Source organism: Colossoma macropomum, unplaced genomic scaffold (genome assembly GCF_904425465.1).
Source record: "Colossoma macropomum unplaced genomic scaffold, Colossoma_macropomum, whole genome shotgun sequence".
NCBI classification, from domain to species: domain Eukaryota; kingdom Metazoa; phylum Chordata; class Actinopteri; order Characiformes; family Serrasalmidae; genus Colossoma; species Colossoma macropomum.
Genome location: NW_023494810.1, coordinates 19,746,312 through 19,862,000, shown reverse-complemented (window position 1 = coordinate 19,862,000; position 115,689 = coordinate 19,746,312). Strand labels below are relative to the sequence as shown.

The 115,689-nt window shown below is 39.3% G+C and overlaps 4 protein-coding genes across 9 annotated transcripts; all 4 read left to right on the top strand.

The window, feature by feature from the left end:
* The first annotated feature begins 18,029 nt into the window (after nucleotides 1-18,029).
* Nucleotides 18,030-32,331, top strand: LOC118799524 (arginyl aminopeptidase (aminopeptidase B)). Of its 3 annotated transcripts, none has more exons than XM_036559459.1 (11): nucleotides 18,030-18,825; nucleotides 19,583-19,723; nucleotides 23,577-23,728; nucleotides 25,139-25,255; nucleotides 25,568-25,803; nucleotides 26,399-26,530; nucleotides 27,854-27,966; nucleotides 28,666-28,774; nucleotides 28,896-29,120; nucleotides 29,222-29,364; nucleotides 29,457-32,331. In XM_036559459.1, exons 1-11 carry the CDS (start codon nucleotides 18,376-18,378, stop codon nucleotides 29,601-29,603), a joined length of 1,965 nt encoding a protein of 654 aa, XP_036415352.1. In that variant the 5' UTR covers nucleotides 18,030-18,375; the 3' UTR covers nucleotides 29,604-32,331. The 3 variants fall into 3 exon arrangements, with proteins under 3 accessions (XP_036415352.1, XP_036415355.1, XP_036415354.1); XM_036559461.1 differs by having other exon boundaries at nucleotides 18,031-18,825; nucleotides 26,417-26,530; XM_036559462.1 differs by lacking the exon at nucleotides 26,399-26,530.
* A 1,052-nt stretch (nucleotides 32,332-33,383) lies between these two features.
* On the top strand, nucleotides 33,384-37,924 carry LOC118799491 (NADH-cytochrome b5 reductase 3). Of its 2 annotated transcripts, none has more exons than XM_036559405.1 (9): nucleotides 33,384-33,623; nucleotides 34,082-34,228; nucleotides 34,415-34,487; nucleotides 34,575-34,702; nucleotides 34,825-34,954; nucleotides 35,058-35,141; nucleotides 35,944-36,029; nucleotides 36,148-36,247; nucleotides 37,096-37,924. In XM_036559405.1, the coding sequence occupies exons 1-9, from the start codon at nucleotides 33,465-33,467 to the stop codon at nucleotides 37,266-37,268; spliced, it is 1,080 nt and encodes a 359-aa protein (XP_036415298.1). In that variant the 5' UTR covers nucleotides 33,384-33,464; the 3' UTR covers nucleotides 37,269-37,924. The 2 variants fall into 2 exon arrangements, with proteins under 2 accessions (XP_036415298.1, XP_036415299.1); XM_036559406.1 differs by having other exon boundaries at nucleotides 33,387-33,623; nucleotides 34,596-34,702; nucleotides 37,096-37,432.
* A 1,011-nt stretch (nucleotides 37,925-38,935) lies between these two features.
* adipor1a (adiponectin receptor 1a) lies at nucleotides 38,936-54,335 on the top strand. 3 transcript variants are annotated; one of them, XM_036559403.1, is made up of 9 exons: nucleotides 38,936-39,068; nucleotides 48,921-49,000; nucleotides 49,079-49,287; nucleotides 49,394-49,510; nucleotides 49,608-49,779; nucleotides 51,715-51,901; nucleotides 52,006-52,193; nucleotides 53,232-53,425; nucleotides 54,067-54,335. In XM_036559403.1, exons 3-9 carry the CDS (start codon nucleotides 49,144-49,146, stop codon nucleotides 54,193-54,195), a joined length of 1,131 nt encoding a protein of 376 aa, XP_036415296.1. In that variant the 5' UTR covers nucleotides 38,936-39,068; nucleotides 48,921-49,000; nucleotides 49,079-49,143; the 3' UTR covers nucleotides 54,196-54,335. The 3 variants fall into 3 exon arrangements, with proteins under 3 accessions (XP_036415296.1, XP_036415297.1, XP_036415295.1); XM_036559404.1 differs by having other exon boundaries at nucleotides 49,076-49,287; nucleotides 49,397-49,510; XM_036559402.1 differs by having other exon boundaries at nucleotides 49,076-49,287.
* Nucleotides 54,336-69,828: 15,493 nt separating this feature from the next.
* On the top strand, nucleotides 69,829-87,646 carry LOC118800017. The gene is given in 7 exon segments (XM_036560165.1): nucleotides 69,829-70,190; nucleotides 73,329-74,115; nucleotides 74,117-74,441; nucleotides 74,444-75,544; nucleotides 75,547-75,896; nucleotides 85,667-85,748; nucleotides 87,297-87,646. Coding segments are annotated over 7 exon segments (3,357 nt in total).
* The last annotated feature ends 28,043 nt before the right edge of the window (nucleotides 87,647-115,689 follow it).

Below are 115,689 nucleotides of genomic sequence, written 5' to 3'. Positions count from 1 at the left end.
CACAACTATAACATATAACAAACAGCATGTTTGAGGTGCAATGAGGACACATTCAACTAATAAGCAGACAAGATAAAAAGGAAGTGACAACAAATGAAATATAGCTGAACTTGATACCAGAACAGACAGATTGTACTGACTCTAGAGGATAAATTGTATGTACTCCTAAAGAGGAATTCCTTTTTTTTTGTTTTTTTGTTTTTTTTTGCATAGTTCAAAATGTCATTCAGACTGATTTGAATGATTGTAGAAAAAAACATTGCCTTAATTTCTTTAGAGAAAACTGTCACCACCACAGTAGTGTATTGTAAATGTATTTTACCATTAAACTTTTAATCTCTGCCATGAATATATTTAAAAAATTCATTTTAGGCAAAAATCTTCAATCAAAACTATTGTAAAACAAGGTTCATTTCTTTCTGTGTGGTGACTTTTAGAGAGGCATCAAATGCTTTGGATGTGTGGTTCCAGTCACCACTACTGTGAATGATTCTTAATAAATTTGTCTGAAAAACATGCATTATTTTTTAATTGAATAAATGACATTTTTAATTGGTATGTAAAATGCTGAAAAAGCAGAAAGATTTAGGAAATGCTGTTTAACCTGTATTAAACTAAAAAATGTTCAAAAACGCAATATTTGATGTTTTATTCCAAATTTGGTGCATGCAACTCATTCCACAAAAGTTGGGACAGGAGAATATTTACCATGTATTATATCACCTTTATCTTTAATAGCACTGAATAATTGTTTGGTGACTAAAAACACCAATTGATTCAGTTTTGAAAGCAGGTATTATCGCCATTCATCTAGTACACAAGTCTTCAGCTGCATAATCATATGGGGCCTTCGTTGCGATATTTTACACTTCATTCTGTGCCACACGTTTTCAATGAGAGACAGCTCTGGATAGCAGGAAGGCCAGTCAAGCACCCATTGTCTCCAATTATGCAGCCATGCTGTTGTAACGTGCAGAGAATGGCTTGGTGTTGTCATGTGAAGCATGGATATCCCTGAAAAGGTTTCTATAAGGTAGCATATGTTGCTTCAAAATCTATATGTAGCTAATGGTGTTCTAACAAATACGCAAGTTACCCTTGTCATGGGAACTAAAATGGGGTGTCCCCATTAATTCCCTGACGAACACTGGCTTTTAAACTTTACGCTGTTAACAGTCTGGATGGTCCTTTTCTTCTTTGGCCTAGAAAATATGCTGTCCATTATTTCCACAAACAGCCTGAAAGATGGACTGCAATACATGTTTCCACTGTGCATCAGACCATTTCAGATGAGCTTGAGCCCAGAGAAGATGGCTGCATTTCTGGACATTGTTGACATATGGTTTTTGCTAGTACAGTCTTGACTTGCCCTTGGGGATACAGCAAACAAGTATTCCTGAGTGGTGATATCCATCACAGAGACATAACGACTTTAAGTAGAGTGCCATCTAAAGGATCATTGGTCACAGGCATTCAGTTGTGATTTTTGCCATTTAAGATTTCTTTGAGATTTCTCTGGATTCCCTGACATTATGCATCAAAAGCGTGCAGTATTTAAAATCTTGCAGTCTTGTTCTTAAACTGTTGGACGGTTGATGGTTTTCTCCCCAATTTAGTCGTCTCAAATTCCACCCGCTAGTTAGAACTCCCACAATCACACGATACTATCAACGCTAGGAGGGTGAGGGCTAACACAGGTTTCCTCCGAGACCTGTGAAGCCAGCCACCGCATCTTTTCGAGCTGCCACTCACGCGACGTCATTGGACAGCTGAACGCGCTCGGAGGAAAGCGCCAACCGCCAGATCTGATGCATTTTTTAACAAAGTGGCAAGCCTCTTCTTTTCCATAAAACATTTTGAAACTGACAGGGTAAAACATTAAATATCTTCTCTTTGTACTGTTGTTGTTTAAGTACAGGTCAAAGAGGATTTACAAATCGCTTTTTTTTAATTTCTTCTTTTTTTATTTGCATTTCACACTGCCTCAGCTTCTTTGGAATTTAAGTTTGCAATAGCGAGCACTGTGCTGGTGCAGTGATTTACATCAGTACACATTACACTTTTTCAGGGACTGTTCCTTTAACCTATTAATGTCCATATGTGAAATATTTACTCTTATTACCTCTAACTTAAACTCTTAGCTTACCTAAAAAAATCTAAAAACATTTGTATAATTGTTTAAACCATGTGAGTTTTATCACTTTATTTAGTTGTTATCAATTTATTATATTACATCTAGTATTTTGGTCATATGGGACAGCTGATTTATAATAAAGTGATATGCATATTTAATTATGTGCAAAGTGCATGTTATAAAAATATAATACATGCTTATTCATTTTAGACAAATCCGAACAAGTTCTGAGGCATTTTACTTACCGTGAATGTGATTATTGGACACGAATGGGTTACATATCTGTGCTACTCTTTCGATCTGCGCGCTGGCGTTTCAGGGCAAAGCACGTGATTTAAAGCTTTAATCTGATTGGTTCACTGTCGCGCAGTCATTACACTCAGCGCTGCGCTACAGTTTTGCTGTTTATCTGCAACGGAGAGCGCTGAAACACAATCCGCATGCTTTACCGATCAGTTAGAGGGCGCCCAGACGGTACAGTGAACTTGCCACAGAACAGTGTTGCCATATTGCGAGAAAACTCCTCCTTTTAGAGGTCTTAACACACCGTTAATCTAACAGATGTAGCAGGGCAAAGCGATACACTGCTTTTAGCCAGAAATAATTCAATTTCTTCTGTTACAAAATATGTTCCTGCGTTCTTTTGTAGCCTATATTGTGGAATAGATCTTATGTTGAGAAACTCAAGAGTACACAACCATTAAAATAGCCTTCCAGGCATTTAGTAAAGTTTGATCGCGCTGTAATTTTGAGTAATGTTACTACCAGTCTTGGCACCAGACATCTTTATTTATCAAAATTTTTATCTTGGAATTTAATATTCTTTATGATAGCTTCCAGCGTCTTTGTGTCAGCGCAATATTCCCCCCAGTCTTTCCAACAACCCAGACAGCCCATCCAATAAATAAGACCCTTTAACAAGTGGTGTTAGTGTTTAGGAGTCACAACAAAGTGACAACATCAATGCTAATCAGTTTCCTGACGATGGATATTACATGGTGCATTTGGGTCCATCCTTTTGTCGATGTTTCTCTGATGCTGAAAAGTGAAAAAAATATTTTTTGCAAGCAAGTCGTTTAGGGTCTATTTTCCTTTCATTCTCATCTGTTCCCCATTCACCCGCACTGGCACAGACACGGCACGGAGTGAATGCTCAGCAGCATAATGGCAGATCATATGGTATTTCACTCCATAGTCAGGTTATGTGCCAGATTCAATAATGCAAAGGCAATATAATTCAAATATAATGTTTGATGTCCATATTTATTGACTTTCACTCTAGAAATCACAAAGGTGTCACCTTTTTACATCCGCAAGAGCAGCTCTTTAAAGGGGAACTCCGCCGATTCTTCAAAAATTCTGCACAATCTGCAAAATGGTTAAAGTCATTTAGAATGGTTTGGTGTGAAACGCTTCGTTCTAGAGAAACTTAGAGTCAGAATTTTTGTGATGTTGATAAGAACCAGATGTCTGAAGTGTTGAATGCCTCTAAAATCTCTCTCATATAAAGTTATTACATTAAATGGTTATGAATACTCAGTCTGATGTCTATGACATTGTTTTACGGTGGTTTTATGATAAAGCTTTGCCCGAGAACGTATTTTAATCAATTTGTTTGAATCTATTCATGATGGAGGGCTAAATGAAGGGTGTTCTGCCAAAGTAGCCCCCAGGAAAAAATATATATTTTCAGGTTTACCATTATTTTGCCATCATCACCACTGCATATAAAAACTCAGAAAACATATATAGATTCACTGTTGGTTTTGGATAGTAAATAAAATGGCTTTATTTGCATTGCAGATTTCAGGACCCCTGAACCATTTCACATCAAACCACTCTGAATGACTTTATATCTCAACCACTGAATTATGCAGAAATTTAGAAAAATCGATGGAATTGCCCTTTAAGGTCCCCTCTAATCAGGCAGAAAAGAAAGCTCGTTGAGACAGTATAAAAGGCCTATGAAGTCTATAAGCTATAGGCTCTGTTAAAGGGCCTGTATCTTAGATTTCTCGAGGTCCACGTATGACATTTGACGGAATTTGTGAACCAAAACAGCCGTAATTGATTTTTACACGACCATTTCAAACCTTTTACAGATTTTTAAAGATTTTCTTTATTCTCTGGATTAAACAGTCTATTTTTACCGTAAATGACCTCTGTTTTGATCGGCTGCACTGTACACTCAGGAGAAAAGTTCTAAACTGTCACTGAATGCCCTCAAGCCACTGGAATGGTACCCCTCAGGGATACGTCTGCAGTATCTTTACTTAGGAAACATAATTGTTTCATATTCTATTTCAATTTTCTTTAAAGTAGCATTGCATCCAAACATCATGTCTTGATTCCAGGCTTTTTATTTTTTTTTTCTACTTAAAAACAGTCATGAAAAGGCGAAACGTATATTTCCCTTGCAGTGCACCATGTAGTATATCTTTAAAACCTTGGGGTACATTTTTCCGGAAGTGTGTCTCATTAAAAAAACAACCCAGTTCTACTATAGGCAAAATACACAAATATGTGTATATGTATTTAATTTCGTGACACCACAAAACAATTCAAAAGACTATTTTTGCAGCTTAGTTTCCATATATGGGCCGCATGGATTGGAAAGTGAATGGTAACAATGTTTACATACAACTTCAACAATTAATGATGCTGCCTCTGCTTTGTTGGAATAAAAACCTGCAGCCATCAAAATGTCCTACCGTACCACATATTTTTAGGCAGCGCTCTTCATAAATCTGTAGGTAGGATTTTGATGGCCTAAATCTCCTTATCAGAAAACGTTACCAGCATTAAAAGAATAATTAAGATATTTTAATGGTCTAAATAATCTTACGATGGAGTTAGTAATAATATTAAGCTGAATCTGTACTGAATTAACCATGAAAACATAAAACGTTTGAAACAATCAGTTACGCCATAGTAATAATATGCGCATGCTCAGTTGGAGTACTCGATGGGTAGGACAAAAGGTTAGAACACCGGTGTTAGGGTAAATTCAGTTCCCCCTGTTCCCCCGTCATTGACGACTTCAGTCGACGCCCCTCTGCGAGGCTTAGATAGGTTTAATTCGTTTGTGTTTCTGTACCGTTCTTTCGTCCTATTCCTCGCGGTAAGCGAATTATCACGTTGTTTGTAAAATGACTTGTAGTTAAACACGTTTTAAAGTGTAAAATGTGTTGTTAGCAGATGTTTTAATGCTCAAACACTACGTGGGCTATCTTGCTAATGCTAGCTTTGGCTCCGTTTTCAACTACTCCGAGTAACGGAAGTTAGATTTATTGCGCCATTTCTGATTTAATTACCATACATGCAGACACATTTTGTTGTTCAGACTTCAGTGATTTTAAGGTGTATTTATGTCCCGTATCCTCATCAGTCTCGCTAAGTTCTGTAAATAGATTTGAAACATTTGTTGCTGAAATAAATAAACTGCATTAAGTTACACAGCACAGTAATTAGTCTGTGTTATTATTGTTAGACTACGTATCTCAGTGCACCTAGGAAGTTGGTTTCCCTGTAGTTTTTGAGGCTGAAGTCTTACTGTTATGGTACTAATGTGACTTGTCTTTACAGTAACTTTTATTCATATTTTATAATCTTTAGAACTGAGAATACAGGGGGAACATCTTTAACCAGAGCCTTAGAAAAGTGGTTTCCCCTTGTATGTTACAGCTGGAGTGGATTTAAAGTAGAACAATGATGCTGATAATCTATATCTGTGCATAATCATTTTGCTCAGTAACTTTAATTCATATTATACCAACTTTAGAACTGAGAATACAGGGGGAACATCTTTAACCAGAGCCTTAGAAAAGTGGTTGCCCTTGTATATTACAGCTGGAGTGGATTTAATGTACAGCAATGATGCTGATAATCTATGTCTGTGCATAATCAATTCACCCAGTAACTTTTATTCATATTTTATAATCTTTAGAACTGAGAATACAGAGGGAACATCTTTAACCAGAGCCTGAGAAAAGTGGTTTCCCCTTGTATATTACAGCTGGAAGGGATTTAAAGCACAGCAGTGATGCTGATAATCTATATCTGTGCAAGATCATTTCACTCAGTAGCTTTTCTTCATATTATACAAACTTTACACAACAACACAATTATTATAGTACTTTTATAACCTGTTGTAATATAGGAAATGATAGGATTATCATAGTACCTTTATGCCCCAGTGTAGTGTAGGGAAAGGAAACCATTTACCAGGAACACTGATCAAATCCCAGTTGTTTACTTCCATTAGACATGGTTACATAGTAACAGATGACATAGCTGTATCAAGAAACATTACACTGTAGTACACCTGCATGTAGTAATCATTCAGTTTGAGAAAAATGGTAAAACATATAATGTATCTTTTTCTTTTTTTTTACATTTAATTAACTACAGTTTAAAATTTTTGATCCATTGTAGTTACTGAGAGGACAGAAAAAGCAAAGAAAGCAATATAGCATATTAAACTGATCCTAATTGCCAGTTTTTACTGGAACTTACTTTTTTTAGGGTCACTGGGTAAATCTGTTCTACCGTTTAGTCTCTGTATAAAACAATGTTAATGGAAGAAGCAGTTGGAATAAAATAAAAATAAAAACAAATTAATATAATAGCGCATTAAATCTTTCATAGCTGTAAACGACTAGTACACTGAGAATGCTGTTCCATCTGTATTCTCAGTGTAAAGGGGGCATAGTATTAATGAAAGTTATTGAGTGAAATGATTATGCACAGAAATAGATTATCAGCATCATTGTTGTACATTAAATTCACTCCAACTGTGATATACAAGGGGAAACCACTTTTCTCAGGCCCTGGTTAAAGATGTTCCCCCTGTATTCTCAGTTCTAAAGGTGGTATAATATGAATATAAGTTACGGAGTGAAATGATCATGCACAGAAATAGATTATCAGCATCATTGTTGTACTTAAAATCCACTCGAGCTGTAATATACAAGGGAAACCACTTTTCTAAGGCCCTGGTTAAAGATGTTCCCCCTGTATTCTCAGTTCTAAAGGTGGCATAATCATGCACAGAAATAGATTATCAGCATCATTGCTGTACTTTAAATCCACTCCAGTTGTAATATACAAGGGGAAACCACTTTTCTAAGGCCCTGGTTAAAGATGTTCCCCCTGTATTCTCAGTTCTAAAGATTATAAAATATGAATAAAAGTTACTGAGCAAAATGTTTATGCACAGATATAGATTATCAGCATTGTTGTTGTACTTAAAATCCACTCCAGCTGTAATATACAAGGGGAAACCACTTTTCTAAGGCCCTGGTTAAAGATGTTCTCCCTGTATTCTCAGTTCTAAAGATTATAAAATATGAATAAAAGTTACTGAGCGAAATGATCATGCACAGAAATAGATTATCAGCATCATTGTTGTACATTAAATCCACTCCAGCTGTAATATACAAGGGGAAACCACTTTTCTCAGGCCCTGGTTAAAGATGTTCCCCCTGTAATCTCAGTTCTAAAGATTATAAAATATGAATAAAAGTTATTGAATGAAATGATCATGCACAGAAATAGATTATCAGCATCACTGCTGTACTGTAAATCCACTCCAGCTGTAATATACAAGCGGAAAACCCTTTTCTAAGGCCCTGGTAAAAGATGTTCCCCCTGTATTCTCAGTTCTAAAGGTGGTATAATATTAATAAAAGTTACTGAGTGAAATGATCATGCACAGAAATAGATTATCAGCATCACTGTTGTACATTAAATCCACTCCAGCTGTAATATGCAAGAGGAAACCACTTTTCTAAGGCCCTGGTTAAAGATGTTCCCCCTGTATTCTCAGTTCTAAAGGTGGCATAATCATGCACAGAAATAGATTATCAACATCATTGCTGTACTTTAAATCCACTCCAGTTGTAATATACAAGGGGAAACCACTTTTCTCAGGCTCTGGTTAAAGATGTTCCCCCTGTATTCTCAGTTCTAAACGTGGTATAATATGAATAAAAGTTACTGAGTGAAATGATCATGCACAGAAATAGATTATCAGCATCATTTCTGTACTGTAAATCCACTCCAGCTGTAATATACAAGAGGAAACCACTTTTCTCAGGCTCTGGTTAAAGATGTTCCCCCTGTATTCTCAGTTCTAAAGATTATAAAACATGAATAAAAGTTACTGAGTGAAATGATCATGCACAGAAATAGATTATCAGCATCATTGCTGTACATTAAATCCACTCCAGGTGTAATATACAAGCGGAAAACACTTTTCTAAGGCCCTGGTTAAAGATGTTCTCCCTGTATTCTCAGTTCTAAAGATTATAAAATATGAATAAAAGTTACTGAGCAAAATGATTATGCACAGATATAGATTATCAGCATCGTTGTTGTACTTAAAATCCACTCCAGCTGTAATATAGAAGGGGAAACCACTTTTCTAAGGCCCTGGTTAAAGATGTTCTCCCTGTATTCTCAGTTCTAAAGATTATAAAATATGAATAAAAGTTACTGAGCGAAATGATCATGCACAGAAATAGATTATCAGCATCATTGCTGTACATTAAATCCACTCCAGCTGTAATATACAAGGGGAAACCACTTTTCTCAGGCTCTGGTTAAAGATGTTCCCCCTGTAATCTCAGTTCTAAAGATTATAAAATATGAATAAAAGTTATTGAATGAAATGATCATGCACAGAAATAGATTATCAGCATCACTGCTGTACTGTAAATCCACTCCAGCTGTAATATACAAGCGGAAAACCCTTTTCTAAGGCCCTGGTAAAAGATGTTCCCCCTGTATTCTCAGTTCTAAAGGTGGTATAATATTAATAAAAGTTACTGAGTGAAATGATCATGCACAGAAATAGATTATCAGCATCACTGTTGTACATTAAATCCACTCCAGCTGTAATATACAAGAGGAAACCACTTTTCTAAGGCTCTGGTTAAAGATGTTCCCCCTGTATTCTCAGTTCTAAAGGTGGCATAATCATGCACAGAAATAGATTATCAACATCATTGCTGTACTTTAAATCCACTCCAGTTGTAATATACAAGGGGAAACCACTTTTCTCAGGCTCTGGTTAAAGATGTTCCCCCTGTATTCTCAGTTCTAAAGGTGGCATAATCATGCACAAAAATAGATTATCAGCATCATTGCTGTACTGTAAATCCACTCCAGCTGTAATATACAAGCGGAAAACACTTTTCTAAGGCCCTGGTTAAAGATGTTCCCCCTGTATTCTCAGTTCTAAACATGGTATAATATTAATAAAAGTTATTGAGTGAAATGATCATGCACAGAAATAGATTATCAGCATCACTGCTGTACATTAAATCCACTCCAGCTGTAATATACAAGCGGAAAACCCTTTTCTAAGGCCCTGGTTGAAGATGTTCCCCCTGTATTCTCAGTTCTAAACGTGGTATAATATGAATAAAAGTTACTGAGTGAAATGATCATGCACAGAAATAGATTATCAGCATCATTGCTGTACTGTAAATCCACTCCAGCTGTAATATACAAGGGGAAACCACCTTTCTCAAGCTCTGGTTAAAGATGTTCCCCCTGTAATCTCAGTTCTAAAGATTATAAAATATGAATAAAAGTTATTGAATGAAATGATCATGCACAGAAATAGATTATCAGCATCACTGCTGTACTGTAAATCCACTCCAGCTGTAATATACAAGCGGAAAACCCTTTTCTAAGGCCCTGGTAAAAGATGTTCCCCCTGTATTCTCAGTTCTAAAGGTGGTATAATATTAATACAAGTTACTGAGTGAAATGATCATGCACAGAAATAGATTATCAGCATCACTGTTGTACATTAAATCCACTCCAGCTGTAATATACAAGGGGAAACCACTTTTCTCAGGCTCTGGTTAAAGATGTTCCCCCTGTATTCTCAGTTCTAAAGATTATAAAATATGAATAAAAGTTACTGAGCAAAATGATCATGCACAGATATAGATTATCAGCATCATTGCTGTACTGTAAATCCACTCCAGCTGTAATATACAAGCGGAAAACACTTTTCTAAGGCCCTGGTAAAAGATGTTCCCCCTGTATTCTCAGTTCTAAACATGGTATAATATTAATAAAAGTTATTGAGTGAAATGATCATGCACAGAAATAGATTATCAGCATCACTGCTGTACATTAAATCCACTCCAGCTGTAATATACAAGCGGAAAACCCTTTTCTAAGGCCCTGGTTAAAGATGTTCCCCCTGTATTCTCAGTTCTAAACGTGGTATAATATGAATAAAAGTTACTGAGTGAAATGATCATGCACAGAAATAGATTATCAGCATCATTGCTGTACTGTAAATCCACTCCAGCTGTAATATACAAGCGGAAACCACTTTTCTAAGGCCCTGGTTAAAGATGTTCCCCCTGTATTCTCAGTTCTAAAGATTATAAATATGAATAAAAGTTACTGAGCAAAATGATTATGCACAGATATAGATTATCAGCATCACTGTTGTACTTTTAATTCACTCCAGTTGTAATATACAAGGGCAAACCAGTTTTCTCAGGCCCTGGTTAAAGATGTTCCCCCTGTATTCTCAGTTCTAAAGATTATAAAATATGAATAAAAGTTACTGAGCAAAATGATCATGCACAGATATAGATTATCAGCATCGTTGTTGTACTTAAAATCCACTCGAGCTGTAATATACAAGGGGAAACCACTTTTCTAAGGCCCTGGTTAAAGATGTTCCCCCTGTATTCTCAGTTCTAAAGGTGGCATAATATGAATAAAAGTTACTGAGTGAAATGATCATGCACAGAAATAGATTATCAGCATCATTGCTGTACATTAAATCCACTCCAGCTGTAATATACAAGAGGAAACCACTTTTCTCAGGCTCTGGTTAAAGATGTTCCCCCTGTATTCTCAGTTCTAAGGATTATAAAACATGAATAAAAGTTACTGAGTGAAATGATCATGCACAGAAATAGATTATCAGCATCACTGCTGTACTGTAAATCCACTCCAGCTGTAATATACAAGCGGAAAACCCTTTTCTAAGGCCCTGGTAAAAGATGTTCCCCCTGTATTCTCAGTTCTAAAGGTGGTATAATATTAATAAAAGTTACTGAGTGAAATGATCATGCACAGAAATAGATTATCAGCATCACTGTTATACATTAAATCCACTCCAGCTGTAATATACAAGAGGAAACCACTTTTCTAAGGCCCTGGTTAAAGATGTTCCCCCTGTATTCTCAGTTCTAAAGGTGGCAAAATCATGCACAGAAATAGATTATCAACATCACTGCTGTACTTTAAATCCACTCCAGTTGTAATATACAAGGGGAAACCACTTTTCTCAGGCTCTGGTTAAAGATGTTCCCCCTGTATTCTCAGTTCTAAAGATTATAAAATATGAATAAAAGTTACTGAATGAAATGATCATGCACAGAAATAGATTATCAGCATCATTGCTGTACTGTAAATCCACTCCAGGTGTAATATACAAGCGGAAAACACTTTTCTAAGGCCCTGGTAAAAGATGTTCCCCCTGTATTCTCAGTTCTAAACATGGTATAATATTAATAAAAGTTATTGAGTGAAATGATCATGCACAGAAATAGATTATCAGCATCACTGTTGTACATTAAATCCACTCCAGCTGTAATATACAAGCGGAAAACCCTTTTCTAAGGCCCTGGTTAAAGATGTTCCCCCTGTATTCTGTTCTAAACGTGGTATAATATGAATAAAAGTTACTGAGTAAAATGATCATGCACAGATATAGATTATCAGCATCATTGCTGTACTGTAAATCCACTCCAGCTGTAATATACAAGCGGAAAACCCTTTTCTAAGGCCCTGGTTAAAGATGTTCCCCCTGTATTCTCAGTTCTAAAGATTATAAAATATGAATAAAAGTTACTGAGCAAAATGATTATGCACAGATATAGATTATCAGCATCACTGTTGTACTTTTAATTCACTCCAGTTGTAATATACAAGGGCAAACCAATTTTCTCAGGCTCTGGTTAAAGATGTTTCCCCTGTATTCTCAGTTCTAAAGATTATAAAATATGAATAAAAGTTACTGAGCAAAATGATTATGCACAGATATAGATTATCAGCATCGTTGTTGTACTTAAAATCCACTCCAGCTGTAATATACAAGGGGCAACCACTTTTCTCAGGCCCTGGTTAAAGATGTTCTCCCTGTATTCTGAGTTCTAAAGATTATAAAATATGAATAAAAGTTACTGAGCAAAATGATCATGCACAGATATAGATTATCAACATCATTGCTGTACATTAAATCCACTCGAGCTGTAATATACAAGGGGAAACCACTTTTCTCAGACTCTGGTTAAAGATGTTCCCCCTGTAATCTCAGTTCTAAAGATTATAAAATATGAATAAAAGTTACTGAGCAAAATGATTATGCACAGATATAGATTATCAGCATCACTGTTGTACTTAAAATCCACTCGAGCTGTAATATACAAGGGAAACCACTTTTCTAAGGCCCTGGTTAAAGATGTTCCCCCTGTATTCTCAGTTCTAAAGGTGGCATAATATGAATAAAAGTTACTGAGTGAAATGATCATGAGGTCCCTGATGAGTGAAATGAGGTCCCTGATAATGCCATCGAACCCGCCGGGTTCTCTCTGCACCGCGCCGATAGAACCAAGCAGCTTTCCGGGAAAAGCAAAGGAGGAGGTGTATGTTTTCTGATCAATAACGCTTGGTGTGATCGGAGGAATGTACATTTCATCGAGTCTTTCTGCTCGCCGGATTTGGAATATCTCATCGTGTTTTGCCGGCCGGCGTGGCTGCCCCGTGAGATAATGGGACTCTGTCTGGCCGCGGTGTACATCCCCCCGCAGGCGGACTCGGACCTCGCGCTCGGGAAGCTACACGAGGCTATCAGCAAGCAGATGACCGCGCGCCCGGAGGCTGCACTTATTGTTGCGGGGGACTTTAATCGGAATAACCTGCGAACCTACTGTCCGACATTATTCCAGCACGTAACATGTTTCACTCGGAAAGACAGGATTTTAGACCATGTTTACTCCAGCATCCGGAACTGTTACAAATCCCTCCCCCGACCCCCGTTCGGCAAATCAGATCACTCCTCCATCCTGCTCCTGCCCACCTATAGGCAGAAGCTGAAACGGGGGCCGGTCACTACCAGGGAGGTGCGCCGCTGGTCTGACCAATCAGACGCTATGCTGCAGGATTGTTTTGATCATGTGGACTGGGAAATGTTCCGTGATTCGTCGGGCAGCGTGGACGAGTACGCAGACACAGTCACCGCCTTCATACGCAAGTGTGTTGATGACGTAGTGCCCTGCAGACAAGTCCGCGTTTACCCCAATCAGAAGCCCTGGCTGAACTGTGAGGTTCGCTCCGCCCTCAGCGCACGCAGCGCTGCATTCAGAGCGGGAAATACGGAGGAGTACAAGCAATCCAACTACGCTCTCCGTAAATCCATCAGAGCAGCTAAACGTGCGTACAGAATGAAAGTGGAAGCACAGTTCAACACAGCCAACACACGAAGCTTATGGCAGGGGTTAAATACAATCTCTGACTATAAAACTGCCTCTCGCACTCTGCCCAGTACCAGCGCTGATCTGCCGGACGAGCTTAATAACTTCTACGCTCGCTTTGACGGAATTCCCGCAGCACCACTGGAGAGCGCCCCGCCCACCGCTGATCCCAACGCCCCCTCCGTCTCCGTAGCTGATGTGTGCAAAGCCTTCAAGAGGGTGAACCCACGCAAGTCAGCAGGACCAGATGGCATTCCCGGGAGAGTGCTTAAAGCCTGCTACAGGGAACTAGCAGGAGTTTTTGCAGACATCTATAACACCTCACTGTCTCTCTCGGTCGTGCCAGCTAGTTTCAAACTAGCCACCATTGTGCCAGTTCCAAAGACAGCTAGTATTACCTGTCTGAACGACTGGCGACCTGTTGCCCTGACCTCCATCGTAAGCAAATGCTTTGAGAGGCTGGTCAGGGATATCATCTGTTCCTCACTGCCTGCCACCCTGGACCCACTGCAATTTGCATATAGGCGGAATAGATCCACCGACGATGCAATCGCCCTGACCCTGCACACTGCCCTCTCCCACCTGGAAAAGAAGGACACGTATGTGAGAATGCTGTTTGTAGACTACAGTTCAGCATTCAACACAATCGTTCCTTCGAGGCTCAACTGCAAGCTCCGGGATCTGGGTCTGAACAGCACACTGTGCAGCTGGATCCTGAACTTCCTGACGGACCGACGGCAGGTGGTAAGGATGGGAAGTATCACATCCTCCTCTTTGACCCTCAACATCGGAGCCCCCCAGGGTTGTGTGCTCAGCCCGCTCCTGTACTCCCTGTACACCCATGACTGCACTGCTAGACACAGCTCCAACGTCATCATAAAGTTTGCTGACGACACAACAGTTGTGGGCCTGATCTCCAACAGCGATGAATCGGCCTACAGAGAGGAGGTTAAAATCCTGGAAAACTGGTGCCAGGAGAATAACCTCTCTCTAAACGTCAGTAAGACCAAGGAGCTGATCGTGGACTTCAGGAAGCAGGAGACAGTACACCCATCGATTTCCATCAATGGGACTGCGGTAGAGAGGGTCAGCAGCTTTAAGTTTCTCGGTGTTCACATCAGCGAGGACCTGACATGGGCAGTGCACACCTCACAGGTGGTGAAGAAGGCCCACCAGCGCCTCTACTTCCTCAGAAGGCTGAGGAGGTTTGGCCTGAACCCCAGCATCCTTAAGACCTTCTACACCTGCACTGTGGAAAGCATCCTGACGGGCAGCATCACCACCTGGTACGGGAACTGTACTGTTCGTGAGAGGAAATCTCTGCAGAGGGTGGTGCGGACAGCACAGTCCATCACCGGGGTTCAGCTCCCTAACCTATTGGATTTATACACCAGTCGCTGCCTGAGGAAATCCAGAAGGATTATGAAGGACCCCTCCCATCCTAGTCACTGTCTGTTCTCTCAGCTGCCGAGTGGTAGGAGGCTCAGAAGCTTAAAAGCCAGAACCAGTCGGCTCAAAGACAGCTTCTTCCCCCATGCAACCAGGCTATTGAACAGCCAGTAATCACTGCTCTGCCCAGCCCAACCCTTCCCATTACACGTACGTGCACCCACTGTACTCCCGCACTTTACTTGCATAGCTGGACTTTGAATACCTATCCAAAGACAATACTCTCCCCCTGCGCTTCCACTTAACTTCCTGTACCTTGCACTTTACTAAATACTCTGCCACCTACTGTACCATCTTCTACCTCCACACCTAGTGTGATTACTTGCACATCTACATAGCATTGTAATATCCATTACTATATATAGTATATAGTTGATTACACTCACTCTACATTCCCAGTGCAATATTATATGTCTCGGTGCAATATTATTATTTTTAAGTTATTGTGTAAGATTATATGTATATATTTTAGTTAAATTGGTTTTATCTATTCTTCTATCCTATCTATAGTTTTGTTTATCTATGTGTAAATACTGTTCTCTGCATAATTTGTGGAACTCGCACTCAAGTTTTTCACTCACCTGTGTCCCTGTACTCTTGTGATGTGACAATAAATCTGATTTGATTTGATTTGATTTGATTTGATTTGCACAGAAATAGATTATCAGCATCATTGCTGTACATTAAATCCACTCCAGGTGTAATATACAAGCGGAAAACACTTTTCTAAGGCCCTGGTTAAAGATGTTCCCCCTGTATTCTCAGTTCTAAAGGTGGTATAATATGAATAAAAGTTACTGAGTGAAATGATTATGCACAGAAATAGATTATCAGCATCACTGTTGTACATTAAATCCACTCCAGCTGCAATATACAAGGGGAAACCACTTTTCTAAGGCTCTGGTTAAAGATGTTGCCCCTGTATTCTCAGTTCTAAAGATTATAAAATATGAATTAAAGTTACTGAGTGAAATTATCATGCACAGAAATAGATTATCAGCATCATTGTTGTACATTAAATCCACTCCAGCTGCAATATACAAGGGAAAACCACATTTATCAGGCCCTGGTCAAAGATGTTCCCCCTGTATTCTCAGTTCTAAAGATTATAAAATATGAATAAAACTTACTGTAAAGACAAGTCACATTAGTACCATAACAGTAAGACTTCAGCCTCAAAAAACTACAGGGAGACCAACTTCCTAGGTGCACTGAGATACGTAGTCTAACAACAATAACACAGACTAATTACTGTGCTGTGTAACTTAATGCAGTTTATTTATTTCAGCAACAAATGTTTCAAATCTATTTACAGAACTTAGCGAGACTGATGAGGATACGGGACATAAATACACCTTAAAATCACTGAAGTCTGAACAACAAAATGTGTCTGCATGTACGGTAATTAAATCAGAAATGGCGCAATAAATCTAACTTCTGTTACTCGGAGTAGTTGAAAACGGAGCCAAAGCTAGCATTAGCAAGATAGCCCACGTAGTGTTTGAGCATTAAAACATCTGCTAACAACACATTTTACATTTTAAAACGTGTTTAACCACAAGTCATTTTACAAACAGCGTGATAATTCGCTTACCGCGAGGAATAGGACGGAATTACGGTACAGAAACACAAACGAATTAAGCCTATCTTAAGCCTCGCAGAAGAGCGTCGACTGAAGACGTCATGATTTCGACATGCGCGATGAGGGAGGGGACAGGGGGGACTGAATTTACCGTAACACCGGCTCTTTGCGAATGGGCCCTTTTCACAAGAGTCGTGATTACTTCCGGTTTAAGCTTTAGCAGGGTAAAATGTACTTCCTCTCCATGTAACTACTGCAGAAGCGATGGCAAAATGTTATAGTAGTGTACTGCAATGCTCAAACACTGAGCTACAACAGCTATGTTTTAGTTTTTCTGCACTGTCGTGACAAACAGCGAGAATAAGAAGTGGATGGAAGCACTGATTTAACTTTAAACAGAGGTGAGATGCTGTATATGTGGGACAGCCTTGTTTTTACTGCAGTCTGCTGCAGCTGCTCACATCAAGCAGTCTCTGTATCTTTGTACAACATGCCAGCGACAGGTAATATTTCTGTTTCAAAAGAAAAGAACTTTTATATGTAGCATGAATTTGATGCACTCCATTTATATTAAGCTAGCTAAGCTGGCTAGAAGGTATTGCTAACCAAACTAGATTGCTCGGCTAACATAAGCAGCTTTCTGCTTTTTCAAATGTCACCGCATAAGTTAGCTAGGTTAGCTAACTAGGAGTCGTGTTTTTGATTGAGCAGTGAAAGGTGGATGTTATCCTAAGTACTGCTTTAAAAATTGCCATGAAACTAAAAGAATGATGCTGTTTTGCGGATCGCTAACGTAGCTAGCCAGCTAGCTTTAAAGTTTGCTACTCATATGAAGCTGGAGTTCCTCAAACTGCTAATGGTAGGCTAGCCTACCATAAGCTAAAACAGTTTGAACGAGGTCTGTCAAATAGACTTTACATGTAAAAGTTCAGGTTTGTGTTTATGTCACAGAAGTCTGGCATCCTGCAGCTAAATGTGTCACAGAACCTGCTCCACGTTAGCCGGCTGGTGCCAGCAGCTGATGAAAGCTAGCTCCCTTGTTCGGGATTACAGCCACAGTTAGGAATGGCTTCTAGCGTAGCTAGGCTAGCTACATCTAAACAACGTCTACCAAATTCATGCTACATATGAAAGTTCTTCTTTCTTTTCAAAACAGAAGTAGTACAGAAATCACTGGCATGTTGTACAAAGACAGAGAGACTGCAAATGTATGAGCAGCTACCTCAGCAGTAAGCATGGCTACACCACACATTCAGCATTTTAGCTCTGTTTAAAGTTAGCTTAAATCAGTGCTTCCATTCACTTCTTATTCTCACTTTTTGTCGTGATAGTGCACGAAAACTAACATATGTCTGTTGTAGCTCTGCATTTGAGGATTATAGTTCACTACTACAGCATTTTACCATCGCTTCTGCAGTAGTTGGATGGAGCTGAAGTTAGTTTACCCTGCTAACGCTTAAACCGGAAGTAATCGCGACTCTTTGTGAAAAGGGCCCATAAGATTGTACGCCCCTATTATAAGCCGTTTAACTTATTATGAACACTTTTATTTAAGATGACGAATAAGCACACATAGCGACATTTCTGGCCTCATTCCTTCTGTAAAGGAAAATGCGGGGAAACTAGATAAATATGTGATGGGGGAACTTTTGACCAATAGGGGGATTTATCAGAGGCATCTGGCAACCTGATTCATGGACAATTGCAAACCGCCCGTGTCAGTTCATCCAGCTTTACTGGGCACTTCCAGTATTCACTCAGTCACAATGGATAAAACATTCGTGCTGCACTCTGATAAAGCAGAGGACGTTGCTACGTCTTCAAGCTTCCGTCAGTTCAAGATAGAACACTTTAATTTGGCTTTAAAAGTTGATTTCGAAAAGAAATGCTTATCGGGAACTGTAACGCTGCGTATACAGTGCATTCGGGATTCTCAGAGTGAGCTGCTCTTTGACATTCATCCGACACTAAATCTACATGATGTGTCGTTTAGTCGTAATGACCAGGAATGGACCATAGTCGAATTCCTCACTCGGGAATTTACAAGTTATGGCACCACACTGGTGGTAAAATTTCCGTTCCTTTGGAATTCAGAGGATAAATTTCTGCTTGCCGTCAAGTATGAAGCTTTTGATGGACCAGGGGTAAGCATATTGCTTATTACTTAATTACTTAATGCTCTTCAGTACAAAATGTTGGTTAGTTTTTCGTGTGAGTTCTGTTTGTATAGTGTATTCTCATTAGTCGGCAGATTCCAGTGGGATCATCTCTCTTAGTTTGATTAAGCCTGGCAAGTTCCTCAAAAGTGACAACCTTGCCTACTTGTCTTACAGTTCCCTTTCATTTAGTAGTGTCCTATGTTCTCAAAATGAAGCCTGCATGTGTGCACACAGATACTCCAACTGGCCTCTTAATTTGAAACATCTTTATTTTTCCATGCTTAATTTGTTTTTTGTTGACCAGTATCCCTACATTAGTGGTCAGTTTATGATCACAGGACAACTGTTGGCTGGACATTTTTGGTTGGTGGACTGTTCTCAAAATAGCAGTGACACTAAGGTGTTTAAAAACTAACAAACTGCAGAAACACATGGAATACAGTCATTACTAGTAAACCTACATGGTAGGTGATCTGACAAAATGCCCACTAAGTGTTAAACGTAGGGGGGGTTAATAAACTGGAAACTCAGTGTAAACCCTTACTTGGGATATCTTAATAGATTTCATGGCTGGATCCAGAACAAACAGCTGAGAAGAGCCTGCCATTCCTTTACACCTCTGGTTTCCCTTTGCTGAACCGGAGCCTGTTCCCTGGCTTCCATACGCCTATGACAAAGAGCACTTATTCAGCTGCTGTGCAGGTAAATCACCACCCACTGCATGTACTGTATGTTGTCCTAGGTGTGCTGGCTGGACCAGGAGCAGACTGCAGGAAAGCTCAAGCCATATGTCTTTACCCAAGGCCAGGCTGTGCTCAACCGCTCCTTCTTCCCTTGCTTTGACACTCCAGCTGTAAAGAGCACCTATTCTGCAGCAGTGGAGGTGAGGTCTTGGCTGAGGCACATTACACAGAGAAAATATCCACAGAGTCATGTACAGATCCTTTAATTCTAAGCTAAAGATAAGCACACAACTAAAACATGTTGGTGAATAAAAATGCCCTTCAGTTCTAGTATGTTTTGTGTTTTATGACCAATTCTAGTCTAGGATTATAGAATGCAATTAAAACAGCATTGGTGAATAAAGGTTACATTGATTTCATATAAAGCCCAAAGTACAAGTTGGTGGTAATTATAGACCGAGATATAAATGCAAGACCCATGGTCAGTAACCTGCAGCAATGTAATATATTTGCCTTGTGTATACTATCATAGGCTATGTTTACATGGGAGATTTTCATCAATCTGAATTAATTCAGATTGCAGGATCTAAATGTATTATTTAAATGTGAAAGACAAATTTATGTGCATGCATGTAGCAGCATTTAGTGTCCACACTTACCTAGACATGAAACGATATTAAAATTTCATATCACGATTATCAGTATTATCACAATATTGTTCAAATGTGTTGAAAAGTAAAATAAATAAAAAAATAAATACTGATACACAAACTGAAACTCGTTTACCAACTTTTATATTAACACAAATTGGCAGCAATATGCAGTTTTTGTTTGCATAAACATTAAAAAATAAGGTCAATACATTTTTAGTATTACTTTTGTATTACTTACAATACTTGTAATACTCTGTAAACAAAAGAATAGCAAATGTATTATTATTACTGTTATTATTATAATAATAATAATAATTATTATTATTATTATTAATTACAATAACTAGGGATTTCCCTGCATAGAGAATTAAATCTCGACCAACTCTGAGGTGGGTCTTAATGGAAAACTACTACTTCTAAGAAGTGTTGCACTCGGGGGATTTCTTTCCTAACTGCAATTGCAGCATTATTGTGCCGTTGTGGCGCTGTACCCCTAATCAATACAGTGCACCAGGAAAAACTAAAAACAAAATCACAGAGGAATTGCGTGACCGTGCTGTGAGCTGCAGACAGTGCAGAACTCACACAGTGTGTCTTCACCTGTGGAGCTGCTCCTCTAAAAGCATTTTAAAACTAAAACATAAAATTAACATGCATCTGAACTGCGGCAGAAACACTCCTAAAGTTTAATCTCTGAAACTCTGCTTTTCATAAAAGCAGCACACAGCGTTTACTCGTGCAAGGTCCCGTCTCAAAGCACACTATCTTCCCTATGTAGTGCACTTCGTGGATCATGAAATAGCAAATCCTTCACCCAAAGAGTGCATGAAATGTTAGACTAAGTCATCTATAATCAACATTAACAATAGGTTACAAATTCCCTATTTAACACTCAACTGCTTGTTAATGATGATCATGTTTGTTTGAACAGTAGCGCACTATGTAGGGGATACTGAGTGATTTGTTATTCTCTTCTCAGAAAGTAAACACTGCAAGCGAGACGAGAAAGGGGAGCTGTGCAGATTGAACTTTTGCAGCGTCTCGTTCCAGAGCTTGTGAGACTTAACTCAGAGCTCATTTTGGAGACACTGCTCCACAGAAATATGTGTTAAAAGCTTTAGTTTCGATTCACAGTTGATTCACTGATTGTTTTTTTTGTTTTTTTGGCGCTAAAAGCTTCATTTTATATTATTAACGAACCATAAGCATAAGTTAAACCACACAAACCATGACATTTCTTCTATTTCAAAGTCCCCACAGACTTCTACGTTAAAGTAACCTTGCTTTCTTTAAAAAGTAGCGGGTGGTGGTCGCAAAGATGACTCGTAAGGTTTGATGTGTTGACCCCTTTCGCTACTATTTTCTTTCGGCATGTTCTGCAGACAGGGTGGTCATCTTCAATTAGCTTTCCTTCTGCATTCTTGTAAAACCCAAAATATGACCAAACGTCAGACTTGGTCTTCTTAGAAGGCTGAAATATCTCCGAATCTCCGAGTTTTTCACACCGCGGTTTTAACGATACTTTAAAGTTCAAACGGTACTACTAACCGTCATTAATTTTACCGTGGTTTACTGTGAAACCGGTAACCGTTTCATCTCTACACTTACCATAACAAGAAGAAGACACTGATGAACTTGTTTATTTATGCAAAGATTTGATCAAACTCAAATGTTTACAAAATGATTATCCTTCCATATACAGGACATAAGGTGTACACCATCTCTTTTTTTTTTTTAAATGTAGCAATTTCATTTAGATTAAGCACATTCAGATGACTCTTTTCCAATTCTTATATAGTATGTATTAGGGGTGGGAATCTCTAGGCACCTCACGATTCGATTCGATTACGATTCAGAGGGCTGCGATGCAATTATAAAACGATTATCGATGCATCTTGATGCATCTTTTTTTGCTATACAGGATTTCTATGGTATTCTTCTTGGTAGTTTTAAAGCAAAGTATTTGTAATGATCCATAATGCATTTACTTCCAATATCTTTTATTAATAAATGAAATGGAAGTGATGTGGCAAGTGAACTTGAAGGCTCTCATTCACTGCTGTTTGGAGCACATGAGACACTGCTGCCACTCATCTGCGATAAAATGCGCTGTTAGGGTGACATGAGATCCAGTGGTAATAGATGTCCATGCAGCATATTACAGCTATTCTACTCGTTTTCTTTGGTGATTTTATAACTTCGGTTTTGGTCTCATTGTAGAGAGTGGTGGGATCTCTGTGTCAGTAAAATATCTTTGAGACGGGACGTGTGCAGCATAGCGCGAAAGCCCTGTTTCTCAACGACTGAGAACTGGCCTGCAGACTGCAGGTCAGTTAGCAACGAAGTCTCGCCTGGCTAGTAACGAACGAAAAGGCACAGATTTAAGATGAACGTTTGTAGATAAATGGACTTACTCGCATTTGTGAGCAGCGCAGTACGTTAAATCTGCAACGAGAGACTGTCAAACAAAGATCGCAAAGATGAAGTCGCTTCTCTTTTGAATTTTCCCGGTCCACCTTAAACGATGCCGCATTTACATTCGGCGCCTCAGGCAGAATTTAAGGTGGAACGGGAAAATTCAAACAAGAAGCTGGAGAATGAGAAGCGACTTCAGCCTCATAAAACAGTCGAACGATGAGAGACATTTTACAAGAAACTGGTCTACTTTTAAGGAAAAGTTTTCTGGTGGAGATGGGAGGAAAACGGCTATAACTAGTTGAAGCTTGAAGCAGAGCAAAGTGAGTCTGCGTTTTCGTTTATATTGTTTAGCCTATACTAGGACATTAACACATACTGAGACATACTGGACATTAAATGTTGCGGCTCCCAAGGTGGTTTGATTTTTGTTGAAAGGACAAAATGGCTCTACTTATCATTTGGGTTGTGACTCCTGATCTAACCTGGCTTTTAATGCAGAGGGAGTCGGTCGGATTTCTCGCTCATCCAGTTGTGTTTTTGTTATGTGCCGCCACAGACTGTCCGGGCGCTGCACTTTCCCACTTCCAAGTTCCACCTTTTGCGTTCCGTCGACATTACGTTAGAAATTTAATATTTAGAAAATCGATTTTTGACGTTTGTGAATCGATTCAGAATCGTTCACATCCGCATCACGATGCATCTAAGAATCGTTTTTTTCCCGCACCCCTAGTATGTATTTTTATTCCAGTCTACCTGTTAGACTATTAATAGAATATTAGGCTATGTGTAAATGCAGCTTTTGTTGTACAAAGTAGAATCAGGAATCAGTTCACAATGGACTTTTAAATCTCTAAAAGACTAGGAGAAAATAAAGAAGGACACATTGAGTAAGTGGGATGGCCATATTGTGAACAGTTACAGTGTTATTGCTGTACCTTGAGATATAACTAATCACATTGGTTTTGCCCTCTGCCCACATCAGGTGCCTGATGGCTTCACAGCAGTTATGAGTGCCACCAAATGGAAGCACAGGAAAACAGACAACACCTTCCTGTTCAGCATGGAGCAGCCCATTCCTGCCTATTTGGTGGCATTGGCTGTTGGGGATTTGGTTTCTGCTGAAGTAGGTCCAAGGTAAGTGGCCACTATGGTGATTTATATATATATATATATATATATATATATATATATATATATATATACCAATTAAGTAAAATAATTTAAATTAATTTTAGTACCATATTAAGTGTACCGTATTATGAAACACTCTCTACTCTCTAATATTCATGTGCAAATGGCAGTAAACACCTAACAATCAACATCCAGAAAGGAGAAAATGTTATCAACCAGGATAGTACAGTGCACAGCAGAATAGGAGGTTGAGTAGGATAAACTGCTATAGAGCTAACTGCTACATTCAAACATACTGCTGTAGGTAAAGACAATGACAGCAGCACACTAACAATACACTAGACATGTACCAAGCCAAGTCTAATCACAGTACACAATGGATGGCAGAGAGTAGTCAGTAAGAAATGCAGAAATACATCAAAATCAGGTCCTGCGTATTATATTGTGTCACCGAGACAAAAGGCAAGCAAACTAGTTTACTCTAGGCCCATCAACAAACTTGGAAACCTTGAGTTAAGCATACCCCTGTGTGGATGGATCTAGAACTTTCTAACAGCAAGACCACTTGTTGTTATTACCTCAGCATTGCTTTCCCACATCCTTACATAGCTGTTTAAGCGTTATCTATTGTAGTCCAGAAGAGCAGAATGTTTCGGTGCTGCTGAGCTTCTAAAAAGTATGCGTTTTAATCTATATTTGCAATTCTAACCCTCTACAAATAAATGTTGCATTTCTCCAGTTTTCCCAAAACCAAAGTTCAGTAAATGATTAAAAGATTTAGAAAAAATGGTACTCCTAACAACTATGCAAGACTACCAAAAAGGTCACTATCAGACAAAGAGTACTGAAGGCCTTCATCTTTCAGAGACAGGAGAAAATCAAACTCCTGTCTTGCTTCAAATCTGAAAAAATCCACAGGTGTTTCAGTCCATGTTTCCACAAGACAACTAAATGTGCTTGGGATTACTTGGATCAAAAACGCAGCCAACTTCTAAGCCTGACCAAAGAAGTTTGTTGCATTTTAGAAGGGAGGTGTGGAAAAACGTCCCTTGAGATTTCTTTTAAAAACGTAGTCTTATGTAAAGAATTAGAAGCTGTGATAAATGGATACAGTGGACACTATAAATGCTGAAAAAATTGTTATTATATTTAGTGGCAATCAAAGTCATGGCATTTGTGTGTGTTTGTGTATATATATGTATAATTTGCCTGCACAGTCTTGGAACCTGCTACCAAGAATTTCACTACACAAGTTATGCATTGTATTTTGTAGTTCCTTTAAGTGAAAAGTAAAACTTGACACTTGATCTTGAAACTTAAGTTGTATGTTTTGATGTACTTCAAACATGCTCGGCTGGTTGGAAGGCACTCAGATCCAGAAGGTGATCGGTTTGGTTTAAATTTGTTTTCCAGGTCGCGGGTATGGACTGAACCATGCTTTTTGGAGGCTGCCAAGAAGGAGTATGATGGCGTGATTGAGGAATTTCTGTTAGTAGGAGAAAAGCTCTTCGGACCCTATGTTTGGGGAAGGTAAAATATCCTGAAGAGGGATGTGCCAGGAATTGGACTTTGTCACAAACTATAATGTTGTAACAGTCAGAACAAAACCTTGTATCTGCAAAATGGCAACTTCTCAGGTGAAGGAAAAAGCTTTTAATTCAAGTTAATCTAACAAAAGTTCAAGATTTTTAAAGATTTTTTCAATCGATGCTTCTGGTCCATTAATTATGATAGGTTTACACAATGTAAAGGTTAGTTGGTGTTTTAAAATGGTGTAAAAATTATTAAGAATTATTGACATGAAAGTTTCGGTTCACGTTGTGATAGTTTTTTCTTTATTAGGTATGACGTGCTGTTCATGCCTCCATCGTTCCCCTTTGGAGGGATGGAGAATCCCTGCCTGACCTTTGTCACTCCATGTCTGCTAGCAGGGGACCGTTCCCTTGCAGATGTCATCATCCATGAGATCTGCCACAGCTGGTTCGGAAACTTGGTCACTAATGCTAACTGGGGAGATTTCTGGCTCAATGAAGGCTTCACTATGTATGCCCAACGCAGAGTCTGTAAAGAGCTATATGGTAAGCCATACGGGAGAAATCCCAGAATATGTATTGTAATTAGAGTAGTTTTTTCCAGCAATGCATGGCATTTTTAATACTATGAATCATTATCTAATCCACATGTTTGTTAACTTCCTAAAGCAGCGGTCACAAGCCCTCCTCTTGGAGATCTGTTTTACTGCAGATTTTAGTTTTAGCTTTCATCTGTTATGCTGCCCCCCTTCCCCCCCTCCCTAACATGAATGCCTCTTATCCATGCAATCATGGACTTGTTTATTATCTAGAGCAGGTGTGGCAGATTGTGGTTGGAACTAGACTCCGCAGGAAGGTAGATTATTGTTGGAACAGGACCAGGGTTGGTGACCACTGCCCTAAAAACTAGTAGTTCATATGTGGGTCCACACTTTAATTTCTCAGTCTTGTAAATACAGCACCTCTTAACCATAATAAGATTCCTGATGCATGGCCTCTTGTGGCTTATTGATTTAATTTATAGTAGTTAAGAATAAGATTAGTAACTGAATAATAAGTCTAGGTTTTAAGGACTTAACAGCTGATAAACTTCACATTAGGTTAAATATGTTATGTTAACTATGTTAAATATGAATGAAAGTTCAAATCTCAATGTCAGGGGAGGCCTATACCTGTCTAGAAACGGCAACAGGTAGAGCTTTACTAAGACAACACATGGACAACACTGGAGAAGACCACCCTCTTAACAAACTGCGTGTCAAGATTGAGCCTGGTGAGCAAGCAAGTTGCATTCAGCTGTTTTTACTGTTTAAAACACAGTAGGTCTTTTCTATCACAACGTAAATAGGCTTTGGGCTGATTTACTAGAAATTTATGAATGCACACTCATCAAGCACTTTATTAGGGACACTGTGCTAATACTGGGTAGGGCCTCCTGATAATTTCAAAACAGCCTCAACTCTTTGTGGCATGGATTCCACAAGATGTTGGAAATATTCCTTTTAAATTCTGGACCATGTCGACATGATTGCATCATGCAGTTCCTGCAGATTTTTCAGGTGCACTTTCATGCTCTCAATCTCTCTTTGTACCACATCCCAGAGTTGCTCTATTGGATTCAGATCCAGTGACTGGGAAGGCCACTGAACTGCTGTGAAATTGTCATGTTCGTCAAACCAGTTTGAGACAACTTTTGCTTTTGTGTCATGGTGCATTGTCATGCTGGAATAACCATTAGAAGATGGGTAAATTGTGTTCATGAAGGGATGCACATGGTCAGCAACAATACTGCAATAGGCTGTGGCATTCAAGCAATAATTGATTGGTATTGACAGGCCCTCCACCAGCCTGCACTGTTGACACAAGGCAGGTTGGGTCAATGCATTCATGCTGTTGGCACCAAATTCTGACCCTACCATCTGTGTGCCTTATTCATATTCATCAGACCAAGCTACATTTTTCCAGTCTTCTACCATTGAGTTTTGGTGAGCCTGTGCCCACTGCAGCCTTAGCTTTAGGCTCTTGGCTGACAGAAGTGCAACCCAATGTCATTTCCTGCTGTTGTAGCTCACCCACCTCAAGGTTCCATGTGTTGTGCATTCTGAGATGCTTTTCTGCTCACCACAATTATATAGAGTGGATATCTGAGTTACCATAGCCTTTCTGTCAGCTTGAACCAGTCTTGCCATTCTCTGTTGACCTCTCACCACAAGGTGATTCCGTCTGCAGAACTGTCCCTCACTGGATGTTTTTTTCTTTATTACACCAATCTGAGTAAACTCAAGAGACTGTTGTGCATTATATTCCCAGGAGATTAGCAATGATAGAAATACTCAAGGCAACCCATCTGGCACCAACAGTAATGCCACAGTTAAAATCACATTTTTACCCCATTTTGACAGTTGATGTGAACATTACCTAAAGCTGCTGACTCGCATCTGCATGATTTTATGCACTGCACTGCTGCCACACAATTGGCTGAATAGATAATTGAATGAAAGTGTAGGCTGTACAGGTGTTCCTAATAAAGTGCTCAATTAGTGTATATTATGATTCTAAATTTTATAAATTTCTAAATTTTCTTGTTTCTAATTAGGTGTTGATCCTGATGACACGTACAACGAAACTCCCTATGAGAAAGGATTCTGTTTTGTGTCCTACCTGGCCCACCTTACAGGGGACCAAAGCTGCTTCGATGCTTTCCTTAAGGTTCACCACATTTCATATCAAATATCTGTAATTCCAGGTTCATTGTATCACCTCATAAGGATACATACACCATGGGCCAGTTTCCCCAGACATGGATTAAGCCTGATCTTGGGGCAAATTGTATTATCAGTGGTGAATTACCACTGGAATTTCTTTTAGTTTAGGCTTATTCTAGATCTGGAACTGGCCCCAAATGTACACATCTTTAGACACCAGCTCATCCAGTGTTCCCTCAGATTCAAGGGTATACCTGAGTAGTGAGTTGCCCCCTAGCTGCAGTAGATTTTAGAGCATTGCTGGCAGGATTTAATTGTATTCAGCCATAAGAGCATTAGTAAGTCAGGTGCTGACGTTAGATAATTATTGAATAAAACACCACAACTCCAACTCATCCCAGAGGTATTGGATGGTGCTTTATCATTCCAGATAACGCAGTTCCACTGTTCCACATAGTGCTTGTGGAATTTATACCCTTATAACTGACCCTTGGCATTGGGCTCATGTGTGACTATTCCATATTGCGCTATTCTGTTGGCAGTGCTTTTCTATAGATATGATACAAGCTGTGTGCTCACAATTAAATGACTGTCAGCAGTAGGTGCACCTTAACTTAGCTGAAATCATTAATTAGAAGATGAGTCAGGATACTTTTGGACATGTAGTGTAGCACTCATAATACAAATGTCAATTTCTCCACAGGCGTATGTTGACAAGTTTAAGTTCCACAGTGTGATTGCTGAGGACACTCTAGAGTTCTACCTTGAGTATTTCCCTGACTTGAAGAAAAAGAGTGTCCACAAGATTGAAGGTGTGAGAAAAGAAGCTGTTACACCACTATTAGTTGTTCTTGGATGGAATTAGAAGTGCATTATGGGAACTTGACAAATAAACTCTGATGAATTATCTTGTCATTGTGGGATTGCCTTCAGGATTGGAGTTTAATAGCTGGCTGAACGTTCCTGGTTGGCCCCCATATCTCCCTGACCTCTCAGCTGGCCAGACTCTGATGAAGCCAGCTGACCAGCTAGCTGAACTCTGGGGGGAAGACAGTGTAGACATTACTACCATCAGTAAGATTGATGTAGAACCATGGAAGACATATCAAACTGTCTATTTTTTGGACAAGATCCTTGAGAAATCTCCACTCCCTAATGGTATGTCTTTCTTTCTTTCTTTAATGTTTGCTTCTTTTAAAACATATTAGACCTGACACTGATATCAATAGAAAAGCAAATTTGTTCATGCTGTCTGTCAGGTAATCTCAAAATGCTAGAGGAGCAATACCCACACATTGTGAAGTCCAAGAATGCTGAGCTAAGACTACGCTGGGCTCAGATTGTTGCAAAGAACCAACACAAACCTGGATATCAACATGTACGCAGTTTCCTCAGCTGGCAGGTGAGGCATGACTAATGTCATGTAAATGACACTGAGCAGTTTCTGAGTAGCCTTTCTAAAACTTTACTGAAGTTCTTATTTATTCTCGACAGGGGAAACAGAAGTACACATTACCTGTGTATCGGGCTCTTTGGAACGGAACAGAGGAGACAAAGGCTCTGGCTACAGAGATTTTCTCTGCCACTTCCCATCAGCTCCATGTTAATGTTCGCAATTATGTGAAAAAGATAATGGTTTGAGTAATGTCTTTCAGTTAAATAAGTAGAACCTCATTAATCTGTTTTAATTATAAAGAGGAACTTCACCAATTATGCAAAAATATTTAATCATTCAATGGTTTAGATGTAAACAAACCATTCAGAGTGGTTTGGTGTGAAATGCTCCTAGAGAAATTTACTGAGTCAGAATTGTTCACTATTACCAGACATCCGAAGCTTTTAATGGCTCTAGAAGCTACATCCCATTAAGTTATTACACAAAATGGTTATAAATACATTGATACCTGAGACATTGTTTTGTGATAGTTTTGTTATAAAGTTTTGGCCTAAACATATTTTTAGTATAAACTATTACTCCAGGATTACATCCGTTTCCCCTCAAAACAGCATTTTCAACTGAGATCAATACACGTGAGCTAATGTGCTTTTGTTGTTACTAGCCAGTAGCTATGAGAAGGGTCTGACTGCAGAGCTGCAGATATACATGCACAGTTTCATTCCAGCGGTTTCAGGCCAGTGGAACGCATGCGCAGTAGGACAGCACGATTGTTCCATGTAAACAAAGCCCTTATAGGAAAGTTGAGTGTTAGAAGTGTTTACATTCAAATTTTAACCAATGGCCAGTCTCCTCATTTGTAAGGTCTCTGACGTGAACAGTGACTTTGTGCTGGTTGTATGTGTCACCATGCATATTACCATTCAGGAAGGGATATCATTGCCAATTATACAAATCAACCACTGCTAACAGGCTAAATCATAAGCCAAAACACATTACAAAACCATCAGAAACAAAAAGAAACACTTAATGGTTTCTATATGTTTTTTCAGCAGGGATTTGTTCAAAATCTAAAGTTTGTTTTAGCCTAAAGCTTTATGCTCAGTTTAAGCATACTTAAGGTAAAGTTTTATTCCTGCACATGTAATGTAAGTGTACACATAAAGCCCCCGTATTAAGTGTAAGTTAAATGAGCTATATGTCTCCCTAACCCGTTAGTTTACCCAGGCCACATCAACTGTAGTTAGTGTAATATTTACCCTGTGAATCTCTATATGCATTCAAACCAAAGTTTGTTTTAGCCTAAAGCTTAATATATAACGTTAGCCCAACAACAAATTTCACATATTTATTGGAAACCCACATAAAATTAATGAAATGTTGATTAGCCTAAAACTTGCTAAGAAAAACCAAAAAAGGGTTGAATGCCACTGGCTTGAACCTACTGGAGTGAAACTGGAGAACTTGTACAAAGGAGAATTACGACTCTGTAATGTCTTCCGGGTTTCTCAAACGCCAGAGGGAGCTCCCGAGCAAGTCCAAAATAAATGGGTTAAGATGGAGCATTTGAGCAAAATCATAGTTTATAAATGCTTAAACACTTTTAATGTAAAAGAATACAACCATTTCCTCAACCTGTTATATTTTTAAGAGCTTTTAAACACGAGTTATTGGAGTTTAAAATACCACCTCATGTACATCTATGATGTCAGTGAGCACGAACAGTCAATGAGCTGCTCTGATGATTTATTTCACTCACAAATGTTTTTTACCTTGATTCCAATTTCTGTGGTGGAAAATACAACCGAGAGAACAGCAGTTTTCTTTAGCAGCCAGCATTTGAAGAAATCCACTTTGCATTCTGTCACTGGTCTTGACACTGCAAACACAGTTACGTTGTGACAACGTTGTGACAACCTACTGTTCTGGTGCCCACAACGTTGTCTACTTGCTGTTCTCTACGTTGTCACAACGTAGAAATGTAATTTCTCATAAAGTTGTAACAACGTTGTCTGACAATTTAATCCTGTCCAAATTGGGTTTACATTGTGAATGGAACTCCATGGAATTTTGCTAAGTTGCCAAAAGGTAGTTTGAATACCATCTGACAACCTTACTGAATAATGAGGTTGTGACAACATTGTGACAACCTTATTCAGACAACGTAAACAGCACCACCTTTTGACAACGTTGTAAGAAAGTAGACAACGTTGCGACAACGTTGTGTGTAGCTTCAAAACAATAAAACACAACTTCAGGATGTCTGGTACTTGTAACGGCAACCGAATAAAACACTACATACTGTTTTTTCTCCATTTATTTTTGCATCCTGGTACAGTGCAGTTCATCACCACTCTGAACAGTTAACCAGCAGGGTGCAACTGTGATCTATCGCAGCTCCTCTGATGAATAGTCACGTAAGCCATGACTTTTGCTGACACTGTGCGATGCGACGCTGCCTACTCAAACAACACAAAACGCATGCAGGTCGGAGAGGTACATGCAGGGCATTGTGAGGAGAAAATAGAGCCCAAAAATATATTTTACCATTATCAGCATTACATACAAAACCTTATAAGACACGTGTAAGTTCACTGGTCATTTTGGATAGCAGATAAAATGGTGATATTTGTAGTGTACACATACGGATGTCTGGTTCCTAGTACTATAATGGTGAACAATTCTGACTGTAAATTTCTTTAGAGGGGTGCATTTCACACCAAACCACTCTGAATGGCTTTGTTTACATCCAAACCACTAAATGATTAAGTAGCCTAATTTTGCTAAATCGGTGGAGTTCCCCTTTAAAGGATGTTGTTATTTGATCGCTTTTCTTACATATTTCTTATGTTCATACTGATTATGAAGATTAGGGATTTGTTTACCTACTTTTTCAATATAGTTTGACTTTTCTAAAGTGCTTGCCTTGTTCTTTCTTAATTTTGACAACTAATAAAAGCAAAGATCATAATACTACGAGTCTCTAATTTGCATAGAGAGATGAAGCTCCAGGCAATTTTACGTCAAGAAATCTTTGATGGCTACGTTATGCTTGTATGTAAACTACAGTGCTTTATCTACTATTTAACTTATGTCAGAAAATGGTAATCAAAATGGCACAGCATAACCACGATAAGAGAAAAGCCAGGAGTTGTGTTTTCGAGTGAGCAGTGAAAGGTGGATGTGAGCCAAAGTACTGCTTTAAAAATTGCAATGAAACTAAAAGACTGATGCTGTTAACCTGGAATTCTCATATGAAACTGGTGTTCTTTAAATTGCTAATAGCAGGCTAGCTAGCTAATTAGGGTCTGTAGTCTGCTGGCCTACAATTAGCTACAAGAGCTAGCTTGAACGAGTTATATCAAATAGACTTTGCATACAAAAGATCTGGTTTGTTTTTATGTTACAGAAATTACTGGCATCCTATAGATACTCCATGTTACCTAAGCTAGCTAAGTAGCCAGCTTGTGCCAGCAGCGGATGAAAAGTAGGGGTTAGCTCCCTTGTTTGGGAATATAGGTTAGCTAACGTTACAGTTGGCAAGACAGATAGGTAGGTAGGTAGGTAGATACATAGATAAAATAAACCTATGATTTAGCATACGAGATTCAGTCCTCATCTATCCTCTTCCCTCTTCTCTTCTGGCCCCACTGGGAAGAGTTAAAGAGCCTAATGGGTCTAGCGACAAAGGATCTCAAAGGCAATGGCTTCTAGCTAGCGTTGTTTGCTAAATCTAAACAAAGTCTACCAAATTCATACAACATATAAATGTTCTTTCTTTTCAAAACACAAATATTACAAAAATCGCTGGCACGTCGTACAAAGACACAGACACTAGCTAGCTACTTGTTGTGAGGCAGCAGCAGTAAACAAGGCTACACCACACATAACATGAGTTTACCCAGAGAACTTGTAAAGATCAATAAACCATAAACTCATAAACCGGCTCTGGTTTACCCTGCTAACGCTTAAACCGGAAATACGCGCCTTTGTGAAAAAGGGACTTTTATTTTTGGAGCTCTTTGTCGGCCTCCGTCAGCTAAAGGTGTGTGCTTAAAATAAACAATAAATCGTGTAGCAGTGCGTACAGGAACAATTCGAGGGAAATGGTTAGTGGTTTATGCGCATGCTCTACGCAGACATGTTTAACTACAACAGAATCCTCTAGGTTGCAGGCCAATAGGCGTGTCTGCTGTTCATTCCCAGACATCCGAGTAACGCACCTCATTCGGTGGACGAATCTAGCCGTCATGACATACGCTTTGGTAAGTAAGAAGATAGCTAAATTAGATAACATTTGTAGATCAAAGATAATTACTTTCTAAGGAAGAAGCTAGCTAGTATTACAGTTGTAATAATTGTCGCATCAATGTATAGTGACGTTCCCAGCCAGACTGTTTGGCAGAAAGTATATTTAAAAGTAGTTGTTCGGTATTAGGTTGTAACTTTGTATTTTTTAGTCTGCATTATAGCTTTTCTATCAAATACGAAGTTAACTGTGTTCAAGTAGCTATACAAATTCAGAGCAAGTTTCCTAGGGAAGGGCGGACGCTTGGGCTAATGTTAAAACCCAAAACAGCAATACCTCGCAGTAACCGTGCCAGGGTTGTTTTTCCTACGAAGGCCTTAACTGCAAAATGTCAGATTGTTTGTGTTGATTTGGATCGTCTGCACGAGTGAGACTGACATTAAAGGTGCCGATGATGGGATCTTTGTTTTGCAGACCACCGCTGTGGCAGTGACTGCTGGGGTGCTGGTGGCCTCCACTGTGGCCTTTCTGGGCTACCTTTACCTTGGCAAAAAGAGAAAGTCACTGGTTACCTTGATTGACCCTTCTGAAACATACAAGCTAAGACTCATAGACAAAGAGGTGCTGTGTTATTTGCAACCCTGTCACTGTTAATTTTCCCTTAATCCTCTCTTACTCTGTGACTTTCCATGCCAAGCCTAGTTTTCAAGAAAACACATGTCCTCCGGTTAACCCATCCTGGATAATATGTATATTGCTTTTCCAATGAACATGCATCATATTTTTTTGGGTTTTTTTCTGTCTCAGGTTATTAGCCATGATACACGCAAGTTTCGCTTTGCCCTGCCAAGCCCAGAGCATATCTTAGGCCTGCCTGTAGGTAAGCCTCAGCCATTGTTCCTCAAACTTGTGTTGCCCTCATGTTCATGTTTTAAAGGGGTTTAAGTATTGTAGTTTTGTGTCAAAGTTTACCTCTTGTATCTCAAAGGGAAACACATCTATCTCTCTGCTCGGATTGATGGCAGCCTGATTGTGCGTCCATACACTCCAGTCTCCAGTGATGATGATAAGGGAGTTGTCGATCTAGTGGTTAAAGTAATCTTTCACTTCTTTACTGATCATATTGAACTGATCACATTGATCCAGGACTTACTTTAATGAAACATAATGTGAGACATAGTGTATTTGTGTGATCATTAGTATGTGTTGCTTTGCAGATTTACTTTAAGAACATCAACCCCAAGTTCTCTGAAGGAGGGAAGATGTCCCAGTACCTGGAGAACCTGAAGCTTGGAGATGTAGTAGACGTCAGAGGTCCTGGAGGCTTGCTGGAGTACAAAGGTCACGGTATGTTTTAGTGGCACTGTGCTGCGCTTATGAGAGGTGATTGATCAAATGCATTTTCTGAAGAACTGTTGCCTCACTTTATACTTACATTTCCCTTTTACAGGGCAGTTTGCCATACGGGCTGATAAGAAGTCTGCACCTGAGATCAAGAAGGCCACTTCAGTGGGTCTCATTGCTGGTGGAACAGGTACGGTCAATGTAGCCTTTCTACTACAAGCACACGTTTTAATCTACTTGCCACAGGGTCTGGTGGATGCCCACATCCTACCAGCCTCTCAGCTATTTTTCACCAGTAGAGGCAAAACAAAACACCTTTTAAGATTAGTTAAGATTCATATTTTGATATTTTATATGTTGTAATATCTTCTATATATTCTACAGAATTCTGCTAATATAGTGCACAGATTAGTTTGGCTCAGAAAAATAATTGCAAAGTAGAATGTCCTATTAAATAGTAATGTGTAACTGCATGATAATCTACATAGTTGAAATAGAAATAGATAGAATTGATTCCATGAAAGACTTTAAGTGAGAAACCCTAGGAAGAGAGTGAGTGTAGTTTTTTTTTTTCTATTTTTTTTCGCCTTTATTAACTTTCCAGAGTCTAAGATGATTTCACTAGCATTTTTGCCCATTAGCTACATTTTGTTAGCAAGTTTGCTTGTTTGAAATTTTGACCATACCAGCTCACTTTAGGTTTGTCTGAGTGGTATATCTCGCATACAGCTCTCTATCTTAGCTTTCAACATTTTTAGCATTAGCTTTGTTAATGCATCCTATGTATCTTATGTCATGTAATCTGACATAGTGTCTGGGTGTTTTAAGGGTGAAGCAAATCTACCTGCCAAATGTAAATATTTACCTACATGTTTGCAGTGTTCATTTGCCAACCTTTTGCCACACCTTTCTTTTTGCTCTCTATAATGGTGAGACTGAAAGATTTTGGAGCTGAGTGCCTTCTAGTGAGTCCTTCCTCTCTGCTTGTGTAGGCATCACTCCAATGCTGCAGTTGATCCGTGACATTATGAAGAACCCCAGCGATACTACCAGGTGCAGCCTGCTGTTTGCCAACCAGGTGTGTAACATGTTGTTAGTTTTGCTTGTATTCCTAATTAAGATTGTTTGACAGCACTGAAAAAACTAAAGTGTTTAAATTGCATGTGTGTCCCACTGTAATTATTTCTGTATAACAGACTGAGAAAGACATTCTGCTGAGGGATGAGCTTGAAGAGATCCAGGCCAGACATCCAAATAAGTTCAAGCTGTGGTTCACTGTGGATCGAGCTCCTGCGGGTACAGGCTTATCATTGTCTCAAAGAAATGTTCCAGCAAAAAATCTCATTTGCACAACTTACCCTAGATGTAGTCGATCAGCCAAGACATGTGTGGTATCCAGAGTTTGCTCTTTAGTGTTGCACTGGAGCTATGAAACTAATATTATAGTAATCAAATAGTACATTATCTTTTTAGTTAACAATAATTTGCATTATATTAGCGTTGAAGCACCAGTGCAAAAATAAAAAAGCAAACTTGAAACATGGAACATGTCTGACCAATTGACTGCAATTGGGGTAAAGGGAAAATTATGTATATTTGATTTTTTGCTGAATTTTTCCTTGCCAGAAACATACCATATGTAAGTACATGAATGCAAATGCTTGGAGCTACACAAAATCAATGTCGCATTTGCATTCTAAAATGTAAAATATGTTAAATTATGTAACGCAAGCACACGCTACATTCTGAGTATTGCAGCAAAAAGTGTTATAGCATGCATAACCCACAGGTTACACAACTCTCTCAACTCTCTATACTTCTGAGAATGATTCAGGCCACAGAGCCTTTGGCTCTTTCCTTTCAACAAATACAGCAGCACACACATCTCAGATTTTCATGTTTTTTGTTGTTGTGGCTATTTAATTAATAGCAGATCCATTTCCCACCCATTCCACCATGGTAATGTAAGGACGTGTGTTGAGTATGTACAGTAGGCTACATTTGGATCATGTACAGATCACTGGCTGGCTGGTGTTTGCATACTTGCATAGTTTGTTTCTATTATCACTGTTTTGAAGACATAATTCACGTGTGTGTGTGTGTGTGTGTGTGTATATGTTTATTTGTGTGTTTTCTGGCTGCAGACTGGGAATATAGTGAAGGCTTCATCAATGCAGACATGATCCAGGAGCACCTTCCACCGCCGAGTGATGACTGTATTGTCCTTATGTGTGGCCCACCTCCCATGATCCAATTCGCCTGCAAGCCCAATCTGGATAAGCTGGGCTATAGGCAGGGTCAGCTGTTTGCCTACTAGCCTTTTGCCTCTCCATAATGAATGCTGTATGAGGAGAAAGAACAAATGGTGGAGATCGTTTAAGCAAGTCTGACTGGCTCCAAAGTTGACAGCTTTTAGTCACAATCGCCAAACCTCTGCAGACGCACAAGTCTCACTTTAGGCTTAATAGATCTGGCCTGGAATTCACAAAGCATAAACCATACTTGTGGGAACCTATTATTCAAACTTACTCTGAGTCAGATGCTTTGTGGGTACCAGCCCTGGCATTTATAGTGAACTGTTTACTGTTAAACGCTTCAAAGTGCCACCCTGTTAAGAGATAGTTAACAAGTGCTTTTAAAATGACTATAGATTTTGTTCTGCTTATTCGCTCAGGCTTGTATTTTACTAAATGAGTTTTTATCATCTGAAACCTTGTTAAAATACTAATACGATATGCCCTTGGGAGACTTGGTCATTTGGATCTTTTGTGTGTAACTGTGGTTACACTTTATTATGTCATTGTAATGTTACATTGTAATGTAAAGAAATTTTGTCAGTATTTGTTTTGCAGTGCATGCAGCAGTCACTCTGTATTAAAGTGTTCAATGCCGTGTGCTTTTTGCAAAATATATCATACTTTACAAACATGAAATGAAAGAGGATTATTAAACCACAACTTTATTACCTGTTGACATGAGATTGAGATGATATGAGCAAAAAAAACACACATTTACAAGTAAACACATGGGAAATGAGAGGTTTTGCCCTTTTCATGCCTATGCTTGCTTCTTTTTTTGATAAGGTTTAGGGATTGTGCTGCAAATTTATAACATTTGGTTTTGAGATAGGAGAGCTCCATCTTGAAAGAGAGAAATGAAAAAGAGTTTTTGGAAAGCCCATAACCACCTGCTTGGCAAATATGACCAACCAGGCTCACAGATACTGCCTGTATTTCTTTCAAAAAACATTTAAACACTTTTTTCCCCAAACACTATTTCCTTTGTGTTTTATCTGAAATTATTGTTAACTAAGCTAAAAATTCATACATTTTATTTAGTACATTATACATTATTTTTAATACATTATAGAATTTGTCCATAATGCTTGGTAAAAAAATAGTGAAAAACTCTCATCTGAAAGATCTGTAATAGTGAGAGACTAAACATATTTTTATACAATATATAACTCATTAAATTCTTATTGTCATTTTAATTGTCTGAGGTATTTTAGTAACAAAATGTAGTATCATGTTATAAAATATATTTTTGAAAACCTACCTACCTCCTTTATTTGTACATTATTTTGTCTTTTTGGCCCATGGCCCCCCACAAACATTTCACTTCGGCCCTGCAAGATAAAAAGTTTGGACTCCCCTGTTATGGATGTATTGCCCAGCATTATAGGATCTCAAATAGTATTATAGATTTTTTAAAGACAAGATAATACAAAAATATCAATTATCTTGAATGATTAGTAAACTAAATGACTTCTGATTACAGTATGGCTGTAGATGTAGTCATTTTTTCCATCCCTTTCCTGGAAAATATCATATCCCAGTATAGGTCAATTGATATTCAAAATTTGACAACGTCTCATTTTAGCTCCGTGATCTTGGACTCGGTTTTTGATCGCAGTAGGATTTATCCGTGTTACCAGCAGAGGGAGCTGCTCTGTTATTTGTTTACAGCTAAGAGGCAGCAGCTGAAAGTGGTTGCCTGGCATTAGCAGTAGGTCGAGTAGCGTTCTCCTTTCGACATAGTGCTGTGCGGTGGCGGTTCAGTTTGTTGTAAGAACAGAACAGCATCAGATTTCTTGCACCACTACTTTGGGCGCTAGGTAAGTTAGTAAAGCCGCTTGCAGGCAGATAAGCTTCTTAGTAATTTTCTGTTGATGTGTAGCCGTTAACGTTCGTTACATGCTTCGTATCTTTAGTACTTTAGCTAGCTAACGCTAGCTACAGAAATCACTTCTCAGTATAGCCAGCAGAAGAAGGCATACCCGACTGTATTGTTAGGTTAGCTAGCTTTGTTGTCATGCGAACCAGCTGAAACAATTGGATGTGGAAGCTAAATTAGGTGGTTTTAGGCGAACACCGCTTATTTGATATGCTGGTTCGTTTCATTGTAAAGCATGGTAGTACTGAGGGAAGCGGCACTTAGCCAATGCATAATCAGCTAGCTAACCAAATAAAGGGTAACCTAGGTAGCTTAGCTAGTTAGCTTAGATAGCTGAGGAGTCAAGTTGTTTGGCGTTTACAAAGTGGACACATCATGCACAGTACTTCACAATAGCTTAATGACTTAAAACCTGACGGTCAGTAGCTAGCAGTGGTATTTTTTCGCAGTTCCCCTGTGGTTATGTAGTCCTAAGTTGTTTATTGTGCTAGCCTGGTAGCCAGGTAATGCTAATCGGGGCTCCAAGCATGAAATGATGGAACCCTATTTTAATTGTTAGGATTCTTCACCGCTAAAACGAATCGTGCAGACAAAACCGTAAATTCGTAACCTACAGATGCGAAACTTGGTCAATAGGTAGTAGTCCCTCCCGCTACTCAGACGCTCAGCCCAGTCGGCCAGATGTGGCGCTATAGCGAAGCTCGAAAGTTTTTGGGTCATATATCTTGCGCCGTGTGTCATAGACACAAAATTCTTTTTTCTCCTGTTGGGCAGTTGCATCAGCTGAACGCAGGTTCGCTCGTAGCCTACTACTACGTTCAAGTTTACGAGCTACTACCATTTAACTGATTGCACCAACTTAGCTACGTAGTTTCAGCTAGGTTTAAGTTTTAACTTTCTGTCGCAAACAAACGGTTATAATGGCTGGTTGATTTGATCGATGGGAAACGTGGAAGAAAACGAAATGCGTCTCGGTTTGTTTCGGCAGCCAGTTCTGTGGGATAAATTACACCCCTTTGATCAATTTCGATTTCGTCATTCGGAGATCACAGACCTCTTAGCAGCAGATTTGCAACACGGCACAGACAGGAACGGATCCATGAGTCCTACTTTGTGTCTGGCACTGAGATATTTTGCTACAGACCACTTGTCAGGATAAGGCACCCTCTCATGTTTTTGCTAAATAGTTGTTACAGCCATGAAAATGTATTGCAAAAACACAATTGCACCAAGTATATATTTCTAAAATATTTCAAAATTGTGTACATGGAAGGAAAGTTACTAAAGGATGCTTTTTAAGGCAGTCCATCTGCCAGGAAATGCACCCTCTCTCAGATCTAGCAAGTGTTGTCTATGAAACCTGCCTGTGTGTTACATATTGGTCACAAGTATGTATTACTAAAAATGTATTATTGTTGTACAACCAGGAAGCAAGTTACAGGGGATTCCTTTTAGTGCAATCCACTTGCCAGAAAATGCACCCCTTCTTAAATCTGTTCACGTTCATGATATTTATACAGGAAATACATATTGGTTCCAAATATGTGTGGCGACAAACGTTTCACAGTTGTGTCAACAAAAAGAAAATTACAAAGGGATGCCTTTTAAGGGAGTCCACCTGCCAGGAAATGCACCCCCCTCTTATATCTGGCTACATGGTTATTGCGTCCATGGAACTTAAACAGGTATCACATGCATGAAAGCATATAATTGTAGAAGGATGCCATTTAAGGCAGTCCATCTGCCAGAAAATGCACCCCCTCTTAAATCTGGCTACATTATTACTTTCATGGCAGTTCTATAAGTATCACATATTGGTCCCAAACATGTGATAATATATAACAATTCCATAGTTGGGTCACCAGAAAGTCACAGGGGGATGCCTTTTAGAGCAGTCCACTTGCCAGAAAACACACCCCCTCTTAAGCCTGGCTACATTATTGTTACATCCATGATATTTATACAGGTAATGTGTATTGGCCCTATTGGATGTATTACATACATGATACTTATACAGACATGATAGTAATGCAGATAATACAGATAATACTAATATATAAATACATTGAGATTACTGATCATGTAAGCTCCTGCTTTGTTGGAGTGTAAGACCGGACATTTGTGTGTGTGTGTGTGTGGCTTTATGTCTGAGGGTTGTGAAAGGTTTCTTGAGAAGGACACTCTGACATGAGATAAGGACTTGTTTATGCCCATCTTTAGCAGCCTATGGTACTTCAGGTGGAACTGGATATTTCCGTCAGCATATAACTGGGTGACAGATGACCATTTCGGAACATGCAAGGCTTTTGGACTGACTGAGAGCGTATCTTACTGATGTCATTAAGATGTGCAAGACACTGTCTTTGTTGATTGAGTCTCACTAATGACACTTTGTTCAAAATTAGGTTTCTGAACCACCCCATGTCTGCTTGTCTAAGTGCCATATAATTTGTAATAAGCTATAACTGCTTTGGCCAAGTCTTTTTTCTTTTTATGTTTATGTAAACCCGAAAAACTTTTTTACCTTTTAAATTTTGTAATCTATTCTACTGTTACAACCCAGTTTCCTAAAAAGTTAGGACGCTGTGCAAAATGTAAATAAAAGCAGCATGCAAAGATGTGCAAATGATTTAAACCCTACATTTAATTGGAAATAGTACAAAGACAACGTGTCAAATGTTGAAACTGAGAAATTTCATTGTTTTTTGAAAAAAAATGCGCATTTTGAATTTGATACCAGCAACATGTTTTCAAAAAAGTTGGAACGGGGCAACAAAAGACGGGTCAAGTTGTGGAATGCTAAAACACCTGGTGGAACATCTCACTACTAATTAGATTGATAGATAACAGGTCAGTAACATGACTGGGTATAAAAGCAGCATCGCAGGGAGGCCAAAAGCAAAGATGTGAAAGACTGCATGGGCAAATTCAAGAATAATGTTTCTCAATGTAAAATAGCAAAGAACTTGGGTTATTTTATCATCTGTGATACATACAATCATTAAAAGATTCAGAGAATCTGGAGAAATCTCTGTATGCAAGGGGCAATGCTGAATGCCAGTAGTGCACAATTATAGTGCAATAGTGCAATATTAGTGCACATGACATGGGTGACTCACAAATGTGAAGGCATCGTTAATGCTGAACGATATATACAGGTTTTGGAGTAGAGATGAAACAGTTACCGGTTTCACGGTAAACTGCGGTAAAATTAATGACGGTTAGTAGTACCGTTTGAACTTTAAAGTATCGTTAAAACCGCAGTCGATTGCCGCGGTGTGGAAAAACTCGGAGATTCGGAGATATTTCAGCCAAGTCTGATGTTTGGTCATACTTTGGGTTTTATAAGAATGCAGAAGGAAAGCTAATTGGATGATGACCACCCTGTCTGCAGAACATGCCGAAAGAAAATAGCAGCGAAAGGGGTCAACACATCAAACCTTACGAGTCATCTTCACGACCACCACCCACTACTTTTTAAAGAATGCAAGGTTAACTTTAACGTAGAAGTCTGTGGGGACTTTGAAATAGAAGAAATGTCCTGGTTTGTGTGGTTTAACTTATGCTTATGGTTCGTTAATAATATAAAATGAAGCTGAGAAGAGAATAACAAATCACTCAGTGTCCCCTACATAGTGCGCTACTGTTCAAACAAACATGATCATCATTAACAAGCAGTTGAGTTTTAAATAGGGAATTTGTAACCTATTGTTGATGTTGATTATAGATGACTTAGTTGAACATTTCATGCACTCTTTGGGTGAAGGATTTGCTATTTCATGATCCACAAAGTGCACTACATAGGGAAGATAGTGTGCTTTGAGACGGGACCTTGCACGAGTAAACGCTGTGTGCTGCTTTTATGAAGAGTTTCAGAGATTAAACTTTAGGAGTGTTTCTGCCACAGCTCAGATGCATGTTAATTTTAAGTTATGTTTTAGTTTTAAAATGCTTTTAGAGGAGCAGCTCACAGCACGGTCACGCAATTCCTCTGTGATTTTGTTTTTAGTTTTTCCTGGTGCACTGTATTGATTAGGGGTACAGCGCCACAACGGCACAATAATGCTGCAATTGCAGTTAGGAAAGAAATCCCCCGAGTGCAACACTTCTTAGAAGTAGTAGTTTTCCATTAAGACCCACCTCGGAGTTGGTCGAGATTTAATTCTCTATGCAGGGAAATCCCTAGTTATTGTAATTAATAATAATAATAATAATAATAATAATTATAATAATAAAAATAATAACAGTAATAATAGTACATTTGCTATTCTTTTGTTTACAGAGTATTACAAGTATTGTAAGTAATACAAAAGTAATACTAAAAATGTGACCTTATTTTTTAATGTTTATACAAACAAAAAGTGCATATTGCTGCCAGTTCTATTTGTGTTAATATAAAAGTTGGTGAAACGAGTTTGTTTGTGTATCAGTATTTATTTTTTTATTTATTTTACTTTTCAACACATTTGAACAATATTGCGATAATACCGATAACCATGATAATTTTGGTCATGATAATCGTGATATGAAATTTTAATATCGTTTCATCTCCATTTTGGAGCAACATGCTGCCATCCAGACGACGTCTTTTTCAGGGAAGGACTTGCTTATTTCAGCAAGTTGTTGTCAAAGATTTACACATCTTTGCGATCTGTTTTCTCATTTCCAAAAAAAGTGTCCCAACGTTTTTGGAAATGAGGTTGTATAATTCAAAGTGTGGCCTTCTGTTTTTATTTTTTGGGGGTATATTGCATCACAGAAATTATGAATTGGTGTTTTTCATAAATTTCTTTTAATTATCTCAATTATGCTGTTTTAAATTACCCAACAATGTATTAATTTGGCCGTACTGATTTTATAGCCATTCAACATCCGAATATTTTGTAAAGTATGCAGTCCTTTTCATATTTCCCACAAATATAGATCTGAGATTTTTTGGCTGACAAACTGGTTGTATAAGAGGAATAACTGTTCGAGTATTATTATGCTATATATTTGCTGGTCACATTACAATGTTCCTTTGGTCAAATCTCAAAGACCTTTTTGAAAAATAAACACTGTTTGGTTTGCAGTCTTTGATGGTGTCTCTTAAAAGATGTTTACTAGAATAACTGATCAACTTCAAGATGCCAGAATACTGTTAGTAGTGTTTTAAAATAAAAAGAAGTAAAGGTTTCATACTAGGTGGGTAAAAAAGTGGGTATTATCAGATACTTTCTATTAACATGTGCAGAGATAAAGCAGTGCAATTTCAGGCCATCCATCCAACAACCTGACATACTTTTAATTATCTTAAAATAATTCAATACAATTTCAAATAAACTTATTTACAGCTAGATTTAAGAAGGGATGCATTTTCTGCCAAGTGGACTGCATAAAAAGGCACTTATAAAACATTTTTCTGTGGACACAACTATATATTTTTAATAGTAGATATTCAGGACCAATATGTAGTAACTGTATAAATATCATGAATGCAATAACAATGAAGCCAGATATGACGGTGCATTTCCTGGCAGTTGGACTGCCTTTAAAGGCACCCCCCTATAACTTTATTCCTGTTGACCTAACTATATAATGTTTTGAGTACTATATATTTAGGGCCAAATATGTATTACCTGATGTAGTAGTAGTAGTAGTAATAGTAATAATAATAATATAGTCAGATTTAAGAATGGGTGCATTACCTGGCACGTGGGCTGACTTAAATGGCATTCTTCTGTAACTTACTATTTAGTGACATAAGCATGACATGTTTTCAGGCCCACATATTTGGGACCAACATGTGATACCTGTGAAGTTTCTTGAATGCTGTAGCCATGTAGTCAGATTTAAGAGGGAGTGCATTTTCTGGCAGGTGGACTGCCTTAAAGGCACCCTTCTATAACTTTCTTTTATTGACCCAAGCATGAAATACTTTTAGTCCCACATATTTTTGACCAACATGATACATGTGCACGTTTCATGGATGCAATAACCATGTAGCCAGATATAAGATGGGGTGCGTTTCCTGGCAGGTGGACTGCCTTAAAAGGCATCCCTCTGTAAATTTCTTTTTGTTAACACAACTTTGAAATGTTTGTCATCATGCATACATGGGATCAATATGTATTACCTGTATAAATAACATGAATATAATAGCAATGTAAACAGATTTCAGAAAGGGTGTATTTTCTGGCAGCCTCTGTAACTAATGTTCTGTTTACACAATACATTTTTATTAAAATATATTTGTGACCAATATGTAAGACCTTTGCAAGTTTCCTAGATGCAACAACACTGTAGCCAGATCTGAGAGAGGGTGCTTTTCCTGGTGGATGGACTTCCCTAAAATGCACACAATTTTTAAATATTTTAATAATATACACTTAGTGTCAGCATGTGTTTTCTGCAATATTTTTTATGGCTGTTAACAACAATTTTGCAAAAATATGACAGGGTGCATTTTCTGGCAAGCAGTCTGCCATTCCTACTGAAAAGACCCATAGAAACCCTTAAGTGTTTCTGTTGGTCCCTGATGGTTTTGTTATGTGTTTTGGCTATTTTAATGGGTTGATATCACAATGTAAATGATAATCATGATTTAACAGGTGACTAATGGCGGATTTTAAATGCATTTGATGGTTTCCTAATGGGATCTAAAGGTGTTCTACAGGAGACTTGTGGTCTCTATTGGAAACCATTCAGGTTTTAATCCTAATGGTTTGTGGTGGTCCTTTTTCAGCAGAGACATAAAACATTCCCCTATTACTTTTATTTCTTTTGAGTCGATTATGAAAGGATTTTAGCAGTATATATTTGCAAACAGCATGTACCTGTGCAAGTTACATGACAGCAATACCAGTGTATCTAGATTCATAATGGATTGCGTTTCTTCAGAATTTTTTCTTTACAACTCTCTGCCTTTTTTGTAAGATTTCTATGAAGATTTCTGAGTTATAAGCGTGCTAAGTCTAAAGAAATTAAACCAGATTGGTGAGAAACACAATGCGAGTATGTGAGATTCATATGTATGGTTCATTGTCAAGGAATAGCAGCATGCAAGTTTCATTGCATTGGAGGTGAATGCAGACTACAGTGTCACTGAACAAGCAAGCAACAGTGTATGTTGGCTACATTATCCTTTATTATTATTTAAGTCACTGTAGAAGACGCTCTGGGCTGTGTGCACTGTGTAAAACGGTGATTTACTTTATTGTTGATTGAAAGGAATGTGATCCTTTGCATGTTCTTCTAGTCGATTTAAGTGAAAGCGATTTACCGCCACTGTTACTGCCAGTTTTGTAAGCAAATGAGACGACAGCTACATTCTCAGACAGTCTAGTCTGTGGAGTGACTTTGAGGCAGAAAGATATCCTGGGAAGTTGCTCGGAGACCCATGCAGATATTAAAACCAGAAATGTGGTGGAACGGTGTATTGGTGTCCATAACAAGTGTTGGGCCTGCTAGCAGAAAGGCGATTATCAGAAATTGAATTTAAAATTTATTGAGCTTTTATGCAGAACTAGGCATTTTCTTAAGGTAATACAGTGCTTGCAAGGCAAGAAAGTAATAATTTTATACATTTCTGCAACAAGCTTGACATTGTGAACAAGTGAAAAAGCAAAGCATTTATAGGTTAATATAGGTAATATGCATTGTAAACTTGTTAGATTGATAAAATATAATTTATTTATGTATGTAGTTAATATAAAAAAGAATGAGAATAAATTTAATTTTAAAAGGCACACTTAGTTTAACTTAGGTTAATAATAATAGTAGCTGTTGAATGTTAAGCAAGTACTTGCATTTGTAGCACACTCATGCCGTCTAACGGAGAAATGTCCGAGCTACCATCATCAAATTATATTTCTTAATATGCTTGTATGTAGAAGCCTTTATATAATGATTTGTGTAGGGCACACTACATAGGGAGTAAACAGCCATTTGACATTAAGCTTATATTTTGCCCAGCTGTGTTCAAGCTGTTATTGTAGCGCAAATACAGGCTAAGGATGACATTGTATACAAAGCTCAACTATAGTCAGTGTTTGCAAATATGCGCTACAGATCAGATAGAGCCAGTAAAAGTAATATTCTCTACAAATGTGCGACAGTGATGCGCATGTGTGGTGCAAATTGGGCAGGGGACACAGATCAGATAACGGCAGTGGTGTCCTTTATTAGGATCTATGAGGCTGATGTCATGTTCGAAAGAATATGGCTGCCATCGGCCAGTCAGATTTAAGCAGGTTTTTGACAGCCTTAGAATTGGCAGATCACCACGAAACTTGAAATGCATCTCCAAGTATGGGCTCTATACTACCAACTGAAGTATGACAGATATCGACCATTGGGGGTGCTTCTGAAATTTTAAAACACTGAAATGAGCAAATGTCTTATACCATTCAGGTGATAAGCATGCAGTTAGGATCAAATAATGCACTAAAGTGAGCTTAACAACTTAGTCAGTGCGTTGTTGGAAAAAAACACACTTTGGAGTGCGCAAATAAATAATTATCAAAAAAGTTGACTTTTTAACACATCTGTAACATGTCATTAGTCCATCTGGACAGAGTTTTTACAACTCCATTATCTGGAACTCTCACATACATTGTCTGAATGAGACCAAAATTGGTACAGTCATACATAGGCTAAATCATACTCCGTGAAAGCATGCCAATTGTGGTCTAAATCAACCCCCAGGGGGGTGCTACAATATGGAATCATATATAAATAATATAACATATCTTTTCCTCAGTTTAAATGAAAGAAATGCAAATGGTGAGACATACTTGTCTTCAGTCTGTACAGCCATGCCCACAGATGTTTGACTAAATTGTACAGGCAATCAAACATTGAGATATATATATATATATATATATATATATATATATATATATATATATATATATATATATATATATAGCAGCGCTACAGCAATAATTCCACATGTTGAACATTTTTGCAAATTCATAAAACAGTAATTTCCTACACATCTTCCAAAAAAATAAGCAATATTGCTCCATTGTTTGTCACACTCTGTACAAGCTAAAAGTGAAGTAATTTTATTGGACCATGTATGTCATTTACAACCAAAGTTACCAAATTGGTTTATTAAGTATTATTTGCATCTCATCTTATTGACTCACAAGTCAAATTGAGAAATTTATAAAATCACAAGTACCAATAAGTAGACCAGGTAGACCAAAAAAAGCACTTTTTGGTTTAAAGTCTTTCATACTATGAGCATGTCAAAGATGAAGTCCAATTACTGCAGAATGTCAAAGTAAATGGCAACCAAAGTTACCAAATCAGCTCATTTGTTCCACGTCTGACTCACTCATGAGTCAAGTTTAACACATTACAAAATTGCCATTACCCATAAGTGTACTAAAAAACGGCCGATTTTGGTTCAAAATCTGTTGTGCTATAAACATATAAAGGTGAAGTCCATTTACTGCAGGATTTTAACATAACCGGCACTCAAAATTACTAAAACAGTTCATTAAGTTAGTAGTTTGCACTCCTTCCAAATGATTCATGAGCCAGATTCAACACATCAAAATATGACCAAAAGTAGACCAAAAAACAGTAGATTCTTGTTTAAAGCCTATTAGACTGTAAGCAAAGTAACTAGCAGCCAAAATCACTTATTTAGTGTTTTCACTCCATCTGATCGACTGATGAGTCAAATTCAACACATTATAAAATTAACATTACCAAAGGCTGGTTTATATGTAATATGTCATGCACTAAAAACATATTGAACAATAACGTCAAATGTGTAATACATGTCTTATTTGCATTTTAGGGCTGAATGCAAAACCAGAAGGAGGGAAGAACAGGGTGGCACATCTAGACCCACCTCTTTGTCAGAACACCTGTCAAAAGGTAACCTGTCTCTTTTAGTGCTTTTGTCATGAATTTGAATTAGCTTTAACTGAACAGTCTGTTTTGCTTTATCAGCAGTGATTCAAAGTGCCAGGCGCCAGTGAGAGACAACAGTCCTGGACGGGTCGCAGGGCAGTCTACTTATGTCAGGCCGAAACGGGTCTGCCAACGATGCAGACTGCCGAATCTCAGAGGAATGCCATGTCCCAGCCGATGTGGAGCTGATGGAACTAGGACCCCTTTTGGAGGAGCCAGGGCCCTTGGCGGCTAACACACTCTTATCAGAGGTAAGCAAATGTTTTATTATATGCTGTAAATTGATACCATATTCCTTTGTTGTTATGAACTGATGAGAAATGACTTACATGCTGCTTCATGAATGGTAATTATCAGCAGGGGTCAAGTGGTCTCGCAGTTGAGGACAATGATGACGATGAGGTGGGTGAGGTTCTTACTCTTCCCCTGCAGGCTCATCATGCTATGGAAAAGATGGAAGAGTTTGTTCACAAGGTATGATCTTTAAATAAGACTTCAGGTCAAGGTAAAATTACTGATAAATCTATCATGTAGGTAGCATGAAGTTTTTCTGCTATTGGCTATTCTGCAGGTTTGGGAGGGCCGCTGGAGGGTTATTCCTTTTCACGTTTTACCAGAGTGGCTTAAGGACAATGACTACCTCCTGCATGGACATCGGCCGCCCATGCCGTCCTTCCGTGCCTGCTTTGGGAGCATTTTCAGGATCCACACAGAGACTGGGAATATTTGGACCCATTTGCTTGGTGGGTTGGAATTACAAGTTTTGACCTAGAGAGCAGCTCCTGATGTTATGAACCTCATGCATATATTCATTGCACTGAAAAAGAACCTGCTCCAGTTACAGTGATGGTGAACAAAACCTCAGGTGTACTTAGAACATGTTTTTCCAGAAGAAGCCTTTAGACAAGCCGAAATGATCATTTCGATGGTTATTAATGACATCCACATTCAGAAATGCACTGCTTTGTGATTCAGTAAAGCTGTCAATTATAGTACAACCTCATTACCAAAAAAGTTGGGACACTGTGCAAAATGTAAATAAAAACAGAATGCATAGATGTGCAAATCATTTACTGTAAAAACTAAAAGACAACATATCAAGGAGATTGTATTGTTTATTGAAAAATGTATGCCCATTTTGAATTTGATGCCAGCACGTTTGGGACAGGGGCGTGTTTACCATTGTGTTGCGTCACCTCTTCTTTTAACAGCACTCTGTAAGCTTTTTGGAACTGAGGAGACCAACTGTTGTAGTTTTGAAAGTTAAATGTTTTCCCATTTTGCTTAATATAAGATTTCAGCTGCTCAACAGTTTGGGGTCTCCTTAGTCATATTTTTCATAATACATAATGCAGCAAATGTTTTTAATGGATGACAGGTTTTTGGAAGTGTTCCTGTGCCCATGCAGTGATTTCCGCCACAGAATTGTCTGTTTTCAATGCAGTGCAGCCTGAGGGCCCGAAGATCATGGCCAGTCTGTGTCGGTTTTCGGTCCCTTGCATACAGAGAGTTGTCTGGATTCTCTAAACCTTTTAATGATGATATGTATCGTAGATGATGATTATCCCCAAGTTCTTTGCTATTTGACATTGAGATGTTATTTTTGAACTTTTGCACTATTTGCCCACATACTCTTTCACAGAATGGTGAACCCCTGCCCATCGTTACTTCTGAAAGATTTTCTAGAATGCTCTTTTTATACCCAGTCATGTTACTGACCTTTTGCCAGCTAACCTAATTAGTTGTGAGATGTTCCTCTAGGTGTAGCATTACAAGTCTTTTGTTGCCCCTGTCACAACTTTTTGCAATAACAAATAACAAGCAATAACAAACTATGCATAACCTTTCAGAATCTTAAGCACTTTATTGGACAAAGATAAACAAAGAAGCCTTTTGAAACGACTTCATTTATAAATAAGGACAATAAAACATTGAGTGTGTCTGTCAGGCTCTGTTTCTTTCTGCAAGAGTAGTAGGAGAATTAAAATTATTCATTATCATGCAAACTGCCAGATCTTCACTGCTGATTTACTGAGAAGTTGAATTTTAAACAATGTTGGTTCTTTAAGCAACCTCTTATTGACCAGGGTATATTTTGGTTTGTCCATCTGAATTTACACGACCAAATCGTAAGGCAAATTATTCAGTAACTGCATGAAATAACTGTGAATTTGTGAACTGTGTTTTATGATCATACACATTGTTATATTCTTACAATTTACTGCTGAAAGCCAAAAATCTTAGACACTCTTTGTATACAGATATATATTTACAGAGCATATCACTGGAGAGACACCATCTGTTTATAGTTTATAGCCCTGATTTGTGGAAAAATGGGTCAACTTTCAGTAGGCAAAAAAAAAAATGAGAGTTCAGCTTCTTTTATTATAAGGGTTTAAAATTACATTGCCCATCTATTTGACCTGAAAGAAGACAGTTACAGCTCTCATGACACCCACCTTTTGAGTGTAGCTTATCAAATATGAAAGTTATGAGGAATATGCCGAAGTGCGTTTTGGAACCACCGGTGGTTCCAAGGAGTTGAAAAGGTTAACAGCACTACAATTCACATGTGATGATTATTTCTTTTTCTGGCAAAAGATTACTGTAAGTCTCACAAAGTCTTATTTTTGCCTTGCGTTCCACCCCTTATCTCAATTGCATGCATGTTCCCTCAGGGTTGATCTTGTTCCTGTGTCTGGGGACTCTCACCATGCTGAGACCAAACATGTACTTCATGGCCCCCCTGCAGGAGAAAGTGGTGTTTGGAATGTTCTTCTTGGGAGCAGTGCTTTGCCTCAGCTTCTCTTGGCTTTTTCACACGGTCTACTGCCACTCTGAGAAAGTCTCCCGCACCTTCTCCAAGTATTTCACCGTTCTGTAACCAGAAATATATTTATGTTAGAAGGTGATTGCATATGACTAAATTTTGTATCCCTCGTTCTCTCTCTGTTCCTTTTCTTCCTTAGGCTAGACTACTCTGGTATTGCTCTGCTGATCATGGGCTCATTTGTACCCTGGCTCTACTACTCATTCTACTGCTCTCCCCAGCCCCGCCTCATCTACCTCACAATTGTCTGTGTGCTGGGCATTGCTGCCATCATTGTGGCCCAGTGGGATCGCTTTTCCACACCTCGACACAGACCCACACGAGCAGGCATGTTCCATTTGGTTCAGTCAGGGCCAGGTTTCCTAAATGCATCATAACACAGTGTGTGTCATTGTGAAAGCTAGTATTGTCTTAGACATTTCTAACAAACAGTTGAAGGGGACTTCCACTGATGATTCAAAATGTCTTCATAATGATTAGTAATTGAGCCCCACCAATGAAAAATTTTATATTTTACATTAAACAGCTAAACTATGCTTTATTTACATTTTATTTTAAATACGGTGCATCAAACAATGCCATACCATGCTTGTATAATTTTTACAAAAAAAGTCACCCATACTGTTTTTGTCGATAGGGCTCAAGTGTTAATTTGTAATTAATTTGTTAAGATGTTAAAAAAAGAGATATTAAATACTCCATTATAGAGAAACCCTCAGAGTCTGAATTGTTCACGTGTGTGTGTACAAGACAACACGACCAGAACTAACTGGCAGTAAATGGCAGCGTTCAAGCCTCAAGCCAGAAACATTCTTAGACCTTCAGTCCTGTTAGGTTTTTAACCCAGATTAGGTTTAAGGGAAAAAAAATAGTTGAATTGAAGAAATATTTAGAAGAATGTACATTAAAGACATTAGAATGCTACAAAGCACCAGAATAAAATCTAATACACTGTACAATATATGTATTTTCAAATAACATTAGCGCTGTAATGTTGTCAGCCAGGGGGGCTGCCCCATTAATAGCCCTGCTGTTATTAAAATTCAGCTGAACTGAAAGGGCCCCCCTTCCTGTTTGTGCTCAAAAGCAGTGTCATGTTTATTTGTAGTTCAGCTAAATCTCCACAGTTATGGCTTAGCAAAATGTCTTTTTTTTTTTTCTGCATTTTCACATTTATACCATGACACTTTTTTAGATATTGATTGAACACGAGTTCTTATCTATCTCTTACTTAAACAAGGGTCAAATAGACAGAGTATGATCTATGCATCAATACTTGAAGGATTCATTACTGCATTTGTTGAGTTGTAATAGCTTTGATCTAATGAGTGCTTTAAATATTCTGAGAATCTTATCCTCTCACAGGAGTATTCATGGGCCTAGGACTGAGTGGTATAGTCCCCACAATGCACTTCACAATTGAGGAAGGCTTTGTCAAAGCCACTACAGTGGGACAGATGGGCTGGTTCTACTTAATGGGCGCCATGTACATCACAGGCGCTGGGCTGTATGCTGCTAGAATTCCTGAGCGCTACTTCCCCGGCAAGTGTGATATTTGGGTGAGATTTGACTTTCTTAATCATGAAAATGCTCTTGTCTTATAACGTGAGGTTATCACAATGATGACATTTTGCAAGGTAGTCGTAATACTGTGAAATTAATCTGTATTAAAGCACACATTCACATACCGGTATGACCAACCGTTTGTGTTTTCTGTAAACTGATTGTGATGTTTGTGACATCAGAATTTAGATAAATGTTATGCACTGCAAATAATTGATAAAAGAACAATATGGTTAGTGTAATGAAAAGACATCATCCAGTCTTGGGTTTGTTTCACACACATGTGGTGTGAGTGATGTGGAAGGTGTTTTGTTTTTTTTTAATAAATATATAAAATCTGGTGCTCGTCTAAACCCATCAGGTTTCACATGCACAGCCTATTTTAAAGTTGTCAAAGGTATACAAATGCACCATGCTCTTCTACAGATTTTTTTTTTTAAATAATTGATGTGAATATTTATCCATTTAAAAAAATATATATATATATATATATATAGCTGAAACGCTCCACAGCACTAATGCTGCCACATCACTCCTGTCTCATCGAGAAGGTATGTGTGAAACATGCCTTAATGTCAGTTGTAGTGCATGTTTATGATGCTTGCTTTGCTCACACTTGTCTTTCTCTTCTGTGTAGTTTCATTCCCACCAGATATTCCATGTGCTTGTGGTGGCAGCAGCTTTTATCCATTTCTATGGGGTGTCTAACTTGCAGGAGTTCCGCTATGGGCTTGAGGGAGGCTGCACTGATGATACCCTCCTCTGAGACTTCTGATCCCACCAGCGTTCCCCCTGAAGAGCTGGAAAACAAGAACACCAGTAGCCCCTTTCTCATCCTTTGGTTTCATGTTAAAATTCGATCACTCACACACATACATTTTTTATATATATATATATAATAATTTTATTGATAAATCCTTTATCCTTCACCCTATTCATATAATCCTGTGGGGGATGTTTTGAAGATTGCTCGTGTGACAATACAAAGCCTCTCCAAGTCAAGGATGTGTATTGCTCTTTCTTAGAGTGTGTTTTGAGTAAAGTGTATAAAGCTGAATAAATATTTCAAAGTATTACCCTGACATCATCAAACACTAAACTAAATGCAATATTTGTGGTTTATTTTTATTCTAGTGCACTTTTAACCAACCAAGCTGTAGAGCAGCCTTCCCCATACTAATTGCCCAGTTTTTTTTTTTGTTTTTTTTTAAATGAATTAATAGAATTATGTCTGTATGTTTTGCTTGAATCATACAGACTAAAGAACGCACAATGGGCAAATGGGCAGGGGAGGCAGTATGGTGTAATTAGTTGAGTCTTCTCACTTGACCCTCTTTTGTTCCCCCGCCCCTACCTTTAGTACCAGGTCAAATGGTAAAGTTAACAGAAATGTTGTTGCACATTACTATTTAATATTAAGAATTTAAAACAAACTACTGCCTGGGTGTAAAATCAGGCATGCAGTATGTAAAATATGTACTTCTAGAATTCCTGTGCCTTAGGCCAGTGGAAATAGTTTTATGTAGATTGGCCAAAACTGCAGTCTGGTAATCTTTGTTAGTCTCAAACATAGGCAGACATTTTCTTTAATTCCTAATCACTTTAAGGGTCAGCTTTTTTTTGAGGACTCTTCTCAAACTGCTGTTTATTTAAACTAGTATTTAATCCTTTTTGAATACACTGACTGTGACTTTATTACAGTCTAAAGACTAAACAGTTTGTGTTCATTTGTTGTGTTCTTTGTGGAAGTGATAAATCATACATTTCACAACTGTTAAATGTTATAATAAATATTTATGAATGTTTTAATGTTTTAAATGTGATTGATTTGTGTGGAGTTGTCCAGTTGGGAGAAGGACATGCAGGGATAAGGCTGTTGCATGGAGCAAACGTTAAGATATTATTATAAGCAGTAGTATTAAAGATTATTTTCTGGTGAGATCTTTTTAATAAAGGTAAGAAAAAAACAGAACAACGACAACAACAGGGCGTACGTTTATCAGGCATCCCAGAGAAATAACACTGAAGATCTGGCCGTGCTAGTTCATATAATCCTTCTCAATTCTGTCTAAAAGGCATGAACTTTCTAATCAGTTTTCACTGATTAAAAACACATTTAGCTTGTTATTCAGTGTTCTCGTTAGTCATTATTGTTAGTTCTTAATTATTGTGTTTGTAGATATTGTAGTTTTTAGCCTTTTAGTCTTAGCTTGGTTATGTTAGCTAGTCAGTTAGCTAGCTATATTTACTACTTAGTCTTTCAAATTTAGTCTTTCAAGTTTAGTTTTTCAAATTGTTAAGCATTTTTGAATTTAGCTTTTTCGGGTTCAGAACAATGGGTCCGGTGTGTGCTTACTACGGATGTAAAAGCAGTATTGGATTGCACGCATTTCTCACTGGTTCTGCACTGGTCAGGCAGTGGTTACACATGATCGGTCTGCATCCCAGTACCAACACTCATCAGGATGCATGTTTGCGCACACTCTGATGAGGGCAGCTTCGACAGCTTAATTGAGGTGAAACTTCTGCCTGAAGGACATCTTCGCCTGAAGGCTGATGGTGTCCCTTCATCTGCAGAGCACTTAACATTTCAGGCTAAGGTAAGTAAATGTTATGATTTACTATAGAGCATTTTACCTAAGTTAAGCCTGTTGTGGAATGTGTGTGTTTAAAACCGAGGGATGCGGTCTGATGATAATATAATGCCATATGCAGATGATGCCATTTAATAGTTTTTTTCTCTCTGATAAAGAATTAGTGCAATTTGTCCCCATGTTTTTCAGATGTTAGTGAGGATAAGTTAGCCCACTAACTTAGCAAATGAAGTTACTATCGCAGTAAGTTTACAGAAAGTGAGTGCCAAGTCATCATATTTTGGGATGGGCATTTCAAGTAATTTTGTGGTCGAGTACTTAAACGAAACTGTCTGAAAACGAAGAAGAAAATGAACCAGCGTTAGCTAACATTAGCAATAACCTACATTTGCACCATACCATGCCCGTGCTGTGCCGAATTCGGCACCCCTGTCACGAGATGCATCCGGGAGGTATAGGCCCTTTTCACACTTTGCTACCCTCGTTGCTTTTGGGTGGTATAAATATACTTGGAAAAAAAATGTGATAATAAACACATTCAGTACATTCTTCAACAAAAACAAATTTCCCCTAGGGGTAAGATCTATTGGATGTCCTTTATTGAGGATATCAATTGGAAAAGGGTGTGGCATTTGCCTCATAAATACTGTATATCCAATAAGATCAAAGAAGTTCCTTTTAAAATTTTACATAAGATATACCCTGTGAGTTCTGTTATTTCCAAATTTGTTGACATTAATAGTTTTTGCTTCTTCTGTGGATCTGCTGATGAAACTTAAAACTCCAAGATATTATTTGTTACTACAATAAGTTTACTAACAAGCCTCTTTAGTATATATATATATTTTTCATTCTACATACTAAATTCTTTATTCATAAACAGAAGTTTTCAAATTCTCAACCAACCCTGTCCCTCTTTTTAGTGGAATTTAAATCACTACTCCAGTCCTTACATCTTGTAGAAACTAAGAACAGTAATAGATTTTTGAATTTCTATGACCAGCTTTATGGAGAGACACTTGATTAAATGGTTTTCCTCTTGTATGTGTATGTATGTGTGTGTGTGTGTGTGTGTGTGTGTGTGTGTGAGAGAGAGAGTGAGTGCGTGTATTTTTATATGTGTATGTATGCATCTTCCTTTAGACATAGGTTTTTATATGCAGGTTGTAGGGTTGCATCCTTACTCTCTGACATCATGATGTGCTTGGATGGTATGATGATATTGCTGAGAGTACTGTTCACATATTCTTATATGGTGTCTGATAATGTATTGGTCTGACTTTAAATAAAAAATAAAGTGCTACTGTAGCGTACCTTTTTGCTCAAACAGCAAAAGAAAACAACCGCATTTGAGTTTTCATGACTTCCCAAGAGATGAACATTTACGTGTTGAAAGGATTACAGCAATTAGGAGAGACGAAAGTGCCCAAATTACTATTTTGCGTGGCAGTACATATGTGTGTAGACAGCACTTCGAGCCCGAGGAGCTGTATATAAAAGAGGGAGGAAGCAGAGTTAGACTAAAGAAGGGATCGGTTCCACCCCAATTTGCCTAGAATGATTTTGGGAGTCGGAAGGAAAATCTTCTGGCACCATACGAGAGAGCAAGTACTCGTCTCGGTTTCAACACTGATGCCGCCATGGGAGAGAGAAACGTTAAGGAATTGGAGGCTATGCAGTGTGAGCCCACTGCTAATGTTATGGAGCTTACTGGCGTCCACCATCTCCTGGTAAGTAACGTTAACTCATATATGAATATACATAATAAAAAGTCCGAATAAACAATATAATACTTGTCTACTAAACAGACTGGATATACAATGTACCTAGTAAACAGTCTGAATATACAATGCGTACATGAAAAACAGCCTCAAGATACAGTACTTACATGAATAACAGTCTAAAGATACAGCACTTAACCTGAATAACAGTCAATACAGTACTTACCTGTATAACAGTCTTAAAATACAATACTTAACTGAATAACAGTCTAAAGATACAATACTTACCTGTATAACTGTCTAAAGATATAGTATTTACTTGTATAACTGGATCAAAATAAGCATTGTAATCACCTCCTAAACAGTCAATATAATATATAAAAAATATATAATATATAAAAATAAAACACAGACACACACTTAGATTGACTAATATGATACCAAATAATATGTATGTTGTCTAAACATTGCACATTTATATTTACTACATCAATAAATGTCAAGTACAGAGCTAGTGACATTTTTCTTCACAGTAAAACTCTAGTAAAACTTTTGTCACAGGAACAGTGGATGCTGCCGCTGCAAGGATAAAGGAGCTGGATCAGAAAGCTGGAGAACGAAATAAAGAGGCTTACATTCCTGACAGATCAACCTAAGATGAATCATTTCTACTCAACTGATGAAGAATTCCGTTTCTTCACACAAGGAAATGTTCATGTTGTTCTGGGAGTCTTTTGCACCGTCAGCTTCTAGAATCATTTACTGGACCAAGGCACAGAGGGAGGCATATGGAACACCCAGTGCTCATCACAAACTGCCCCTGAATGAATGTGTTCTGTTTATTTGCCGCATTTCTGCTGGACTCAAGGAACAAGCCTTGGCGTCAGTGTTCAAGGTCAGTTTGTCAACAGTTGGCCGCATCATCACAACATGGACCAGTTGTTTTCACCTTGGTTTGGGCTCTCAACCTTCATGGATGACTCGACAGCAGGTGCAAGCTACCATGCCCAAAAAATTCCGCCGGTATTGCCCAGAGTGACTGCAAAGAGGTCCACTGTGAGACAGCAACATCACTCACCCTACAATCTGGAAGCTTCTCAAATTATAAACATCACACAATATTCAAGGGACTGGTTGGGGTTGCTCCCTGTGGCATCATCACATTTGTTTCCCAGCTTTACACCGGATCCATTTCAGATCAGGAAATAACTCGGAGGTCTAACTTCACCAGGCTGCTACAACCAGGAGATGGAGTGATGGCTGATAAGGTCTTTCAGATTGAAAGGATGTTAGCAGAAGTAGGGGCCACCCTGATCATTCTCCCCTTCAAGAGGTCTGCTCAATTCAGCAAAGAAGATGCTGAGCAGACACAAGCTATAGCATGTTTAAGAGTGCTTGTGGAAAGGGCAATCCAAAGATTGAAGGAGTACCACATCTGGGATGGGGTTGTCCCACTTTCCCTCACAGGCTCAGTCAACCAACTTTGGGCCATCTGTTGCTTGATATCGAACTACCAGGGTCCCCTGGACATCAAGGAGGATAAACCTGTTTGAACTCATGTGTTCATCAATAGGTGTAATTATTCAATCATTTTCAGGTTTTAGAATTTTTCAGTGCAGATTAATGTATTTCATTTTAATCGACTCTGTACAAAACTGCTTACAAGCTCAGCTTAAATCTCCCACTTTTCTCAGTCACTCTCACTCCAGTTACTATAGTTCCTTTCTAGTTGTTCAAGTGTTACTGTTATTATTGTCCAGAGGACGTTTTTGTATGTTGATGTTGCTTCTGTTAAACAACACTGGATATGAAAAACGCTACATGCATTCAACTTAGTATAAAGTCATTTCAATGGATTTAAAATATTCCAGTCCACAATTTTATAATTAATGTTTATAAATAATAAATCTGATACATTTTTAACCCACTTGTCCTTGGTGTATTCAAGGTCACAGACATTTTCTAATTTTCTTTGTAAGTAACCGACTTTTCTGCAATGGTATGGCCAATAAATAATGTATTCCAAATATACTGATTTTAAACAATATATTTGCAGTTATCAGAATTCAAGCATTCTTTAGAACATAACCGAAAATATTAATATTTTCTCAGTGAACATGTTTACCCAAAGTATCTGATTTTTGAAGGGAATTAAATGGTTTCTCTATGTGCACTTAATAAAAACAAATTAATGCAGTAAACAAATGGCAAAAACATTTTTTTTTCAAATAATTCTCAATGCTGGTTTATGTGCTTCATTTAAAAAAGACAAAATTAATACATCCAAAAATAAAGAATACAAATTTATTCAGAAAATTCAATATTTCAACAAAAACAATACTGCAACAGCAAACAGAACCGACAATTTTAAAATCTTAATTTACTATCTATACTAAGTAGGTCTGTACTTTCTCATTTAGGTAGACATCCATGTATACGTGATGATAAAACACGTCTAGGTTTTCTTTCATGGATGTTGTCCTTGGTCCTGCCAAATCCTCTGAATGGTGACATCAGAGTATCTGTGATGCCATCACACCATTCAAGACCAGTTATGGCAAGCTGTCCCAGTACCTGCCAGTAGTATTTGTGAGTGGGTTTCAGCATGGCCTCACCTCCAACTACTTTAAGATGTTTAACCCCCATGACTGATGCCACGTTGCAGCACTTCACCTCTGCCAGTCCAAATGGTGGTCATGCTGTAGGGTCATAAACCCTTGCATCTGGGCTTGCTCCAAGGTGGGGAGTATCTGGATGGATGATGATCCACATGGTAGAACTTCAGACTCCAGTTCCTGTCCTCCTCTCATGTCCCGGGTTTGTGGTGTACCTTTAAGGATTCTTTTTGTCAGAGCTTGAGAAGAAGATTTTCCACGGACATGGCACGCCTTATGAAACCTGCTTGCTGTGATACGCGGCTGGCGCACCTCAAACCAAAGCTGTGAGCTAGACTGCTCCTGTGTTGTTCCTTCAATCATGGCTGCTTGTGTGGTGGTCACTTTTAGGCTTTCCAGGTGACATTTCTGTTTGTAGTTGGGTGTGAAGTCAAATATGAAGTAAAATCTGTAATTCTCAATGGGCAGTTGTGGGTATTGTGGGGCATCTGGGTGCTTGATTAACTCGCTGTTACTTTCAGGTGGGCACTGATATGACAAAACTGAGCCATGTGGCACGGGACCAACTCTGGAGTCTACCATGAGCAGCTCCTAATCTCGATTCAGAAGTGACTTGCATATTCCAGGCTGTGGGCGCATGTTTCTCAGTTTCTCTGCAAGTTCCAATATGTGAGGGTCAGGAAAGGGACCTTTACAACAAAAGACAAAACAGAAGACTTAAGTTACCTTAGGGCATGATTGAACTGTTACTCAGTTTTTTCCCATGTTTGTTAGTATCATATTAGGTAAGTATTATATGTTCAGACTGTTTCTCAGGTAAGTAATGTATCTTCAGACCATTTCTCAGGTAAGCAGTGAACTTTCAAACTGTTGCTCAGGTAAGTATTATTACTTTAGACCGTTTCTGAGGCAAGTATTGTACCTTTAAACCGTTCCTCAGGTAAGTGTTGTACCTTTAGACCATTCTCAGGTAAGTATTGTACCCTCTAACAGTTTCCCAGGTAAGTATTGTACCTTCAGATCATTTCTCAGGTAAGTATTGTACCCTTAGACCGTTTATCAGGTAAGAATTATACCTTTAGACCAGGGGTGTCCAATCTTAGCCGCATAGGGCTGTGGTGGCTGCAGGTTTTCATTCTAAACAACCAGCAGCACACCTGATTCCACTTGTTTAACCAATTGGTCAGTCTTCAAACAACTGTTCACATGTGCTTCTGCTTGGCTGGAATGAAAACCTGCAGCCACGTCGGCCCTTTACAGATAAGATTGGACACCTCTGCTTTAGAGCTTTCTCAGGTATGTACTGTACTGTACATCTTAGTGTGTCCTCCATGAAAATAATCAAGCCATTAAATTAAAACATAAACTGTATTTTACATTTTTTAAGCATGAATTTCAATGAAAGTGAATTACAATATATCTGTATTGATTACTTTTCAGGATATATTACATGGCTGATATGAATTCAGCATTTAGTTCTTAAAAGGCAAATCCCCGCTAATTGTTTCTTAGTATGACATCAGAACTATGTGAAGAATGGTTTGTTTTTTATTTATATGTACTAAACACCATTGTATATTACATTTATTATCTATTTTTATTTGTTTAAGATCTAGCACAGAATCTTCCCCATACAGGATTCTCTGAGAAATACTATTATCAACTCACCTAGATATGCTTGATAAAGAGTGGACTTCCATGTTACCTGTTGCTTCTGGCTGTATTCCCTGGAGATCATTATTTAGAATTAATCACAATGTTACATTCTAGTTATGAGCATTGTACCGAATGAACCAAAAAAGGAAATGATGCTGCCCTTCTTGAGTTTTACCTCAGTCCTTGGCCTGTGCCAAGTTTGCAAGGTGCTGGTGCAGGCTACAGGAAGAGGGACTGTTTTAAAGTCCATGGTGCTGTAATGGGCACTCTGATAAAGCAGAGCAATAAGGTGATTGCAGAAAGCCTTCCCTGCAACAGAAGTGCATGATGTCTTCAATACTTCTGCAGGAACCTGGGTGGCATGAAGGGTCATCTATAGTTCAAAGCACAGACATACTGTTAGCTCTGAGAGAATAGAAATTTTTAATTACAAAGTCACCAAACATACATAGCCATGTTTTAGCCATTCACTTATTACTACATCTGTAACTTGTTAGGCAACCCTAAGCTTACTGTCTACCTGAACAATATTTGAAAGATGTGGAAACATACTGAACCTCTTAACAACCAAGCACTGCTTTAATATGATCAACAGGGTGGCAAATTAACCAGAAACTTGCAAATTATACATTTGGCTGCTAGATTTGCTTCAGTACAAGAGACTGTATCTGAGCCACTGGATTACTTTGTTATCAAACTACACAGAATCAGCTTAGGCTTAACTGAACTGTTAAAAATAAATATGATAGCTTAATGTCGTTTAATATTAATTTGTCTCCCTGTTTATGAACCTTCCTATCTAAAACACCTGATAGATCGATGACACCTAGTCCTTACTGTCACTTCGTCACCGATTGTATTTGATACTGTATAAAGGGGAAAACACAGTTCTTTAAACTATCCAACTCAAAGTTTCATATAAGCACATCAAATCTTTAGCGGTATAGTAATTGTTAAAATAGAGGCGAAAACATTAAACAGCTAGCTAGCTAGTCATCTACCGTTATTCATTTGTTCATTCATTGCCCTCTATCTAGCTAACTGCTAACTAGCTAGTGCTAGCTAACCTGTTTAAAAAGAATTACTCACCCTCAAAATTGAAGAGGTACCTCTCAAAAAGGAGTTTGTAACCCTTTTCAGCTTTTGCCCGTTTTGCAACCAACACCTCATCTATGATTCGAGAGATGTCAGTGAAACAAATCCGTGGAAGATTGTGTAGACATGTAGCGCCACTGTGTTTACCCTGCTAAACTAAAGCAGAAACACGTCATCAAACTCTGTGAAAAGGGCCTATTGTGCTGCCTTAACTTTCTTGGTTATTTTGACCAAAAGAACTTGAATACAACACATTTCAATCAACAATAAAGGAAATTCCCCTTTTTCGGATTTCAAATGACTGTGTGTTATTTAAACAATGTAGGGTAGTAAATAATTAACTTCATTTTCACCTCGTGACCAAGGAAATGCCCAGTCTCACACAACTAAACCTTTAATTGTCCTCACCAATATGCAGTGCTTTAGACTATGCCATACAGATGGGAAATGTTCAGGCTGTGCACACTTCAATTCTGTGAAGTGTGATATGCATATCAAAAGGTATGTGTTTTGCAAAATCTTGGTTAGATAACATTTTCTCTCTAGAATTTTGTAATTATGTTTGTTGATTACTCAGTCAGCAAAAAATGCTTCAAAAATGTACACACTTTCAATGTCGTTATAAGAATTAGTCCCAAGTGTTCACTGTAAAATAAATAAATAAAAAAAACATTATGATACATTGTATGACAGTTGACAACAAGTGGAACATGTGCTTGTTGGAATCTGTAACGCTACGTAAAAAGAAAGTAGCTTAGAAAGAATGTATGTTTATGTATAATTATATATTTTCACCATTGCTTCAGCCTAGAAACAAAATCAAAAAGGTTTCATAACTTCACTGTAGAAGTGAGAAGCTGAATAGCTAAAACAAAAATAGACAGTTGTGTAGTTTGATATTATAAACAGTAAAGTGGAAGACATAAATCACTCGATGTGGACATTTGAAGAGAATGAGGTATGAGAAGAAGAGCTATCAGGTTGTGTAGCAATAGTTGATTTTGTGCATTTACCAAGATGAATGAATCTTTTCATTACAGATATAACAGATACGACAGCCAATAAATGATTAGGAACATGCAGTTTCGTGTTTGAAAGTGTTACCCAATTCAGTTTTCGTCCGTCTGTCTGTCCGTCCATCTATTTAGCAGGCCTGACATTTTATGCCTTCTTACACATTTCAGCCACGAGGGATGCAGTTCCTCACTGGCTATCATGTGTCATAATCTAAAATAATATCCATTTAAGGACCTTACAGCATCATTGTGTGGTAGGCTTCACTGTAAAAAAATTCACTGTAAAAAATGGTAAAGCACTGGCAGCAGGGTTGCCAGGAATGTACCGTTAAATTAACTGTATCCTACTGTTGTAAAAATGGATGGTTTAATAATTTATTTTTTTTTTTTTTATAAATTACAGGATATACCTGTAATTTACTACGTTTACAATATAATATTGCTAGAGGTTAACAGTTCATAACCTTTTCTGATGGGGGTGCACTAACTTTCCTGACAGGAATAGCTACAGATTTTTTCCATATTGATAAAAAAAAACATTGTGTTTTTACTGCTTGTTAATCTTTCCAGAAACATAACATGCATGAAAGGCTTCATTATTTTAGTGAACAGCTGACATGGCAATTTAAATCATGTGACTTAAAAAATTAGACAAATGCAGAGTGTATCTTGCAAAATGTGTTGCCTTATTGTAAATTAAGTCTTGATGATTCCACTTGCAAACACTTTCCACATTTTTTCATGTCAGAAAATGTCATTTCAATTCAGGAAAGCATTTAGGCATGAAAATTATCAGCAAATGAACTTACACTTTACACAGGTAATGTCTATATATATTGTTAAAACTTGTTCTCTTTGGATGTCATGCCAGCATAAACATGAACTTTGACAATAATCTTTGTAGTCTAGAGCAGGGGTGGGCAATTAACTTTCCCAAGGGGCCACATGAGAAATTGCAATGGTTTTAGAGGGCCAGACTAATATACTTAACTCAGTTCTGCCCAATGCATATATACTGTATACAGTATATATAATGTCTGTTTATGAAAAAACAGTAAATGAAGCATTACAATGATATAATGAAAATGTGGAGGACAGAATTATATCATTATTTAATGAACTTGTGATTGTTCAGTTAAGAAAATTGTAAAATTTTGCAGTGTTTAAAAAAACTAGCATCACAACCTGACCCAAAATAGCAAGACCAGCATCACTTTAACTTAATAAAGAACAGTAAATGAAACATTACAATGATGCAATGAAAATGTGGAGCACAGAACTACATCACTATTTAACAAACATTTATAAAAACAGTTTTGAAAATGTGCATCTTTTGCAGCGTTTAAAAAACTAGCATCACAACTTTACACAAAAAATCTAGTTTTTTCAAAGACCAGCATCACATTAACTTTATACAAAAAAAGAAATAAATGCACCCTGCTTTGTTTGTTTGTTCTACCTCAGTTCTTTTTTTGTGTTCAGTGAGAGAAATCTAGCCTGTTGTGGGCTTGAGCCAGTGCATTGAAGTCAGGTTGAATATCTAAGGTGGATATGCGAAGGACAGCACACAAGTGATCAGCACTGAGAGAGGATCTGTATCTGGATTTGTTGAACTTCATCACTGAGAATGTTTGGTCACATATGTAGGTAGATCCAAAGAACCAACATGCTCTGAGCATGCCTCCTTATGTGTGGAAAGTTTTCCTCTTTGAGAGAAGAATAAAACTCCAGTAATGATACTGACTTAAAATGCTCTGCCAGTAGACTGTCAGACTGCAGATCAATGACGTTTTGATTCACGTTTTGAAGTCTTCAAATGATCTTGAAAACTCACCATGCAGTGCCCCTAACATGGATGAATACCTGTGGAGGTGATAAGCTGATGGTGTGACTGTGATGTGTTGGCATGTGAGTGAGAATGTTGCCCCCCAATTGGCTTGAAAGAAACTTCAACTTTCTCATGAAAGCCGTCACCAAGCTGTACATTTCATGTGCAAAGAGGCCCTTGTCTTGCAGCTTGGTATTTAGTTCATTCAATAGTGTAGTCACATCAACAGCAAAAGCCAGATATGCCATCAAGTGTGTATGTGAGAGCTCTGGGATGTCCTTGCCTTTCTTCTCAACTCCTGAATCTGTGCTCTCAAGTCCCATACTCTTTTAAGCACCTTGCCAAGGCTGAGCCCTCTCACAGCTGTCTGGTAGCCTATGTCACTATGTTCACTTTCATGCTCCTCCAACAGCGCAACAAACTGTGATTCAGTGCTCTTGCCCTGATGAAATTAACCATCTTAGTTACAACACGTGACTTGCACAACACGTCCTGATGAATAATGCAATGCAAAAATATCAATTTCTGTTCTGGGTTCAATTCAGTCGCTTTATCTTGCATCCGCTTTAAAGGTCCAACATTTTTCCCTGTCAGATTTGGACAGTCATCGGTTGTAACACTTACCAGTTTGTCCCATTTTAGTCCCAGCTTGTCCATGGATGCATTTACCTCTGTGAACAAATCACTCCCCGTCGTGGTCCCTTTCAATGACCGCATAGCTGCCAGCTCCTCCGTCATCTCCGTTTTTCGTTATCCCACGTACAAAGATAATTAACTGGGCTGTATCGCGGACATCACAGCTCTCGTCCAGAGCCAAGGAAAAAAAGTTAAAATTATCCGCTTTGTTTTGCAGCTGAAGCTCCAAATTACCCGCGATATCCTCGACCTGTACTGTTACGGTTTGCCTGAAGAGGGACACATTTGCAAACGCTTCTTTTTTCTCAGGACAAATTAGCGCTGCAGAGTCCACCAAACATTCTTTGACAAACTCCCCATCAGAGAATGTCTTACTGTTTCTTGCGATTTTGTGGGATATTACAAAGCTTTTCCTGACTGCTGCATCCCTGGATGAGTGGAGCTTTGTAAAAAAATCCTTGCTGCCTTTGCAGTTTCGCTAGAAAATCTTCAGATGTCTGTGCTCGCTCTGCATCAGTCAAGTTCTTGTATTTCTCTGCGTGTTTACTCTCATAATGGCGATTCGAATTGTAACCCTTAAACACAGGTATCTGTTCTCCACAAACTAAGCACAAAGCTTTACCTTTGACTTCAGTAAATAAATATTTAGTTAAGTCCACGCCTTGTTAAAAACTCTGCATTCTGCATCAGTCTTCCTTTTTTTAACGTTAGCTGACACATTTAAGGGCTAAGAGCTATCTTCTTGAAAGCTGTCCAACACATTTGCTGACACATTTGAGTGAAGGTGCATAAGTGCACTGACCGGACAGACACAAATTTAAAAACAAAACAGTTGCCTTCAAAATAAAAGCAGTGTAGTTGTATTTCGTGCACCTATTATAGTGTAATAGGTGTCGTAGTTACACATTTACTTTTGACTTCTAATTTACCAACGATCTCACGCGAGCCGGACATGGACAACAATAAAACTGCTAGCTCACACACGCATCCTGCCTTCTCGTCTCCGAACATGTTACAACAGCTATGACTACTTTTTCATATCCAGCTGGTTTTGTCAAGTCAACACAAAAATTGACCACACATTTCCCTCTTCTAGTTTCTACTTTATTAAAAGTAGATTAAATCCTATTACTAGTAGACTGCCATTGGAGTGCACTTTGTTAGTGATGTCACATGGTTGCCCTGGACTCAGCACTTGGCCTCCTTCACTGATTGAGAATTGGCAAGCTAAACAACTGGAAACAACTAAGAAGGTTGATTGGAGGAGATGTTTAGTTGGCTGTTTCTCCTTCAATGGACAAGAACCAAGTGCAAGGTCCAAAAGGAAACTGTAAACTACTAAATGATTAAAATACAGGAGAACTTAAAAATACAAATCAAACTTAAAAGTAAGGTCAAATATAAGCAACTGACAATAACAGCCATATCAGTGATATAATGGAAGTTAATTGAGATAAGGATAGGACCTGATTTAATTTACATAAATAAAGCGTGGCTGATGAAGTTATATATATAAAAAAGCTCACGATTCATGAATAGAGAGTAGAGTGATTGTATTAAAATATTGTCCACAGTGATTTTATGGATAATCAATTTGTAATGGAGACACAAGGTGTTCAAACTCAATTTTGGCTTGGAAAATTACAAAGATGTTGAAGGCAGAGAGTTGGCAATCATCAGTGTTGATTAGTGAAAAATTATGGCAGCTGACCCAAGTGGCTTAATTGGGATGAAGTGCAAACTGTGTTCCTCACCATTGGTTGAAAGGGAGAATTAAACTGATTTGGAACAAAAATCCAATAATAAATAGTCAAACCCCTTTATTGGCTGAAATTAAATTTAAGCGGTGGAGAGATCTTGAGATATACCTTACTGTCGAAAAAAGAGAGGTCCAAAGGAAGAAAAAGGCAGCTACTTTAGGATGGTGCACTCCTTGACACTAGATTAAATTACGAGAAACTGACCCCTTGCATAAGAGTTTATGGCCTAACTCAACGCTAGTGCAACATGTATTTAGAAGTTCAAGAGATGAGCTGTTTAAAGTAGATTACTTTAAAGATTTCCCTTTGGAAAAAAAAAGATTGATGTGTGTGAAGTATGGTTGATGAAGAATTCAACTCTAAAATAGTGATTGACATGTAAAAGTCAAAGAAAAAATGAAAAAGTAGGATTTTTTGGAAAATAAGGGAAATTATCAATGTATGAGTATTAACCTGTCATCTTGGCAGGTAAAAAAGTTGCAGCGGAGAGAGAGAGAGAGAGAAGCAAGGAAGGGGGGGCTCTTAGCAGTGGACCATGAGATTACAGACACACAAGCACTTCAAGGACAGCAATTAATCTAGTACAGCTGGAGCACACACACACACAGACCGCCCCCAGTCTGCACAAAGAGGCTACAATGCAGATTATTTTACGAATTAAAGGAAAGTAAATATATTATGGGAAACCATTAACCAAGTTATAACAAAAGAAAGAAGTAACACGTTTCAGTTTGTTAGCTAAAGGTATTGTATCAAGGCTTAGAAGCAGCATCATTCACATATGAGAAAGCAACATCCATAACAATGTGATACACGTTATTCACATCTTACTCTTTTGTGTTGACTAATGTTAGACAAACAGGATATGATGTAATTCTTTCAGCCCTGAATTGACAATACAAAGATGCTCCAGAGTGAATCCAGCAGAGAGGTTAGCTACGCCTGAAGAAGGTATACCACATCATTGTGAATAGTTAACCACAACCTTCTTAAAACCTGGAGAAGATTTATATAGTGAACCACTATCGAATAGTGAGTTAATTTTGTTTGTGGATGGATCATATTTAGATTTGCATATGGCATAAAATTAGTTCTGACAATGGCAAACACTTTATTAATAAAGTTATTGCAGCAATCACACAGGCATTACGCATTAAGCGCAGACTTGGCTGTGTTTATCATCCACAGTCACAGGGTATGGTTGAACGCCAAAATGGTGTTCTTAAGGCCAAAATTGCTAAGCTATGTGAGGCGAGTGGACAGAAAATTAATTGGCTAAATGCCTTACCTTTGGCACTAATGAGCATGCGAATGTCGACTAATCGTAATACGCATTTAACTCCACATGAGATGCTTACTGAACGGCCAATGCCAGTAACTTACTTAAGGGCACTTACTAGAGGTCCCCAGCTCAAGCAATTGCAAGATTAATTGCACGATTATGACATGTTTGACTAAAACTCATAGGGAGGTTTTTCATGACGTTAAAGGTGCTACTGAAGGATGAAGATCAGAGATTAGAGGAGGAACTGAAAAAAGTGCTTCCTGGCAATTATGTCTATATAAAAACCTTCAAAAAAGGCTGGCAACAACCACAACGTGAAGGTCCTTTCAAGGTGGTCCTTGCTACTCCAACTGCAGTTAAAGTGGAAGGCCGAAAAGTGTGGATTTATTTGAATCATTGTTCAGCTGCTCCAATAGCAATCATACCCCCAGAACCAGTTCAGCCAGAGGGACAGGACAGCCAAGACGACGTTGCAGGGGAAGGACCAAGTGGACTCAAGACCACGAACCAGAGCAGCTGCCTGAAAGGAATTGAGGCCACCTGCCAGAGAGGACAGTGATGGCTCAGACTCTGAACCAGCAAACTTAGCCTCACCGTCAGAACCAGAACCAGACTCACCAGACAAAGACTGAGGTAGGATTCAGGCAAAGGAGGGTGTGCAGGAGCCCAGTTCAGGTGGGAAGAGTGCTGACAGGGCGTGCCCGCACTCCGAGCACCAATATACTACAAGAAGGGTAAATGCTCCCCCTGCTTGCCAGAATCTTTCACACACACACACACACACATTAGCACATACATATCCACAAACATGTTGCAGATTCTAGTTTTATTGTTAGCCATCACGGGCAGCACGGTGGCGCAGTGGGTAGAGCTGTCGCCTCACAGCAAGAAGGGCCTGGGTTCCATTCGCAGCCGTGTGACTAGGGTCATTTCTGTGTGGAGTTTGCATGTTCTCCCTGTGTCTGAGTGGGTTTTCTCTGGGTACTCCGGTTTCTTCCCACAGTCCAAAAACATGCAGTTAAGCTAATTGGACATGCTAAATTGCCCCTAGGTGTGAGTGATTGTGTATGTCTGTCTGTCTGCCTTGCTATGGACTGGCGACCTGTCCAGGGTGTATCCTGCCTTCTGCCCAATGACAGCTGGGATAGGCTCCAGCACCCCACCCAGCAGGATAAGCGGTTTAGATGTTGTATGTATGTTAGCCATCACACCCCTTATCAATGGCACGGTGTTAACTTTGACAATTACTGAGGGCAACACAACCACTTTTAACTTTGACTTTTGTTCAGTAGTCTCTTGCTCAGGTGCTAGTTATTGTGACTGGTCGAGTGAGTAAGTGTTAATGGCTACACTTACAGACAGTCTACATCCAAATGGAAACAATTCCAGAATAGTCTTACCTTAATTCAAGGTCGTAGCACTCACCCATGTTCAAAGAACTGTAATCCACTATATCTCACCATTAACGACGCTACTGGATTGATTGGATACATTACACTGCACTCACCCTATGTGCAAAAAATTGCTATGCATGTTCTACAGCTAAGCCACTACTGACATCATCGCCATTTCCAGCACTGATATATGATTATAACTGTACACTTTGTTTGTTGACTTTACTCTCTGGTAGGGTACTTCCAAACGAATCTGACTGTGCTGACATGCATGGAAATTTCCACTAGTGAAAAAGATAGGTCATATCCCACCCCGGTTCGAACCTGGTAAAGGGAATTACACGTTTCACTCGACATGACACTGACGGTAAAGACGTGGGACGTTTTCCCCACTGTGCACTCACTTACAATATGACTGACATCCCAACCATGAGTTTTTCCACTATGTTAGTTGCTAGAGCAGATGGTTGGTAGTACTGTAAAACAACCACCCTAAGGCCTACCCTGCCCAAGAATTGGAAGGGCACATGCGCCCTTGCAGTACTTACTATGCCTGTAGCTATAATCACCTTACATGACAATACAGCTCATCATAGAAGCAAGAGATCAACCTCTGTTCCTGGCAGTTTTGACAACACCATTTACATTGATGCTATTGGGGTCCCTAGAGGGGTCCCTGATAAATTCAAAGCGAGAAATCAAATTGCAGCAGGCTTTGTGTCAATTCTATTTTGGTGGTCTACTATTAACAAGAATGTAGACTGGATCAATTACATCTATCTAACCAACAGCGATTCATCAATTACACCAGAGATGCTGTTACAGGACTAGCTGAACAACTGGATGCCACTAGCTTGATGGCATGGCAGAATAGAATAGCTTTAGATATGCTTTTGGCCAAAAAAGGAGGGGTTTGCATCATGTTTGGTGCAACCTGCTGTACATTCATTCCTAACAACCAGATGGATCTGTCACGAAAGCCTTACATGGCCTAACTGCTCTAGCCAATGAACTTGCAGAGAATTCAGGCATTGATGATCCATTTTCCAAGATGTTAGAATCATGGTTTGGGAAATGGTCAGACTTGGCCAAGTCATTACTAGTGGCCATAGCTACTGCTGCAGGACTTTTGGTGACTTGTGGATGTTGCATCGTTCCATGTGCGCAAGGACTTCTGGAGAGGCTCATCATCACGGCCCTAACGAAGAAGGACGCAATAAACATGTACCTGATGATGACTTTTACCAAACAAGGTGATGACGACACATACGATGTTCTACCTGATCTGCCCTGGATACCAACTGCATCTGATTGATTACGCCCAAAACTACGGACAATTGATTGGGCGGGGATGATTTGTACTGGTGACCATCTTATATCATTTGATGTTTATTATAGTTTAATCTCATTTACTCTTTGTTTGCTTTCCCCTATAGTGCCACTTCCTTGTATCTGATGATCCTAAAAAGTTATTGGCAATTTCTGATTTCTTTTGATACCTTATGAGTCTGACTTGCTTATTTTGGCTAAGACTGGTTACCTGGTCTCAAGGAGTTGGGGCCTGGACACTGGTTATTGCCCCTGGGGCTGAGATAGGACCGGAAGGGTCTGTTTATTTGGGCTATACGGCTTTTGTGGAACACCCGGTCTCAGGTGAGTTTTAAGTAGCTCGCTTATTGGGGTCATAAGGCTTCATATGACAGGAAGGACCGATTAAGCGGTACCCATTATGTCTTGCCCATTTCTTACAAGTTCGTCTGACTCGTAATCTGGTCTTAAATATTTACTTTAACAATGAACATTTTTGTTTTTTATTATTATTATTCCATGAGGTCTTCGAACACAGGTGGTGGTTACTTTAGTCGGACAGTAATTATGTAGTGGTCCTAATTTGTAGAGGGAATGTGGGTAAATCATATAATTTGGAATATAAGTATTTTCACAAATGATCCCCCACAAATCACAAATGAAACCCCACAAATCACAAATGATTTGTGGGGTTCGAAGTGTACTATGTTTAATCCTTTTGACATATACTAATACTAATAAGTAACCTTTGATTTTTATATACCAGTAAACATATAACATCTATTGTGTGTTATGCATGAAAAATAATCAAACATTTGCAGAGGTCATGGTGAGGGCACCATGAAATGACCATATAAAAACAACCATATAAAATCACACTGCAACAATAGTGACTCACTATTAGAGGCATTTTGTATAATAAAGTTTCATCAGTCATGGTTTAATGGCTAAAAGGACAAAAAAAATGCATCCTCCTACAAAATAATAGCAGGGGTGGTGGCACAGGTTTGCTTTTTTCCAGAAAGTGGCATTTCACTCCACTTGCTCTTTCTCATCTTTCAATTTCCTCCTTTGAGTACCATGCTATCACTGTATCTTTCCCCACTAAACTTCACATCATTGTCCTTTATCGTCCTGCTTCTCCTCAAGGCTACTTCATTTATGAGTTAGACACTCTTCTGAGTCTCTTCCCCATCGATGGAACCCCGCTTATACATCTGGGTGACTTCAACTTGCCATCGGACAAGCTGCAGTCATCCTGCCTGTTACCACTGCTATCATCCTTCGACCTCACCCTCAACCAGACTCCGCCGACGCACAGAGCAGGCAACGATTTGGACCTGAAATTCACCAGACCCACCTCCGCGCTGGATGTCACAGTAACTCCCCTTCACCACTCTGATCACCACTTCCTATCTTTCTCACTCTTCCTACCTGCTGCTCCTGTCCATTCCACCCCTTCACGCTCCTCCTCTCGATGCAACCTGCACTCCACTCGTTCCTCCTCTTTTGCTTCAACTATCCTGAACACTCTTCCCCATCCTGATTCATTTTCTTCTCTCTCACTGGACACAGCTACAGATGCTTTCCTTTCTTCACTCTCATCTGCAATTAACATTCTGTGTCCTCTCTCCTCCAGGCCAGCAAGATCTTCCCCACCTGCCCCCTGGCTGACAGGTGTCCTGCGCAGCAACCGGCAAGAACTAAGGAAGGCTGAGAGAAGGTGGAGGAAATCCCAGCTCGACTCGGATCTTCACTCCTACCTTCACTCCTACTCCCTACCTTTCCAAGTTCTCACTCGAAGTTACTGCTGCAAAGTCATCTTTCTACAGAGGGAAACTGGAAGCATCAGCATCTGATCCATGCAAGCTCTTCAGCATTTTCTCCTCTCTCCTCAACCCTCCTCCTCCCCCCCCACCCTCTTCTCTCACTTCTGAGGATTTTGTCACCTTCTTTGAGGAGAAGGGTGATAGAATCCGCCAGTCTTTTCCCTCTGTCCCCACTCCTTCCACTAGACCTCCCCCTCTCGTTCTCAGTCCCTTAAACTGTTTTTCTTCTCTTTCCACAGGTGCTGTCCTTCAACTGATCAAATCCAGTAACCCAACCACCAGTCAATCTCCAAGGATCTACTGCCCTTCATCACTTTTCTCATTAACAAGTCCTTGTCATCAGGTGAAGTTCCATCAACTTTGAAGGCTGCAAGAGTACTTCCTATCCTGAAGAAGCCCACGCTTGACAGCTCTGATATCAACAACTACAGACCGGTATCACTCCTTTCTTTCCTTTCAAAAATTCTTGAACATGCAGTCTATAATCAACTTTCTCTCTTTCTCACACAGAACCAGCTCCAGGACCCCAACCAGTCTGGCTTCAAACCAGCGCACTCAACAGAAACTGCTCTTATAGCAGTGACCGAGAAGCTCCAGTCAGCAAGATCAGCCTGTCTGTCATCTGTCCTGATTCTTCTTGACCTCTCGGCAGCTTTTGACATGGTCAATCACACAGTCCTTCTGGATGTCCTCACCAACCTTGGAATCACTGGCTCTGCGTGGAAGTGGTTTAAGTCCTATCTGGAAAATCGCTCATACCAGGTAACATGGGGAGAGTCCACATCCTCTCCATGCAGGCTCTCCACTGGTGTCCCACAAGGCTCGGTGCTAGGTCCTCTTCTCTTTTCTAGCTCTCTTGGCAATGTAATATCATCTCATGGCTTCTCTTATCACTGTTATGCTGATGACACTCAACTAATGCTTTCTTTCTCACCCTCTGACACACAGGTTTCCAGTTGGATCTCGGCATGTCTGTCTGACATCTCTTCATGGATGGCAGCTCACCACCCGAAGCTCAATCCTAGGAAGACTGAGCTGGTATTCATCCCTGCAACTACAGGTCCTCATCATGATCTTGTCATCTCATTCGAGAACTCTCTGATTGTCCCATCTGTAGAGGCAAGAAGTCTTGGTGTGATTCTGGATGGCCAGTTATCGTTCTCGACTCACATTGCGAACCTAACTCGGTCATGCAGATTTCTCCTGTACAACATCCGGAGGATCCGACCCTTTCTCACTCGTGAGGCCACCCAGGTACTAGTGCAGTCTCTTGTCATCTCAAGGCTTGACTACTGCAACTCACTCTTGGCTGGTCTTCCAATGCAGGCCATCAAGCCTCTGCAACTCATCCAGAATGCAGCAGCATGGCTTGTCTTCAATCTCCCAAGTTCAGCTACGTCACCCCACTGCTGCGCTCCCTTCACTGGCTTCCTGTAGCTGCACGCATCAGATTTAAAACCCTTATGCTTGCTTACAAAGCCAAAAATGGACCAGCCCCTCCCTACTTGATAGCAATGGTGAAATCTCGACCTGTACCACGAGCTCTTCGAGCTTCGAGCACAGCTCGACTTGACCTGCCATCCTTCAAGGCGCATGGAAGGCAAGCATCAAGACTGTTCCCTGTGCTGGCACCCAGGTGGTGGAACGAACTCCCACTGGCTGTCTGTACAGCAGAGTCTCTCGCTGTCTTCAAACGCAGACTGAAGACACATCTCTTTATACAGCACTTAAATGAGCAGTGAATTAAGTATTGATTGTAAAGTATTGTACTGCACTTATGTATTGTATTGCACCGCTCTGTGTTTAACTCTGTTCCTTTTTCTCTAGGTGTTGTAGCGAACACTGGCTGAAACTTTACCCCTAGGCTGAGTGTTTCTAACGTATAACACCCCAAAGTTAAGGGCCTTTTGGCTCCAGCGAGTCTGGAATTGAAAGTGTAAATCTGTCACTTAACAATCCCAACCCCCAAACTCAGCCAAATTTACGAGTGAACCAAGAACCAGCACCCCTCTCCCTCGACCCAGGGGGCAACTTTATCTTTAAGTAACAGAAAGTACATTTCTAAGGTATATGTCCACTCCAAACTGCAACCATTCGTTAGAACTCTTTTTAACTAAACTAGACATACCAAGAACGGAACTCATACGACTTTGGACGGCAAAATTTCAACTTTCTAAATTCCCTAGGGATCTCAAGCATGGACCCACAACACCCCAAGGGGTGAAACCATGAATTACCACATCACCACCATAAGGACTTGTGCTTATAAGGAACCCAAGAAACTTCTTGCTTTGTCTGCTTGATTATCAACATTTATATAATCTGTAAGCAATACTACTTGTTTTATTAATCTTGTTGTTGGGTAGTACCTAAATATTACCTGTATCTTTTTCTACTATTAAGTACTAGAAATACGTAGAGTATAACTTTGATAACAGACAGACCCAACCATTTAATTGCTATGAGTTTAGACCATTGACCAATATGTATCCTGAATGTGATTTTCTTTTCTTTTCTTTTCTTCCTTTGCTCCTTTCCTTTTATTGTCGATTTTATTTTTCATGCATTGGGTCAAGTTCAGATATGATAGGCAAATAGTACCTGTGTTCTTTGACATGTGTTGTGTATCAGGTAACATGGGTTAAACTCTCTCTTAGAAACATGCCTGAATATCCTAGTTGTTCATTCCTTGATTTTGAAAGTTAAACCAATTTGATGATATAAAAATGTTTTTTTTTTTGTTTAAACTAGCTGAAACAAAGGAGGCAGTGATTCTGGGGAAGGCATTCCTAAAATTATGCACAACCAATTAGAGTTGGAAACAATGAGTAGCTAGTAACCTTAGGTGAGGAGAACCTATCAGCACTCTGGCTCCACCTCCAAAGGGTAGGGCCTCCAGCCGAGCAAAACCGGAGTGCACCGCAAATTTGTGGTTCAGTTCAGATTCCTGCGTTCGCAACAAAAGGATAGCTAAGTTTCTAAGTTTGTGCCGGCCTTGGTCAGAAAGACAGGTCAGAAGTATCAGAATGCTAAATTTTCAGATCTGAAACGTTTGTTGTTTTGTAACTTGCCTGTTCGTCTACACACCTTAAGTTTAAACCACCCTCAGAGAAGAAAGGTGGATATTTCTTGTCTGGCCAGGGAGAATATATCCATAACTTTCGATTCTGCTAAAGAGAGGTAGTTAGTTAAATTAGTATCACCAGCCTCAGAACCCTGATTGCAACCTGAACCTCGTCAGCGGAGTGGGACCGGTTCTGACGCCACGGAGACCCGGCATTGCACCCAGAGCCACGCACTGATCTGTGAACAGATTGACCATCGAAAGGCTGCCCAATCTCCACCGTCAGACGGCCACGAGACGCCTCCGCCCAATCACTGACGGAAAGGCGCGTGCCCGCATGGAGATGCAGTATCCATGGCCAGCGAGGAGATGAACCACCGCGTGAGTTCCAGCCTTCGATCGAGTCTGTCCTGAGACGACCCCTCCCGAGGTCAGCCCCCGACTCCAATGTAAGCTGGTTCCATCAATTTGCAGTCAGGGCCCAGACGCCAATTTATTTAATAAGAGAACTTTTTATAGGTACATCCAGCCATATAGTTATTCCCGTCCATGCTTAGGTTAATTCTCTAGAGGCTCTCCCAAGCGACTTCCCAAACCACACTGCCTCATACCATTTAGCCGTGAATCACTCTAACTTACTCAAGCTATTTTGTCTTTCATTACTATCACTTTGTTTTGTTTTGTTTTGTTTTCTGGTTTTATTTTCTATTGTTTATCATTGAATGTAGTCCAAAAGTAGTTTGATATTTAGCCAATAAATTCCCTTTTCTGAAGCATCCTTGGTGCGAGCATTTCTCTCTCTTGCCCTGGTCTGTAGACTTCAAATAAATCCGGGTTACCTCACACCCTCACATAAGGTTCTAGCAATAATAATATTAAAAATTGCAAAACCCGTTACAGTGTCAATAATGAATTTCTGATTCTAGCAGTATCTGAGCTCAGAACTGACTTTCTCTCTAACCTACTGGTAACTAGCAAAGATACTTTCTCTGGATAGACAAAGCACTTTTTGTAAGTCGCTCTGGATAAGAGCGTCTGCTAAATGCTGTAAATGTAAATGTAAATGTAATAGTTCAGACAGCTGGAAATGTTACAGATGAGTTTTGTATTTCCTCACAAGCAAAATAAAATGCAATGCTATAATGTAAAACATGAAGGTGGATGAAAATCACAAGGAATCACCACCTGCTACTGCTACGCTAGCTTCATGTCACACAACTCCTGTAATGCATTAGTTTTATGAAAAAATAGCTGTTTTAAGAATAACGTGATAAGTTTTTTGTGTATAACAGGATTATACAGTAGAAAACTGGCTGTTAATTTACAGCATCTTTTTACAATGTAGATTAGAATAAACTAAAAAGTTTTTAGTGCTGCATTAATTATTTTGCAAGTCAATAAGTATGTTTTACTACGCTGTTAATCAATAGTTTAATTAAATTAGACGGAATTCTTGAGATAATTCTCTGGGCTGAAACTCATTTAAAATTGACTGAGGCAAAATTGAAAACTGTGGTCATATGAATCAAAATTTGAAATTCTTTTTGGAAACCATGCAAGCCATGTAATGCGGACTCAAGAGGAGAGGGACCATCCAGCTTGTTATCAGCACACAGTTCAAAAGCCTGCATCTCTGATGGTATGGGGTTGCATTAGCGCCCATGGCATGGGCAGTGTAACGGGTTTTGCAAATTTTAATATTATTATTGCTAGAACCTTATGTGAGGGCGTGAGGTAACCCGGATTTATTTGAAGTCTACAGACCAGGGCAAGAGAGAGAAACGCTTGCACCAAGGATGCTTCAGAAAAGGGAATTTATTGGCTAAATATCAAACTACTTTTGGACTACATTCAATGATAAACAATAGAAAATAAAACCAGAAAACAAAACAAAACAAAGTGATAGTAATGAAAGACAAAATAGCTCGAGTAAGCTAAGAGTGATTCACGGCTAAATGGTATGAGGCAGTGTGGTTTGGGGAGCCACTTGGGAGAGCCTCTAGAGAATTAACCTAAGCCTGGACGGGAATAACTATATGGCTGGATGTACCTATAAAAGTTCTCTTATTAAATAAATTGGCGTCAGGGCCCTGACTGCAAATTGATGGTTCCAGCTTACGTGGGAGTCGGGGGCTGATTTCAGGAGGGGTCGTCTCAGGACAGACTCGATCGAAGGCTGGAGCTCACGCGGTGGTTCCTCTCCTAGCTGGCCTTGGATGCTGCATCTCCATGCAGGTACGCGCCTTTCCGTCAGTGATTGGGCGGAGGCTTCTTGTGGCCGTCTGACGGTGGAGATTGGGCGGCCTTTTGAGGGTCGATCTGTGCACTCTAGTTTTGCTCGGCTGGAGGCCCTACCCTTTGGAGGTGGTGCCAGAGTGCTGATAGGTTGACTAGCTTGTTTCCCACTCTGATTGGTTGTGCATAATTTGAGGAATGCCTTCCCCAGAATCACTGCCTCCTTTGTTTCAGCTAGTTTAAACAAAGAAAACGAACATTTCTATATCATCCAATTGGTTTCAAAATCAAGGAATGAACAATTAGGATATTCAGGCATGTTTCTAAGAGAGAGTTTAACCCTTGTTACCTGATACACAATACATGTCAAAGAACACAGGTACTATTTGCCTATCATCTCTGAACATGACCCAATGCATGAAAAAATTAAAATCAACAAAAAGGAAAGGAACAAAGGAAGAAAAGAAAAGAAAACCACATTCAGGATACATCTTGGTCAATGGTCTAAACTCATAGCAATTAAATGGTTGGGTCTGACTGTTATCAAAGTTATACTCTACGTATTTCTAGCACTTAACGATAGAAAAAGATACAGGTAATATTTAGGTACTACCCGATAACAAGATTAATACCACAAGTAGTATTACTTACAGATCATAGAAACGTCGATAATCAAGTAAACAAATCACGAAGTTTCTGGCTTCTTATAAGCACAAGTCCTTATGGTGGTGATGTGGTAATTCTTGATTTCACCCCTTGGGGGTGCTGCGGGTCCATGATTGAGATCCCTAGGGAATTTAGAAAGTTGGAATTTTGCCGTCCAAAGTCGTACAAATTCCGTTTTGGTATGTATAGTTTAGTTAAAAAGAGTTCTAACGAATGGTTGCAGTATGCAGTGGACATACACCTTAGAAATGTACTTTCTGTTACTTAAGATAAAGAGTTGTGCACAGTGCTTTGGAGAGGCATCTGCCACATTCCAGAGCAAGTGTCCTGTTTTTGTGCTGGGTGAAGGAGCTGGGGTTCTTGATCCGGTTGTAAATTCTGCTAAGTCTGGGTTGGGGTATCAAGCTTGACAGATTTACACCTCCAACCAGTCTTGCTGAAGCCAGAAGGCCCTTAACTTTGGGTAAACACTCAGCTAGAGTTGAAATTCCGGCCATTGTTCGTTACAGCAGCTTGCACATCTGGAAAGGCACTATCAATGCTGAACAGTATATAGAGGTTTTAGAACAACATATGCTCCCATCCAGACAACATCTCTTTCAGGAAAAACCTTGCATATTTCAGCAAGACATTGCTAAACCACATACTGCATCCATCACAACAGAATGGCTTCACAGAAGAAGAGTCTGGGTGCTGAACTGGCCTGCCTGCAGTCCAGACCTTTCACCAATTGAAAACATTTAGTGCCTCATGAAACAAAAAGTCTGGCAAAGAAGACCCAGGACTGTTGAGCAGCTAGAATCCTACATCAGACGAGAACGGAACAACATTCCTCTCCCAAAACTCCAGCAATGAGAAGATGGAATGCTACACAACGGACATGGCTCTGTCCCAACTTATTTGAGATGCGTTGCTGCCATCAAGTTCTAAATTAGTTACAATTTTTCATAAAATGGTAAAATGTCACACTTTCAACATCATGGACATAATGATAATGTAGCCAGATTTAAGAGGGGGTGCATTTCTTGGCAGGTGGACTGCCTTAAAAAGGCATCCCCCTATAACTTTCTTTCTGTCGACAGAACTATGATATGTTTTAATCACACATATTAGGGACCAATATGTCATACCTGTATAAGTAGCATGGATGTAATAATACTGAGGTCAGATTTATCAGGGGGTGCGTTTCCTGGCAGGTGGACTGCCTGAAGAGGCATCCCCCTATAACTTTCTTTCTGTTGACACTGTGACATGTTTTAATCACACATATTAGGGACCAATATGTCATACCTGTATAAGTAACATGGATGTAATAATATTGAGGTCAGATTTAACAGGAGGTGCGTTTCCTGGCAGGTGGACTGCCTAAAGAGGCATCCCCCTATAACTTTCTTTCTGTTGTCACAACTGTGACATGTTTTTAATCACACATATTAGGGACCAATATGTCATACCTGTGTAAGTAGCATGGAAAAAAGCATCCCCCTATAACTTTATTTGTGTTGACACAACTATGATACATTTTTAGTAATGCATATTTGGGACCAATATGTGACACCTGTATAAGTATCACAAACATAATAATAATGTAGCCAGATTTTAGAGGGGGTGAAAGGCACCTCCCCTATAACTTTCTTTCTGATGCCACAGCTATGATACATTTTAATCACATACATTTTGGACCAATATGTGACACCTGTATAAGTATCATGGATGTTATTATAATGTAGGCAGATTTAAGAGGGGGTGCATTTCCTGGCAGGTAGACTGTCTTAAAAGGCACCCCCTGTAAAAAAAGCCACCCCCTTTCTTTCTGTTGACACAACTGTGATATGTTTTTAATCACACATATTTTAGACCAATATGTGATACCTGTATAAATATCATGGATGCAATAACCTTTAGGCAGATTTTAGAGGGGGTGCATTTCCTGGCAGGTGGACTGCTTAAAAAGGCGCCCCCTATAACTTTCTTTCTGTTGACACAGCTGTATGTTTTCATCACACATAATTGTGAAACCCCTACAAGTATCATAGATGCAGCAATCCCCAGCCAGATCTAACAGGGGGTTCATGTTCTGACTCGTGGACTCTTGTAACCTTTTTATTAATAGAACTATGAAATATATTAATATACCCTTAGGCCAGCATGTGTTTTCTGCAATAAATTGTCAGGGATGCAACACCAATTTAGCAAAATTTGGCATTTTCTGGCCAGCGTTCTGTTTTATAAAGCATTTCCCTGCCATTTCTTTCTTTTGATATGATTTTAACAGTATATATTTGCAAACAGCATGTATCAATGCAAGTTACATGGCAGCAATAAGAGTGTATCCCGATTTATAATGGGTTGCATTACCTGAGAGTTCCTTTAGCACTGCCTTTAGAGTGTAAAATCTAAAGAAAATGAACCAGACTGGTGAGAAATGTGACATGAGAAATAAGTGAAATTCATATGTTTATTTTGTTGACAAATAGCAACGTACATCTTTTGCTGCATAAAAGGTCTATGCAGATTACTATGTCATAGAATAAGAAATCAGCGGTGTATGTAGGCTACGTTATACTTTTGTATTTTTATTTACGTGTCACTGTACTTTGTAAGAACATCTGGGGTATTTCCATTCTGTAAAACAGTGATTTATTGTGTTGTTGATCAAAATGAAAGTGATACCTTGCAAGTTCTTTAAATTGATATATGTAAAAGTGGATTACCTCCGCTTTAGAGCAAAAGACTTTGTGCACATGCTGCCGAGAGGGGGTGCATCTGATGGCAGGGGTGCTGAATTTGGCACAACACTTGCTGTGACAACAATTAGTCTTTCGGTGCAAGATACACTCGATGGACTGAAAAACATTTATGAAGTTCACGGCACCCACACTCATCCAAGAGTTTTGCTCTGCATTGGTCTGTGTTATATGTTTAGCTAGCTAGCTGGCTACCTTAGCTGACACTGCAAAACACAGGAAAATTGAGTCAACTCGAAACATTTGTCACTTTTATCAGATGGAAACAAACTATTAGATGGCATCATCTACATATGTCAATTCTTTATTGCATTTTGCAGCCAAACTTGCACTCTCCCTGACAATAGGAAACTTAGTTTATCAACACTTCAATCCTCATGGACTCAGTTGACTTAAATATTTGGGTGAGAAGTATTAGGATTTTTTTAGATTTTGCCAAATTTGCAAATTTCGAGTCAGCCTTGTGGCTATGTGACATTTTATTTACTTCTAAAAAGAAAAAACTATAGAGACATGACATGTCAGGCTGATTCAACTGGCCTGCATGATGTCATTTGGAGAGGGTGTTGGATCTCTGCGTGCTGGGTGACAGACGTAAGTGGCGGCTCTTGTGGCAACAGGAAACAGCCACTGTGCGGCCAGTTTTATTAGCGGCCGCCACTGAGCAGCCGCTTTGCAGCTACTTCACTGCCACTTTTATTAGCGACCACCACTTTGCGGCCACTTCACCGCCACTTTTATTAGCGACTGTCACTGAGCAGCCACTTCACCAACACTTTTATTGGCGACCGGCACTTTGCGGCCACTTCACCGCCACTTTTATTAGCGACTGCCACTTCATTGCCACTTTTATTAGCGGCCGCCACTGAGCAGCCGCTTCGCGGCTACTTCACCACCATTTTTATTAGCGACCACCACTTTGCGGCCACTTCACTGCCACTTTTATTAGCGCCCGCCACTTCATCGCCACTTTTATTAGCGACCACCACTTTTATTAGCGACCACCACTTCACCGCCACTTTTATTAGCGACCACCACTTTGCGGCCACTTCACTGCCACTTTTATTAACGACGACCACTTCACTACCACTTTTATTAGCGACCACTACTGAGCAGCCACATTGCAGCCACTTCACCGCGACTTTTTTTTGTGACCGCCACTAAGCAGCCACTCCACAGCCACTTCACCCCACTTCACCGCCACTTCTCTGCCACTCCACCGTCACTTTTATTAGCGACCGTCACTTCAGTGCCACTGCTCCGTCACTTTAAAATTTACATTTACATTTCAAATAAATTACAATCCATGCCAAAATACATTCCAAACACAAAAATGCATTTCAGAATATACTGCCATGCTAATAATATTGTTAAATATATTTTAAAATACCCTTATGTTAAAATTTATGAGGAAATATTACACATAGAAATGTACAATACAAAAATATATGTAAATGTGTTTATGAAGTACATTCAAAAATGTATGAATGTATATATATATTCTTTTTATGGGAGACTAATCTTAATATTGCTATAACTCCCTGATAGGCTGATGTCTGCTTCTGTTTAACATGGCTCGCTGCCACATCTGTTGCTGGTTCCCCTCCACATCAACAGAGGTCTCACTCACCTGAGTACTGAATCATGCTGACACCTGTCTCTAATCTGAAACCCATTAGTGGGCTACTTAAGTTGTATTCTGAACTAAACTCGGTGCGAAGTCGTATTAAGGTTTTCCTAGCGATTCTGAGCAGTATAGTCCTTGTATGTATTCTCTGGTTTTGACCTCTTGCTCCTGGATTGCGTTATTGATATCTGGATTGTGGTGTTGGACTTTCTGCCTAATCTCATGTGAAGCTCTCACTTGACAGGCAAGGATAATTAAACATTGTATTGATATTCAGTTTTGTATGCTTATTGCAAATCAATGGGTATTTTGTATTTAAATAATAATAAAGGGCAAACTTAAAATGTGTATGGAAATAATAAGGAAAACAGTTCAGTTTTATTGTAGAAATTACAAGATTAAATGTTTAATTGTGTAATGAACATTTCATCTTCTGGATGCTTGCGTCTTATAAATTAAGAGTCCAAGTTTTTTATATTTCCTTTCCTACTTTTTCTTCCTTTGCTTCTTTTTACTGTAATTGTTTTGGTAACTCCGGTTTCCTCCCACAGTCCAAAGACATACAATTAAGCTAATTGGACATGCTAAATTGCCCCTAAGTGTAAGTGTGTGTGAATGTGTATGTCTGTCTGTCTGCCCTGCGATGGACTGGCGACCTGTCCAGGGTGTATCCTGCCTTCCGCCCAATGACAGCTGGGATAGGCTCCAGCAACCCACCGCGACCCAGAAGGATAAGCGGTTTAGATGATGGATGGATGGATGGATGTTTTGGTAATGCTTTGGTGAAAATAATTACTACATTTATTAACATTAATAAACCATGAACATCAAAGTATTTAACATTTGTATTAAATTGTTTGTTAGTGTCAATTAATAATAAATAACAATAATATAATAAATAATAATAACAGTTGAATTATATCATGTTTATTCTATCTATGACTATTTTTTAACTTATTCATTTTTTTTTTTACTTTTTTCTTGTTCATCTTTAGATTTGTTCATTTGTCAATTACTCAATACATGTGTAAATACTTAATATTTACTATTTCATTTAATATTTAATGTTTGAGATAATGCAAATTCAAAAATTCTTTACGATGTCTTTTTACAGGTATCGCGTAATTTTCCATGCCTTTAAAATTCTCACTTCATTCTCAGTCTCAGCCTGTTGAGAATGGGGCTTCTGACTTTGGTCCTCCCACACCAATCTACCGAACTTCTCAGGTGGCAGAGCAGTTATGTGAACAGGACAGAAAAAATGCACCTGAAAAAAGCAGAAGCACTTCAAAAAATAAAAATAATATAGTGCTGGATAATTCACTGATGAGTCAAATGAAACTGTGGAAAAAGGAAAAATAATTCAGCCTCATCAACCGAATAACCATCACAGGACGAGGTAAATTTAAATTGCCACATCTTTAAATATTCTCTGTACAAAACCAAAATAACACAGCTAACATAACTACACAGCATTTTAGTGAGGCTAGATAAATTCATGTGTGATGAGTGACTATTTACTTAGACATTTTTTTCCTACTTATTTTGTAAAAAAGTTATAGCCTGCAATGCTTGTAGGATGCAGCTTATTATGGAATGTAGCAGGTTCCAGTAATTCCTTATCTCCTAAAATCCCCAAACACTAAATGCCACAAACCTACAGGTAGTGGTGGCTCATGTGACTTCTCACCGTAGCTGTGCAGATGATGTGACAGCTACCACGAAATATGCCACAGGAGAAGTGGCTAATAAATGTGTCACATGCAGAGATGGCCGCTAATAACACTGCCAGCAAAGTGGTGGTGCAGTGGCAGTCGCTAATAAAAGTTGCGGTGAAGTGGCTGCTCAATGGAAGTCGTTAATTAAAATGGCCACGCAAAGACGGTGAAGTGGCTGCTCAGTGGCGGTCGTTAATAAAAGTGGCCGCACAATGGCGGTGAAGTGGCTGCTCAGTGGCGTCCGCAAATAAAAGTGGCCGCACAGTGGCTGTTTCCTGCTGCCACAAGAGCCACCACTTCCACCTATCACCTGGCACGCAGAGATCAAATTCCTAATGTGTCTTTGTCCAGGCACATGTGAAACCATCCAGAAAACATAAAGGTAGGTACAGAGATTTAGAGCTTACTTGTGTCTGATTGTACATTGTGTAGATCTTAAAATCTGCATTATTATTATTTCTATCATGAAATGTGTGGCTACTCAGGCAAGAGTACATAACAATAATGTGTCGTGTGAGGTCAGTTCTCTTGAAGCCATTCATGAAAACTTATAGTACCTTAAACTTCCTGAGGGAGCCTGGGCTTGACCTTGACCCTGATGACTTTGTATACACATATAATCTATTCATTAAACACTTTTAACCAATGAGATAAAGAACTTTATTGAATTAATTTTCAGTGATTAGAGTCAAATGAATAATAGTTATATTTTATAACAGCTGCAGGCTGTGTTGACACCCTCATGGATCTGCTGTTTGACCATGTGGCAAAAGGACCTCATTCCTATGAGAAATTTTTAAGCTAGGTGCTTGTTCCTAAAGACCTCTGTACTCATTATTTAACCCAACAAAGTGAGGCAGCAGCAAATCTTCAGTCACACTTCAGGAACAACAAATGAAGCACAAACAATGTAAGATATGGATTTAATAGATATTTAATATCTAATGGTCCTTTATTGCCACTGTGTGGGAGTGGGCTGTTCAGTGAGATGAGAAGCATCTGTTCTAATATTTATCACCTGATTCTTTCCTCAAATTGTATAGTTAGTGCCTCCTCCTGTTTTCCATGCACAGCTTCCACCTGTCCTGAAGCCTCTCTGCACCAGCAAGAGCCTCCACCTGTCCTCAAGCCTGTCTGCACCAGCAAGAGCCTCCTCCTGTCCTCAAGCCTGTCTGCACCAGCAAGAGCCTCCACCTGTCCTCAAGGCTGTCTGCACCAGCAAGAGCCTCCACCTGTCCTCAAGGCTGTCTGCACCAGCAAGAGCCTCCACCTGTCTTCAAACCTGTCTGCACCAGCAACAGCCTCCACCTGTCCTCAAGCCTGTCTGCACCAGCAACAGCCTCCACCTGTCCTCATGCCAACCTGCATTAGCAAGAGCCTACTCCTGCCCTTAAGCCAGCCTACATCACAGAGCAACAAATAAAGTATAAACCAAGGTAAGAAATAAAAGTAGTCAGATAAGGTTTTACTACTTTCTGTTTTTAAAGCATAATGTTCATTAACACAATGCAAAACTATAATCATTCTATACCCTTCAATAGTAGGCTATTCATCTTCCAGTATGTTCTTATTTTTGCAGCACCTGAGTATTTTGCCTACTACTGTATAGTAAGAGCCTCCACCTGTTTGCCAGCCAGAGCCTCCCCCGTTCTTATGCAGCCTGGAGGCTGTGACCCATGTTTCAGATAGACAAGTGAGGTAAATCTCAGTGCTACAAGCTAGAATGTTTTACTGCACTCTTTGTTAATTCTGCTTCTGGGTTCCCCTGTTTTGCACAGTTTAACTATTTCCTGCCTCAGCAAACCTGATCTAGCTACATAATGTTGATTAGGTGGAATAGACATATTGAAACAGGGAATTGTTGAAACTGTTTGAGGCAGAGGGACTCCAGGAGCAGGATTTAAAAGCACTGCTTTACTGTATGTCTCATTTAACTCACCTAGGCCTTGTCCAGTGACGTTATGTATTTTCATTGTTGTTTTTTTTCTTAATTGGAAAGAAATTGAGGCAAAATGCACATTTTCAAAACTGTTTTTTTGGTAGTATATTTTTATAGTTGTATTTATACCCAGCTAATATTTAAGCTCATTCATTCTGAAAGCAGTTAAACTTAGAACATTTAGATGCTAACAGGCCAAACTTTAACAATTCATAAATTACAATTGGTGCACAGCTTTAAAATTGTGCATGGTTACATGGACTACTTTCAAATTATTTTTTTTTCATGCAAATTCATGATTTGAGAGGACATGCTGTAGGTGAGTTGTTGTGGAATGACCTCTGTCAAATATCAAGGAAATTGAGTCCAGATCATTTTGATTGAGCTTCAGTTATTTTCTTGTGGATGAAGCACACCTTTGATAGCCAAACAGTTACAGACCAAGTCATAACATATCTCTCAAAGCAGCATACTTAGTTTGAAGTTATTATGCAGTTTTAGTTTGCCATGTATTTTATTTTTATTTTTTTTGGCAAGTTAATCAGTTTTGCATTCGGACTCCAAACACTGTCCTAGATAACCATACAGAAGATCCCCAGGAAACTTGGCACACCTATTTTTGGGCAGTTTCTCCCATTCTTCTTTGCAGAACCTCTCAAGCTCCATCAGGTTGGATGGGGAGCGTCGGTGCACAGCCATTTTCAGATCTCTCCAGAGATGTTCAATCGGGTTCAAGTCTGGGCCACCCAAGAACATTCACAGAGTTGTCCCAAAGCCACTCCTTTGTCATCTTGGCTGTGTGCTTAGGGTCGTTGTCCTGTTGGAAGATGAACCTTCGCCCTAGTCTGAGGTCCAGAGCGCTCTGGAGCAGGTTTTCTTCAAGGATGTCTCTGTACATTGCTGCATTCATCTTTCCCTCGACCCTGACTAGTCTCCCAGTTCCTGCTGCTGAAAAACAACCCCACAGCATGATGCTGCCACCACCATGCTTCACTGTAGGGATGGTATTGGCCAGGTGATGAGCGGTGCCTGGTTTCCTCCAGACATGACGCTTGGCATTCAGACCAAAGAGTTCAATCTTTGTTTCATCAGACCAGAGAATTTTGTTTCTCATGGTCTGAGAGTCCTTTTGGCAAACTCCAAGCAGGCTGTCCTGTGCCTTTTACTGAGGAGTGGCTTCGGTCTGGCCACTCTACCATACAGGCCTGATTGGTGGAGTGCTGCAAAAATGGTTGTCCTTCTGGAAGGTTCTCCTCTCTCCACAGAGCAATGCTGAAGCTCTGTCAGAGTGACCCTTGGGTTCTTGGTCACCTCCCTGACTAAGGCCCTTCTACCCCGATCACTCAGATTGGCCGGGCGGCCAGCTCTAGGAAGAGTCCTGGTGGTTCCAAACTTCTTCCATTTATGGATGATGGAGGCAGCTGTGCTCATTGGGACCTTTAATGCTGCAGAAATTTTTCTGTACCCTTCCCCAGATCTGTGCCTCGATACAATCCTGTCTCTGAGATCTACAGACAATTCCTTGGACTTCATGGCCTGGTTTGTGCTCTGACATGTACTGTCAACTATGGGACCATATAGACAGGTGTGTGCCTTTCCAAATCATGTCCAATCAACTGGATTTACCACAGGTCTTCAATCAAGTTGTCAAAACAACTGAAGGATGATCAGTGGAAACAGGATGCACCTGAGCTCAATTTTGAGTGTCATGGCAAAGGCTGTGAATACTTATGTACATGTGAAATTTTTTTGTTTTTTATTTTTAATAAATTTGCAAAACATTCAAACAAACTTTTTTCACTTTGTCATTATGGGGTATTGTGTGTAGAATTTTGAATAAGGCTGTAACATAACAAAATGTGGGAAAAGTGAAGCACTGTGAATACTTTCCAGATGCAATGTATAAGTATTACCACAGAAAAGTGTGTCTGTTAGTGAGACAGGGGCAAATGTGAATAACTCCTCTAATTAATAAAACAGTTTATTTTAATCCACAAAATGAATTGTCCTGTGATTTTGTGCAGGTTGGATTAATTGATACACCTAGTATTTAGTTGAATAAAATTATTTGAATACTTGTGCAAATGTGTTCTCTGAATGTATATTAGAATATGGTATCTTGTGTAAATGTCATTGCAATTATTAATAAATAATTTACATATATAATTGTTCCATTTAAGATCAAGCAGGGGAAGTAATCCTGGCTAAACCCCATCATCATGAAACTCCTCTACTTTGTGTCACTGCATAGGAGGATGTGACCCCATGAATGTGCTGACCTAAATAAACCCAGCACTGCCCCACGAATAGCGTATGCAACTTGTGTACTGCAGCAAACCCTGGATGACAGGTGAGGCAGTGTACAACTCCAAACTGTCACAACTGTGAACAACCTGTTTGGTATAATCCCTGTTAAACTTCTCATGTAAACTGGCAGCATGCTAAAAAGCTAGATTGTGATGCTGGTATTGCTAGAAGATGGCTAATGGAAGCTACCTAGCTTGGGCTACAAAGGTTGGATTAGCTTGTTTTCCTTGGCCACCTAAGTTACCTATAGCAAATGTTCATAAAAGTTTAGAGCTTTGTACAGTGCCCACAAGAAGTCTGCCATAGCTTGATTTCAAAATTACTAAAAGGTAGACAATGTTTAAAGAAATCCACTTTATTTGTTTGAAATTTACTACATCTAAGAAATCAGGACTTGTGTTTTACTGAATGTTTATCTCGCTGAACAGGTAATTAGAAGCTAGCTATCACGGTTTTAGGGAGTATTGTACCATTCAGACGCCTCTCTCACTCGCTGCTAATTATTTTCTGATGCTAACTCTTCGGCAGCTTGAGTCAGTGGCTCATATTGTTAAGGCTAAAGTCACCCTACCTGATCAGAAACACCTTCTCGTCAAAAATGACTATGGTAGTGAAGAAAAATCGTAAGACCTCTTAGTCGAGAGTGCAATTTGATTTTGTCACTCTCCATATTTTTGGTAGCTAACATCAGCTGGCTGTAAAAAACACAGCAGCCCAGCCTGCCCAGTTTCCCTCCCATCCCCACCTCCAAACCCATAGATCAGTGCAGCGCCCCTCCCAAAGTGTCTCTTCCATTTTTGAGCATTTTTCAAACATGAGCTAGAAGTGGAGTCAGCTAGAAATAGAGGTTGTAGTTACTCTTTAATGCCATAATAGGCTACCTGTATGCTGCCAAATAAATTAGATGACTTCACTAGTGGCACAGTTGATTGAGTTAATTAAATTTTACTTCATGCTTGCCTTAAGTCACAGTGAAATATTGTGCCCCTGAGCAGCACAGATTGTATTTTCATTAGTATTCAAAGACTGTGAAGCTTTTCAAATCTCAGTGTTTATACACATGTAAATTTGGTCAGACATGTTTGACACTATGTTACTACTAAATGAGCATCTTGAATAGTCGAGCAATGCATCATGGTTACAAACTACAACTTCTTAAATGTCTACAACTGGGTTTGTTGTCACGCAAGACACAATCAGGCTAAAGCTTTAGATTCACAGGGAGCTCACAGGTCCAGCTGAGAAACAGAAATCGTCTGACACAGGCTGTACAGAAATCCTGGTCACAACTTTGCATGAAACCCTAGCTATGTGGGAATGGAGCCATATAACCATTCTTAAAAAGTCATTGCTTAATGCGAATACTGCAGCGTATTAGGGGATCCCTTAGGGGTCTGCTGCCTCTGTGAAAGGGCTGAGGATGAACCCTGAGTATCAAGACTGAGGACCTTAGGGGTCTCTGTCTGTTTGCTTGAGGCCTGTAAATGCTTTGCGAACCCTCTTAGGGCTAAATCACGCAATTGCCTACTGGATAACGTTTGTGGACAAGCCGCAATCCCGAGATAGTAACTCGTGGTGGGGTGGAGGTTTTGGACAAACAGTGTTTTAAAGTTTAGGTCCTCCTTCGTTTCGTGAACCAAAATAAACTAGCCGAAGGCGGCTGTAGTATTGTTGGGGTGACTCTTGTCTATATTGTTTAACTATTAGAGCTGCAATTAAGCCTGTCTGTGCCAAATGATTAGCAAATTCCACTATCAGGGGCCTGACAAAGAACATCATAGTTAGATCTAACACTGCTAGGCTGGCGCTCAGTAAAGCTTCTGACTTCCCGGCTGGAAGTTCTTTTGATTAAGTAAATTTTGTCCTCTACCATGGCATTTGGGAACCTGCGCAGAAAATTGTCTATATTCTTCAGGTAACTATGAATGTCATTGGAACCATCAGGCGTTGGCTCGAAATAGTTTATATTGTGTGCAATTTTGTCCAGGTCCCCATAGGAGGGACCCTGAGAGTGAAGGGGGCTCCACAGCTGGTGAAGTGGCTGAGGAGACGTGGGCTCTGCCAGATCAGGGGAAATCCCTAGCTCAGTGGTTTGGCTGCAGTTTACCTCGCGAGAGAACTCTGGTTCTCTTTGCACATATGTGAAATTGCTATCACAATTTATCTGTTGCTGTGGAGCTGTCTCAAGCTTGAACTTGACCTTTACCAGCTCGCTCTCTGTCCTCAGCTGCAGTTGTTGGGAAGCCATTCATTTATATTTAGTTGCTGCCAGCTCCTCTGTGGTTCTTTAATGTTCTGCTCTTAACTGTCCTATTTCAGTGTGAGCTTGGCTAAGGAGTTTGTGGGTTTCGATGGCTTCCTGATCTTGTTTTGCAACTTGTATTTCAGTGGCGTCTAAATTTTGCTGATATGCAGAGAGGAGGTGGGCTAATTCCTCGGCTCTGTGTGTCAACCTTGCTTTCTCTCCTAATTGTTTTTGGCTCGCCCGAGAGGCGGCTGCAGTCAGTTCATGGGCATTTTCTAACTCTTTGTGAGTAGATGTGAGCTGAGCTAGAGCTGTCATGGCTATTTTGCATACAGTGTCAACATATTCTTGACTTTGTTGATCATTAGCCTCAAGGTGGGATTTCAAGGTCCACCGCTAGTTTTCCAAGGGCGAATGCACCAGTATTAGGAATCATGATTGTATGATTTATCACCAGGTCTTTAGTTACATTTATTGCTACGGACTGTAGTTTACTAGTGATTTACTATTACTTAAATCAAGCACCAGTCTATAACTGCTTTGGTACCGTTTAGCTATTAGGTGGATGTCCAATAGTACTGCGTGGGGGATAGTTACTTACAGTAAATAGCAGCCGGAGCTGACTGTACAAAGGGGACTCACAAAAGGGAAAACACAGTTACCAGTGGTTACAGAATACTAAGTGGAAACAGGGAACAGCCAACGCCAAAGCCAACTTCACTAGATGCCTATAAACAAGGAACAGCACAATTTTGACAAAAGCACAGATCCAAAGCTGTTCAGCAATATCACAGTTAAAATCTCGAGTATTTATCAAACCACAAACAAGGTAACACAGAAACAAACCATATTAGAAAGACAACAAAATCCCAACTTAAGTCTCATCCGACTCGACTCACTTCACTCCCTACTTGCAGCACATTAAATCTAACGCCAGAGGGCGACAGAGCACCTCTATCTGCAATATGCTGAATCGGACACCGGAGGGCGCCAAAGAGCACCTCTATCTGCAGGGCACTGATTCAAACACTAGACAGCAACTTATTCAAAAAATACTGGGAATCACAGACCCCAGCCTCCGTGGCGCTTTGCCACACGAATTAACTTTGACTACACATGATAGTTTGAGCCCAGAGCTCACTAGGGAACTATCGCAATCAGCGCAGTTTAGGTTGTGGGTAGTTCCCACTTCACATATAGGTTATCTCTAGTAACAGATACTTCAACATACTGGAATTTTCGCGGTAGGCTTTAAAACTTAATTCCGTCTAGAGTTACATTCTGATCTTTGTGGCTGGAGTTTCACAAACAGTTAATGCAGGGTGAATGCAGATCAGGGCGGAAGTAAACTTTGCTCGCTCACAATGGTCTGTAAAAATCAAAGATCACCAGGTCTCGCATTGGGCGCCATATTGTAACGGGTTTTGCAATTTTTAATGTTATTATTGCTAGAACCTTATGTGAGGGTGTGAGGTAACCCGGATTTATTTGAAGTCTACAGACCAGGGCAAGAGAGAGAAATGCTCGCACCAAGGATGCTTCAGAAAAGGGAATTTATTGGCTAAATATCAAACTACTTTTGGACTACATTCAATGATAAACAATAGAAAATAAAACCAGAAAACAAAACAAAACAAAAGTGATAGTAATGAAAGTCAAAAAGACAAAATAGCTTGAGTAAGTTAGAGTGATTCATGGCTAAACGGTATGAGGCACTGGTTTGGGAAGTCGCTTGGGAGAGCCTCTAGAGAATTAAACTAAGTGCGGATGGGAGTAACTATATGGCTGCATGTACCTATTAAAAGTTCTCTTATTAAATAAATTGGCGTCAGGGCCCTGACTGCAAATTGATGGAACCAGCTTACGTTGGAGTCGGGGGCTGACCTCGGGAGGGGTCGTCTCAGGACGGACTCGATCAAAAGCTGGAACTCACGCGGTGGTTCATCTCCTCGCTGGCCATGGATACTGCATCTCCGTGCGGGCACGCGCCTTTCCGTCAGTGATTGGGCAGAGGCGTCTCGTGGCCGTCTGACGGTGGAGCTTGGGCAGGCTTTCAATGGTTGATCTGTTCACAGATCAGTGCATGGCTCTGGGTGCGATGCCGGGTCTCCGTGGCGTCAGAACCGCTCCCACTCCGTTGGTGAGGTTCAGGTTGCAATCAGGGTTCTGAGGCTGGTGATACTAATTTAACTAACTACCTAGCAGAATCAAAAGTTATGGATATATTTTCCCTGGCCAGAAAAGAAATATCCACCTTCCTTCTCTGAGGGTGGTTTAAACTTAAGGTGTGTACACGAACAGGCAAGTTAGAAAACAAAGGTTTCAGATCTGAAAATTTAGCATTCTAATACTTCTGACCTGTCTTTCTGACCAAGGCCAGCACAAGCTTAGAAATTTAGCTATCCTTTTGTTGAGAATGCAGAACTGAACTACCGAAATTTGTGGTGGAGCCAGAGTGCTGATAGGTTCTCCTCACCTAAGGTTAACTAGCTACTCATTGTTTCCAACTCTGATTGGTTGTGCATAATTTTAGGAATGCCTTCCCCAGAATCACTGCCTCCTTTGTTTCAGCTAGTTTAAACAAAGAAAGAGAAACATTCCTATATCATCAAATTGGTTTAACTTTCAAAATCAAGGAATGAACAACTAGGATATTCAGGTATGTTTCTAAGAGAGAGTTTAACCCATGTTACCTGATACACAACATATATTAAAGAACACAGGTAATATTTGCTTATAATATCTGAATATTACCCAATTCATGAAGAAATAAAATCGACAATAAAAGAAAAAGAACAAAGGAAGAAAAGAAAACCACATTCAGGATACATATAGGTCAATGGTCTAAACTCATAGCAATTAAATGGTTGGGTCTGTCTGTTATCAAAGTTATACTCTACGTATTTCTAGTACTTAATTGTAGAAAAAGATACAGGTAATATTTAGGTAATACACAACAACAAGATTAATAAAACAAGTAGTATTGCTTACAGATTATATAAATGTTGATAATCAAGCAGACAAAGTAAGAAGTTTCTTGGGTTCCTTATAAGCACATGTCCTTATGGTGGTGATGTGGTAATTCTCGATTTCACCCCTTGGGGTTGTTGTGGGTCCATGCTTAAGATCCCTAGGGAATTTAGAAAGTTGAAATTTGCGGTCCAGATTGTCATATTTCTTGGTATGTCTAGTTTAGTTAAAAAGAGTTCTAACGAATGGTTGCAGTTTGGAGTGGACATATACCTTAGAAATGTACTTTATATTACTTAAAGATAAAGTTGCCCACTGGACTTTGGAGGGCCATGTGGCCAATATTCCAGGTGGGTGTTCTGTTGCCCCCTTGGTCGAGGGAGAGGGGTGCTGGTTCTTGGTTCAGTCATAAATTTGACTGAGTTTGGGGTTGGGAGTGTTAAGTCGACAGATTTACACTTTCAACTCAAGACTCGCTGGAGCCAAAAGGCCCTTAACCTTTGGGTTGTTGATACGTTAGAAACACTCAGCTTGGGGGTAAAGTTTCAGCCAGTGTTCGCTACACCCCTCGGTTTGATGGTCATTACTAGGAACTTCAGACCGCTGGTGCGATGGTGGCTGTAAACAGTGGTTAGTGGACACCAACAATTATACAGTCAGGTGGACGCCATTCTGTAGGTCTAATGGGTGAGTAAGCCTGTATGTCACTGATTGAACATGACTAGGTTGATGTGGTCATTTGCTAGTTATAGGTTGACAAAGCATCCTTGATGGCAAGTTTAAACATCAACAGTGGCCAATGATTTGTTTGCGTAGCAGTTACTGGGCAACGAGAACATTCTGTACCAAGAGATAAGACTAAATAAATGGAGAGCTTCCCCATGGGTAGGCTCTCCATTGAGGACCTGACTCCCTGTAACATATCAGCCAGGAGCATCTTTACAAGTTGGGTGTGAGCATGGTGTATCTAGATCACTAAAGAAAGGAATACACAGCATATACGTTTGTTTAAGGCAGTACTGAGGACCTCATATCAGAACAAGGACCTGTACGTTACACTTTCAGAGCAATTGCTAAACTCGGCCCTAGTACAACAATGACATAGCACAAGAGATCAATAAGCCGACAATTAGGGGTGTGCAGACAGGTTATCATGGTGAGAAAGACGTACATGGTTAGGGTGCAGTCCATACTAAAAGCTTATTTGAAACAGAAAATTTTCAAGTCATCCCCGCCCCTCCCGGGCTCATTTATCTATCTTAAATGGTGCAGTGCGTGGGCTGTAAAACAGCCTATAAGCAGGGGTGGAGAGCTACAACAATTAATTATAGACAGATTCCTGCGCAAATTCTATGAAGGTTTTGATTTATGCGACCACTAACAAACAACCCCTTTGGTGTAACTGTGTTCTCTCCTTCTATGATCCACCTGTGGTGCAGGTGTCCCCAACAAGTCCCATGGGTGTTTTGTATGATCTGATTTGGCTACAATGGATCCAATTAAAGATTGGACCCTTGGGTTCTTTGTTAGGTTCTATCACTATTTGTGGTTCATGTGTCCTGCTTATGGCGTCAAGGTGGATACACTGAGTGCTAGAATTGTGTGGAAGAGGGAAGGGCAGTGGTTCAAACCGGTTAAGAAGATCTTTACCAATAAGAAAGGGAATGGTTTCAAGAGGCGACACATGAACCGGGTGGACCAGACTCAGGGGTCCAATTGCTATGTGTAGCAATGCTACTGACTCTACACTCAATAAATTTATTTAACACCCTTTCTCACTGGTTTTCCTCTTTGCATCTGGGTCCGCCTCCCTGCCGTCCCGTAACAGAAAGGTGTGACCACCATGAACCCAGCAGAATTGGAACCCATCAAAACTGCCCTGCAAAGTCAGGGTGCCGCTATTGGCCGGCATGAGCAGCTGTTACAAGACATGATGCAGCAGCTGACCCTTCTGGTCAGGGCACAGACTGAGGGGTTCAGCATGCCAGTGCTGCTGCTGCTCCTGCTTCAGCTCCCATTCCACCCCCCCTTGCTGATCAGAACCCCGTCCAGGGGGACGCTCTGGTGGCCAAACCAGAAAGGTATGCTGGGGACCCAGAGACCTGTAGGGGGTTTCTATTGTAATGCTCTCTGGTATTTGAGCAGCAACCCTCCCGGTTCCCCACAGAGAGGTCCAAAGTGACTTATGTGATCTCCCTATTGACCGGTAGGGCTTTGGCTTGGGCCACCTCGCTGTGGGAGCAGAACTCTCCTGACTGTGCCACGGGAAAGAGTTTTATCAAAGCCATGCGGGCAACCTTCCATAACCCTATTGGGGGTAGGGAGACTGCGCTCCGCCTCCTGGCCCTCTCCCAAGGAGCCCGTTTGGTGGCGGATTATGCCATCGAATTTCGTACTCTGGCCGCTGAGCGTGGCTGGAATGAGGAAGCGCTAATTGCTGTCTTCCATCAGGAGCTTAACGGGAGGCTCAAAGATGAACTAGCCACCTGGGATCTGCCCTCCACATTAGAGGGTCTCTACGATGTATGCATCCTGGGTCCATCACTCATCGCACTGGGCCTCTCATCGAGTGGGCCCTCACAGTGAGAGCACTGTGCTGTACCTCACCCAAGCCCCCCACTTACAACTGGTGTTGGGGTTCCCTTGGTTGAGACAGCAGAACGCTTGCATTGACTGGTCTACACAGTCTGTATATGCGTGGGACCCCCGGTGTAACAGTCATTGTTGACAGAGCATTTTACAAATACATCTCTCTCAATCAGGTTCACTGCAGACTGAGAAAAATATGCGCAAACAACACAAGGGGAGAAAAACTATGGGTGCTCCAGTTTATCTGTAACACAAAAAGAAATATTTGCGCAGTAAACTGTTCATCAATGTTGGGAAGTTATTCATTCAGAATTAGGTTGTCTGCTATCCCCACTATTTGTCCCTCAGAGGGGGCTGGTATAGTTCCACACAGTGTGTTGAAATCTTCACCTACAGGAGTGGCCCCCAATGGCCTAAAAACCATGGTTCTTTCCTGAGGCTCTGTGCTTCACCCACCCCCTCTCCAGCTGTCCCTGTATCCAATTCTGGGGTGCAGACACAACCTTGCAATGGGAAACATGCATCTGTGTTTTCTTCAGATTTAATGCTTGCATCAGCTATCTGCAGAACCTTAATATGGAGCTTCTCATCTAGATTCTAAAGACTGCTTGCCATGTTTCCTCACCATAATTCAGTGGCCTGAAACTATCATACAGATACCTTCAGCACTGACTTAGTAGCACTGTTTGGAAAAAACTGCTTTTACTTACATCTTCAAAACTAAAATTCCACCATGAAAAACTAATTAACATTTTTATACCCCTGTGTGACCCAAAGGATGTGTTTGTGTCATGAGGCAAAGAAAGCAATGCTTCAAATGCAAGTTTTCCCCTTTGGTCCAAACACCATCTGGAGCAACTTTTGCATCTGAATTCAGCCATGTCCAGTTCCCAGTCTGGACTGTAGCTGAGTTACCAGCAGATCGTATAGTGGTTTTTAAAATGGTAGCATAAGGATTAATTCAGGGCCTACTGTAGTTACATAGACCTTACAAGGCCCAAAGTTAAACTTTTTATTAATGTGAGGGCTTCTATCAGGCAAAGTTAAACCGTTTAGTAATCAATTTCCCTAATTGCTGTATGCCAGCACAACAATTCAACTATTTTGCCCTAATATCCATTGCTTACAAACAAAAAAATCAAAAAGTGCTTTTACATCTGGCTTAAATAACAACAGAAAGATAGTTCAACACCCAGATAAGCTTAAGCATCAGAATAATTAGTTAAAAGCAGGAGCAGACGAAACTACGACTCCTTCTATCGCCTTCATTACCAAAGACAACTGCTCTGTGACTCCCTGCATGGTTCTGATTATTAAAGATAACTGCTCCTTTGAAATTCCCTGAAAAAGGTTTCCTGCTGGGCCTCCCTGTGAAATTCCCTCAAAGGGATTTATTGCTGGGGTCCCGTTCACCCTCGCACCTTTTTTGTGTATTCCTGCCTGCTTTTTACGACAGTGTCTGGCCTGATGACCAAACTTATGGCAGTAGTAGTGACATTCAGATAACTTATCCTTCTTGTTGGAAGTAAAGTTCTGCCTGGAACTTGGGTTAGAGCTACTATCTGTGAGGACATGTATAGATGCTGGCACATGGCCTGGCTCTAGATCCAGATCCAATCTGTCAAGTTCAATTTTAAGGTCACCCCATTTAACTTTATGCCAATTTGGAAGAGCTGTCACTAGGGCTTGTCTAAGATCTGATCTTAGTGAGTCAACTAGTTGTCCAAAATGTGGGCCATCAGTTGTACCATCAATGTTATCACTATTGTAGGTATCAATTCCACAGTGACGCAGAAAAACTCTTTCAAACTGTTCACAGTATTCTGCAGCTGATTACCCTTTCCTCTGTCTACAATTGGTTATCTGCTTCCAGTCAGTGGTCTTGCAGCATTTGTGGCTAATCCACTCCCTGAAAACTTTCCACCCCACATCAATATCCTGACCACTGTCACCCATACCATCTAACACCCTTTTAGCAAGGTTCCTACTATCAGTTATGTTAAGGACTTGGCTCGCTATGGCTACAAGGATGCAATGAGTAAAGGTTTCTTTTTTTCTCAATAAGATCAATAAAATCAAGTCCCATCTCCCTTGGGTGCTTGAATTCTTTAGACAGTCTATTTAATGTTGCTGCATCTAAAGGAATGTGATCAATCTGTACTCTGGTTTGCTTAACTTCACCTCCCTTATTAAGGACTTCAGACGATCTAATAGTGATTGGTCTCATCTGAACTGAATTACTAGTAGGACTAGTAGGATTAGAATCCTCATCAGAGGAGGAGGGTTCTGATCCATCAGAGTGAAATGCATCCAACTCTGGATACAGCCTAGCCAACAGTGGAGGATCTTCATCCTCTGTGTAGCATGGCTGACCCGGAGGAGGGGCTACAGGTGGAGGTCGGCGCTGACGCTTTGACTTGGATTTACAATTGGCATGTTGTTGTTCAACCTCGGTTAGTGATTGCTGAAGTTTTTTACAGGTTCTCTGGGCATTCATGGCAGCTATTTTATGCTTTTTACACTCGTTGGTTAACTCTAGGATTTTTCCCTCAGCTTCCTCTCGCTTACCCTCCATGTATCTAAGCTTGTACTTCCAGTACTGCTTTATTACATGAAGACATTCCTTAACTGAATCATGCTTTATACCATAACCCAAAGCTGTTTTACATTCTGTAAAGGCCCATTCACTATCAGCAGGGAACCCTTTGGATGCAAAGTACTGAGATCTCTTTTGCTCATTGGTGTGCTTTTTGACTATGCTGTCAATTACCATTTCAAATTCTAACTCAGTCCACTGAGGCATTTCAGTCCCACTCTTAACTAATGTGCTATTTTTATAGTTAAGAGGTTTCCAAGAATCTTTACCACATTTCTGAGCATTTTGGCCTTTAGAAGTCACGGTAAAGTAACACAACCAACCTTCTCTAACAACAAACAAAACAAAGAAGAAAGACTTCCCTCACTGCCCGAGAGGATAAGTTACAAGTTACAGTGACAACAAAAAACAGACACAAAAAGGAAAAAACGCTAGGCTTTTACCAGTGACAATGAGTAAACTTCCCTCAGGACAGAGGGGCTAACAGCCACAAAAAAAAAACACACTAGGGTTATTTTTGCCAGTGACAATAAGTAAACTTCCCTCAGGGCAGAGGGGATAACAGCCAAAAAACACTAGGTTTCTTTATCAGTGACAACAAGTAAACTTCCCTCAGAGCAGAGGGGCTAACAGCCACAAAAAAACACTAGGTTTCTTTATCAGTGACAACAAGTAAACTTCCCTCAGAGCAGAGGGGATAACAGCCACAAAAAAACACTAGGTTTCTTTATCAGTGACAACAAATAAACTTCCCCCAGAGCAGAGGGGATAACAGCCACAAAAAAACACTAGGTTTCTTTATCAGTGACAACAAGTAAACTTCCCTCAGAGCAGAGGGGATAACAGCCACAAAAAACACTAGGTTTCTTTATCAGTGACAACAAGTAAACTTCCCTCAGAGCAGAGGGGATAACAGCCACAAAAAACACTAGGTTTCTTTATCAGTGACAACAAATAAACTTCCCTCAGAGCAGAGGGGATAACCTTTACTGACTCATCTATCTTATAAACCCAGAATTTTTCTTCAGTTCGAAAATGGAGTTTTACTCAGTAAGCCATCTGCGGCATGGCACCAAGTTATTAGAAATTTGGCACCAAGAGTCAGGAGACTGGCGCTTCGGCGTTGACTGGAGTTTATTTCCACATACAGAGTATGGGTACAGTGTGGTCGATCAGCAGTCAATCAGCAGGATCAGGAGTCTAGTCTTATTCATGTGCGTGCGGACAATCATACACGGGCACAGCTTGGTCATCAGTGTGTCACCAGTCTGGTCTGGTCACCAGTCTAGTCTAGTCCAGTCTGCAGTCCAGTCTGATGAATGCATGGTCTGACATGGTTTAAGTAGAGATACTGGGGGTCGGGGGAGGAAGCAAAGAGGGAGGAGAAGTAGGTGACAATCAAAAGGTTGGAGAAGAAGGGGAAGGGGGTCTGGGAAGACCCCAGGGGTAAGGTGGGGTTGTTCTCACCTCAGGGGGAACAATACAGATAAAACACCAAAAGGCACACAACTGTAAGACAATACAGCTGACACAACAGAAAGATAACATGGGTTAGAGCATAGAAGTTAAGCAAATGTGAAAAGACCTATACTTTCTCTCACTAGTGATACCTCTGGTCCTAAATTTAAGTCTGCCCCAATACTAACCATAAATATCATCTTAAAATCAATCCAAAACCATATCCCAACCCTGATTTTGAATCTATATTTAACCATTTTCCTAACTATAATAAGCGGGCAGGTCGTTCCTGCTGTGGTGCCGAGTACAGACTCAGGGGTTTTTGCTGGATGAAGCTCTGGGTCTCCGGGGTGTACGCTGGTGGAGTTGGACCGCGGTCCAACGGTCTTTCACAGCCCCCCCGGCCAGCGGCTCGTTGGAAAGGGCAGGTGGGGGTCTAGCCGTATGTAAAGTTTGGGACCTTAGAACGAAAGTACAGCTGAGATCAGAGGCTCCAAAGTCAGGCAAAGGTGGTACCATTGTCAGCCCTGGAACTTAAAAAGGGAGCGAGCTGTCAAAACGGTAATGGGTGGACCAGTAGATGGGGGGCAGCCCCTCCGGCGGACAGCGTTTGGTGCCAATGCGCATGCCCGCGGGGAGCTATCCGGCCTGGAATCATTGAACTTCTGAGGCCCGGAGGCCCGAAGTACCTCCGGTTTCCCAGGGGTTAGAGGGTCGGCGGTGGTACTGTTGGAAAGGGGAGGACGAGCTCTATAAGACTGTGAAGTTTAGTCTGGATCGGAGGAAGGGCCGGGAAGTAGCACTAGGGCAAACATTCGGTTGTGGGCTCCGGGAACTTCGGTCCATATCTCGGAACCAGCAGTAGTTGGACAGCGGGCACCATCGAATTTGGAAGCAGGCCAGTGAGACCTTTCCAACGGTATATGGTTTGTGGGTGTGTGACATTTCTTCGCTTAGGAGCATGAGGTGCTTTGTCAGGAGCCTGTTCCCCAGATCTCTGGTTCCGGTGGTGCTATCACCGCAGTTCAAAAGGGATTTGGTCCAGGCCAGGGAGTGTAGTAAATGTTTAAAATTTGGTTTGGCTAGGATGTCGGGTTCGGAAATTATTCGATTATAGAAGTCGGGGACATGCGGTTCAGAGGGTCCAAGACCCACGAATTTTTTGTCCTAAAAATTCACCCAGGTGGCTGTTTCAGGGCAAAGTGTCAGTAAAAACCGGTGGAAGTCCATAAAATTCGCCCAGGTGGCCGTTTTGGATCAGATTGGTGCTTAAAAAAATGGGCTGAAAATTTGTCCAAGTCCAAAGGTCTCCCAGTGGCCGGTTGTTTTCAGAGTTAAAGTTTTTATGGTCTCCCAGTGTTTCTCGTTTTTGGGGTCAAAGTTTTTATGGTCTCCCAGGGTTTTTCATTTTTGGGGACAAAGTTTTTACGGTCCCCCAGTGGCAGGGCGAAATTTTCCATAAAATCCATAACGTCCATAAAATTCGCCTAGGTGGCTCATCCAGGGTCTTCTTCCTGCTCGCTTATCTGCCCAAGGTGCACAGTTCTCGGTCAGATTCAAATCCGACCATTGTCTGGACGGTCTAAAGTGCATGGAAAATCCAGAGGGGTGCCATCGGGATTCTGATGAACAGTGGTAACGCGAGTTTTTGGTCGGGGTCCAAGCACTTTTATGGACTTTTCCCACATATCAAAAATTGCAAAAGTTCAACCAGTCTCCTCCAATGCAGCCACTCAAAAGCGACTTGGACAAAGGTTCCAGGGCATGGAGGGCCCACGGGGACCCCGTGCAAACAACCTGATGGTGGGTGTGGCGGCCAAGTGTCCCTTCCCGGTGGGGCTTGGTTCTTCCAGGATAAGAGCTCCGAGCTCTTTTCTAACCAGAAGATGGTGTCCTAAGTGGTCAAGTCTCACTCCCCCATGTTGCAGCTTGGTTGTACATGATGGTGGGGAAAATCGGAGGTGATAGAAAATGCACAGAGGCCGCGGGGACTCTGTGAAATAAACCCAAAAGATGGTGAGCTTTGGGGGCCAAGTCCTCACATCCCTTGTGGTGTGGGGCTTGGCTCTCCATGAAAGGGGGAGCTCCATGCTGTAACACCCCCCCGTTAAACCCTCTCACACTCCCCACCCCCCAGCAGGGAGTTTTGTCATGATTATGGCCTTCCAAGTACATGAGGGACTTGGTGAAGTTGAACCCGAAAGATGGTGAGCTCTGGGGGCCAAGTCCTCACATCGGTGGGTGCTCTGATGGTGCTTATTGCTTTCCTCTGGGGGAGAGGGAAGTCGTTAGCCCACCGGAGCTTTCTACCCTCTGGTCAGTTGTCTGGTTGTAGGAGCCTAGGAGCGAAAGACACAAAGGGGAGACTTGGCTCATCTCCCCGCCTAAACCTGTGTAAGCCCTCTCCTGGTGTTTTGTGCCACTGTGTGGACAAAGGACAATGGACCAGTGACTCCTTTCAAAACACTTTATTAAAGCTATGTCTCTGAAATGCTGTCACTCGCGGGTGCCCAACTGTCTGTGTCCTCATCCTCACTGGCTGAACTCTGGTTGCTGAGCTCCAGGCTGTCCTGTTCCATGGCCTTCATGCGCAGGTCCCGGATGCGGAACATGTCCTGAATGTTGGGTACTGCTGTGTAAAAGCATTCGGCTGTCGTGACATCTGAAATGGCAAGGGGTTCAGTCTACACTCAAAGCAAAACCCTCCCGAGAGAAATGAGAGATGGAACCTGAAACAGGCCAAACTTACCCATGTCATGGCCCGGTTCTGGGTGTCCATCTCCACCTCCTGGACCTTGTCCTTCTGGAGGTTGACCAAACTACAGCACAGCCAGATAACCGGCAAGATAGCCCTGCAGAAGTTTGAACAGCATGGCACGGGGCTTTCTCTGGATCATATCTGTGAGGGCAAGAGGAAACAGAAAGTCACCCACGGGTGGTGCTTTAAACAGAGCCAAGCTCAAGCTCTTGTTACTGGGCGTTTACTTACCAGTCAACTTGGGAACCTTGTAAGAGGCAATGTGCATGAAGGTTCCCAAATCGCTGCTGGGTGTCAGCAATTCTGGAAGGGAAAATGCAAGGATGAGGCAACTTGCACAAAAAAGCCCATAAGCCTAATACATGCTGTGATATACTCACTTGATTTCTTCCACTTGACTATCTGCTGGTGGGCCTTAATCCTCCGGGAGTTGTCCTTCTGGAGCTTTTTGAGCTGTAGCAGGATGCGCTCAAATTGCTCGCTGCTCAGGCCGGACATCTCTGGGTGGAAAGTCCTTACATGCCTTATGAAGGCGCTCACGTTGAGCAGCATGTTCTTGATGGAGGTGGAGGTGTAAACTTGCTAGAGGAGAACGGCAGGCCACCTGTAAGAGAACAAAAGCAGGCCTCAAAGCTCATGGTGGTGGTGCATGGCTTAAAAATCTGGGCAAAGTTGGAACAGGGAACTTGGGACTTAGTCTCGGATCTGTTGGAAGTCATTCAGGCTCTTCAGATTCGTGAGGCGGTCCATCTTGTTCTGGTGGTGCATGTGTAGGATGAACCGTGTGGCATGACTCTTGCGGAGATTGGCATTCTCCTTGTCCTTCCTTGTGGGTTCAACCCCAAGGTAAAACTCTCGAAAGTCCTCCAGGACTTTACCAACCACAGACGTGGTGAATCTGTGGGGAACCTTGGGCGCTCTGCCCTTAGGTGAAGGCTTTCGAATGGTGGTTCCCTCTGCAAAAGTAAGGTGTAAAAACCTTCACTTTGAGCAGAGAAACTAAAGGCAAAGAGAAATGACATGTGGTTACTCACCATGCTGGAGGCCAAGCACGCCAATCGGTCCTGTAGGTCGCTGACTTGGTTCCGGGGTGGGGGAATGTGGAGCCATGGCCAGCTTTGCAATAAGCTCAAGGATAAGGGGAAAAAAATATACCAAAAAAAATCATTTTTTGGATTACAGATAAATTACAAAATTCTTCTATATCTATAAAGAACATTTGCAGAAATGTTCTATGTCATCATAGGAAACGTACAGATCTGTTCTATGTCTATATAGAAAATTTACTTAATTTACAGAAATGTTATATAATAGCTGAATTAAGGTTAGGGTTATATACTGAAGATCTTTATTGTGAGGCAGAGCAATGGGGTTTACCTACTGTTTGCCTCAATATGGAAATTTTCAATAATTACGAATAAATCAAAGAATTCTTAAATGTCTATGCAGAAAATTTACAGCAATGTTCTATGTCTTTTAATGAAAGTTACAGAACTATTCTACGTCTATTTAACAATTTAAAAGATTGTTCCATGTCTATACAGAACACTTACAAAAATGTTATTTAATAGCCAGATTAGGGTTAGGGTTATATACTGAAGATCTTTATGGTGAGGAAGTGCAATGGGGCTTACTCACTGTCAGCCAAAATAATTTCAGGTATGAAATTATTTTGAAATTCTAGATAAAGTATAAAACTGTTGTTTATGTAGAAAGTTTACAGAAATATTTTATTTTTTAATGAGAAAGATACATAATTCTTTGTATATATAGAAATGTACAGAATTGTTCTATGACTATACAGAAAATGTACAGAAATGTTATATAATAGTTGGATTAGGGTTAGGGTTATTTAGTGAAAGACTTTATGGTGAGAAAGTGCAGTAATGCTTACTCACTGTGAACCTAAATATGGAAATATTTAATAATCACAGATAAATTACAGAATTCTTATATCTCTGTACCAAACCTTTACAGAAATTTTCTAAAACATATTTTAAAGTTACTTGTTAGATGTTATTTCATACCCAGATCATCATGGTGACTAAGAGCAATTAGGTTCACACATTTTAGGTTAAGATATGCAAATATTTAGTACTTACAGAAAAGAAACAGTTGTTGTGTGTCTATATAGAAAATTTACAGAATTATTCTTTATCTACACAAAAAGTTTACAAAGTCATGTAGTGCATCAAGAAGGCTTACAAAAGTGTTCTGTTTTCATACTGAAATTATGTAAATGTCTTTAGCATATCTGTGTATCTAAGAATTGCTGAATATTTCTAACATTATAGAAAGATCATATAAATTTGACTCAAAATCAAGTAAATATGACTCAAAATTCTGTAATTTATCTCAAAATTCTGTGACTTTAACTCAAAATTCTGTAATTTTAAATCAAAATTTTTCTATATTTTTTTTACTTAAATAAGAAAAATAAGGGGGTTATCTTAGTCTAATACGTGCATGGAAAAAATGTCATAGAAAAATATGGCCTTATATCTATGGCCTTATTTCTGCGTGCATATTAGACTAAAATAACCCCCTTATTTTTCTTGCTTAAGTTTGGAAATTTATATAAAAATTACATAATTTTGAGTTAAAGTCACAGAATTTTGAGATAAATTACAGAATTTTGAGTCATATTTATTTTTATATAAAATTACATAACTTTTCTATAACGTTATAGAAATTTTTAGCAATTTTTACCACAGATAGAATTTTTATGTACAAAAAAAGTTTTTAGGAATAGTTAAAATTTTTAGATGAATGTAGAGAATTTTCAAAAATGTTCCATAACTATGTAGAATGAAAAAAATTACAGTACTGTTCTATGTCTATGTAAAAAATGTACATAAATGTAATATAACAGCTGGATTAGGGTTAGAATTATTTACTGAAGATCTTTATGGTGAGGAAGTGCAGTGAGGCTTACTCACTGTAAGCCTAGGTATGAAAATATTTAATAATTAAAGATAAATTACAGAATTGTGCTACCTCTACACAGAAACTTTACAGAAATGTTATATAGGTCTTGGGTTAGGGTTATTTACTGAAGATCTTTAGTGCAATGGGGCTTGCTCATTATTAGCCTAGAAAAAATACTACAGAATTCTTATATGTCTAAACAGAAAATTTACAAAAATGTTCTCTGTCTTTATACAGAAGTTACAGAAGTTTTATGTCTATAAAGAAAATTTAACGAATTGTTCTGTCTATATAGAATTATTACAGAAATGTTATATAATGTTTAAACAAAAAATACAAATTTATTGTATGACTATAGAAAATTTACAAAAATGTCCTAAAACATCATGTTTATGTTACAACATAAGCTAAAAGAAACTAATAAACAAATACTCAAAGTAATGTATGACAATAAATTAAAACTGAAAGAAAATTGAAAATTAAATGAAGGGTTATCTACATAGAAAATTTATAAAATGTCAGATAGTACTTCAAGGAAGCTTACAAAAATGTTGTATGGTTTCACATTAATATTATGTAAATGTCTTTAAAATATCTGTAAATCTTAGAATCACTAAATATTTCAATAACATCACAGAACAATAATGTCATTTTAACCTCAAAATTAATTATAAATTATACATTTCCTAACTTAAGCAAGACTAAAAGGAATTATTTTAATCCAATATGCACATAAAAATTACCATAGAAAAATTATACATAATTATAGTGTTTCTTTCGCACGCATATTAAACTAAAATAACCCCCTTTTTATCTTGCTTTAAGATATGAAATGTATCAAAAAATATGTAATTTAGACTTAAAATTACATACATTTTTTTTTACATTACATAATTTTTCTATAATGTTATATAAATGTTCAGTATTTTTAAGACTTACAGAATTTTTAATCACATTTGTGTAATTTATATAGTTCAAATTTTTCTATGACTTTGGAAAATTTACAAAAATGTCCTGTCTATATTGAAAAATTACAGAAATGTCATAGTACTAATTAAGAATATGTAAATTTGTGACAAACATTTGAATACTGGGACATGTATATAGTTTGCATGTTTTCACTCTTCTAGGCTGTAAGGATTGAGCCCCTTTGTCCTTTCATTAAATAAATATCTGGTAAAATTAATAATATTTATGTAATGTTAATATAATGTTTTATAAAAAAATGAAATTTTTCTGTACATTTTTGCAGGTTTTTCAGCATTTGTAGTGACAACAGAGTCCCGCTGATTATATTTATGTAATTTTAATATGAAGGAATAGATTCATTTTGTAATTCTTCATTAACTTTATTGAAGATCTTCATTATGGAGCCCTATTAGTTCCTGTCATGGACACAAACACAGAAATTGGAACCAGACGTTTAGCTCTGCAGATCGTGGAGCCAAGGAACAAAGCTGAAACTGACAGATATTTGAATAAGTCATCCAAAATTTCACAAACAGTATTTGGCATCTTTAAACTGACCTGGAATTTTTTTAGGTGCCGCTGCACTGTTGATCTATTCAACATTGCCCTTGTAGGCTTTGTGATCATCACTATGTTCCTTCTCTACATGCTTGTGGTGTTTCTACTTCACAAAAATAAAATAATTTGAGAACTTTAAGTTTATTCAATGTATAAGGTAAGGTTCAATATTTAGATCTAAAAATGTGTAAAGTATGCAACTGTTCTACAGCCATTTAGAAAAATATATGCACATTTTGTAGTTTTTATAATAAATTATATCACAATTACAAAATTGTTCTATGTCTGTACAGAAACTTTACAGAAATGTTATGTAGGTCCTGGGTTAGGGTTTGGGGTTTTTGCTCAAGATCTTTATGGTGAGTAATGGGGCTAGCGAAGTGTTAATCTAAACATGAAAATATTTAATAATCACAGATAAATTACAGAATTGTTCTATGTCTTTATAGCAAAGTTACAGAACTGTTCTATGTCTATAGAAAAAATTTACTGAATTGTTCTATGTTTCTGTTTAAAGTTGTTTAATTTTTAGAATTAGAGTAGATGACCCAAGCTATTTAAGATTTTTCACCAACATACCAGATTACTGATGCTGAATGCTTTGCTTGTGCCAAAGTTAGTTTTTCAAGCATGAAAACTTTACCTACCTGTCTACTCCTGATGGTGGTCCTTACACTCCTGTCAACAGAAGACTTGAAGATGTTTCCCAGAGATCCCACAACTGTTTACAAGGCCGTTGGAAGCAGCGCTATTTTTGGATGACATTTTACCCTGGAAGATAATGATCACGGACCCCTTGAGATGAGTGGATCATCAAACTACCTGATCTTCTTTCAGAAGACCCTACCATACTTCTTTACACCCCTAAGAAAACATATGCCAACTTATATTTGCTCACTTTTCTACAGTATATAGAAAAAAATTGTATGTTCTCTAAGGTCAAAGAAAATTTCTGTAAAATTTCTGTAATGAAAGATCCAAAGGTTTCCAGAGGGGCAGGCAATACCACCTGAGTTGTACCCAATGATTCTTCAGTTTTCACCAACTACACAATATTTCTATAGCATGTAGAAAAATTACATATTTTATCCATAATGTCACAAAAAGACACTGTAACATTAGCCAGTGAGGAATGGGCTCTTTAGTTTTTTTTTTTTTTCTCCCCTCATTTCCTCTACATGTTTGTACAGATTCTACACATGATGCTGTGCAAAAAAATTAAACATGAATAAAATAAGAGAATTATCATGATTATAGAAAATTTGTGTAAATATTAAAAAAAAAATAGAAATTAGATTTATTCTGACTATATAACATTTACATGTATGTCATATAATACTTGAAGATAAATTATGAAATTATTATATGACTACAAAATGTTTATAAACATTCAATAGGCCTCACTCACTGTTAGCACAGATATGGAAATATTTAGTAATTACAGAGAGATCACAGAATTCTTCTATTTAGAAAATGTACAGAAATGATACATAGTACTTAAAAAACAGAAAATTATTATATAACTACAGAAAATTGTGAAAATGTTCTAAAAGACCATTTTAAAATGACACACATGCTATTGACTTTCCAGATCTTTATGTAGACTAAGTGCAATGGGGTTCACTCACTGTTCTCCAAGATATGGAAACATTTAGTAAGTACAGATAAATTATGGAATTGTACTATACCTGTATAGAAATTTACAAAATATTTCTGTCTCCATAGAAAAAACTGAATTACTGAATTACTGAATTACTAAATATTTCCATATCTATGATAACAGTGAGTGAGCCCCATTGCACATTGTCATAATAAAGTTCTGGTAAGTTTAATACCAGGGTAATTTTTCCAGGGTGTTTTTCCAGTACACAGTCTAGTCAAAAGAAACCCCTTTTTTCTTGATTAAGTTAGGAAAACAGTAGAAAAATTACATACTTTTCTGACATTGGTTTCTGAATTTGTAAATTTTCTATAGTCATCTGATGATGATTATATTCAAATCAAATTTCATTAAAATTTCTGTCATTTTAAAGCTACTGAACATTTCTATAACATCATAGAAAGATTATGTAATTTTAAATCAAAAGTGTGTAATTTTAAGTCAATATTACATTATTTTTTAATGGAGCTTTCTGCTAGTAAAACGCAATGCTTTTTTTTGCTTAAGTTAGGAAAACAACAGAAAAATTATTTTTTAATTTTGATAGGGAAGTTATACAAATTTGCTGCCAAATAAAAAAAAAAATGTAATAGTACTGCAAAATGTCACTATGCAAATTACAGAAAACAAAGAAAAAACATTAATTTCTTCACTTCATCTGTTTCACCTATACAGGTAGGATGCATTTTTCAAAGTTCTCCAAAAATTACACGTTTTTTCCTATAGTTTAATAGGGAAACACATAGTTCTTTTTCCCCAGATAAAAAAGAAACCCCTAGTTTTTTTTCTTGCTGAAGTTAGGAAAGTAACAGAAAAATTACATACTTTTTCTAACATTGGTTCAATGCCATATACACAATTTTAACATGACGTTTCAGAACATTTTTGTAAATTTTCTATAGTCATCTGATTATTTTGTAATTTTCCTTTCAGTATTACTTTATATTCAAATCACATATATTTCCTTAAAATTTCTGTAGCTCTAAAATTACTGAACATTTCTATACCATCATAGGAAAACAATGTAATTGTAAATCAAAATGTGTAATTTTAAGTCAGTATTACATTATTTTTCTATGGAGTTTTTTGCACAATCTAGTCAAGCTAATGCTTTTTTTCTTGCTTTAGTTAGGAAAATAATAGAAAATGTACATACTTTTAAATTTTAGTAGGGTCATTACGCAAATTTGCTGTCAACTAGAAAAATTATGTAATAGTACTGCAAAATGTCACTAATTATGCAAATTACAGAAAACAAAGACAATTTTGAATTTCTTCACTTGAGAGGTTTCACTAATACAAGTATGATGCATTTTTCATAGTTCTCTAGAAATTACATGGTTTTTTCTATAGTTGTAGCAACAATACATAATTCTTCTATTTTCTTCCCTAGTTTTTATCTTGCTAAAGTTAGGAAAGTAGTAGAAAAATTACATAATTTTTCTGACTTCGATAGAGAAGTTATGCAATTTTGCTGCCAGACAGAAAAATCATGTAATATAGATATTTTTTTTCTATACTTTTAGCAAAAATGTGTAATTGTCCTAGTGTTTGCCAATTTTTTTATAATTTGTCTATGTAAAATAATATAGGAGGATTATGTGATTGTTCTGTGAAGGGATTTTTATAGAAAATTTACATAATTCTTCGTGTGTTTTTTTCAGTGAGGAAACCATTCAAAAGAACCCTCGTTTTTCTTGCTTAAACCATAGATAGAATACATAATTTTGCTAACTTTGGTAGATAACATATGCAATTTTGATACCAAAGCTAAGTAAAAATAAATAATTTCTGTTTCACTCATAATACACATGTAAGTCATATGTAGTTATTATACTATTTCATGCTTAAGAGTTCTTCCTTTTCGTCCTGAATGAAACTCATAGTTGTTTTGAAGTATATTTAAAAGGAACATTTTTATAGAAGGTCTGTTTTTACAGGGGTTAGGAATGTTTAAATTAAGGGGCCCCCTGGTCCAAAGCCCCATAGGGAGTAGGCCTCTCACTTTCTCCCTTCTTCTCTTAGTTCCAAATAGATGAGATCATTTTAAAAAGGACCATATGTTCTGTCTCCTGTTTCAACAACAAGTCCAATATATATGTAAGCAGCTGGAATATTCTGTTCGAGAGGGGACATTTAGAATTGGCACGGATCCTCTCTCAGGTACTTTATAGTGCTTGATATGATACTGTTTTACTTTGTAATAAACATCTTATGCTGGCAAGGCAGTGTCAATGGAGTTTTCCTTTACCATCTTCACATCATTGCTACTTGATAAACAACACTTTGTTCATGGACGTCTTCTTGACAGAGAAAAACTTTCAGAGACATCAATGGTAAGGCGCATCTTTCCATTTAGTAATTTGTAAATAATGAGCATGAGTAAGTTCACAGTAATGAGTAATTAACTTTATGTTTAATAATTAATTTTAAAGAACAAAGAGAGAAAAAAGATCCAGAAGAGATGCCCATTGTGTGGAGTGCATAATGCCAACATAAGTCAGTACCTTAGTGTGTTACACAGCATCACTAACCAGAAGAAAGAAAGATGCTGCTGAGCCAACAAAGCACCAGGTCAGTTTCTTAATCCTTATGAAAAAAGTAAAATACACGAGTTCCACCAACAGCTCTCTGAATCACAGATATTGTATTACAGATACAGCGGGCCTCTAAATTGTCCCATGTTGCACTGGCCTTACTGAATGTAGCTGTACTCAGTTATCCAGGCAGCTAAACAAGTTATCCACATAAATCCAGTGAAAACAATATGCTGTTTTGCTTGAGACTTTACTCAGATGTTTCTTGTGAAACTGTTAAATACAAAAGAGAACAGAAATATGAAAATACAATGAGCTTCATACAACTACACCAATTCAACACAAAAACAGTATGGACAAAGCTGCAACTGAAACTACATGCTAAGCAGTACGGTTTGTGATCTGTAGATACTGCAAACATCTATCAAGATATACATTCACCATGTCTAAATAACAAAGCAAAAACAAAGATATAACTGTCCGTAATTACTCACAGATATTGCCTCTTTTAAGAGCTGTTGTACATGGATGGCACAGGATTAACTTTCCTGACTATCCCATCTTTGCTGGCAGTGGTGCCTACAATGATGCCCATTGGCCATTTGTTTCTTTTGGCTTGGTTGTCCTTCAGAAGAACAACATCACCTTCTTTTAGGTTAGGTCATTTGCACTGCCATTTATGACGGGCCTGTAGTGTGGATAGGTACTCCTTTCTCTATCTACTCCAGAATGTATCTGCCAAACTCTGTACTCGCTTCCACTGATGGCGCAGCAACTCGCCTTCACTGACATCGCTACAGGGAGCAGGAAGGCTACCTGTTTTCTGAGTTAAGAGCATAGCTGGAGTCAAGATGAGAGGGGATTCTGGATCGGATGAGACAGGGATCAAGGGTCGTGCATTTATGATAGCTGTGACCTCAGACATGAAAGTGGTAAGGATTTCGTGTGTAAGCTGTGTACGTCCAAGCTGGAGGAGCATGGCGTCGAGGATATGCCGTGCTATCCCAATCAGGCGTTCCCATGCACCTCCCATATGTGACGAATGTGGCGGGTTAAACACCCAAGTGCATCTTTGTTCCAGTAGGTACTTTTGCACAGGGGAGTCTTCAGCACTGTCCATCTCGAGCTCTTTGGATTCTCCATCAAAATTTGTGCCTCGATCAGAGCGCAGTTGCTTGGCAGGGCCCCTGATAGCAAAGAACCTGCACAGGGCGTTTATGAAGCTTGAGGATGACATCTCTTCAATTACCTCTATATGGACCGCTCTAGTGCTCATGCACGTAAACAGCACTGCCCATCTTTTACTGTTTGCCTGACCTCCTCTAGTCCACCTTACAGTCACTTCCCAAGGAACAAATACATCGAGGCCCACATAGGAGAAAGGGGGGTCTGATTGCAGTTGCTCAGGAAGTAATTCTGCCATTTGCTGTACCTCCACGCTGCCTCTCATCCTGCGACATTTTACACACCTTTGAATTTCGCTGCTGATGCATCTTTTTGCACCAACAATCCACAACCCACTTGCCCTAATAGCCCCTTCAGTGAAGTGCCTCCCTTGATGTTGCACATTCTCATGATGATGTCTAACAAGTAGGGTTGTGATATGCGAACGACTTGGAACAATAACAGGGTTTGTTTCTTTGTCCACAAGGCCTGCCTGAGCTATACAACCCCCAACAGGTAGCAAGCCATTCTTGTCAACAGCAGGGTTCAGTTTCAGGAGCGAGCTGTGTGAGGGAAGACTTTCCTTTAATTCAATACACTGGAATTCTTCTGAGTATGCATCACATTGCACATTTTTGATAATGATGTTCTCTGCTTTAGCCAAAGCATCTTCTAGAAGGCCCTTCCTACAGATATGCCAGCCAGTGCAACCTTTGGTATTCAATGGCTGTGCAAAACAATGAGCGATGTGAGACACGTGAGCTATTGCCCTGACAAGAGACTTCCAG

Excerpts from the sequence above, each read along its gene's own strand:
- LOC118799524 (XM_036559459.1), top strand. The coding sequence starts at position 18,376 with ATGGACAATTGCAAACCGCCCGTGTCAGTTCATCCAGCTTTACTGGGC. Across the intron at positions 18,826-19,582 it reads AAGCTTTTGATGGACCAGGG|GTGTGCTGGCTGGACCAGGA; the intron begins GTAAGCATATTG and ends ATGTTGTCCTAG. Across the intron at positions 27,967-28,665 it reads GCTTCGATGCTTTCCTTAAG|GCGTATGTTGACAAGTTTAA; the intron begins GTTCACCACATT and ends ATTTCTCCACAG.
- LOC118799491 (XM_036559405.1), top strand. The coding sequence starts at position 33,465 with ATGGTTAGTGGTTTATGCGCATGCTCTACGCAGACATGTTTAACTACA. Across the intron at positions 33,624-34,081 it reads CCGTCATGACATACGCTTTG|ACCACCGCTGTGGCAGTGAC; the intron begins GTAAGTAAGAAG and ends TTTGTTTTGCAG. Across the intron at positions 34,703-34,824 it reads TTGTCGATCTAGTGGTTAAA|ATTTACTTTAAGAACATCAA; the intron begins GTAATCTTTCAC and ends GTTGCTTTGCAG.
- adipor1a (XM_036559403.1), top strand. The coding sequence starts at position 49,144 with ATGTCAGGCCGAAACGGGTCTGCCAACGATGCAGACTGCCGAATCTCA. Across the intron at positions 49,780-51,714 it reads TATTTGGACCCATTTGCTTG|GGTTGATCTTGTTCCTGTGT; the intron begins GTGGGTTGGAAT and ends ATGTTCCCTCAG. Across the intron at positions 51,902-52,005 it reads GTCTCCCGCACCTTCTCCAA|GCTAGACTACTCTGGTATTG; the intron begins GTATTTCACCGT and ends TTTCTTCCTTAG.